Genomic DNA, 144,179 nt, shown 5'->3' with positions numbered 1-144,179 from the left:
CGATTATATTGATGCTCCAGGTGGTGAGAGTGAAAAAGGGGATGTTCCTAGTGAGCACGAGGTGGGCATAGAGTAGGAGACTGAACGGCAATGTGATTTTGTCAGTGCTCATGAATAGGAACAAGGAGAACGAGCGAATAACAAGGAGGTCAACTATTAGTCATTATATATTGGATTATTGATAATGCTTGATTAGTACAAAATTGAATGTGACACTCTGTCTCTGTTGGTTGTGCACAGCAAAAGGTCGATCACAAAAGAGAACATATTAATGGCAGGTTGCACTACTTTTGTCTCTTCTGTTATTGTTTGAAAATGGAGGTCGTCAGTTTTGGGATCTGGGGACGCTTAATATACATATAGCCAAAGAACATCAACTTCCATTATTGGGGATTGCACGACGCAGTCGTCAACCATGTGGTAGTGGATAATGCAGCACGGATCATACAAAGAAATCATTGATGCACTTGAAAAAGAGGGAGTGTAATATTGAATATCAAATGGGTGTACGACACAGTGTGCAAAAATAATGTGTCACTGACCGAGTGTGCATGAAATATGGAAAGAAAACATGTGATGAGCTTCGAAGAGATAAAGGAAGCAATGCGAGTGTACGATAGCAGTCCGATTAGGGAGGCCAGAAAGAAGAAGGTTTTAGAGTTACTACAAAGAAAGAATATTGCAACAGAGGTAATTTTTAGTGTTCGTATTGTTTTGCAGTTTACTAAATTCCTTTAAACATCTAAAGAATGACTTATTGGCCTATCCTATCCTGGTGCCTAGAGTTTGACAATGCAAGCCATGGCGAAGAGGTTCTGGCATCGAAGGCTAATTGTGAAACAAACGTGCCAATGAATGAGGTTACATCTGTTTCATTGGGGAAGCAAAAAAAGAAGAATTCTCTAGAAAAAACAAGGCCGACTTCAGATCTTGAAACAAATGAGGGTGCATCACTTTTGTCAGGGAAGCAAAAAAAAGAAGAATGTTGCTGAAAAAACAAGGTGGACTTCACATCTTGAAACAAACATGCCAGTCAATGAGCCTGCGTGTGATTCATCATGGAAGCAAGAAAAGAAGAAAGTTGTAGAAAAAAAAAGTTCGACTTTAGATGAGGCCACACATTTGTCATCGAAGGTGACTGTCTGTTGCCCTGTCCATATGTGTGTTTTCATTGCATGGTATGTTTTGCACTCCACTATGTAGTATGTTGACTATTTTGTCCATGTCATTGTAGGCCAATTTTGATGGGGTCCGTGGAGGGAGCATGAACTATCCCATGATATTGGATGACACGGAATGCAATGTGCCCAAAAAATTAAGTCAAAAACCTCAGTTGTCTCTTAGGTATAAGTTTGTTTCGTCAAAGAAGCTGAAGGAGACATTGAATGAAAAATTGGGTGCATGCAGTGGCGAGAAGATTGTGGAGCAGTCTCCTAAATTGGGGCAAACAATGGATGATAGGAGCAAAGAATAGTCAATGTAGTTGCCTAATGACATTGTGTATAGTGTTCCTGTAAAACCAAGTCGTTACTAATGCACGCAACCATGGAGGACAAAGAAGAGTGTGCCAATGAAGATGCTCACGTTGTTGCTGTTGGAGTTGAAGTATACCTACTAGTGGATGGGGCAGTGGTTGGGGAAGGCATTGTTGATGCCCTAAGGAAGGGTGTAATGCGTCATACTATTCCAGTCCCACGACATTGTGCTAAAGTTCGCATTGTCAAAGTCTTTGATACAAATGCCCACCTGCCTTTCCCAGGTCCTTTCGCTAATGTCTTGTCGGATGCCCTAAACTCGTGGGCGGTGTGGCCTATTGAAGACCTGGTCTATTGCCCACCCGTGGTAAGTTTTGAAGATGACAAGATCCCTTCCTCTATCTTCTCATTCCATCATTTATCTTATTCCAATGGAATGAAATAGGCAAAACTCGTATGATGTCATTTGTATGTGGCAAGATAAAGTTGGTGAAAGTGTCCAGCCACAAAAAGAGGATGTTAAACGTGGCCCTATGATCAGAAGGGTAATTCAAAGGCTATGATCACTTGGCATCATGCCTCCTGAGTTGCATAAGAATGAGAAGAAGCGTAAAGCATTTTACGGTGCCGTCAACTCCATTACGCAATCCAGACAGTGGAGGCGATAATATTTTTCGATCATAGTTGTTGTTCCTCTTTCCTAATAGTTAGAGCGAGATATTGCGGTGGAAGATCAGTCTTGATAGACTATTCAGATGGGATTTGGAGATGTTATATTGAGATGGATTTTACCTTACCATAGTTTAAACCGTCTCAATTATTGTTTACGTTTTAAATGAATTGTACTTTATTTTCAACCTTTCCTGCTATTTTAAGCAACATAACTGTAAAGGATTGATTTGTTGGACTATTTCATGGTGATCCTGCACCATCAACTTCATAAACTTGTCTTTGGTGTGGAACATTTTTAATAATGATAGTGGATGGTACGATAAAGTCAATGATAGTCATTTATTGTTAAAGTTTTGTTCAAGGTCTCTTACATATTGCATATTCATAGGTTTTGTTATTGCATAGCAATACGTATACAAATCAAGCAGAATGTTTGATTGAAATTGTGAAACATGTGCTCTTTCCACTATAGCGTACAACAGTTCATCATACCATTGTTATTGTTTGTTTTTTAACACTGAATCTGAAATGAACTGACAAAAAAAAAATAACAAAAAAAAATCAATTAAAATATACGAGACTTTTGTTATAGTTTCATGGAAGATGTGTAATAAGTTGGATGTAGGATGAGGAGTGGTGAGTGATGGAGTTATCTTCCCAAAACATGGATTCCCAATTGGTCGATAACCTTTCACCCAAGTGCCCAGTTTAGTGAACATGTCAACTTTAGTGAAAACGTTAACTTTTGTATTGTACATAATGTTATTCATGCAAAAAATGCAACAGATAGTTGTTTGTTTCGTGTTGGCATAAACTATTATTTCCTGCATTTTTCATGTTGTCTTGCCCACCTATCTACTGATACTTCTTTTTTGGCATTGTTTGCAAGGATGACAATGGGAAGAGATCGGACAGGAAAAATAAAGGGGGTCAAAACATCTATTTTGCAGAACAGAACGCCTGCTACAAATTCAAAGGTGAATGGGACACCCAATTTTCTCACCTCCCACAGTGGTTTAGGGAAGTCTGCAAGACAACCACCACCACCCTTTGCAAACTAGATTGATGGGATGGATAGAATGAAGTTTGACACCATGCGTGTAGAACTGCTAACGCAGAAGGTCGAAATGGCCCACGTTGAAAATGAAAGGCTGAAGGGGATTGTTTCTGATCTTGAATGGAGATTCACTGAGTGAAAAGGAGATGCACTGAACTCAATAAGAAATGCATGGAACTCAATAACAAGGTCATGGACTTGGACGATAAGAATATGGACCTTGAGCTGGAAGTGCATAGATTCCAGATGGAGAATGAGAGATAGAAGGTAGTGTGTGAGGCGTACACTAAAAGCAGCAAAATCATAAGTGACCAGATGCAGGGCATGCTAGATGTTTGTGCGCAACGTGCTTAGTACTGGAAACAGAGGTATGAGGAGGTGTTTGCCTCCGTAACCGATGAAGATGATGGGAATGATGTGCCTCCCCTTACTCCAACCACTGGGGGAAACAAAATTCATTTAAATACTCAACCCCTGCCTCCATAAGAGGCTTGTACTGTTACGAAAGTTTTCTAGATGTATATTGTTGACTCCTATTGAATAAAACGCCAGCAGTCGTGCAGAGTGTTTGTAATCAGACATATTCTTTCATTTAATAAAACACTTTGTATGCTTCATGAATGGTTATTTTCATTAAATGTGATTGACTTCACTTAAATAACTTCAATAGTTAATGATTGGTTTCTTGTACACTTTTTCATGCTTTCTGAATGGTTATATGTGGCTTTTTTACACGTCTTGTATGATGAATGGTTTTCACACTTCTCTTAATGACTTTCAAATCAATCTTGGCAAACCAAGGTGGATGAATCTATACCTGAAACCTAAATCTGTAGGTTAAGGGTTTTTATATAGCGGATTTAAAAGAACCAGTAATTGTATGATGGCAATTTTTCTTAACTTCCACCTGCTTATAATAGTTGCTTGTTGAAAACTAAAAAATGCTTATTTATAAATGACAGATAAACTGAATCACAAGCACATAAGATAGTTGAATGAGTATTCTTCTTTGTAAATATTAAATATAGATCAATGAGTATTTAACTATTTAATCTTTAGCACACGAATAAGGTGGAGTATAACACGCAGGTTAGTTATACTTGTATTCTATAAACAAAGAAACTGAAATTCAAAGTAACACTTCATATATATGTGAGAAGTGTTAGTCATTTTTGATGATTCACGGACTGGCTACCCGCCAATTCCACGTCATCGTCTCACAGTGAAATAGACTAACACGTCATGTCAATTGATTTCACCATTTTGCGGGCGTAAAGGAAATGGCAGCCTGTCAATTAGCGAATCAACGAAAATGACTAATACAACATGTTAGTCTATTTCGTTGTTTCGTGGGCAAAAAGGAAATGGCGGCTACACATTCCGTGAATTAGCAAAATCGACTAAGAGGTCGTGTTAGTCAATTTCGTTGATTCATGAACTGCCTGGCCGCCATTTCCTTTTGGCCCCCGAAACGGCGAAATAGAATAACACGCAGTGTTAGTCATTTTTCATCGTTTCCCCAAGAAAAAAGGAAATTTTGGCTAGCCAGTCCGCGAATCAACGAAATCAACTAACACAATGTGTTAGTCAATTTTGTTGTTTTGCATGGCAAAATGAAATGGCGGCCAGCCAGTCCTTGAATCAATGAAATCGACTAGCACAAATAGACTAGCACGACGTGTTAGTCTATTTCACTGATACCCAGACTAGCTGGCTGTCATTTCCTTTTGCCACATCAAACGACGAAATAGACTAACACGTTGTGTTAGTCGATTTCTGGCTCTAAAAGACCTTTTGTACAACATGTTAGCAACAAGTTGTCAATCGCAGTCATTTCCAAGACAGAATAGACGCGTCCGAGAAAAAAGGAAATGGTGGCCTAGAGCCAGAATAATCACAGGTGTCCGAGAATCAACGAAATCGACTAACACAGCCTCTTAATCTATTTCTCCATTTTGAGGGGCAAAAGGAAATGGCGGCCAGGTAGTCTATGAATCAGTGAAATCGACTAAGATGACATGTTAGTCATTTTCGTTGATTCGTAGACTCCTTGGCCGCCATTCGCTTTTGGCCCTCGACACTAAGAAATAGACTAACAGGGCGTGTTATTCTAGTTCGCTAATTCGCGAACTGCTAGGCCGCCATTTCCTTTTGGCCCGCAAAACGGTGAAATAGACTAACACAGCGTGTTAGCCTATTTCTTCATTTCGCATGGCAAAAGGACATGGTAAAGACAGTTCATGAATCAGCGAAATCAACTAACACGGTGTCTTAGTCGATTTCGTTGATTCGCAAACTACCTGGCTGCCATTTCCTTTTGCCCCACAAAACGGCGAAATAGGCTAACATGTCATGTTAGTTGATTTCGTTGATTCGCGGATTGTCTTTACCATGTTTGACAACTTTGTCGATAATTTGTACTATATATAATTTATGTTCAATTTTTAAGTTTTCTTGTCGATCACTTATGAAATTATTTTATACTATCTGCTAGTGCTATACACATAGTCTACTGTTGTCTTCAATTATCTTGCCCCATTCCCTCTGATGGCATGTAATGGATTGTTTATATTGTAACAATAATGCATTTCTAAAACCTAACCTCCTTACTTAATCTTGTTGATCTATCTTAAACAAACCATTGACATGCTTGCATCATCATGAAGGAGAGAAAATTATCTTCAATCCAAGTGTTCACAATTTACACATTTGCATTCCATGTCTCACATCTTAATTTCATTGCATATCAAAATTGCATTATTACAAAAATCAATGCTATTCCTTTTAGACTAGACTTGATGATATGACATGTTTAGAGAAAGGATTATATTTATTAGATTATCTGCATTCCATATCCCATATCTTAATTTCATTGCATATCAAAATTGCATTATTACACAAATCAATGCTATTCCTTTTAGAGTAGACTTAATGATATGACATGTTCAGAGAAAGGATTATATTTATTATATTTAAATTAACATATAAAGTGTATTGGTTTGTAGACATATAAAGTGTATAGAGACAAACATATAAATCATAAACAATCGAGACAAACGAGGTACAAAGATCGGCTATGTAACCATAGAAATGAATTGTTTTATATTAAAGAGCAGTTATAAAATTTTAATGAGAGGACCTCTTCTATGTTGGGAATCTACTTTGTATCCTGACAAACCTCAGTGTTGGCCGAGGACTATCATAACCCTTGAAAATGCAGGTGTAGTCTATAATAAGGAGGTTCCATGGAAAGAATGTCGTGACATCCTTGATACTCTCATCGAAGTATGGCACCAGGGACCGTCCACGTCTCCAATAGGGTCTATCAGCACACATTATGTGAATCTGAGGGAGAGTGACTGGCCAATACGTAAGGGCAAAATACACTCGCCATAGTCGCCTATAAAAGGTGATCATCATCGGAGTCAACAATCGGGCAAACAACATCACCTCTTCTATGTGGGCAGTGTACATATTGTCCTCGGTATAATTTCTTCCCATTTGAATGGTCCACTTACTAGCCCGTCTAGGAGCTATCGTTCAGATAATATCTGCAAAAATGATATCCAGGAGGCGCTAAAATAAGGCAGACTCCTCGTCGTTCTTTTCCAGCCTCTGTAGTAGTCTACAGATACATACGATAAGAGTGTTAGTAATATAACTATAGCATTCAATAAATGTAAGACATAAGAGTGTTAAGCACTAAAAAATGCAAGACATAATCACACCATAAGAGTATTAATTATTTAACTAGAGCATTCAATAAATTGAAGACATAAAAGTGTAATACTGAAAATTAAGTTGCATAAAACCTGCGCATGTCGCCCAACGTGTATGTGAAAGCCATTTAGTGATAAACAATGGCGAAAAACAATGGACCTGCATACAAAGATACATTATAAAAGATGGTTAGGGATAGTAATAGTAAATATTACAACACAACTACAATAAACAAAGTTGTTCCATATTACGCAACAGGTTGAATGAAGAATGGCTAAACATCAAGCACATATATGATATAGTTACAAACAGAAAGCTTAATCTGAACAAATAATACCAAAATTAGTATCAAGGAGGATCATTATGTGATCCCTGTCCACGTAAAAGACCATCAAAATCCAATTGCCAACGACTCCTCCTATGGGCAGGTGTTGAGGGGGTGTCAAACACTATCACACATAAGTGTGGATCACTTTCACCAACTACAAGACATGATGACTAAATAGACGTGTGCAGGATTCACATGTTTAGAAACCACTTACAAGTGACACTAGAGTACCAACCTGTATCAGACACAATCGATGCAGTGGCAAGGACATAAGGTTTTGGTGATTGGTCCAATTACCTCTTTCTCGTTCTCCTCCTAGAAGTCTCAAAGGGGAACTCAAAGGTGACAGGTTGTTGAACATCATGACAGATCTCACTCGTAGTACTCTGTCGTTGTTGTCTCTAATTGCAATGACGGACCTGACTTGCACTGAACCAAGGCCTCATACGTTCAGTGGTTGTATTGGCTGGATCATTAGAGGGACAAAAATCAAATGACATGGCACTGGCATTCTGAAGATCAGCCATGAACCCTATCCAGACACTATACAAATGCCATTAGTTTATCACCTGAACCTGGCATCATGTGCAACAACATGTTTAACTTTTTGTTTGCTTCATTCCACATTATGGTGTCCACATCCTCTAAATTTGTATGTGCATTAGAAATGCTATCGACGACAGGTTCAGGTGTTGGGTTTTCATTAGTATTAGCAGATGTTGGATTCGACATAGGAATAGGATCTGTATGAAACAAGATCTTAGAGTGAAGTACACATCTTTTAAGTTAGCAAAGATCAACATTCATGAACATCCACTTACCTGAAACACGTGAATCATGGAATGAATTGTTCATCATTGCAACAACCTTCAACGCATGCTTGCACATGTTTCCTTGCAAACTCCACAGACATTCACAAATGTAGAAGTGATCCCCAAATTTCCTAACCACATATCAATTGCACGAGGACTGACTTTTCACCCAGTGCCAACCAAGAGTAGTGTCGTCTGGAACACAATCAGCATCAGGAATTGCCTTTGCCCTCTCCATAATAGTTTGCAAATGTGTCAACCTGTAGTTTTTGATAAATCCAAAATGTTGCAATTCTCACTTATGCTGGTAGAATGGTTCCACTTTATACACAAGTATAAAATACAGATTGTCCATCCTCCTCGAGCATGTCTTTTTATCATCTCTTAGGTGCAGCGACTTCAATTTTCCATGGTATGATTTGATGGTATTATTTGTGTCCTAGTTAGCATGAGCAAAATTCTTGAAGTTTTTCGCCCACATAGCTAGTTGTTGGTGTAAATAATTATTCATCTTGGATATTATTACACTTTACTTAAGTTTACTTAGGTAATGCATTTCATAGTAGTTTGGGTATGAGACACTTGGGTGTTTGTGTCACATTGGGATAGTGTGTAGGAGAATTTCCACCTTTTATAGTGTTGATCTTGTTACAACTTTATCATATCCACTTATTGTGGAGTGATAATTCCACCTTCGGTGGGTGATCCACCTCATGTGGAATATTATATTGTTTCTCCTACCTACCCACACCTATTTCCTACCTACCCTTGTTTCTTATTGAGCCACATGTCATGTTTGTGTGCTCACATATCCATATAGCCTTGCCTATATAAGCAGGCTCATATTCATTGTATGTAACGATTGATGATCTAGTTGATCAGTATTTTCATCTTGATAGAATATAGTTTATTCCTATCATCTATTTTGTTCTCTCTTATTTGTACTTTCCATTGCCTCTTGATCTTGGAAAAATCTCATATGGTATTAGAGCCATTAGAGTGTCATTGGTTTGCCAATTGAGAGAAATTTGGGGTTTTGCATTTTGGAGCATTCTATTGCAGGTTTTTATTGAAGCTTGATGGGTCAAATCTGAGGTTACCATTGGATTTCGGAGGTCCAAGAAAGTCAGTTTTGCCTTTTGTTTCATCCAAATCAAACTTCGGAGGCCAAATCTAGAGGCATTTGAAGTTTGAAGCTGCGACGGAAATTTTCCAAAAATTAGAATTTTGCAGACAATTTTCAAATAGTGATATCTCACTCATCCGGACTCTTTTTTTCGAGCAATTTTTTTTTTTTTAGGGTAGAATGTCATGATCTGTACAGTGGTGTAGGATTTTCCTATTTTTTGGATATAGGTTTTTCGAAAATCATGAAATCCCAATTTTAACAACTTTGGAGGCTTCATTTGGGCTCATATGGACTCTTTTTCAGGTGTCGTTTTTTTAGACTACATAATTTTTTGTCTACTTTTATAATCGATCATTTGTTTGCAGTGATTTTAAGTACAATTTGTACTTTTAGTATTTGGTCATTTTTGGCCTATTTGGTACTTGTATTTCGCTTAGATCTCAGTTTAGATCACTAGCAGTATTTGTTGAAGTCTCTTATATCTCATTTTGAGAAGTTGTAAATTGAAATCAAAAGTCCACTTTGCCTTATTTTGTAAGTGGCTCATTGTATATGCACTAAGTATAAAGTATCAAATCACCATTTTTTTGCCGGGGGGGGGGGATTCTTGATTGAGTATTTTGGGAGGGTGTCTTGTGTGATTGTGTCTCTCTCTATCTTGTGTTTTTTCATTTTAGTGCTATGGGTTCTCCTAAATTTCCACTTTTAACTCCTCATAATTATGCATCATGGAAGATTAAGGCATGGAGTAAACTAACGGAAAAAGGAGTCATTCATTATGTAAATGAAACTATTATAGCACCACCTGATCCTAAGGCTGATCCTAATGCTCAACTTGAACGGCTCACTAAAAATGCTATGGCAATTGGAACTCTTAGAAAGTATGTATCAGATGACCTAAATTTTCACATTGATAAGTGTACCACAATTAAACAGGCTTGGGATATTTTTAAGAATTTGTATGGTAAAGTTGATGAGATTAAGGGCTACAAGCTTGATAGTGAACTCACAACTCTGGATCCCAAGGATTTTGATACAATCCAAGATTATGTCACAAAAGCAACTGAGTTAAGAGCAAAGCTAAAGGATTGTGGAATTGACAAAAAGGATGCTCAATTGATTTATAACTCGTTGGACAAGCTTCCTTCAGAGTATGCAACCTTTGTATCTAGCTTTCACACCCATAGGTTATCTCAAGGTTCCTCATACACTTCTCCCTCATTTGATTCATTCATGGAGATGTTAATACTTGAGCAATCTAATTTGACCGCGATGGGGATTCTCAAATCTTTAAAGTCACAAGCTTTGGTAGCTAATAAAGGGAATCAAAATAATCAAGGAAAAGGGAAGAATCAAAAGCAACCTCAATCAAAACCACAACAAGATGGAGCACAACCTTCCTCTCCACAACAAGGTGATTCACCATTCTCACCTAAGAGGAAATCATATAAGGACAATTGTTTTTGTGGATATTGCAAGAAGTCAGGACATGATGAACATCATTGTTATAAGAAGGATATTGATGAGTTGAAGAATCTTCTTGAGAAGAACAAAATCAACCTACCTTCTAGAATGTCTACATCGGCTTCTTCTTCTTTAAAGGATAAAGGAAAGGATCACTCTTTTGGGACAGATAAAGGAAAGGGACAAGCTCTTTGTGCTACTACAAGTCCTAGTTCAAGGAGATGGCTTCTAGATTCAGGGGCTTCTCATCATATGGCATCTTCGCAGTCTATGTTTTCTACATTTGAACCTTTCCACATGCCATGGATTTTGATGGGCAATCATACATACATGGATGTGATTGGGAAAGGATCTATTGTCATTGGGGATAACTCCTTCAATGATGTGTTGTGTGTACCCCACTTGACAAATAATCTTCTTTCCATCTATCAAATCACACATGGGGCAACTAGGAAAATTGTGGAGTTCACACCTGATTCAGTTATCATTTGAGATTTGGAGAGCGGAGCTATCATTGCGACTGGGGTGGTTGATCATGCATCTCAGTTGTTCTCTTTTTCACATTTTGGTCCTATTGATGAGGTCGATTCTTCCTATGTTGATTCAGATTTTGAGGAGAACTTTGGGCATTTGAACTTGGGGATTCTCACATGTGACCCCATTCTTGAGCCTTGAATTTCATCTCCTCCTACTGATATCACACCACCTATTGCACCTGATGATGCAGCTAGTGAGACAATTTTGTTTTCCAGCTTCAGTTGATTGGGATGCCTACTTGACAGACATTGCAGGTTTGTTTGTGGAGTCCTACATTACAGATTTGGAAGACACAATTGATGACATTCATCTTCTCTTTGATGAAGATGATCCTTCTTTGATTGTTGCGAGGGATCACTCTAACCCTCTTGTGCATTCTCTACATGATCAATCTTTAGAGGTTGACATGAATGTGCATACTTTTGTACAACACTTGGAGGAGGTCTCTTTATCTTTTAAGGAGACATATGAGTCTTTGGATATTGTTCTACATTCATCTCCATTAGAACTTGGAGTGCCTTTTTCAGAAGTGTGGCACAATTTACCACCTTTGGAGGAGGTTACTTTCAGCATCAACATGGGGACACTTGAGCAGTTTTCAAAGATTCCTTTCATCATGAGTATTTTTGCTTCATCTTCCCTTCATGGTTGGGGAGACTATACACCTTTGGTTTTGTTTCCTCCTAAGGGGAGGAACGTGGTTCGACGTTCGTGGAGCATTTTCTTCATTCATCTTTTATCTTCTATCATTCGTGTAGATTCCACATTGAGGGGAGAATTCCTAGTCTCTCTTCTTCTTCTCTCATATGGGGGGGACTTTTTTCTCAAATGGGATTTTGTCCTTCACATACTTCTATGAGAGTTCTTTGTATCTAGTTTGCATCTCTCTTTTGGGGGAGGGTTTTTTTTCCCATTGGGTTTTTCTCTCTTTCTTCGTTTATGGGAGATTTCATTTGCATTTGTACATGGGTACCTAACATGGCCTAGTAGTCAGGATGCATCTTGCATTACTTAGTTGCATTGTAGACTTTAGTGCATTCCCCTAAGTTGCACTTAAGGGGGGTGTTGGTGTAAATAATTATTCATCTTGGATATTATTACACTTAAGTTTACTTAAGTAATGCATTTCATAGTAGTTTGGGTATGAGACACTTGGGTGTTTGTGCCACATAGGGATAGTGTGTGTAGGAGAATTTCCACATTTTATGGTGTTGATCTTGTTACTACTTTATCATATCCACGTATTGTGGAGTGATAATTCCACCTTCGGTGGGTGATCCACCTCATGTGGAATATTATATTGTTTCTCCTACCTACCCACACCTATTTCCTACCTACCCTTGTTTCTTATTGCCACATGTCATGTTTGTGTGCTCACATATCCATATAGCCTTACCTATATAAGCAGGCTCATATTCATTGTATGTAACGATTGATGATCCAATTGATCAGTATTTTCATCTTGATAGAATATAGTTTATTCCTATCATCTATTTTGTACTCTCTTATTTGTGCTTTCCATTGCCTCTTGATCTTGGCAAAATCTCACAATAGCCAAAAAAAAATAGAAAAAAAGAAATTAAAAATAGTAGGATGTCAACCACCAAACGACAACCAAAATGGGTAACAAGTCAGCTTAACAAGTCATAAAGCCAAGTCGAATGTAATTTCCAACTCACCGATACAACCTTCTCCTTGACACCATGTGTTGTAGAAGTACTCTAGAAAACATGGCTGATCACTAAATTTGGCAAAGAAAGTGTGTAGCTTCTCTAGAGTTCTCTCTTCACTTTCATGCATTGCCATCATTATCGCCCCTAGATGGTGAAAAATGTCCATTGCTCTTTCCTTCGTTGCATACTTGTACAGATTCTTCAACCATGCTCGACGCACATGCCAAATACAAAGTATGACACAGCATTCAAAAACACTCCTGTTAGGAACAAAACATTTAATTGATGATTTCACGTAGACAAACATTTCGCTCTTGCACTTACTCTATCGCTTGAATCTCTGCACTCGCATCATCTATGATAAATGCATTGATCCTCCAATCAGGCCTCTTTTCCTTTCCTAGTCTCAACAACTCCATCAACCACACCTAGATATCCTCGATCTTGTTCCTCGATGGCATAGCAAATGCAACAGGTACCCCCGATTACTGCTTGTCAAAGACGAGTAACGAATACAATTGATATTGTTTTAAAAAACAAACAAGAAGATCATGAGCATCCACAAATCAAATGGGCTGCATGAAAACAAGTTAAGTTTGAAGAGACTTACCCTGTATTTGTTTGTTGCAAATGTCAAATCCATTGAGATGATTGAGTCATACGAGAATTGAACCATCATGTCAAGCATCCAAGACATTTGTACTCCCAAAATGAAAGGCTTGTCAGCACGTTGTGGCTGCTGAAAAAAAAGAAATTAGCCTCATCTTTTTTTTTCCATTCTAAGATGCTAGTGGCATCGTCCACATACTTTCGTGACTGAATAGAACGGACCCTCGTCGTCGCATTGATAACATCCTTGCATGTGATGAAAGAATCTCTCTTCTTCAACATGTCTTGAAAAATGGGATCATCAAGATGTCTGTCCATAATAGAATCAATGCTCACATCCATCAGCAACAACCTCTCTATATATGCTTTGCATTCATCGGAAAGGTTTGGTGCAAATTGAAAGCGCAGCTCATTGCTAGTATCATCCACGCCATGACAAGCTTCACCATTCTTGTCTACATGCAATAGATGCTTCAATATCAAGATGGCCACATCTAGCCTACCATATAGCACCTGAACAATGAAGTGGCATGTACAATCTCTTTTTTTCTGATATGTCTCAGCACGCTTCTTATTTGGCGACTTTTTCCTATTGTCTTTTGGTCCATATGAACACCAATACCTTCAAAAACAACTCTCGTATTATCAACAGTCGTAATGTCATTAAAAGTAGACAAAGAATAGGAAAAAATGTGTCTACGCACTGGTTGTACATCTTTGTTGTATGTGTGCAGTGCACAACACTATCGTGCTCAGTGTGTCACTTTCAAAGGAATTAGGTTTCAACACCTTCGCGCAACCTTCACAGTGATGATCTTATAATTGTCTCGAGTCATTAAGAATTGAATGAAAATTCGACAATAAAAATTCACATACATATCATCACCTTGATTTACTGAATCTATATATGCCTGACATATATAAAATCTCAACCTATGCTAGACCCACTCATCAAATTATTGAAAATTTACTGATTATCAATGAAAAGGAATTAAGTATACTTAATTTTCCTCCTTGAGGAAAAAACCTAAGACATTCTCATAATTTGCCTTGCAAATCGTTTAACCAAACAATCCTAGATCATTTAATCAAAATGATAACAAGCATACAGACACAAAGACAACATAGATATGGGCCCATAAATGTTCTAATTGTATATTAATATTCTCTCATCAAAGTTTTACATAGAGACAAAATGACCCTCCAAAATGCCAAAACAAAAGCCTGTATATATTTTGCCAGAGCTTTCATACAAAATTCTTGCGATCCCCTTCTAGGTAGTCCTGGTATCCACTTATACAAAATAGGATGCGACAAGCTTCGGACTTCCCTAGAAAATATTTCTATCCTAACCATAATTCCCCCAAAAAAGTTACATCAATTAAAAAATATTGTAGCAGTAGAAGAGCAATGGATTTTGAAAAGTATTCCTCTGCAGATCAAGTTTCTTATGAACTGCCACATGTTGGGGCGTCAGTGGGACCTTCCTCTACTTCTGTTTCTTTCAAAATATATTTGGTTTCCAATATTTTGAATGTATCATCATCAGGCCACAAGAATTTAATGTTTTTTTTCTTCAGTTTGTTCCAACTCTTCCATGATTTTGTCAACTGTTTAACTTCCTTCTCCAAAAAGCTGAAATGTGATTTTATTTTCTCAATTTCCTCCATAGTCTAAATAAATAAAGAAGTATCATCCATGTTTATAATGTTATTAATTCTTTGACACAATTTATGACCCAGCTCCTCAATCCATACTTATTTATCTTTTATCTTGTTGGGGCTCAAAAAACCTCCAGGAAACAATTAAAAATTTTCACTTGCATACTCCTTTCGGTACAAGTTTTCCTTCCTTTCAATGTTAAATCCTTATGTCGCAAACCTGGACAACTCATTTGCTAATTCACAAGTAGGTGTGATTATGACATCAAAACCTTCTTCTCCCTAGGACAAAGAATATATAGTCTTCAAATCCACCTCTCTAGCGGTGCATTTATCCAAAATTGGCTCCAAAGTAGCCTTTTCTTCTTTCAAAGAATCTAAAAGACTCGTTACCCTTCTCATATTTATATGCACAATTGTTGACCCAATAGTATCGGCAAACTTCAAAACAGTACCCCTAATATTTTCCTCTACTTATTTGCAAAAATTGTTTGAGCTTGCCTCAATCTCTCAATCTCATCCTGAATGTTCTCAGCTGATTGGAAACCAAGAGTCATGGGAGGAGGGAATTCAATAATTGGTCTCGAAGGAGGGGGCTTAGTAGGAGAAGAAGCAATCATCAATTGGGAAGACTCACCCCTTTGATGGTGTCCTTCCAATTTACTCTTCAACTCTGCAATGGTGCTATCTTTAGAAGCTAGCTCAAGCTTTGCTTCATTATAAGCCTTTAGGACTACCTCTAATTTCACCTAGAGATCAGCCAAAAATTCATCACTAGCCTACTCAATGATAGGATCCAGTTCTCTGTTTGCAAATTCTTCAACAGTCAAGTCCATTTTGTCACTTGTTGGCTCTTCTGGCATCCCTTCTTGCAATTCTCCATATGTACATGCAATCTCCCCTAAGCTTCCTAGTTGCAATAATTGCTCAGCAACTGTCTGCTCATCACCTATAAATAATGGGTATTGAGAAGGAGAATATAGAGATTCACTTGATTGTGCCTCTTTTTCCAACCTCTACCTTTTTGGGGAAGCTTGTGACTGAAGGGCATCCTCCATTGGCCTCTTTCCCTTTGATGTAGAAGGTTCATCCCTCCTAGGAATTACCATATTATATCCTAATTTTTTATACATTGCAAACTCTCCAGGGGGAATGACTTTGGCCAAAACGGGCTTAGTCAAGACAAGCTTAGCTTTCTCAAGGTCCGCCTTCATTACAGCATGCTTCTTCTCATTAAGAGTCTTCATTGCATCTTCAAAGTATCCTATCAAATAATTGACCCTCTCCTCAAATGGGTGAAAGCTTTTCAAAGGAACATAATTTTTGTCAAAAAATTGGACAAAATCAAGGGTCTTCTTGTATGCCAACCATTTTTCCTTTTTTACTTCCTGCTCATCCAAATTAAATTCACTTCTTATCAGATCTTCAAAGAAGTGAAATTAATGAATTTTGCGCCCACACTTGACTTTCTTCCTAAACATACCATTGAAGAAGTCTTCAGGATCAGCAAACCTAGCCACTACCGTTGACAATCTGTATGGCTGAAGGAACTTCTCAAAATGTAGCCAACCCACCTTTGGTGACTACAAATTGATGTGCCATGGTGACTATTGGGAATATTGTCCCTCTTCCGATATTCGTCAACTCTTCTTCTTGGAGGCCTCCAATTTGCCTCATAATCTCAGCAATACCAATCTTCAAAGGGACCTGATAGGGGAGCAAATATGGGGTTACCCTGAAACCATGTACTCTGAAAATAGTGGAAATGGGATATAAGATTATGTCACCCCAATTGTGCACAATCTTGATGCTCTCTGCAAACTCCTTAGGTCTGATGAATTCAAGGAAAACCTTTTGTAACCTAGGGTTATCTTGACATAGAAGAATTATAAGCTTAGATGTAAAGCATCTATCAAACTTCAGATAGCTAGCATCTTCTTTGTCCCAAGACAGATCTGCAATCCATAACTGAACTGGCATGTGTTCACCATCCCTTTCTCTTAGTAGGTCCATATCTTTTCCAAAATATTTCACGCCTTTAAACAAGAACATATGCATCAACATGGAATACCAACCAAAAGGTCTATCCACTTTAGCATTATTTATCCCAATTAAACCCTCATGAATGACATCTGCAAGATAAGGTGCAAAATCATATGCTACTACTAAGGACAGGTTCAAAATTTGTACCATCATAAGCATATAATGAGTAGGCATGGCATTCTCTACATCTTCTCCAAAAATTTGACATAGAGACCAATATACACCCTTAGCCCTTAAAGTGAAGAAATTCGTAGGGAAAGGCTCCATTGTGCTAGGGCCTAACCATGTTAACCCTCCTATCTTTGCAAAAAATTCCTTCAATGGCCCATTCCTAAGATGATCCTTCTAGCCATCATAGACCTTCTTCGGCATTTCAAAATCAATGGGTTCTAAATAACTTCAGGCTTCATTCAGCCGAAATACCCTTCTGAGTTCATCATCAATAATTTCAATTAGGGGGGCCTCGTTTACATTCCTCACAGTCCTAGTGATAGGGTCATAACTTCTTGCAATCTAGGTCAACAAATCAATGTCCATGAAAACTCCAGGGACCACCAGTTTCCCAACATCTAATTCCCATATATTATTTATAGGACCAAGTGTATTCCATTGGCCAAACCCTACCGTGAACAGGCCTAAACCTGTCATGCCTATTTGGGGATCTCTCAGCCAATATCCCTTGTCATATAAACCGTCACCAATCCATAGGCGGGGAGATTTGGGCACAAGTTCCTTTATCTTGGTTGCACTATTTGTGGATTGAACCAATTGTTCTAGAAAGTCATTGCAAATTGCCCTCTCTTGGTAATCTATCTTTCCCTTAAATTCTCTTTGTGGTGCCATCTTATCAATCTAAAGCTATCATCACTTCAATTGTTATTCAAATAACCCCTTCTAAATTTCCAGCAACAAACAATGTCACACAAACATGTATTGCAAAGCATAATCACAGAAAAACTTACTTGTCACCTGAGAAATCACAAAAACCGCACACCTACTCTCTGCTAATCCTCTTGACAGCTTTTTGCAAATTGAATTTCAAAACAATATCTTATGGGGCACCTTAGTGACAACTGAGCATTAATTATCATCAATAGGGTTGTTATCACTGTTTAAAAATGGATGATCTTGCTCCATGATTGGCTAAAAGACTTAAAAAGGTTGAGTTGGATTGTGGCCTTGTTGCTTCTATGTTCTTGGTCCAGAGGAGGGTTTAAGGTTTTTTGTTTTTAACCCTTCATGTTTTTTTCAAAAACCCTTGTGTTCTATTCACGCGTTACTTTTACCACTTAAGCGGAACAGTCACTTGACCATGAAAATGTTCCCCCCCTTGTATTTCTCCCTAGGCGAGTCTAACAGCGCTTTATTTTCTCTAAGCCTTTCCTAAGGTTTTTAATTTTTAAGCGATTCAAAGATGCCTGTGAGTTATCGTTCGAAAAATGGCGAAAGGCGGAAGTGGGTCCGACACTCAAGTTTTAAGCTAAGGTAAAGATCGAGCAAGTTCCTTTTGATCGGACGGCTCACGCTATTTCGCAAGACAAAGGTGCACGGGTTTTAAGCTTCGCGAAACGGCGAAAAGGAAAGTTGATCCATGAGGTGGTAAGGATTGAAGGTAAAGATCGATCAAGTCCTTTTGATCGAACGGTCGGTGCTATTTCGCACCCCTGAGGTGACCGAGAGTTAACCTTCGCGAAATAGCGAAGTTACATGGCAGCCAATTGGTCAATGTCATGGCAAAATAGTTGGATCAGACTGTGCATGAAAAGGCAACTTGTCAGATGCACGTGGCAGTCCCGAAGTGGATCCCATGGAACTTTTTCAGTAAATAGGTCATTGACACATCTATTTCCTTCCCCAGTCGATTGCCAGGTTGGATGGTGCCAACTCCGAGGGCCCACTTCCCCAGTTAGATTTGTTAAAAGGCGGGTATCTCAAGGAGGATCTGATGGTGGGCGCCATTTCGTAGACCAAAGATGCAGGATAATTACCATTCGCGAAACAACAAAAACCGTTAGCCTTAAAGGCTTGGTGCACGGTTAGTGGGGTAAACTGCCAGTCATAGAACAAGATAAAGACTGATCAAGTTCCTTTTGATTGGACGGCCCGTGCGGTTTCGCTGGATAAATTTGCACGATGTTTAGCTTTCGCGAAATAGCGAAAGAGATCTGAGCCCGTCGCCAAATGAAGAATAGTCAAAAGGGTAAAGGTCGTGCAAGTTCTGCTCGATCCGACGATTGGCATGATTTTGCTTGATGAAGATGCACGGATTTTACGCTTCGCAAAATGGCGAAACAACAAAGTGATAGAAATATTCAGACAGTTTATGATCCATTGGAGCCAAATTTTTGAATTCATTTGTCAATTCGATTATGAGGTGATGGCTGAAGCATGTGGTGTTAATGTCGCAGTTAAGAGCCCAATTGTCGTATATACGCTCACATCAATTGAATGTTGGTATCATTTCAAAGAGTTGTTGCAGAAAAGCTGGTGCAGAGCAGAGTTCTTCAGGCCGAAAATAGGTTTTCTTATGTTTTGCTTACTAGTTACTTGAACAATTGATGAAATGTGGTTTTCCTCTGTTAAAGAATTGCTTTGATTAGTAATTGAAATATACCTTGGAGGTATGATAGTAAAGAGAGTACAAAATACTGGAGTGGTGGAGGCTGCCAGCATAGTCTTGGAAACTGCAAAATTCAGTGTTGCAGTGGCAGAGAAAGAAGCAAAGGAAAGGGCAGATCTCCAAGCTAAGTTAGAGACAGTTTTAAAAGCTTACAATGATGCCAAAGGAGAGGTAATGAGCCAAGATTGCATTATTGCTAAATTGAAAGGCCAATTGGCAGGACAATACCATCAAGGTGAGTCCTCAACCTTAATGATTGCTTCTTCTCCTACACAACCTCCATCGACTAGCCCAATCATTGAATTCCCACCTTCTCCTGCACCTTTTGGTTCCCAATCAGCTGAGATCACTCCTCAAGAGTTGGAAAAGCTAAAACAAGCTCAAATCCTATTTGCAAATAAGTATGAAGAGAGAGTGAGGGCCACAATTTTGAGTTTTCTTGACACCATAGGATCTTTATTAGTGTATAACAACGTGAGTAAAGTTTTAGATATGTGGAATGAGCTGAATGGAGACAAAGCTATTCTAATACCCATTTTGGACAAGTGGATGCCTAGGGAGGTGGACCTAGGACTTATATGTGTATCCTATGATGAGGCAGGGGCTGACCCCATTATCAAGTCCACCTATGACATCACAAAGGATCTGACAAAATTGGCAGAAGGAATAGATAATGCAGAGATGAAGATCAATTTGTATAAAAAACAATACACCGAGTAGGAATTTGAATTATTTCTGGGGGTTTTTGCCAGCCCAGCTCAATTGAAGGACAAACAAGTATGGCTTAATGAATTAAGGGCCAACCTATCATTAAGGATAAAGGGAATCATTAACACAGATGATACTTCCCTATTTGTCAAAACAATTAAGGAGATAGAGAAGATAAAATCACATTATGGCTTTCTAAACTCAGAGGTCAATAAAACGAGAAACTCTTGGAAGAGATTGGCCAAGACAAGAGGGAAAGTTATTAACTTCTCATGGCCTGCTGATGGCGTGTACCAAGAGTGGACAAGAAAGTATGCGGTGTTCGATGCAGAGGTTCAAGAAGAAGCTGCGAAATGACAACCGGCGAAAGGGGGCCGTTAGAAAATGGAAAAGATTTGTAACTTCTTGTTGAAACAAGAAGACTGTTGGAACAAAAAAAAATTTAAAAGGTCTAAAGCTTGTATGCATCCATACTATTATAAATGGATATCAGGACTAGTTATAAGGGATCACAAGAATTTGTAAAGAAACTTTGCAGAAATATATCTGGGATTTCCTAAGTTTACAGAGAATATTCTGAGTTTTGCAAGATTTTTCAAAACTGAATATCAATATATAGACCATAAACTTTCGAGCCTAGAATTTGTGTTGTCTTCTGGTGTGCTTTCAATAATTTACTGGTTTCATTTGGGTAATCTAGGGTTATTCAATTGAACATGGATTGTAATACAGTCTTCATATAGATATGTTTCTTAGCTTTCCTCTTTAGGAGGGGAATTAAATACGCATGAAATCTCTGTCAATAGGTTATTTTGTTGGAGACTTAGAATTTGCTGAACACTGTTTAGTCTAAAAGGGAAGGACTCTTATATATGTCAAGCATATATGGGGTTGATAGAAGCCAAGGGTGACTGCAAGAAGTTGAGTCCCACTTTTGGGCAAAAAGTGGAAATGTTTTCTCTGTTTTTCAAATTTTATGTCGATTGATGTCAAAATTTGATGCACTTAGAGATTGAATCTTTAAAAACTTCAGTAATAGAAAATGTAGTGCTCAGAGTCTACTTTTCAAATATGTAATTTATTTTAATACCCACATGGTAGAAATCCCTTATTAGTAGGCATGTTTAAAAACTAGTTTTTCAAAATGCCTGTTTCAGGACCATACCACCCATGTGTACGACCACCCTTTTTTTATGCAAATAAATGAATATTTGCAAATCCTTCTAGGAAATTATACCTAAGACACCAAATATTGATGAGAATATTTTTGCTTATTTTTTTATTGAATATATTTTTTTTTATTAATTTTTAACTAACAATAAAATATATTTTCAAAACATCGGGTGTCCTACCACCATAATTTGATGAAAATTTCATATTTTTCAATTTATTTTTTTTTAATATTCAAAAGAATTGTATGGAGATTGATGCCATATAATTTATTTTTCTAAAATCTTAAAAACCAAAAAGTTATTAAATTTTTAGTGAACCTTGGTATTTTAGGTTTAGGTTCCACTTTTGATTAATAAATAATACAAAAATAGTAAAAGTAATCTTATCACTATAAAATTTATATTTCTGAAATCAGGATGCTGAAAACTCTAATGGGTTTTCATTTCGTCAAAAAATTAGGCCAAGGTAGAAATCTGATGTCGTTTTACCTTAGTCATTTTTTTGGAGGTCCAAGCATAGGCTTGGTGAGACCAAGCCTATCCCGAAGCAAAAAACAAAGCTAAGGAATGTTTCCCACCCCTAATTTTAAAAAACAGGCGCCCGTTTTTTAAATTCAAAAAACGGGCCCCTGTTTTGCTCTGTACCGTTGAAAACGAAATGGACGTCCATTTCCAAAAACGGGCACCTGTTTCTAAAAAGATCCGTTGGGCCAGGCTCTAGCCCACAAGCACAAATCTCAATGATTGAATGATTTTTCAATCATTGGCTGACAGGTACGATCTGCAAAGAGAATGTTTTGATTAATCATTCTCTTTGTTTGTCTTATTGTCGATTTGGTAAATAGATTGATTCGAATTCAAATTTTGGTGTAGCCATGGGATCAAATCAACGCAAAAAGAGGCAAAGGAAGGTTCTGACAATTGAGGAGATTGCAGCAAATAGAGAGGAGGCAATGCGTCAATGAGAGAGAAGATCAAGAATGAGACAAGGAGCTTCAAGTTCCACAATCGTTTTAGAAGAGGAGAACATCAATGAGACCATAAATGCTGACGAAGGAAACACAATAGAACCATTTAATTCCGGTGCATCTTCTAATCCATTATTGGATACATGTATGTCTTCGCAGCCCTATGTTTTTTCTTATGAAGAAATTGGTGATTTAGTAGAAGCAAGTTACTTATTAAATGAATTTCTAATTGAAAATCAAACCCCAAATGAAATTAGAAGTCAAGTTGAAAGTGAAATTGAAATTCAAATTGAAACCCCAACTGAAACTAGATCTCAACTTGAAACTGAAATTGAAACCAAATTTGAAACGCCAAATGAAATTGAAAATCCACCTGCAACTAAAACCAATAATGTGCATGTAGACATGGAAACACCAATTGAAAATGAAACATGTTTGAATGATAATCAAATGAATGAAAATTTTGAAATTAAAAGTGATGTACTAGACAACCTTCCTGGCTTGGTTTCATGGAGACAGATTAGGACACATGCAAATAGATTGTTTAAACATTTTTTTTATAATAAGAAATTTTAGTTTCAATGTCAATTAATGGTACAACTAATTAAAATGACTAAAATGCGAAAAGTGATGAAAAAGTTAGGCTTTTATGTCAAACCCAAGAGGAAGGAGGAGTCTTTAAAACAAGTTGTATCGACTGTTGTTAGTGCCTTTGATACAATTGGAAAGAAAAGTCATTCTAAAGATAAAAATGCGACACGACGGGCAATAACAATAGCTTTAGTAAGTCAAACAACTTCGATGAGTTACATAAGTCAAACAGCTTTAGTTGCACCTAAGGATAATGATGAGCAGGTTGAGTATTGGCTAGCTAGATGTGTAGAACCTAAGAAAAAGTTGATATGTGATCAAGTAGATGATGATGGTTTTCAGTATCTAGTTGGGTCTGTTGTGGTGGTTGGTACATGACTACGCAAATACTTAACAAGAAGGAATGGCTTACCAACTTATGAAAACTACCAATCAGAAAAGAAGATTATACACTATTCTCATTTGGTGGTGGCAACAAACATCAAATTAGAAAGATACAAAGGTAGACCTGCTAATAAGGTATTGTGGACACTTTGAGTAGAAGAGCATGAGGCAATCATAGACGCATTGCAGAAGAGAGAGGATGCAGATGGTACATTAGGTTGAATCAAATTTATATGCATGTAAGTTTGTGATACTTGTGTGAACTCTTTTATATTTAATCATGATAATTGTTTTTCTTTGTCCCTTTAACATTGTATTTGTCTACATTTGAAACAATTTTGGTTTCATAAACAACATTGTATTAGTTTTCTTCTTCTTAATGTTATTTTGTGCACATTGTAATTGTGTTACAATTGAATTCTAATTTTTTATGATATATTTATTTTATTGTAATCTCTTCATAGATTAATTGTAAGTTCAAAGATAGAATTATGTCTTAAATATGACCTGACTCTATATTTATCATTGTATGACAAATCTATATTTATAGTGTACTTTTTTATTTTAGTACCATGAAGTCCATGCTTTTCATACCACTACTATCCGCACTACTAACCCATCAATACACTAGTAAAGTAGTGTGGTCAACTTAAGAGGAAAGTCGATACTATGTTTGTAGCTTCCTAATAATTTGGTTAGCCTTAGTTCCATCAATCTATTGGATTCCTCTATGAGATTCATTTATAATTAATAATCCTTTTATATAATCATGAAAATCATGATTCCTCTATGAGATTCATTTATAATTAATAAGTCGATACTCGTGTGAACTCTTTTAAATATTTAATCATGATAATTGTTTTTCTTTGTCCCTTTAACATTGTATTTGCCTACATTTGATACAATTCTGGTTTTATAAACAATATTGTATTAGTTATCTTATTCTTAATGTTATTTTGTGCACATTGAATTATAAACTATTGCACTTTAAGATGATCAATCACAATGTTAATATATAAAGTCATAAATAGATCACATAACAAGTCATAAATAAAAAGTCCTATATACAATCACATAACAATTCCTGATGACATAATAAGAAGTCTTGAAATAATAATTTAATAAGGAAATGACATTAAAACAAGTCCAAATAACATAATAACAAAACAATGTATCACATATATAATCACTAGAGTGCGCCAAATCACATAACACGACCTGATATCATAATAGCAAGGAAATGACATAATAAAAAGTCCTATATATAATCACATAACACATAACACATAACAACAAGTCCTATATATAATCACATAATAACAAGTCTCAGGATAACATAACAAGTGTCATCATAAAAAGTCCACAATACAATAACATGACATAATCTAAAATATACAATCTAAGAACTCGCGTGCATCTCATCTGCAGTCCTCTTCACTCCATGTGAAGGTGGTTGAGATGAATCATCCTGCTGCACATGGTCCTGAGATGCACCATCATGTGTCTGTGCAATATCAGTGTCTCCACCCTCCTGTGCAGTATTAGTGACTCCACCCTCATGTGCAATATCAGTGTCTGCACCCTCTTGTACATTATTAAAATATTTTACATGAAAAGAAGTTACTTGCATAATTCACTTATAAAGTAATTAAATACTAAAAAATTTAAAATAAATTACCATACGACCGTGCTCTACAATTCCCTCACTGGTACGTGGAGGTCCACTATCATGAACAAGAAAAGTGGTCGTAGCCAAGTCCTGCAAAAAAAACATTGTACATCAATTTTGATAATCCATATAAAAGTCAGGTACACAGTATAAACAAATTAGAAATTATTTTTGTAATCATGATGCCTCAAATGATAATGTCGATGGTTGCATCTGGCTCAACCCCATAGCCGTACCAATATTGGTAGTGGTGTGAACCTGAACAACATATATAAAGCATGAATCAAACTTGTATATATACATAAATTATAAAGTGTATATATATATACACACACTACAAGATTATCACAGAAAAGCATACATGTGATGCAGGCAAAGTAACTGATGGTCGAAGGCGTACATGTGATGCGCCATCAAACAATCCAGAAGCCTACAACTGCAAAAAATAACAAACATGAATCAAAGTTGTACTTAAATTAGTAAGCATGTAAACACTTCAAATTAATGGATGAAAAACATACTAGTGGTATATGAGGCTGAGCCTCAGTGGTCCATGGGTCACATGAAGAACTACCCACCTCAGTGCTACATGAAGCACCCTACAAAATTGAAAAAACATATCATATGTAAATCATTACATTAAAAAATTTGTTGTTTATTTTAAATGTACATATCAATACACAGTATCTAGATGAAAGTGCATACCGTAAATGGGGCACCAACATCTCTAGGTATTGAGGTAACATGTTGTTGGTTCCTCAATGATGTGGTATGATCCATCCTCTGTTCAGAAAAAATTGACTCATATTATGGTTCATATGTGTATATATAAGGAATTTAATATTGCACTGTAAATTATACAAATAAATTTGTACCTCTCTAGGCTGATCATCGTCTACCCACAGGAGATCAACATATGAAGAGACGGCATCAGCATGTGCAGCCTCCTCGGCATCATCGTAACCACCATGGGCGGCATCAGCATCATCAAAATCACCATCTCCTCCAAGGGCAGCTTCACTCTGTGGACCCCTACATACATTCCCACAACTCGTGCAAACATGTGCTAAGCATGGGGCAGCCCTCACCTCCCACAACTGCTGTACCAAATTGTCCGACAGGGCACTCAATGAACCTAGAACAGAATCCACTGCTCGATAATGGGCGGATGCTGGAACAACTGGTGATGGAAGAGGAACCAATGGATCATCGCGCACATGGTTTCTAACCCTGTCGCTCAATTTTGCTCTTGGCCTATCCTGGGGCATGCCTCTCCCAACCCCCTGAAACGATCTAATATCAAAGTAATTGGGTTTTTTGCCCAATTCAAATTCTACCCATAATTTCTTCAAAAAATACATCGAGACCTCATGATTGGAGTGTGGTGGATGGTCAAAGACCATCAACCACCGCTCCCAAAAGTGGCTAGCAATGCCCGAGTGCCTACACCATCGAATAGAGATCCATGACTTCTTCGGATCTATCTCTTCACCCGTCTTAGGGTTCACAAAATATTTTTTCAAATCTATTTTTGTTATTTTTAAGTCAATAACTTGTTTGTATGTGAGGCCATCTGCATAAAATGCACGCAATCCCTCACGCCAGCTACGATAGCTATCTAGCTCGCTATCTAATACCTGCATAGACTGTACAATGCCTTGCATACTATCTGCAAGGCGTAACAACTGAGGGGGTGGATGAGGCTCACACCTAATAGTGTGAATATCTCTAATCAAAGCATCAATATTTGTCCTAATTGTCTGTCGTAAATGATCTGGTGGAGGTGGAGGTGGAGGTGGTACTATACCTAATAGCTCATCTATCTCAAACTCATCCATCATGTGAAAATAATCTGCATATATATACAAACATGAAAATTTACAATTACAATTACAAACATGAAAATTTACAAACTTGAAAATTTACAATTACAATTACAAACATGAAAATTTACAATTACAAACTATTTAATTTACATTTCACCTTCCAAAAAAACTTATAATTAAATACAATTTAGCAATTTAAATATAAAAAAAGGAAACTCACATAGATCTATAATATTATTAATAGGTGGGTAATAATAAGCATCATTTAAGAAATATTATCCACTTAAATCAAAGTATAAGAAAAATTCTACAAAATAAAACATCATAATGCCCATGCAAATCAAACAATACTTTTTAACATCTAAAAATGAATTAGTATAAGTTTCATCAAAATTATAAAAATAATCATAAGTTATATCTATGAACTTGTCAATACATGTACTACTTTGTTGTGTTCTTTTCTAGAATCATTGGATGATTTAGTGATCGCAACTAGTAGTACTACACTAAGTTGAAGCTTGAATAAATGACCATTTTTTTGTGATTTCACATTCTAGTCATTTACTTGGACATCTTGGCACTTGAAAATGGTTGTCTTACATGAGATGAATTTCTTTGATATGTTTTTTATGTATTGATTTTATTGATTTTTTAAGGTTTTATTTGAAGAGGTATCATAGGTTTCTCTATTCATCCTTTTGTGGTAAAATTAGAAAGGGATAACTATGATTCTTTTGTAAAATGGTGTCTTCATAAGTTTTAGGTGGTGTAATCATTTTCCTTTTATGTATGGAGTCATACCTAAACTAGAAACACTAGAAAATATATAATCTTGGTGTAATATCATTGACCATGTAGGAGTGATTTGATCTAGTATCAAGATCATGATTCTATGTGTATTGCATTGGATATTGATTTCCCCCACACACTTTGGAATAGACTTTAGGAGATCCATGGAGACCCTCATATCTCTCCATTCCTAGAGGATCCTATTGTAGATTGTTTCATTCCCTTTGTAGATGAAGATCACATACCCTTCGATGGTGATACTTAAGAGGAAATTCATTATATCATATTAAATAATTTATTTACTTAAGATCAACTTTTATTTACATATTAAATAATTTTCAAAATATATTTTAATTATGTACATCAATTATATCAATTAGAATAAAGATTTGGTAATGAAATACAAGCAATTATCATAAAAAAAATTAGAATCAATTCATTCTAAATGTAAAATGATACATACACGTATAAATATATAATCAGTTTTTTAATTTAATATATACTTGGCAAAATAAATTTATATAGACGTGTAAATTTTTAAATAATTTAGTGGGGTTTATAATGAAACCTATCCAAGAAAATTTGTCATATATTAGAATACATAACTCATCTACCCTATATAGACACCACCCTCAACTCTCCCTTCTTGTTGGTTCTTATTTTACTATTTCCATTAATGCTTTCACATAATATAATACATTCACTTCCAACACACACTCTACCATTTTCATGTGCATTTTGCAAACCAACCAACACTTTACTAATATTGCTACAATAAAATTGCAATACCTCAAACTCTTGATGTAAACCTTCTATTTATACTTTCTTGCTTTCCATTTGAGGCAAGTAGGTCACTAAGTCCAATCCTTTCGAGAAATCAACAAACATTTCTTAGACAACCCTACCTTGATTATACCTTAACAATTTTCATGTCCATAATTAAAAGGAGTCTTAAGATCCATTTTCATAAGCCTACATTAATAATGAACATAATTAGGTTGAAGAAAAACCCCTCTTAGATAAAAAAAAAAATTGTGATGTTACCTACCTCCATACTTGTCTCTTCTAGTGCAACTTTCATGAATCCTAGAGTTTATTTTGATTTGTAAATAAAGATTTGGTTAAAGCTTTTGTAAAATAAATTATTACAAGGTTTTTGATCCTTTCCTTTCTCTATGTTTATTATACTTATCATCCAATCCAATGGAAAAATACACTGTCCTATAGCCAAGTTATTGAATCTTAATCCAATGTTTAGGGTTTTAATTAAAGATTGTAATTAAAGATTATAATTTAGGGTTTAGGGTTTAGGGCTTAGGGTTAATCAACCAAGATAGTCAAATTTCTTCTGGGACTTGTTCGTTTTTTTTTATTTAGGGTTTAGTGTTCATTTTTCTGTTCAGGGTTTATTGTCTATTTTTTGCGTCTAATGTTTATTGTTCATTTTTCTGTTCAGGGTTTATTGTTTGTTTTTTGTGTCTAATGTTTATTGTTTGTTTTTCTACTCAAGGTTTATTGTCTGTTTTTTGTGCCTAATGTTTATTGTTCGTTTACGTTTTTGTTTTTTGTTTTTTTCTTACGGTTTAAATACTATTCATGTTTTTTGTTTTTTTCCTACAGTTTTTACTATTCATGTTTTTTGCAATATTTGAAAACTGAAAACTATTTTAAACATGAAATGAAAGACAATTTTCAAACTTTAAAACATAAAAATTAAAAAATAACAATACATTAACATTTTTTTATGAAAAACAATAAAAATAAATAAAATAGAATATAAAAATAAAACTAAATACCTAGAAGGAGGTAAAAATGGTCAAGAGGTGAAAAAAACGAGTACCCGTGCTCCTCAGAAACGCCTGCCCGTTTTCCAAACAATAAAAATGATGGAAAATGGTTAAAATAAATAAATAAATACATTTCAAAAATGGACGCCCGTTTTTTTTTCAAATCGGGCACTCAATTTGAAATAAACGAGCGTTTGTTTAGCTTCAGGCACCCGTTGCTAAACGGACGCCCATTTTTTGGTGGCTTGGGCACCCGAAGCTAAACGGGTGCCCAATTTGTAAAAATCGAGCACCCATTTCTAGCGGGCTCATTTCCCAACCCGCTGACTTTTGCAGGATTGGGACCCAACTTTGTACGTTTAACCCCAAAGTGATGAGACGTATGGAGATGTTTAATTGTGAAATCCTTCTTTAATTTAGATGACTCTGTAGCCTGGGTAAGGCACTGGTATCAGTTGTAGTTTCTCTTTCTGCATCTCTTGAAGATGAATACTGAAATGAGCATAAGCTTTCTTTTATTTTTTCAATTCATGTTGAGGCGATAAGATCCACTGGTTTTTGGACACTGGTTTACTGTGGATCTCGTTTAAAAGTGTGAAGTTATTCACAGAAGGTATACCCCCCTGAACTTTGGATAAGTTCAAAGTGTAGAAGGTTCTTGAAACCTTGTCATATGTTGCTCTAAGGTTCTTGTTTCCTTGATCTCTTTATTTGCAGACAGAGTTGTTATTTTCTTATAAGGGATAAGAGGGGAATCAGAATTTGAGAATAACAAAAGTGGCGACTCTGTTGGGGAGAGTCACAGTGTGTATCCGTGTTGACCGACTGGCGCTTGAATTAGCTCGGAATGTTGTTGGGATGTCTGTGTTGAAAAGATTTGCCTGACCTTTGATTTGTGTTGTTCCTCTCTCTCTCTGAAAATCTTTGTGATTTCGGTTTTAAAGATCTGCAAATATTTTGTTTAAAGCTTGTTTTCATATTTCCCACAGTATTTGTGGGTGGCAACTCTGATAATCTTAACCAGTCCTTTTGATATAAGTGAAATTTTTAAGAAAACAAGCATAATGCAGGGAGGAAAAAACATCAGGTCCTTCATGGAGAGGCATCCTCGTGAGACGTTGCAGGAGGGATTACCTGAACAGTCACGTAGAGGTCAGAAAAGATCAGTGGTACATGAGCCATCCAATGCTGCTTGGGTGCAGAAAAGCAATAATACGGGTAAGATATCTAAGAGACCTGTCTATGCAAATTCAAATTCTTCTTCCCGCGAATCTGAGCATGATGTTTTAGCTTTCCATTGTGGTTTACTTGGGAATATAGAAGATGTCCATATTTCAAATCAAGGGATATCCCATGCTAGTTTTTCTGGGAAAGACAAAAGTAGTTCAAACATAGTCAGGGATTCTGTACCTAGGACAATTGATGGAAACATCAGCCTAATTGATATTGACCAAGTCAATATATCAGACTCTAAAGAAATCTTCCCTGATGAAGATAAAGTATCCCAAGAAATAGAGGACCTAAATAGAAGAGTCCATCATTTGATCTCCTTAAGAGCATAAAAGGAAGCAAATAAGGAGAGAGAAGTAAAGGCAAAATTGATGGAAAGAGACAGGCTCATAAGACAAATTGCTGACCTTGAGTTGCTTGCCCAAGAAAAGGCCAAGAGTGAGAATGAAGGTCCTGTGATTAGAGAAATTCTAGTCCCCAAGACCAAACCAGCATACAAGTCAGTAGTGCAACCAAATAGGGAAGGTCTTAGTGACCCACAGACGGTTAGAAATGATGTTGACAAAGGAAAGCAAAAATACATGGAAAGTGGGTCTAGATCTAAGACTATAGTGGAGATCTCTCACATGTTATCAGCACATGAGAGAGAGATGGAAAGGATGAGGAAAGAGAAGGAAGATCTGCAAATGGAGCTAGAAAAGGTTGAATTAGAAGCAGCTAAACAAGAAGTTAAAAGGAAGATAAGCTATCTGAAAGCACCTCCTATCACATTTCCCTCAGTAGATCAAAATGAACCCATTCCTCATCAGGCTGCACTCCCTCCTGTCAAAATTCAGCCGACTCTGCCTGTTAGCACTACCACAGCCAATCAAGCCCCTGTTACTAGCCCAGGTAACCAGATCTCTCTGACTCAGAGCCCCAATGTAAGAATGAACATGGGTAATTACCATGTTGTCAACCCATTCCAGAGAAGACCTATTAACTTAGAACTTTATAGGCAACTCTTTTTTGATGGAATCCCAGGGTACCCTAACCATGTTCCTACTGAATTGAGAGATAGACTTCACAAATTTGCTAGGAATAATGCAATCAGTGCAAAAGAACACTTGAAGTCTTTTGGTGACTTAATAAATGATTATGAAATCATAGATGAAGATGTCGTCATGAAATTGTTTGTACAGTCTTTAGTAGATGATGCAAGAGACTAGTATAGAGCTCTTCCTGTGAACACATTGGGTCCTGGGAAGATTTTAAAAATTGTTTTCAAGAACAGTATGGTGACAAGACAAATGTGAGCTTCATGCTCAATGAGTTCAACAATATTAGAAAGTCTGATAATGAAATTGTCACAGATTTTAATGCCAGATTTCAGAAAGCAATGCATAGACTATATTAGGTAATGAGGTTAGATGATAATATGTGCCTGAATACCTATTACAATGCCTTTGATTCTAAAATGACCTATATTTTGAGGGATAAAAATCCGCATAGCCTGAGAGATGCATTTAGAATTGCCATCAATGTAGAGAGCAATAGAAAAGCATCTGAAAAACTAGGAAGAAGAACTGATGGTAGGCTATGGCAGGAATCAAAACAGCAGCCTAACAAAGGTGCTAAGGAAGAAGACAAAATAGAGAAGTTAGTGACTGCGATTTAGGATCTTACTGCCAAGGTGAGTAAAAATGATAAACCTCATTACAACTGGCAAGACAGACCTCCTAGGTTGCATGACATGCCTTATAACACTACTTGGAAGGATGGTAAACCTCAAAATGAGAAGCCAAGAAATACTCAGAGCCAAGACACCCCTGATCCTTTAAAAGGAAAAAATGTTCATAACATAGAGAACACTCCTTGGTGTATAGCTTGTGATGGACCACACTCTCCTCATCAATGTGTTGTAGCTCAAGCCCTTGAAGAATCCATGAGACAAGAGGCTGAGCTTGATATAAATATGTTTGAAACCACCATAGAAAGTGATGATGAGTCTTTACAAAGTAAATTTAGTGAGTGTGATGTGTTGGATAGTAAAAGGTTTTACCAAGGACAGCTAACACTTGATTGGCATCCCAATTTGAATGTGGTAACAATTGAGGATGAAGAAATTCATCTCAGGAGGCCTAGTGATAAAGAGGTGAAAAATCTCACTAAAGCTGCCATAGCCAAAGCCAAGCACAATTACAATTTGAGGAGTACTAAAAGGGGCAGCGATCAAGGTGAACCTAGTTCCATGTTTATAAAAGAAGTATCCCAGAAGAAAGCAGCGAGTAGTGCTACTTTGCCTCAAGTTGGTCAAGAAAAGAAAAATCAAGTTAAAGAAATACCCAAGGGTACAGATGATAAAGCTACAAATGATATACAAGAAATAGCCACAATGAAGAAGGCAAGTCAACCTAAGACAGAAAAGGTTAAAGCTAATACTGAGTTGATCGATAATTCCACATTGGATATGGCTCAGGCTCTTACCCAAATGAAAGTTACTATCCCATTGATAGAATTATCGAAAATAAAGGAACATAGAGAAGCTGCTTTATCTTTATTTCCTAACATATCTGACAGTAACACAGTTTTACCTACCAGTTCAATTAAAGATGAAAAGGATTAGGAGTTGCAAACACCAAAGGTATATGTTGGAACAACTTTTACACAAGAGCGCTCATAGGTTGACCCTTTCTATGTTACTTTGTTAATGAATAACCAATTGATTAAAAATTGTATGATAGATTCTGGTGCAGCTACAAATGTAGTGCCTTATGGTGTCATGAAAGAATTAAGACTGTCAGTGAGTACAATGTATGGGAAGTGTTATGTTATGGATAACAGAGAAGTGCTTGTGATAGGTACAATGAGAGATGTTGAAGTGAAGATAGCAGCGTTCCCTGAAGCAACATACAAGATGGATGTCATTGTAACTGACACCAAACCTCATTATGGCATGTTGTTATCCAGGCAGTGGGCTGCAGCAGTTCGATCTGTCATATGCTACCATCCCAATTAATGGGAATCAAGTCAAATTGTACAGAGAACCACGTGCCCCTAGGTTAATTGAGAAAGTAGATCCTAGTATGCTCAACTGTATGATTGATGTGGATCTTGACAATTTTAGAGTACAGCCAATTTCACCCCAATTAAAGAATACTGACTCTATTGTGATTGAGTTCGAATCTCAACAGCATGGTTTGTGGCAGATGTACTTTGATGAGCTTTCTCTAAAGAAGGATCTGGAGCAAGAGTTCTTTTTGTGTCCCTTTCAAGTATAACTTTCAAGTACTCCTTCTTGTTCGCCTTTCAGTGTACAAATAACACTGTTGAATATGAAGCCCTATTATTGAGGCTTGAAGTTGCAAAAAGGCATGGGATTCAATCGTTGAGAGTGTTAGGAAATTCAAAATTGGTTGTTTCTCAAGTAAGATCCAAGTATGCATCTAAGAATGATAGATTGAAAAGGTACAAACATGCAGTATGGGATGTGATTGAGCATTTTAGTGCATTTTCTATAAATTGGATAGAAAGATCTAAGAATATCATGGCAAACTTTCTAGCTAATGTTGCATTAAAGAATGATGATGCAACACTAACCGGTATATCCACAGTGGAGATAAAAGCTAGGCCTACTATTTCTGACAATGTGTATAATTGGCAAGTGTTTGCTGATGATGAAGATATTCTTAGGTTCATACAATGCATTGATGACTACGATGGACAAAAAATTGATTGCAATGCCTTGGTGGACGTGGTTGACAACAAAGAAACTGTATTTGGAAATGACTTGGTTCAGTTAGAAACTAATGAAATACCTAAAGGGTTGGTAGAACTTGAAGGTATGTTAAGTTACAATGACAGTCATTTGCACCAACAATCAACCACTAAGCTAGATGAGTTAGAGGAAGCAAACTTGGGGACAGAATCATCCCTTAAGTTGGTATATATTGGGAAAAAGTTGCCTCCTCATGTCAGAATAAATCTTATTAATTTATTAAAGAAGAATAAGCATGTTTTTGCTTGGTCTTATGAAGATCTAAAGGCGTATAGACAGGATTTGTTTCAGCATGAAGTCCCTTTGATTCCAGATGCTAAGCCTTTTAAACAAAAACAAAGACATATTAACCCCCTGCTGGAATCCAAGATGCAGCAAGAATTAACCAAATTAAGGGAAGGGGGAATTATTAAGCCTATAAGGCATACATCATGGGTCTCAAATTTGGTCCCGGTGAGAAAGAAGAATGGGGACATAAGAGTCTGTGTTGACTTTAGAAACCTAAATGTTGCTTCCTTGAAAGATAATTATTCTTCTCCTAATATGGAAGCTATGTTGCAAAGAGTGATTGGTTGTGACCTATTATCTATGATGGATAGGTTCTCAGGGTATAACCAAGTGTTAGTAAAAGAATCTGAACAATTTAAAACAGCTTTCACCACCCCCTGGGGAACATATGTGTATGTTAGAATGCATTTTGGTTTGAAAAATGTTAGAGCTACTTTTCAGAGGGCAATGGATGTAGTTTTCAAAGAATTCATCAATATCATCATGGTAGTATATCAAGATGATTTGACATGCTTCTCCAAAAGGGCGGATGACCACTGTGGACATTTAGAACAGGTTTTCAATAAGGCTTTGGAATTTGGAGTGTCTTTAAATCCTAAGAAGTGTCATTTTGTTGTTACTGAAGGGAAGCTGCTAGGGCATATTGTCTCTAAAGAACGAGTAAGAATAGACCCTGAAAGAATTGAGGCAATAAATAATGTGCCTGAACCAAAGAATGTTAAAGGTATCCAATCTTTTTTGGGCAAAGTTAATTTTGTTAGAAGATTTATTGCAAAGTTTGCAGAGATAGTCAAGCCCATTGTTAAAATGCTTAAAAGGGATGCAAAATTTTGCTGGGATCAAGAAGCTTCAAAGGGTTTTGATGAAATCAAAAAGGCTATTCAAGAGGCACGAGTGCTGAAATCCCCTGATTACAGTAAGTCTTTCTCTTTGTTTCTTTTTGCTTCATATCACACAGTGGCTGCAGTTCTACTACAAAAGGATAATGACGGATATGAACATCCTATAGCTTTTTACAACAGATCTTTACAGGTTGCAGAATTAAAGTATGAAATCATGGAGAAGCAAGCATATGCTTTGGTCAAGGCTGTCAAAGCTTTCAGGCCATATCTTGTAAATGCACAAGTAGTTGCCTATGTCCCACATGCTGATGTCAACGATATCTTATCCCAGTCTGAGGTCACAGGTAAGAGATGCAGATGGATAAATAGTTTGGAAATAAAGATCACTAAATTGGTGAGAGGTTTAGGCCTTGCTAAGCTTATGGCTGAGTCAAACCTTCTTGATGTTAAAATAAATAATGTTGAAGTTGAGAACATCCTGGTCACCAGTATTGAAACACAACCCTGTTACTCAGAGATAGAACATTTTTTAAGAGATGCAACATTTTCAGAAGGAATGACACATAATCAGAAAAGAACTATGAAGTTGAAGTCACAAAAATATGTCCTCATTCGGGGTGATTTGTTTTGGAGGAATAGAGATGGGGCATTGCTAATGTGTTTGGATGAATCCCAAGCTAAGAGAATGTTAACTGAAATGCATGATGGAGTGTGTGGAGGTCATTACTCTGCTAAGACAACTGCTAGTAAGATAGTATGGGTTGGATATTATTGGCCTACTTTGTTTAAAGATACTCATGAATATGTCAGGAGATGTGACCCATACCAGAAGTTTTCATCCAAACTGAAGTATGAAGGAGCTTTAACCCTCAAACCAGACACAGTGGAAGCCCCTTTTGTCCAATGGGGCATTGATTTTATTGGGGAAACTGTTGAGAAATCAGGAAGAGGTCATAGGTGGATTATAGTAGCTACTGATTATTTTACCAAATGGATTGAAGCTATACCCACCAGGAGAGCCACAAGCAAGGTTGTTATTGACTTTCTGATGGATAATGTTATAACTAGATTTGGAGTCCCTGTAAAACTGGTAATGGATAATGCCATGAGCTTCAGGTCAAAAGAGTTTGTTGATTTTTGCACCAGTCATAGAATAGTTATGTCTTACTCTTCACCTTATCATCCTCAGGGTAACGGGCAAGTTGAATCTAGTAACAAGAGCCTTTTGAATATTAGCAAGAAAATCCTAGAAGAAAATAAAAGGTCTTGGGACCAAAAGTTAAAATTGGCTTTATGGGTTGATAGGGTTACTGTCAAAAAGGCTATTGGGGTTTCACCCTTTAAATTAGTTTATGGCACACAATCTAGGTTGCCTGTCAATAATATTCTTCCAGTGTATAAGTTCCTACGAGCTGAATACATGGAGTCATCTGAACCCATGGAAGAACGGATGATTCAGATAGTGGAAATTGAAGAAATTAGAACTTTGGCCCACAAGAGGAATCTAAAGATCCAATTGCAGTCCAAATACCTATTTGATAAGAGAACCTCATTGAGAAAGTTCCAAATTGGTGATGTAATTCTTCAATAGAATGCGAAAGGACCGGATAAGGGAAAGCACAAGAAATTTGAGTCTCAGTGGATTGGCCCCTCTATGGTTTGTGATCTTAATGGAAAGGACTCATATTTTTTGAAAAATATGAATGATGAAGTACAGGAATTTCCAATGCATGGACAATTCCTGAAACATTACTTCTCTTGATGTCCATGCATAGTAGGTCCCCGTTTGTATATATTTAGGTTTGCTTTTGTTGTTGTTTTTAGGCTTGTTTTTTGTATGTTTCTCCAGAGAGTTTCAAAATTCTTGTGTTGCTCTTGCGATGAACCATCCTCAGTCAGAGCCATTGTTATCACTGTTTAAAAATGGATGATCTTGCTCCATGATTGGCTAAAAGACTTAAAAAGGTTGAGTTGGATTGTGGCCTTGTTGCTTCTGTGTTCTTGGTCCAGAGGAGGGTTTAAGGTTTTTTGTTTTTAACCCTTCATGTTTTTTTGAAAAACCCTTGTGTTCTATTCACACGTTACTTTTACCACTTAAGCGGAACGGTAACTTGACCATGAAAATGTTCCCCCCTTGTATTTCTCCCTAGGCGGGTCTAGCAACGCTTTATTTTTTCTAAGCCTTTCCTAAGGTTTTTAATTTTTAAGTGATTCAAAGATGCCTGTGAGTTACCGTTCACGAAATGGTGAAAGGCAAAAGTGGGTCCGGCACTCAAGTTTTAAGCTAAGGTAAAGACTGAGCAAGTTCCTTTTGATCGAACGGCTCGCGCTATTTCACAAGACAAAGGTGCACGGATTTTAGGCTTCGCGAAACGGCGAAAAGGAAAGTTGATCCATGAGGTTGTAAGGATTGAAGGTAAAGATCGATCAAGTCCTTTTGATCGAACGGTCAGTGCTATTTCGCAGCCCTGAGGTGATCGAGAGTTAACCTTCACGAAATAGCGAAGTGACATGGCAGCCAATTGGTCGGTGTCGTGGCAGAATAGATGGATCAGATTGTGGATGAAAAGGCAACTTGTCAGATGCACGTGGCAGTCCCGAAGTGAATCCCGTGGAAATTTTTCGGCAAATAGGTCATTAACACGTCTGTTTCCTTCCCCAATCGATTGCCAGGTTGGATGGTGACGACTCCGAGGGCCCACTTCCCTAGTTAGATTTGTTAAAAGGCAGGTATCTCAAGGAGGATCTTATGGTTGGCGCCATTTCGCAGACCGAAGATGCAGGATAATTACCATTCGCGAAACAGCGAAAACCGTTAGCCTTAAAGGCTTGGTGTGCGGTTAGTGGGGTAAACTGCCAGTCACAGAACAGGATAAAGACCGATCAAGTTCCTTTTGATTGGACGGCCCGCGTAGTTTCGCTAGATAAATCTGCATGATGTTTAGCTTTCGCGAAATAGCGAAAGAGATCTGAGCCCGTCGCCAAATGAAGAATAGTCAAAAGGGTAAAGGTCGTGCAAGTTCTACTCGATCCGACAATTGGCGTGATTTCGCTTGATGAAGATGCACGAATTTTAGGCTTTGTGAAATGGCGAAACAACAAAGTGATAGAAATACTCAGACAGTTTATGATCCGTTGGAGCCAAATTTTCGAATTCATTTGTAAATTTGATTCTGAGGTGATGTCTGAAGCATGTGGTGTTAATGTTGCAGTTAAGAGCCCGATTGTCGTATATACGCAAACATCAATTGAATGTTGGTATCATTTTGAAGAGTTGTTGCAAAACAGTTGGTGCAGAGTTGAGTTCTTTAGGCCGAAAACAGGTTTTCTTGTATTTTGCTTACCAGTTACTTGAACAATTGATGAAGTGTGGTTTTTCTCTGTTAAAGAATTGCTTCGATTAGTAATTGAAATATTTGCATATCATTGAGATGGCACCTAGAAGGGACTTCACAAGGAAGGTTAATTACCAGGAGAGATCAATTTGTGATGACTTCCTGGAACAATTGTCTATGTCCACAAATGTAGCAGCTAAAGTTAAGGAATTAGTGCCCAAGGCTCCTCGTTTGAGAATAGGAGAAGGATTGTATAACAAGGGCAATTGGCTAAAAGATCCACAGATAGGGTTGCCTGGTTTAGGTCTGTTCAAGGTTGGTTTTGGTATGAGACACTCCCCTGCCCCGATGAACAGTATTTGGGAGTTGGATGTAGGTAAATTGGTGATCCCAGGGGTTTTCATGGATGTGGATCTCCTAACTCAGATTGCACACAATTATGACCCTCTCACCAAAAGTGTTAGAGATATAAATGGAAAAACCCTCATTGAAGTCAATGATGATGAATTCAGAAACATATTTGGGCTCAGCGAGGTGTCCAATTATTTGGAGCCCGTTAATTTTGAACCATTAGCTCAAGTCTACAGTGCACAGAGGAATCATCTCAAGAATGGGCCTCTTCAAGAATTTTTTGTCAAAATAGGAGGATTGACTGTTGTAGGACCTAATACCATGGAGTCTTTCTCCCTAAATTGGTTCACTCTTAGAGCCAAAGGATTATACTGGTCACTCTGCCAGATTTTTGGAGAGGACGTTGAAGTGAACATGCCAACTCATTACATGTTAATGATAGCTCAAATTTTAAATCCTTCTCTGGCAGTAACATTTGATTATGCCCCATATATCACTAATGCAATTCATGAAGGCTTGATAGGGATAAAGAATGGTAAGGTGGATAGGCCTTTTGGATGGTATTCCCTCCTCATGCATCTGTTTTTATTCAAGGGTGGTGACTACTTTGCCAATGAAATGGATTTAGTGAAGGAAAAGAATGTGGAGAAAATGCCAGTTCAACTATGGAGCACAGTGTTGTCATGGGATAGGAAAGATGTTAGCTACCTAAAGTTTGATAAGCACTTTGCATCCAAAATCAGAATTCTCTTATGCTTAGAGAATCCAAGGGTCCCTAAAGCTCTTTTGGAGTTTCTTAGGCCTAAGGAGTTTGCTGAAGAAATCAAAATTGTCCACAATTGGGGTGACATATACTTTTACCCTGTTTCCACAGTTTTTAGAGTGTATGGTTTCAGAGGCAATCCATTTTTGTTACCTTATCAAGTCCCACTGAAAGTAGGAATTGCAGAGGTCCTCAGGCAGATTGGGGGTGTACAAGAGGCGGAGCTATCCAATAGAGGAAAAGGGACCATTTTCCCAACAGTAACAATAGCACATCAATTTGTGATTACTAAGGGTGGATGGAAGTGCTTTGAGGAATTCTTCCAACCATACCATTTGTCCACTGCAGTGTCAAGGTTTTCTGACCCTAAAGACTTCTTTAATGGTATGTTTAGGAAAAGGGCAATATGCAAAGGCAGACCTCACCAATTCCAATTCCCTGAAGACCTCATCAGAAATGAGCTTGATTTGGATAAGCAGGAGCTGAGGAAAGAGAAATGGGTGGCCTATAAGAAGGCTCTTGATTTTGTACACCAATTTGACAGCAGCTATGACCCTTTATCCAGTTTTCACCCCTTTGAGGAAATGGCAAAATTCTTAATTCTGTTCTTTGAGGATGTAATGCAAACACTAAAAGAGAAGAGGGAAGCAGTGATTAAAAACAACCCTGAGAAGGCAAGACTAGTTCTAGCTAGGTCTGCATCTGCTAAAGCAATCCCTCCTGGTGACTATGTGCTACATAGAAAATCCAAGTACAGTGTGTTGGTGCCAACAACAGGGGAGCCTTCTACTTCAAAAGGGAAGAGGAAAATACAAGATGTCATTGACATTCAGGATTCCCCAAAAAAGCAAAGGGTGGGAAAGGAAGTGCAAACTAATGAGCCCCTATATTCCCCATCTCAATCCCCCATTCATATAGGAGATGAGCAGGAAGCAGCTGAACAATTGTTGCAGTTAGGGAGTCTAGGGGAGATCGCCTATACATATGATGAAGTAGAAGATGGAATGCTTGAGGAGCTAGAAGATGTTGAGATGGACATAACCACCAATGAGTTCAAAGGCCAGGAACTGGATCTTGCCATTAAACAGGCCAGTAAAGAATTCCTAGCTGATAGTAACTTTGTTACCTCGGGAGCTTTTATGCAATTTGTGTGGAAGCAGAATATTGATAAGTTCAATGCCAGATGTGAGAAGAGGAAGAATGAGCAGCCCCACAAGGATGCAGTTGTGGTGGAGGAAGAAATAAAACAAGAAATGGTCACTGAATTTAAGACCATCACACCTGAGCAAGGAAGGGAAATGGTAGCAAAGGTTGGTGTTCCCATCCTTCCTGAATGGGATATAGCAGATGCCTTGGTTTTAGAGGCAGTCAGAAAAGAGACCAAGCCTATGGAAGGAGTAACCTTTAGCAAGGATGATGCTGCCCTGGTCATGTGGTCTCTGAAAAGAGATGAAAATAAAAAGAGAAAGGATACCCTAGAGTCCAGCTACCTTGGAGGTATGATAGTAAAGAGAGTACAAAATACTGGAGTGGTGGAGGCTGCTAGCACAGTCTTGGAAACTGCAAAATTCAGTGTTGCAGTGGCAGAGAAAGAAGCAAAGGAAAGGGCAGATCTCCAAGCTAAGTTAGAGACAGTTTTAAAAACTTACAATGATGTCAAAGGAGAGGTAATGAGCCGAGATAGCATTCTTGCTAAATTGAAAGGCCAATTGGCAGGACAATACCATCAAGGTGAGTCCTCAACCTTAATGATTGCTTCTTCTCCTGCACAGCCTCCATCGACTAGCCCAATCATTGAATTCCAACCTTCTCCTGCACCTTCTTGTTCCCAATCAGCTGAGATCAGTCCTCAGGAGTTGGAAAAGCTAAAACAAGCTCAAATCCTATTTGCAAAATGTATGAAGAGAGAGGGAGGGCCACAATTTTGAGTTTTGCTGACACCATAGGATCTTCATTAGTGTATAACAACGTGAGTAAAGTTTTAGATATGTGGAATGAGCTGAATGGAGACAAGGCTATTCTAATGCCCATTTTGGACAAGTGGATGCCTAGGGAGGTGGACCTAGGACTTATATGTGTATCCTATGATGAGGCAGGGGCTAACCCCATTATCAAGTCCACCTGTGACATCAAAAAAGATCTGACAAAATTGGCAGAAGGAATAGATAATGCAGAGAGGAAAATCAATTTGTATAAAAAACAATACACCAAGCAGGAATTTGAATTATTTCTGGGGGGTTTTGCCAGTCCAGCTCAATTGAAGGACAAACAAGTATGGATTAATGAATTAAGGGCCAACCTATCATTAGGGATAAAGGGAATCATTAACACAGATGATACTTCCCTATTTGTCAAAACAATTGAGGAGATAGAGAAGATAAAATCACATTATGGCTTTCCAAACTCAGAGGTCAATAAAATGAGAAACTCTTGGAAGAGATTGGCCAAGACAAGAGGGAAAGTTATTAACTTCTCATGGCCTGCTAATGACGTGTACCAAGAGCGGACAAGAAAGTATGCAGTGTTCGATGCAGAGGTTCAAGAAGAAGCTGCAGAATGACAATCAGCGAAAGGGGGTCGTTAGAAAATGTAAAAGATTTGTAACTTCTTGTTGAAACAAGAAGATTGTTGGAACAAACTTTTTTTAAAAAGGTCTGAAGTTTGTATGCATCCAAACTATTATAAATGGATACCAGGACTAGTTATAAGGGATCACAAGAATTTGTAAAGAAACCTTGTAGAAATATATATGGGTTTTCCTAAGTTTATAGAGAATATTCTGAGTTTTGTAAGATTTTTCAAAACTGAATATCAATATACAGACCATAAAGTGTCGAGCCTAGAATTTGTGTTGTCTTCTGGTGTGCTTTCAAAAATTTACTAGTTTCATTTGGGTAATCTAGGGTTATTCAATTGAACATGGATTGTAATACAGTCTTCATAGATATGTTTCTTAGCTTTCCTCTTTAGGAGGGGAATTAAATACACATGAAATATCTCTATCGGTAGGTTATTTTGTTGGAGACTTAGAATTTGATGAACACTGTTTAATCTAAAAGGGAAGGACTCTTATATATGTCAGGCATATATGGGGTTGATAGAAGCCAAAGTGATGAGACGTGTGGAGATGTTTAATTGTGAAATCCTTGTTTAATTTAGATGACTTTGTAGCCTAGGTAAGGCACTGGTATCAGTTGTAGTTTCTCTTTCTACATCTCTTGAAGATCAATACTGAAATGAGCATAAGCTTTCTTTTATTTTTTCAGTTCATGTTGAGGCGATTAGATCCACTGGTTTTTGGACACTAGTTTACTGTGGATCTCGTTTAAAAGTGTGAAGTTATTCACAAAAGGTATACCCGCCTGAACTTTGGATAAGTTCAAAGTGTAGAAGGTTCTTGAAACCTTGTCATATGTTGCTCTAAGGTTCTTGTTTCCTTGATCTCTTTATTTGCAGACAGAGTTGTTCTTTTCTTATAAGGGACAAGAGGGGAATCAGAATTTGAGAAGAACAAGGGTCGCGCACTTCTACAATTAATTCTTTTAAATTTTAAATTTCAGCTCCAACGGACCGAATGGGCTTCTTCTGAGTATTTTTCCCTCAGTCGTTGATCCGCAATGAGTAAAGGTCGAGCATCTTCCAATTACAGTCTAGCGACAGCCGTTGATTTCCTATGGACTTGTCAACCTTTAACACACCTGGTCTGTTTGTCGCCCACATTGGTTGGGCCCTATTTTCAGTCGCTAGTCCACGAAGAGTAAAGGAGGAGCATCTCTTCATAGCAGTCTAGCAACAACTGTTAGATCGTGAGCTAAGCATTGGTTCTTTACAAATTGTAATGTCCACCATCCGTCATCAGTACATGTAGATGAAAATGACATCTTTAAACGTTAAAATATTGGCTACAAAATGACCATCAAAGGCACTCCATGCACCTACAATGGTGAGCCATTTCTAACATAGTGTCGGCCGACACTTTTTCCTATTTCCCATAACAAGATGTTTTATAACATAGTGGGTAAGTACCTAAAATAGTGCTACTACTAATTTTACAAAATTATTCCTATTGTCTGCAATAGGGTCATAGAAGTGTAGTTTCAACTAACATGCAAAACAGGAAATTGTAGATAAACAACAAAACTAATTCCCAATGTATTGGAGTATGACAGCCATGTTCTCTCCAATCTCCATTACTTTGATAGCGGTTGGTACCGAGAGCCAGTTATCATTGGAGTTGAGTACTCTGTGGAAGGGATCCAGATTTCCATTCCTCACCTTCACTGTCTGACTCCTCTGATTCAGAGGAGATGTAGTTGGTGTGGTTAAAATAGATGTCGAGGGTGCTTACCCAACAATCAGAATCCATTTCTAGAATGGCATTTCTCAGGGCCTGTCCATCAGACGGACAGACAAAGTCGTCGATCCTCTGTATGGTTACTTCGTTTGAATTGAATATGTCAACCATAGGGCAAATGACAGCCTCATAAACAAATCCATCACACCAGTGTGGATTAGCACCAAATATACCATTAGCCCCCTGCCATACAGCATTCCAGATCACATCGTTTGCTTGAAATAGCTGGCTGCATTGGGCCTAGATCAATTCCTCTACACAGGCAACTGAGACCAAAATGATGCACCATCAGTTCAAATCGATACTTCCAAGCTTAAGACTGCAATCTTCACCATTCCTTATATAAAGTTTCAAACTTTCTAGAGAAGTCTAGAGACCAGAATAGGCCTGAATTCCAATGAAGGTTCATCCGAACAACATATCTTTACTATTATGAGAACCTATCAAGTCCCTACTCCTACATACTTTATCTAACCAGCCTGATACCAATCTGCCAAAGCGCATGAAAAAAACAAAGGTCTCCAGTTTGTCCTTCCACTAATGTGGCCTACCTCTAGCTAAAGCGAAGCTCCTATGCTTGATCCACATTCACCGACATAAAGGATGTTCCTTATACTAAAATTGCTTGTTCCACCAAATGGAAGAGATAGGGAAATTAAGACCATGCTAAGGAGATTCATCATACCAAGTGAGGTGTTAAGAAACTATTTACCATTTTTTATGCATTTTCCACATTTTGAGGTGATGATCCATATTTTGGATTAGGTGTTTGAATAATGGAATACTTAGAGCTCCACATGTGTGTTTGATAGTCATTTGAAGGATGATTGTCACCTAGGTTGTTCTTATTCTCAAATCTGGCCTATGAGCCCTTGTAAACCTAAAATGGCATAAATTTGCATTATTATGTAAAACGACTTGTAAAGCCTCATTAGGCATTTAGGCATGTCAATTTAATGTTAGGAAGCCATGCTAGGAGGTTCAGTATAAAATGCATAAAAGGCAAAAATGCACATTTGAGCAAAAGTTGTCATTGTTGTTTGACAACTTTTTGCAACGTTTTTAGAAACTTTGCATTTTTTTAGCAAATCGGTGGTTAGGTAACCAATGAAGAGTTGTTTATGACCAAAATGGCATATAAAATGCTTTGAGAATGATTATACACGGGTTGGAACATTTGTGAGCAAGTTTGAATAGATTTTGAAGACAATTTCCAGATTTTACCTTGTAATTTTAACATTTTTTTAGCAGCAATCTATACCAAATGGATTGACCTTGCTATTGTTCTTTCATAGTGGTTTATTGTATGTTTTGTAATTTCTTTTGGTGCAGGTTTGAGGTGTGTTTACAAATTTGTATTGCTCTTGACCTGAGCAAGGGTTCATGAGCAATTTGACTAACACGCATGTTAGTCGTGCATTTCAAACCGCTGATTTTGCAATAAACGGTTGGAATTGACTAACGCGTGACTATCATATTGTACAAAAGGTCTGTTTTGGAGCCAAAATAGCCACGGCCCCATGCATGAGCAACAATCTGTCCATGAATTATGAATTTTGGGTTTAATAATTTCAAGAACATTTGATAAAAAACCTTCATGTCTTATTGTCTCTAAGGAAAATTTCTTTGTCTGTTACTTTTTCCTCCACTTAACCGGAAGGGTCTTTATGTCGTTGAAAAGGGCCCATTTGAGTTTTAAGTCTAGGCGGGTTTTGTCTTTTAAGTTGGATCGCTTTAATTTTCCTAAGTCTAAGTATGGTTTTCTAATGTATGCATCGGGTTCTTAAAAGTCGGGTAGATATGTTTTGACCCAACAGCGGTCGTGATACCGCAATGGTAAGTTGCACGTTAAATACCCATCGCGACTCAGCAACAAGCCGCTAGTGGCGGGGCCAATCAGAGATCTAGCGCTGGCAGTTAAGCGCTGGCGGTTAAGTGATGAAGGGATCTTAAAGTTCGAGTGGTAAGGATTTGATTTGATGATTGTTGCTAGACCACAATGAAGAGTTGTGAATCCTTTTACTCTTTGCAGATCAGCGACTGAATGGTGGGCCCGAAAAGTGTGAAGAGGAAAAAGCGCTTTAAACTGTGGTCAAGTCCAAGGAAAATCAACGGTGGTTGTGAGACCGCGATGGGAAGATGCAAGTCCTTTTACCCATCGCGACTCAGCAACCAACAAGGTCATCGGAGAATGTCATCCCACGCTACTCTAATACCCGATGGGCTAGATAGCAAAGGCGGTATCATCGGCATAACTTACTTCGATGAGGCAATACCAAAAGGTAGAAATACTAAGTCATCGAGATAACTCAAATCATCGATGAGAGGAGTTTTGGGTTATGTCGATACCCAATGAGGGAGACAAAGCCGAGCACAGAAGAGGAAGATAAGGTTATCAATTGTTTTCCACCATATATATTGAAATCCTCCAATTTCATACCGAGCCAGAATAGAAACTCAATTGTGCTACAAGAATTTAATTTTATTTGTAGTCATATATATTGAAATGCTTGAGTTTGATGTTATAGAACACTTTCATGCACATACAATCAAAAACATTTTTTTTTCACCATATATAATGAAATGTTAACAATAATTTCAAAACAGGGAAGATAAGACTATCAGTTGGTGTCAACAATTTTTATTTTTGTCCAGTAAAGCTATATTTTATATTAATTCTGAAAATGTTTACATTCTAAAAGATAAACCTCCACAGCTAACCGACTAGACCATCAAAGTCGGTATACATAACGGTCCATACATAACACATTCAAAAACATTTTTAAAAAAAACACAGTCCTTGCTTCAAAAAAGGTTGTATGTGCCATCTCCTTACTCCACATGAACAGTGATTGTGCCCTCTTCCACACCCAGCACTTCCATATTCTTAACTTGGTTCATTTATGTCTCCCTGCTAGAGCCTTCATTGAACTGCAGCACACGACCCTTCTTAGTTGTTCCTCTTCCACAAGGTCGACCCCGTCGTTTTGTGTGTGCAAGAACCGTTCATTGCAGAAGTGCTCTATATTCCGACCAAGGTCCCCATTTTGCCATCTCCACATGTGCTTCCCAGACATCGACCATCTCAAGGTATTGCACAATACCATACATTTCATCTTGTGTTACACTTCTTCTGGCCTCTTTATCGAACGTGACGCTCCAGAGCAAGAACGGTCGCAAGGGAGGAGTGAATTCACTCACGTGAATCCACGCTCCATACACACTTTCAAAGTCATCCATATCTCGTGTCAAACCTAATAAAGCTTCCATTCCGCCTAGCCATTCCTTCTTGACACACTTGTTCATGATTTGTCTGACTTTCAGAACAGGTCGGAGCTCCAGACACCATGCCATAAACAGAGACACTATGTCCGCATTCGTTCTGTACTTCCATCCACCATCTACGTACTCAGGTCCAAGGATCAACTTCAATGCAGAAAGGAATGTGGTGTCTTCATAGATAAACAAGTTCATCAACCTATCATCGCTTATTCGTCCCCAAAATGCGACCTGTGTTTTGCTTGTTTCTAAAGAAAAGTTGGCCTCCATATTTGAAATCGAGATACCTATGATTCCAAAACAGACATGCAAATCTGTCAGACTAACAACGACGTCAATAAATTATTTGAATTTTTATCAACCTATACCTTAATTTTTTAGTGCTTTCTAATAACTAAGTTCATCTACCACATGTTCCATGTTATTCTAGAATCTAAGTTTTTGCACAATAGTCTGTGGACGTTTTTGTACACTTACACATTTCCATATCATGCTATCCTACGAAGACCTTGGATTCATATGATGCACACAGCTAATAAAAAGTTTCTTCGACTAACAAGGCGCGTTATGTGCTTTCGCGCATGACCGCTCCAAAATAGTAGTACGCAATTACTAACACGCCTATTAGTCGCACGTTTTACACCGTTGATTTTTAATGAACGGGTAGCGATTGACTAACACAACGCTAACACATTGTACAATAGGTGCTCCCGCTCCAAAGCGGACCTTTCATACAGCGTGTTAGCAACAGGTTAATCAATCACAGCCATTAATTGCAAAATCGACAATGTAAAACGCTCTACTAACCCCCGTGTTAGTAAATTTGTACTTCGTTTTCGAACCAGAATACACGCACGCGCGACTAACACGCGTGTTAGTCAATCCATACTGTCTTTTTGGAGCTAGGATAGACACGTTCGGCCGCAGCTCCAAAACAAACATTTTTTGTTATTTTGGACTATTTATGTAATAAATAGTAAATCATATTAAAATAAGAAGACCAAAAAACTTGTGTAAAATTATCTACAAATTTATATGGTTATTTCTACATATTGATTTGAATCATTTGAAGATAATTTGAATATTAGTGTTATGTTATATATTTTATGTATATTGTTGTCTTAGAATGAGTGGTATTACATCTTAGATCTACAAGCTTGTCAACCTAATTGGGTACATATAATTGTTAATCGTGGAAGGAATAACACGTGTGTTAGTCAATAGCATGTTAGTCAATCTATATGACGAAGTCCGCATAGGCTATTGCGCGACTAACACGCGTGCAATTATTCTAGTAAATCCTTACTATGGTTTTGGAGCCAGAGTAACGAGTGTGCATCTCAGGAAGCATAATGAGAAAAGGTGCCCTTATGGATGGAAGAAGTTCCTATTCGATTATTAATATTTTGTATCTTGAAGAGGAAGTAAAAATTACAAATAATGGAAAGTTACACTATTGGGATAAGTCACCCCAATAAAAACACAGGCGACAAATACTAGTTGTTGATCAGCGTATGATATAGTTGTTGATCGGCGTATCATATACCGATAACAATGCATGGAAATCCAAGGTCGGACCTATCGGCATCACTCTCGCCGATTATAGTATGAAGTCAACAGCGTTTATATCGAAGAAGCATATACCGACAAGGCTCATCGGTATAGTGAACATAAGCGACAAAAGCATAAAATTGTCTTATCGATAACCGATGAGGCTATCGATAAGACTTATGTCATTTTGGAGCTAAAACAGACGCGTCTGAATAGCTTCACCCACCGACCAAAAACCTAACACCAATTCTAACCCTAATGCGGCTAATCCTAACTCGCCTTCTAACCCTAACGTCGCTAACACTAATCCGCCTTCTAACCTAACGTCGCTAAACCTGACTCGCCTTCTAACAGTGAGGCGGCTTGTAACCCTAACAGGGCTAACCCTAAAGCGAATACCTAATGCGCATTCTAACCCAATCCCACCCATCCAATCCAAAATCTACAGTCACAAAGATAAAAGGCCGACCCACTACCGGACGACTACTACCACGGCTTTTTGGAGCCAGCGAACACGCGTCCTACGCAGTATCTAACCCTAAGGTGACGGTTAGACAAGTAAATTTTCTCCTATTCTGCCTCCAAAACAAGAAAAATTTCCCACTACATATAAAGCAAAACAAGAAAATGTTCCTACTACATATAAAGCAAAACAAGAAAATTTTCCCACTACATATAAAGCAAAATAAGAAACAAAAACAAAGAATGCAAATCCAAAATATACAAGTCCATCATTTTTAATAAAATCTAAACACAAACAGAAAAAAGACAACTTGTAAAGGTTGATTTCCACATACCTCACACCCTTCAAAAATGAACCCTTCGTCAACAACGCAACCTTCTACTACAACAAGAGCCCTTCAACAATGACTTGCAGCCTGCTTCTCCCTTCTTCAAGCCCTTCTTCAACAATAGCACTTCAACAATGACTCGCAACCTGTCCTTATGTTTTAATCGCGCATTAGTCTTCCATTTTTCTACATGAGGCAGAAAATGGTGCCATATTTTCTAAAATGGAGGTACGGGGACACGTAGTACATATTGACTAACACGTCGCGTGTTGTACAATGTCAATTTTTCAATGAACGGTTGCAATTGACTAAGGACTAACCTGTCACTAACACATACGAGAGGTTTTGGAGGGAGCCAACGCGTTTTGGAAGTTGCGCCCTCTTTTTCCCATTGGTATGTCGTTTGAACGCGGTTTCTTAAATCGCTGACGGTTTTTCTTTATTTCATTGCTCTTTTTTAAGCTTGCGCCCCCTTTTTCCCGTCGATTTGTCGTCTGAACGTGGTTTCTACACTTGTTGTGGCTTTTAATGTGTGTGTTATGCACAACACACCGCCGCTAACCAGTAAGCGAGCCACGGCCTAGGATTCGTCGTCCTCCAGCATGTCCACGTAGTTTCACGTGGGCCCTGACGTTTGAAACCAGTGAGTCCGCGTCATATTTTGTGGGTCTGGCGGCTGCGCCAAATTGACATGGTATGCATGTCTCGAACATGTATGTCGATGCATGTCGTTGGTACGACAGGTCACTTTTGGAGCCAGAATAGATGCGTCCAGAAAAGAGAGAGGAGAAGGAAGATAAAAAGGAGAGAACAAGAAGCCCAAGAGGATAGTATAACAAAAAAAGAGAAAGAAGAGAGAAAACGAGCCCAAGGGGAGAGAAAAAGAGGGGACGAGGGGGGCGGGACAAAAGGAATTAAAAGAGCCAAGGGAGAGAAACAAAAGGGAGAGCCAAGGCAAGGAGGAACAAGAGAGACAAGAATGGGATAGAAACTAAGAATGGGGATGGAGACTTCCCAAGGTTGAAAGCAAGGTGGGCCAAGAACAACTCAAACTGCACCCATCATCACAATTGAGGTTCAAGGGATGGTTGTTGATTTCTATGGCTTATTTGAGTTTCCTCTTGAAGAAGTTATCTTCCTTGAACAAGATTTGGGTATTTTTCCAAACAAATATGGTGCTTGGAGGAAGCAGAGTGCTCCGCTAAGGCTGACTTAAGAGCTTGCTCATGTCTGATGTCAGCAGAATGTTATTTAATTCTAGTGCTAAAAGAGTGGATCGTTTCACCTATATAGGGTGTGCCACACGAACAAACAACCTTGTAGACTCTAGCATTTTGAAAATTATCCTTGGAGTCTTTGAGAGTGGGGATGCACTTATTTATTGTGGAGAGGCTTAAAAGTGCATCGAAGCCCTTTTTTAAGAATAATTTTGGATATCTTCTCAGAAGTGCCTTAAATATAGGGAAGGGAAACAATTGGGGGCTCTACGGTGGAGGTAACAATCAAGCGTGAAACAAATTGAGTGTAATGCCTCACCAAGAAACCCTAAAGGATTAATTAAAAACATTCGTAAAGAGTGCAAAACAATTCTTTTTTAAACAATATTGAACTAAAAGATGCATTAAGATAAATATCGCATTTAATTGCACAAGCGGAAGACTTAACCTAAACTCCTAAAGGATTTCCAATGAAGATTACTTAATTAAACTAATTAAGAATAAGGTTGATTCATCTAACTCAAGGTAGAATGGTTACAACAAGAACATAGCATAAATATTTCATTAGGAGATAACAATAAGAATGTTTGAATACATACATGCAGTATTTATTTACATTACATTTCGAAAGCTACATTCATCATAGTTCATTACATTGCATTTAATCCATAATTCCATTCATACAAATAGAAGATCTATCACCTAGTTTACAACATAATTACATTGCACTTATAACACCAAGTCTCATAAGAGTACATAATGATTACATCAAAATTAAATCTTGTCATGAAGGCATACATAAACAAATGATGCATCCAACACAAAAGGTCCAAGAAATACAAAAATGCTCCAAGAAGAACAAAGAGGACCCAACTGGTACATGAGATGATCAAATCCACCAGAACAACTGGAGCCTATCCAAGAGGATCAAACTTGCCACCTATATGCATGTCTAGCAGACGTGAGCCCACACTGCTCCACAATGAAAGAAGCTATAAATGAATCAAAAGCACCTGAATCAAATAGTACTGAAATAGATATACCGCCCAACACACCTGTGGTCTCAATAATGGTGTCCTAATGCTCTGTTTGGCAGTTATCAACCGCTGCAAATACTCTGAGACCGGCCTATATCCCCAACAATGGGCTCAGAAGCAAAAAGTCTCCAAGTCCCTATCTGACAAGATCTCTACATGAGAAGCTATGTGACCATACTGGCCCCAAGAAAAACACTCGCCTTTGCCAAAACCTCTGCCCCCAAAAGGAACACCGAAACTACTGAAAATTACCCCTATTGGGGGACTAAGAAACACTCTGCAAAGAGTGACTCATAAAACTCTGCCTAGCTCGCTACCAGTTTTTGTCCTTCCTGTACTGAGGATTACCCCCACGATGACCCTGAAAATGTTTCTGCCTAAGTTGGAACTATTGATGTTGTTGTTGACCACCCTTGGCGAGTGCCTGAAAACTCCTATAAGGTATAACAACCAAAGACTAACCACCCCTAGCCCCAGATCGACCAGATGGTGCACTACCAATCTGAACCCCAGTTTGTCCACCAAGTGCAAGTGACAAATTCTAGCGCAACTCGTGGAACTCGTCTACACGACACTACCTCCACTGAACTAAAATAAAACAAGTCTTGAACCTCTCCAGAAATAACTCCCACGAAGTTGAACCTATGTCCACATTAATCTTTTGCTCCTCAAGTCTCCACCAGGTGGAAGCAAAACCTTTGAGATGCATGATGGCGCATATCGCCTTGGTGTTGTTCCCATATGGATGCATGGCAAAACACCGGTCCAAATCAATAAGACAAGTCTCGACCTCCAGTCCACTACCTGAACCATCAAATGTAGGAGAGTGGGATCTCAACAAATCCCTCATGTGACCAACAGTTACAGATGTAGCTATTCTGGCTCCAAAACGGCATGCCTCTATATGATGTCGAAGGCATACCATTCAAGTAATGACAAGTCCATGAGAGCGACGTTCCTGGGACCCACAAATGACATGGAGGAATTTGTGGCGGCCATGACATGGATGATGTTGTCGGTTTGCGTTTGACGGAAAAGCTTGCTCGTGGTTAACGTTTTCCCAGTCGTTGTCACCTTGATGCGACGGTTTTATCGGGCAAGGCGGTTAACATATCGTCGACCAGGCGGTTTACATTTTTGGTGACCACCAATTTTGATTTTATTTTTTTTGAATGGTCACGCGGCTATTTTTTTGGCTAACCTGCTTTATTGTGTCCATGAGTCAACTAACATTGGCGGTCACGTGTTATGGGCACAGTTTTCAATTAATTTTTTTTTTAATTTTGAATGAAAACTTGATTTCGCAAAAATTGAAAATATATTTCGGCTGGGAGCTGCATGCGCAACGCACTGGCGGAGATGAAACAAAATATTCGATGGTGTAAATTCATGTCGATCGTGGCATGACAATGTCCCCAGTTGAATCATTGAGCGAAGGAGTTGTCTTTCAATTGTAGTTATAGGTATGCATTATCAAAATATTTGTGGCTCAGAAGGGGAGGACAAAAGTCGACCGCATATGCATAACACAAGTTGTCTGGGTATATTGTTACCGCCTATTAACACATGGGTTTTCTCATGTGCATGGAGGAGGTATTGTAGTGCACAGGGGGGTGGTACGATTGAAGATTGTTGTGTAGGGTTATGGCAGCATCGGTAAATTCAAACCCTACCATATAACCATAGTTTTATGATTCGTTCGTCAACCAACCCTGTGTTTTCGATTGTAATTTTTTATATCATTTTTGTATCGCAGAGGTGGTTGTGAGTGTGCCCTCGAGAGGTGTCAAGAGGACAACGATTTGGGTGGAGGCTTAGGCGGCTGCGGTAATTTGAAACCCTAAGACATTCAATAAATTTTTTTTATTTCCTATGTCATTTTGTGTTCTGTCTGTGAAAATTAGGCATCATTTTGTAGCATGGTTGTGTCAGGATACTAAGGTTCCCTATTTGATTGTTGACAGCTCATTGTTGAGGGCTGATTTTTGGGATATTGTTGAAAACCTTCAAGGTTAGCATTGTTTGTTTGCGGTTTGGCGTGTATATATATATATATATATGAAACAATACACACACACACATGTGCTTTGGAATACAAAGGAAAATGATAGAATAAAACATAGATAAAAGAAACTATGTAAATATTATGCTTCGTTTCCATTATTCTCAGGTGCTTATTAGATTATTAAAAAAAAAGAAAAACCTACCCTAGCAGTCTCTAACCCTAACGCGATGGTATGCATCTATTCTGGCTCCAAAACAAGCAAATATTCAACATAGGTTGAAGCTATTCTGGCTACATATAGAGGCAAACAAGTAACGCAAACAAGAAACGCAAACCCTGATGATTTTAAACAAAATACAAACCGAAATAGGAAAAATATGAGTTATAGAGGCGGATTTCAACATACCCCAAGCCACAGCATGACACAAAAAATTGCAGTCTCATAAATCCCCCTTCAACAATGAGCAGAATAGACGTAGGTTGCTTCAACAAGGAGCCCTTCAACAATAATGTTTTCCTTCGCACATTAGTCTTACTTTTTCCACATTAGGCAAATTAAAAAGGCGTCATGTTTGCTATCGTCAAATAGACGTAGGCTGCTTCAACAAGGAGCCCTTCAACAATAATGTTTTCTTTCGCGCATTAGTCTTACTTTTTCCACGTTAGGCAAATTAAAAAGGCGCCATGTTTGCTATCGTCAAACAAACAGCAAATCAACTCCTAATTGTCAGCAAATAGCAGATCAACTCCTAAACAAGAGCAGGTCACGCACAGTCAAGGAATGGTTGCATCATCCAGTCAACAACCTAATTTTCAAGAGTCTATTTGCATCAAAAGGCAAACCATAACATGTAAATGAAGTCAAGACCACGTAAAAGAAGCTCAATTTGAAATAGAACATTTTACCTCACTTTCTCTTTCATGTAGCTCTCAAGTGCCTGCCACTTGTATTTGCATATATATTTACTCTCGGACATGTATGTTGATGCATGTCATTGGTACAAAAGGTCCTTTTTGGAGCCAGAATAGACGCGTCTCATGTATGTCGATTCACGTCATTGGTACAATCTCATTTTGAAGCCAGAATAGACATGTCTAACACAAGTTGGAAGCACCTAATCACACTCGAAAACTGCAGAATAAACATATATGTAAATATATGTGGGAAGCTATGTGCATTGTGGCTCGACAGCGGACCTATCGTACCAACGACATGCATCGACATACATTTCTGTGAAATGCATACCATGCCAACTTGTCGTGGCACTCGAACCCATGGTATGTGATGTGGAGTTGTTGTCGAGTTCTCGGTTTCAGTCATTGGGGCCCACGCAAAATTATGTGGACATGTCGGAGGATGGTTGTGGCGTGCTTCATGGTTACCGCCGGTTTATTGTGCATAACATGCACATTAAAAGCTTGTGAATAAAAGAATCGCGTTCGAACGGCATCTCAACAGGAAGAAGAGGGCGCAGGCTGCAAAACTTAGTACTTTTGTCAGAGAAAAGACAAGCACGAAACTCAAGTTACTCTCACAACGAGACGCCTCTATTGTGGCTGCAAAAAAAGTATGGGGGCACTAACACCCCAGGTTTGTGGCAAGTTTTTAATCGTAGGTTTTGCATTTGATGGTTGTTTTTGTCTAGACGGCATTGTTAGTCTGTATGATTTGTCTATTTTGGAGCCAGAATAGACAAAACCTCTCCGACCATTGTTCATGTACGGTTTGTGATTTGATGCAGCTAACAACGATAAAGCCAAAGGCTAACACGCGATGCAATTTACAATAAGAGATGGAGTTAGTCAATAACAAGGATTGAGAATAGACAAATGGTATTGCGTGTTAGTGACATGTTATTCAATTGCAGTCGTTGAATGTAAAATATAGTGTAAAACGTGTGACTAAGTTGCGTGTTAGTCGGACCATAGCGTTGATTTCAAGTCGAAATAGAGGCGTTTCTCCTTGAGCGCATCACAACCGTACGAAAATAGGTGGCTGATATAGACAACTCTGGCATAGCTCTGGCACTATGGCAAATCGACAGATATAATTTAGGTGATATAAATTGCTTAGTGGTAGTTTATATTGAATGGTAAACTGCATTTTCATATATGAACATGTAGGTTTCTTTTATGTCTTTTGAAATGCATGTACTTCCCAATGTAGACTACCACTAACATAAGTTATCCATGTAGCTTGTTGATTTTTAAGGACTATTGAGTAGTCCCCCAGCAAATGTCCAAACGTTAATACGTCTTTCGAATAATGAATTGGAGGTCTCTGTACCCATTAATTATCGTCAAAGATTTTGTTAATGATAATGAATCCATGTGTATTATGTGACATAGATTCAGCATCTTGATTGTTGCATACTCATTTTACACCGTCGATTTTGCAATTAGCGGTTGTGATTGACTAACCTGTCGGTAACACGACGTAGTAAAGGTTCGTTTTGAAGCCAGAATAGACGCAGTCGATTCGTTAAGCGTGTTTTGCATCCTTCTTTATCAATCCTTAACAAAGTCTAGTTTTTGTGTTGTATTTTGGATGGGGAGAACACGTGAAGCCTTTTTAACAGCGTTGGTGATGGATCATATTCATTATTTTGTTGCAATTGCAACAAAATATTTTCTAAAGCGGAATGTCATGGATAGTTTATGGCTAAACGTTAGCTGGGTTGTACATAACGCAATGACATGCTGACTTTGTATTGCAATGTAGGAATAATCGATCGTGTGTTGGCTGTGTCATTTGTGGTGAATGTGTGGTGTTATTGATAGTGTGAAGAATATGAATTGCATTTTTTTTTATGTTTCAGTTCAATCATGTCAATTGTGTTGCGAAAAAGGTTGAGGGAAATTGTTGATCTTGATTATCGGTTACTGGAGCTAAAGGCAGATGATCTCCTAGGAGTTGGTCGTGTTCGCTACATCGGCCTGCCTGTAAGCTAAGTAGTTTTAATGGATTATGCAACATGTAGTATTGCTTAGTGTTGTCATTGTTTAATGCTTGTTACTAGAGAACCAATTTGTATACCCAAGAGAGAGTTGGGCTTTCATATGCGGAACCAGTTTGGCATTCATATCTGAAAGATTCAGGAGTTGGGCTTTCACATCTGGGAGTAGTTGAGGATTCGAATCCAAAAGAGTCAGGAGTTTGGCTTTCAGATGCGCGACTAGTTGAAGATTCAAATCTAAAAGATTCAAGAGTTGGGCTTTCGCATCCAAGACTAGTTGAGGATTCAAATCTGAAAGAGTCGGGAGTTGGGCTTTCAAATGTGCGACAAGTTGGGGATTCAAATCTAAAAGATTCAGGAGTTGGACTTTCAGATCCACGAGTAGTTGAAGATTCAAATCTGAAAGAGTCAGGAGTTGGGCTTTCAGATGCGGGACTAGTCGGGGATCCAAATCCGAAAGAGTCAAGAGATGGGCCTCCAGGTCAAGGACTAGTTGGGGATCCAAATTTGAATGAGTTACGAGTCGGGTCTCCAATTTTGAACCCATTGTCAAGTCGACTTCTCAGTGACTGCACAACCACACTGGTAATTATTTATCATTGCATTATATTTGTTTTCCATCATTGCATGGCATGGTTGCTGGAAGTTGGGATTTATAAGTGGAAATGTAGATATATACATGGGCATAAAATGCATCGATGATGTGTGCTATTTTATTGAACAGCATTATGATAGTGGTTGTGCTAGTGAGGAAGATGAGACCATTGGAAATGTAGATGAGGACGATTATACTGATGCTCCAGGCGGTGAAGGTGAAAAAGGGGATGTTCGTAGCGAGCACAAGGTGAGCATAGAGCAGGAGACTGAACATCAATGTGATTCTATCAGCACTCATGAATAGGAACAAGGAGGGGCGAGTAACAAGGAGGTCCACTATTAGTCATTATATGTTGGAATATCTTTATAATGCTTGATTAGTGCAAAATTGAATGTGTCTCTTTGTCTCTGTTGGTTGTGCGCAGCAACAGGCCGAACACAAAAGAGAAGATATTAATGGTAGGTTGCACTACTTTTGTCTCTTTCGTTATTGTTCTGAAAATGGAGGTCATCAGTTTTGGGATCTAGGGAGGCTTAATATGCATAGAGCCAGAGAACATCAACTTCCATTATTGGGGATTGCACAACGCAGTCGTCAACGGTGTGGTAGTGGACAGTGCAACGCAGATCATACGAAGAAATTGTTGATGCACTTGAAAAAGAGGGAGTCTAATATTGAATACCAAATGGGTGTACGACACAGTATGCAAAAAAAACATGTCCCTGACCGGGTGTGCATGAAATATGGCAAGAAAACACGTGATGAGCTTCCTACTGAAGGAAAGGAAGAGATAAAAGAAGTAATGCGAGTGTACGACAGCAGTCTGGTTAGGGAGGCGAGAAGGAAAAATGGTTTAGAGTTACTGCAAAGAAAGAATATTGCAACAGAAGTAATTTTTAGTGATCGCATTGTTTTGCAGTTTACTAAATTTCTTTAAACATGTGAAGAATGACTTAGTGACCTATCCTATCCTGGTGCCCAGATTTTAAGTGACAGTGCAGGCCATGGCGAGGAGGTTCTGGAATCGAAAGCTAATTGCAAAACAAACGTGTTAGTGAATGATGTTGCATCTGTTCATTGGGGAAGCAAAAAAAGAAGAATGTTGCAGAAAAAATAAGGCCGACTTCAGATCCTGAAACAAATGAGGGTGCACCTGTTTTGTCAACGAAGCAAAAAAAGAAGAATGTTGCAGAAAAAACAAGCCGGACTTCACATCTTGAAACAAACATGTCAGTCAATGAGCCAGCATGTGATTCGTCGAGGAAGCAAGAAAAGAAGAATGTCGCAGAAAAAACAAGTCCGACTTCAGATGAGGCGACACGTTTGTCATCGAAGGTGACTGTCTGTTGGCCTGTCCATATGTGTGTTTTCATTGCATGGTATGCTTTGCACTCCATTGTGTAGTATGTTGACTATTTCGTCCATGTCATTATAGGCTAATGGGGTTCGTGGAGGGAGCATGGACTGTCACGTGGTGTTGGATGACACAGAACGCGATGTGCCCAAAAAATTAAGTCAAAAACCTCGATCGTCTGTTACATATAAGTTTGTTTCGTCAAAGAAGCTGAAGGAGACGTCGAATGAAAAATTGGGTGCATGCAGTGGCAAGAAGATTGTAGAGAAGTCTCCTGAGTTGGGACAGACGATGGACGATAGGAGCAAAGAACAGTCAATGCAGTTGCCTAATGACACCGTGTGTAGTGTTCCTGAAAAACCAAGTCCAAAATCTCGAACGTTTGTTAGGAGGAACAAGCTGAAGGAGATGACGATTGAAAAATGAAGTACATGCAGTGGTGAGACGATTGCAGAGCACTCTCCTAAACTGGGGCAGAGGTTGGAGGATAGGTGCAAAGATGAACAGGTAATGTGGTGCCATTGTGCATGACATGTAGTGCTATATCATCACATGGTGTGTGATACTATACAGTAACTCTTTTTGTATGCAATCGACTGCGGTATTGGACGAGAATCTTCAGAAGTCTATTTCGAGGGAGAAGCTAAAGGAGACGCTGAATGGAAATTTGAGTGCATGCAGTGGCGAGAAGATTGCAAAGGAGTCTACTCAATTGGGGCAGACATTGGAGGATAAGAGCAGAGATGAAGAGGTATTGGGCTCTTCTTTTGGATAATAGGTGGTGAGAGGCAGTGTTATACTAGAGAGCATTTTTTATGATGTTGTGGTTTGTGTCCATTATCTGTGTTCATGTTATTGCCTTAGTTGTGTAAAATTCATCGACCTTGGTCCAATAGTGTTTGTAGGTGTATGGGTTTAATGTGTACTTACACTCTTGTACAATGTGTCACATTTTGCAGCATAATCTGATAGAAGAAAGCATTCAGAAAGAGTCTGGGGGAAACGATGATGGATGTACAAATGTAGATTGTGACCGCGATGGGGGAAACGGGTCAGGAGAGACAACTATTTTGGTACTGTTGTACTTCATTGCCATCAATTCATTTGCCTATGTTTGATGGACATGTATAAAGAATTTTATTTAAGCGACCGTGTCCAGTCGTTACTGATGCAGGCAACCGTGGAAGACAAAGAAGAGTGTGCCAATGAAGATGCTCACGTTGGCGCAATTGGAGTTGAAGTCCACCTACTAGTGGATGGGGCAGTGGTTGGGGAAGGCGTTGTTGATGGCCTGGGGAAGGGTGTAATGTGTCATATTATACCACTCCCACGACATTGTGCTAAAGTTCGCATTGTCAAAGTCTTTTATGCAAATGTCCAGCTACCTTGCCCAGGTCCTTTCGTCGATGTCTTGTCGGATTCCCTAAACTCGTGGGCGGTGTGGCCTATTGAAGACCTGGTATGTTCCCCACCCACGGTAAGTTTCAAAGATGACAAGATCCCTTCCTCCATCTTCTCATTCCATCGTTTACCTAATTCCAATGGAATGAAATAGGCAACACTCGTATGATGTCGTTTGTATGTGGCAGGATAAAGTTGGCGAAAGTGTCCAGCCACAAAAAGAGGATGTTAAATGCGGCCTTGTGATCAGATGGGTAAATCAGAGGCTACGATCACTTGGCATCACCCCAAGAATGAGAAGAAGCGTAAGGCATTTTACAATGCCCTCAACTCCATTGCGCAATCCAGACAACGAAGGCGATAATGTTTTTCGATCATAGTTGTTGTTCTTCTTTCCTAATATTTAGAGCGACATACTGTGGTGGAAGATCAGTCTTGATAGACTATTCAGATGGGATTTGGAGATGTTATATTGACATGGCTTTTAACTTACCATAGTTTAAACCCTCTCAATTATTGTTTATGTTTTAAATGAATTGTACTTTATTTTCAACCTTTCCTGCTATTTTAAGCAACATAACTATAAAGGCTTGATTTGTTGGACTATTTCATGGTGATCCTACACCATCAACTACCCTTTAATAACTTCAGAAACATGTCTTTAGTGCACAACATTTTAAATAATGATAGTGGATGGTACAATAAAGTCGATCATAGTCGTTTACTGTTCAAGTTTTGTTCAAGGTCTCTTATCAAGTTTTATTCAAGGTCTCTTATATATTGCATATGCATAGGTTTTGTCTGCAACTCTTTTACGTATACAGATCAAGCGAAATGTTTGATTGAAATTGTGAACCATGTGCTCTTTCCATTGTAGCTTACGACAGTTGAATATACCATTGTTATTGTTTGTTTTTTAACACTGAATCTAAAATCAATTAACAAACAAAAAAAATCAATTAAAATACACCAGACTTCCATTATAGTTTCATGGCAGATGTGTAATAAGTTGGATGCAGGACGAGGAGTGGTGACTGATGGAGTTATTTTCCCAAAACATAGATTCCGAATTGGAAGGTAACCTGCCACCCAAGTGCCCAGTTTAGTAAACATGTCAAATCTAGTGAGAACACGTTAACTTTTGTATTGTACGTAATGTTATTCATGCAAAAAATGCAACAGATATTGTTCGTTTCGTGTTGGCATAAACTATTGTTTCCTGCATTTTTCATGTTGTCTTGTCCACCTGTCTACTGATACTTCTTTTTCACATTGTTTCCAGGGATGGCAATGGGAAGAGCACAGAAAGGAAAAAGAAAGGGCGTCAAAACATTTGTTCCGCAGAACGGAACGCCTGCTACGAATTCAAAGGCGAATGGGATGCCCGATGTTCTCACCTCCGACGGCGGTTTACAGATGTCTGCAAGACAACCACCACCGCCCTTTGCAGACTAGAACGATGGGATGGACAGAATGAAGTTTGACGCCATGCATGTAGAACTGCTAATGCAGAAGTTCGAAATGGCCCACGCTGAAAATGAAAGGCTGAAGGGGATTGTTTCTGATCTTGAATGGAGATTCATTGAAGTGAAAAGGAGATGCATTGAAATCAATAAGAAATGCACTGAACTCAATAACAAGGTCATCGACTTGGACGATAAGAATACGGACCTTGAGCTGGAAGTGCGTGGTTTGCAGATGGTGAATGAGAGATAGGAGGTAGTGCGTGAGGCGTGTGCTAAAAACAGCAAAATCATAAGTGATTAGATGCAAGGCATGCTAGATGTTTGTGCATAACGCGCTCAGTACTGGAAACAGAGGTACGCGGAGGTGTTTGCCTCCGTAACCGATGAAGATGATGGGAATGATGTGCATCCCCTTACTCCGACCACTGGGGGAAACAAAAGTCATTTAAATACTCATCCTCTGCCTCTGTAACAGGTTTGCACTGTTACGAAAGTTTTCTAGATGTATATTGCTGACTCCTGTTGAAAAACGCCAACAGTGGTGCAAACATTTTGTAATCAGACATATTCTTTCTTTTAAGAAAACACTTTGTATGCTTCATGAATGGTTATTTTCAATAAATGTGTTTGACCGAAGTTTTTCTTTCTAGTTCTGTTCTTCGGGAGCCCTTCTTGAACCAGTTGTAAAAAAAAAATATATATATATATATATATATATTAAGTGGCCTTGCCACCTTGTCAAAAAAAATAAAAAAATTAATGTGATTGACTGAAGTGAAAAGGAGATGCATTGAAATCTATAAGACATGCACTGAACTCAATAAGAAATGCACTGAACTCAATAACAAGGTCATGGACTTGGACGATAAGAATACGGACCTTGAGCTGGAAGTGTGTGGTTTGCAGATGGCGAATGAGAGATAAGAGGTAGTGCGTGAGGTGTGTGCTAAAAACAGCAAAATCATAAGTGAACACATGCAGGGCATGTTAGATGTTTGTGCGTAACGCGCTCAGTACTGGAAATAGACGTACGCGGAGGTGTTTGCATCTGTAACCGATGAAGATGATGGGAATGATGTGCCTCCCCTTACTCCGATCACTGGGGGAAACAAAAGTCATTTAAATACTCATCCTCTGCCTCTATAACACGCTTGCACTGTTGCGAAAGTTTTCTAGATGTATATTGTTGACTCCTGTTGAAAAATGTCAACAGTGGTGCAGACTTTTTGTAATCAGACATACTTTTTCATTTAAGAAAACACTTTGTATGCTTCATGAATGGTTAATTTAAATAAATGTGGTTGACTGAAGTTTTTCTTTCTGGTTTTTTTCTTCGGGAGCCCTTCTTGAACCGGTTGTAAAAATATATATATATATATATATTAATAAAGTATATTAAGTGGCCTTGCCACCTTGTCAATAAAAATAAAAAAATAAATGTGATTGACTTCACTTAAATAGCTTCAATGGTTAAAGATTGGTTTCTTGTACACTTTATCATGCTTTCTGAATGGTTCTATGTAGCTTTTATACACGTCTTGTATGATTAATGGTTTTCGCACTTCTCTTAGTGACTTCCGAATCAGTCTTGGCGAACCAAGGAGGGTGAATCTATACCTAAAACCTAATTGTAGGTTAAAGGTTTTTATATAGCGGATTTAAAAGAACCACTAATTGTATGATGGCAATTTTTCTTAACTTCCACTTGCTTATAATAGTTGCTTATAGAAGACTGAAAAGTGCTTATTTATAAATGATGCATAAACTGAATCACAAGTACATAAGATAGCATGTTCAATGAGTATTCTTCTTCGTAAATATTAACTTCCACCTGCTTATAATAGTTGGTTATTGAAGACTGAAAAATGCTTATTTATAAATGATGGATAAACAGAATCACAAGTACATAAGATAGACTGCTCAATGAGTATTCTTCTTCATAAATATTAAATATAGATCAATGAGTATTTAACTATTTAAGCTTTCGCACACGAAAGGTCTCTTTTGGAGCCACAATAGCTTCAGCGCACACGAAAAAGGTGGAGTATAACATGCAGGTTAGTTATACTTGTATTCCGTAAACAAAGAAACTCAAATTGAAAATAACACTTCATATATATGTGACAAGTGTTAGTCAGTCATTTTCGCTGATTCGTAGACTGGTTGCCCGCCAATTCCACATCGTCTTCTCACGGCAAAATAGACTAACATGTCATGTTAGTCGATTTCGTCGTTTCGCAGGCATAAAGGAAATGGCGGCTTGCCAATCAAGGAAACAGCGAAAAGGACTAACGCAACGTGTTCATCTACTTCGTCGTTTCGCAGGCAAAAAGGAAATGGTGGCCACACATTCCCCGAACCAACGAAATCAACTAACACAAATCGCATGTTAGTCTATCAGCGTTTCACGTGCCAATAGGAAAAGTTGGCCAACTAGTTCTCGAATCAGCGAAATCAACTAACACAAATAGACTAACATGGCATGTTAGTCTATTTCGCTGATAGGCGAATTTGCTGGCCGCCATTTCCTTTTGCCACATTGTATGAAATGTCTGTTTTGAGAATAGCTTCAACCTTTCCTTTAGGCCCGCGACATGCCGAAATCGACTCACAGGTCGCTAATTCGCAGACTCTATTTAGTCGATCACACATGTTGTCTTTGATTATATTGCCCCATTCCCTTTGATGACATGTAATGGATTGTCTATATTGTAACAATAATGCATTTCTAAAACCTAACCTCCTTAATTAATTTTGTTCATCTATCTTAAACGAAACATAGACATACTTGCATCATCATGAAGGAGAGAAAATTGTCTTCAATCCAATTTACACATCTGCATTCCATATCTCACATCTTAATTTCATTGCATATCAAAATTGCATTATTACAAAAATCAATGCTATTCCTTTTAGAGTCACTGATATGACATGTTTAGAGAAAGGATTTTATTTATTAGATTATATGCATTCCATATCTCACATCTTAATTTCATTGCATATTAAAATTGCATTATTACATATATCAATGTTATTCCTTTAAGAGTAGACTTAATGCCTATGACTTGTTTAGAGAAAGGATTATATTTATTAGATTTAAATTAACATATAAAGTGTATTGGTTTGTAGACATATAAAGTGTCTAGAGACAAACATATAAATTGTAAACATAACCGACACAAACATATAAATCGTAAACAATCGAGATAAATGACATACAAAGATCGGGTACGTAACCATAAAAATGAACTGTTTTATAAAAGAGCATAGTCATACAAAAGCAGTTATACAATTTTAATGAGAGGACCTCCTCTGCGTTGGGAATCTACTATGTATCCTCACAAACCTCTGTGTTGGCCGAGGATTACCATAACCCGTCAAAATGCGGGTGTAGTCCATAATAAGCAAGTTTCATGGAAAGAATGTTGTGACATCCTCGATACTGTCATCGGAGTATGGCACAAGGGATCGTCCACGTCTCCAATGGGGTCCAATAGGGTCTATCAACAAACATTATGTGAATCCGAGGGAGTGACTGACTAGTACGCAAGGGCGAAATACACTGGCCATAGTCGCATATACAAAGTGACCGTCAACGGAGTCGACAATCTAGCGAATGAGATCACGTCTTCTATGTGGACGGTGTACATATTGTCCTCAATATAATGTCTTCCCATTCGAATGGTCCACTCAGCAGCCCGTCTGGGAGTTATTGTTCGGATAATATCTGAAACAACAATATCCAAGAGGTGTTGAAATAAGGTAGACTCCTTGTCGTCTGTAGCAGCCTGCAGATACATACGATAAAGAGTGTTAAAAATATAACTATAGCATTCAATAAATGTAAGACATAAGAGTGTTAAGCACTAAAAAAATGCAAGACATAATCACATCATAAGAGTATTAATAATTTAACTAGAGCATTCAATAAATTGAAGACATAAAAGCATAATACTGAAAATTAAGTTGCATAAAACCTACATCTGTCGCCCAACGTGTAATAGAAAACATTAACACGCAACTACAATAAAAAAAAGTTGTTCCATATTACGCAACAGGTTGAATGAAGAATGGCTAAACATCAAGCACATATATGACATAGTTACAAACAGGCAGCTTAATCTAAACAAATAATACCAAAATTAGTATCAGAGCCAACGAGGACTCCTATGGCCAGGTATTGAGGGGGTGTTGAACATTGTGACACATAAGTGTGGATCACTTTCACTGACTACAAGATATGACGACTAAATAAACGCGTGCAACATTCACATGTTTAGAAACCACTTACAAGTGACACTAGAGTACCAACTTGTATCAAACACAACCGATGCAGTGGCAAGGACGTGCAGTTTCGGTGCTTGGTCCAATTCCCTCTTTCTCGTTCTCCTCCTAGAAGTCTCAAAGGGGAACTCAAAGGTGGCAGGGTACTGAACATCATGACAGATCTCACTCGTAATACTCTGCCTATGTTGTCGTCGATTGCAACGACGCACCTAACTTGCACTGATCCAAGGCCGCATACATTCGGTGGTTGTATTGGTTGGATCGATAGACGGACTAAAATCAAATGACATGGCACCGGCATTCTGAAGATCAGCCATGAACCTATATGTTGGTAAATAGATTTGTCTCTCACAATTTATTTAACTTTTGTACTCTTAGCCCAAGAAATGAAAGACAAATTTCATGATACAGTTGGAAAATCATTGTATTGATTAACCTCTGAATTAAGGTACAGCTCCCTCAAATAAATATTCAATCAGCTCCAAATTACATATAATCAATACTATACTTTTCACCAGAAAGTACAAAAAAGTAATTGCATTCACCAGTCAATACCAAATGAACACAAGCATTGATTCATATATAATTCTTTGTGTAAAGCCGACAGACTTCACATGTACGCTAAAACAAAATGAAAATCTTTAAAAATGAATTTCACTGATATTTTCTACACATATAGAAAGCCATGACAGATTCTTTCTTGAAATAGATTCTCACAACAATTTCAAACACCAAACACAAAGATTTGAAGCCAAAGATAAACTGTCATTCGATTTTCATTCATAAATGATCATCAACTTCCAACACAAAGTATTCAGCCAAATTTAATAGAGATAGTTTTTCAAAAACTTAGCAGACCCGCATAAAGTCATTACAAAGCTTATAAATAGGTCACTAGACCAATAGTTTAACCAAAGGTAAAATTAACTCTAAATGAGTTAATGAGAAACTGTCCTAACTGCATAACAGAAAATGAAAGAAAGCTAAACGCGTTGGCATACGACTGCCAACAGTGCTAGTCATGCGGTCGATTCAGTTTCAGCCGGATTGCCCAGATTGCTATTCTGGGCGAATACCATAACCACTTTCACTGCACTCCACTCCCGATGAATCCTTGAGAACTCCTGGATTACCACTACATGTGGCAGGCTGATATGAATTACCCTTTGCTTTCAGAGTTCCTTCTTCCTTTTCACCAGCTGCACTTTATCTCTATGAGTGTCCAAATGATCAAGACATACTGTAAGCATCGACTCCACTTTAGCAATCTTTGTAAAATCTTCCACGGCTAAGGACTTCTCCACCTTAATCTGTTTAATGCGAATACTGAAAAGATTGACCATTTCTGTTGTATCTTCCAAGGTCTAGCCATCCTCTTTAAGCAACTGAACATCTACACAGTGCAGATCCTTTTGCATGGTTGTTCTTAGGGTTGTTAGTTCCCCTCGAAGACTGACAGATTCATTATGTCCTTGCTCAATGATCTGGTTACGCCACTCTATACTTTCTTTGCATATGAACATTATGTCTTCATCTAATCCTGACACTTGTCTTTCAGCAAGGAAATTCATTAAGCCATAGCACTGAATATCGTGCATTTGCCTTGAAATCACTGCCCATTTATTCTTTTCTTTCTACCATGCGATTAAGTCAACGTCCACTTCTTTGGTAAACATTGACATCTTTGAAGATTTGAACTAAATCCGATATATAATTAGTTCCTTGGTGCACAATCGACGTAAGCCACTCAAAAAATCTCTACGATCATCTTGTTCCTTTGAACTTCATCCAAAAAATTCTAATTACCAAGGAATTTAATGCAAATGGTTCAATATATCCACGCTCAGAATCAACCATCCTCTAATGCAAATGGATAATCCTTTTGGTTGAAGTCTCTAAATGTTTCACATCAACCGCCCTAGTTCCTACCCCCAAATCAACTCGTTCAATAGTATAATCAGCTTCTAAGGCAGTGGTAGCATCCTTATCGAATGTGGGCTTAGCAATCTTTGCAGTCCAATGTTTTGTGCTCTCATCAAAACTAATCATGGTTTCCACTTCCAACCACTTAGGCTTCGTGGCCCTTCCTAGACACTTACTCACGGCATCTTTGATTGATACAGAGATAGGCACAACATTCATCTTCTTGGTAATTGAAACTCTTAACCATTTAGGAGCCACAGTCAAATCTTTGGATTGCATATGCGGAGGTCCTCCTAAAGTCAACAACATAGCATTATCTGTGTTAAACAGAATATCAAGTCCTTGTGAATCTTGGACATCAGCATCAGCATCGGTTACAACTTTGTTACATCAAAAAAGGGGTTGTCATATTGCCTTGCACTTCTTCGGCGTCCAAATCAAGAATAAGATGAGCCGCAGGTGGCTGAAAGTTCTTCTTGTATCTTGACCTAGTAACTCGGCCACCAATGGAATGTGCAGCTTCAGAGTCAAGTTTTTCCTCTTTAATCTTAACTTGCTTCTTTCCTTCCTCTGACATCTGCAAAACCCCTGTCGCAGTCTATTTCCCTTTCGCTCCAAAACTTTCCTTAAAACTTATGTTTCACAAATGACAATCTTTGACAAAACAACTGCTCAATTTTAAATAGCCAAGAAAATCTTAACCATGATTTCCATAAGTTATCATCATTACTCTTTACCCGTGCGACATTACTCTGAAATGATCGCACACAATCATGCATTTAATAACAAGTCACTTCATATCTGAAAACACAGATTCCCACACCATACTTGCTATTAATGATAGCTTTTAAATCATTAAGAAAGAATATTCCTTTTTCCTGTCGTCGTTTAGCCATTCTTCAAAATACGCACTGCCACCTCTTGAAAAGTCATGATTTCCAAAAAATCAAACATTGAACTTTGAACCTTGAAGAACAACCGCCACACCAAAACATACACATGACCAATATTGAACTTTCAACCTTGAACCAAAAAGGTTCAAGTTCAAGGTTCAACCAATGCTGAACACCGACAAATACTAAAGAAGACTTATAAAGTCGTGCGAGAAAATACACTTTAACATGACGCTCATTGAACTTTGAACCTTGAACCAGAAAGGTTCAAGTTCAAGGTTCAAGTTCAACAAAGTGAAACTTAAAGGAAACAGCAAAGACTGGATTGCATGGAAAATTCAAGGCACACACCCCGACCAAAAGACCAGTTAGGGACATGACTCAATTAGGCGTTATTAAAATGGAAATTTTATATGTACCGCCAACACTATCCAGACAACCTACAAATGCCATTAGTTTATCGCCTGAACCTGACATTGTTTGCGACAATATGTTTAACTTTATGTTTGCTTCGTTCCACATTACGGTGTCCACATCCTCTAAATTTGTATGTGCATTAGAAATGCTATCGACGACTGGTTCAGGTGTTGGGTTTTCATTAGTATTAGCAGATGTTGGAGTCGACATAGAAATAGGATCTGTATGAAACAAGATCTTAGAGTGAAGTACACATCTTTTAAGTTAGCAAAGATCAACATCCACAAACCCATGTCAAATAAGTTTGCCATGATATCGGTTGCTTGGCACAAATGACCAAAGCTACATTATTGTTAGACCTTCATTAGACCTTCATCCTGTTAGCACATATCTTTATAAAATAGTTTTGTGCTATATATGGACACTTTTAGTTTCATCATAACAGCATTTACTGGTGGATTGTATGTACAGGTGATATGTTGCAATATCTTCATGAAAAAGCATCACTTGGGCATATTGAAAGGAATGTTGACTATTATGTCATTTTGGCAATCCTCATCTTGACAATTAGTTTCATTGCAAAAGCACTTTTGGAGGATCACAATAGAGCAGAGTCGTGAACATGTTCAGAGTCAGTGGCATGTGTTGGAAATGGACGCGTCTATTCTCGCTCCAAAAAGACAGTACGGATTAAGTAACACGTGTGTTAGTCGCGCGTTTTGCACTGTCGATTTTGCAGTTAACGGTTGTGACTAACTAACTTGTAACTAACACGTTGTACGACAAGTCTATATTGGAGCTACAATAGCCGTGGCAGTTGGAAATATGCCTCCAATTCACTTGACCTTTGTTCATACTCATCGGTTTAACTCTGACCGATGAAACAATGTGAAGAAAATCTACAAGCTCTATCAGCGCAACCTCTATTGATGACCTCGACATATTAGAGTAGGTATCGGCTATGGAGAGTGGTCTCGATCTGCTATACCAATTCCTGATGAGTCTTGACTAACACGAGTGTTAGTCGTGCGTTTACACCATCGATTTTGCAATTAGTGGTTGTGATTGACTAACCTATTGCTAACACGTTGTATGAAAGGTTTGTTGCGCGTCTAATCTGGCTCTAAAACATCAATACAAATTGACTAACACACATGTTAGTGGACCGTTTTACACCGTCGATTTTGCAATCAACAGCTGCGATTGACTAACCTGTCGCTAACACGTTGTATGAAAGATCCGTTTTGGAGCTTAACGAAGCTCGGAGTAGCAGGTTTGAAGTCATCTCGATGACCCGACGAAGTCATCGAGGTAGCATCCATTATTGGATGGACGAAAGGATAAAAGGTGTGCAGGTTAGATCCAGATCCAACGGTTGTCGCTAAACTGCATGATGGACATGCACGAACGTTATCCAGCGTGGCTTCACGACCAAGGTGGGGCCCAACAAAAGAGCAAGCCAGGCAAGTTAACGAGTGAGCAAGTCAAGGAACTTTTGTCGATATCTGACGAGGTGATGTATGCATAGCAAGGGCATCGGGTTGTCAAGAGGTCCTAATTTATGTTACCACGATACCCGGTGCACCAAATAAAAAAGGCGACTATCGGAAAGACTTTCTTCGATAAAGCGGTTCCAGCCAAGAAAGGAAGAAGACTCATCGAGATAACATACATCATCGGGGAGAAGCATATTGAGTTATCCTGACACACAATAAGGAAGATGAGCTCGTCACAAGCGAAGTGACTAAATCAGGAAATAATACACCGATAGACCAAAGCAGCCCGATAAGTAGAATAGGCCTTGTTAGCACACATTTTTAGCAAAAAAAATGTGCTATATGGAGACCTTTTCCTTATAATATGAGCATTTATTGTTGGTTTGCATGTGCAAGAATCTGAAGGATTGCCCATCGGGATAAAGTGAACCATCGGTATAAGAGAAAAATTGCTATCCCAAGACTCGATAAGTCGATCGAAATAACTTGTGTTGATCAAACAGTGAAAAGCAGTAAAGTCATAACAAACGGCGCCAAACGATTGAATCATCGGGAAAAGTCTCGCCGATTAGCCGTTGGAGGTCTTGATGTGAAAAACTGACAAAATGGCTTCCATTAAATGCATCCATTGAGTAGGTTTGTTGCCACACGAAGCGGATCCATCAAGATTGTAGTAATTAAGTACAAGATTGGACTCCTTGGGATATATTGCCAGTGTCGCATAACAGCATTTTGCACAAAGTTATTGCAGAAAGATATTAAGTGTTTATTGAGAAATATTCTGAGCTATTGAGCGTAGAGTAAAGAAATTTGCAGAGATGGAAGGGTCAAGCTCAAAAGGGAAGCAAAAGGTTGTTGAAATATCCAGTACCACAACAAAAAAATCGAAGGGTGAAGTCAGTGAGGCCCGAATAAAATTAAATCAAGACATGATAGATTAGATGGACTCTCCAGGAGCTAGGTCACGCAGAGCTAAGGTAAATTTGTCTATTCGCGACCAGTTGGAGGACAAATACAAAGAAATTGGAGATGTACTCACAACAGTGCGTGGGCACAAGCTTTTTCTTTTTCATTACCTCTGCAAGGATGAGCCTATGCCAATTTCAAACCCATGGAGTACCAATTTAGGTAAACTCGTGGTACCTAATGTCTTTGTAAATATTGATTTATTGAAGCTCTTGGTAAGACATTATGATACAAACAAGCGAGCGATGCATTATGTTGCCTGACGGGACCGCTTTAGTGCATTTCGCAGTAGCCACAATTCAGGAAGTCTTTGCAGTAGATGTGGATGTGAATGTGCCTTTATCTTTTGTGGATTTGGAGGAGGAATACAAGAAAATAGATACTACATACCAAGGTTGGAACCTCGCTATCCACAAAGTAGAGAAGGGGAGGCTAACAGAGGAAGATGGTCCTCCTTATGATATGACTATTTTCAAGAAATATTTGCGGTATACCTATACGGCATGTGGTCAGGTTGGAGGAGTTGAAGCTCCCAATGTAGCAAACATAGGACCGTTGGTTTTAGCAGCAGATATTCAAAGACACGAGCCTAGAGCTTTTGATTTTACTTCATACCTGGTGGATAGGCTTCATGAAGGCTTCGTGAACTTGAAGGAAAATCCAGACAAGCACTTCAAGTATTATTCACTGTTAATGCATATTATTTTATTTTATGGTTGATTTAGAGGATTATGGTCAAAAGGTTTGAATGTAAATACAGTTGGGAAGAATGGACAGAATCAACCAGTATAGTTGTGGGTTTCTCTCTGGGATTACAGATATGTAAATTCTCATAACCTCAAATTTGAGGAATTCTTTGTTTAGCCAATTTTCTTGCTCTTTGGTGAGCCTTTGCAAGGATCATTTTTTGAGGATGTCAAGATGTATCTTAGGCCTCACGAGCACAAAAATCCAAAGGTTAATCACAATTGGGGTGATTGGTACTCATGCCAAAACTTCACTTTTGTTCGGTGTTGGATTTTAAGGTTACCCCTATGTGCTACCGAAGCCTGCACTGGACAAGATTGCCTTTTTGGAAATTGTAAGGCAATTAAGTGTCTCTAATGCCAAGCATTTTGGAGGTGCACACAAGCAAGCCTTCCTCCCTAGTACACTTCATTTCCAAGATTTTAAAATTGTATCTACCAGAGCATATGAGGTTATTGACAAGAAGTTGGTGGATGAATACAACCTATTCCAACACACGTCTAGAACACATTATGATCCTGAGGGTTACATCCACACAAGCAGGAAGAGACAAGAGTTGGGAGATTACTTTCATCAAGAGGATAAGTTTGAAGACATGTGTAAAAATAAGGAAGTGGAGGAGCTTGCAAAGGTTATGGAGACCTTGGAGAAGAAACTGGAGGAGAGAAGACAGAGACTAGAAAACATGGAGGGAGACCCAGGTCAAAGTGAATCAGGGGAGAACGAAGTGGTTTCCAAGCTCTATGCACCTGAGAAAGAGAAAGAGAAAGAGAAAGAACCAGAAGTGTAAGATAAGCTCCTCATTGTGCTAAATACAAAAACAAATGAGAGGATGACAAAGCACACTTCATTTGTTTCAGATGATCAATTCATCAAATCTAAAGAGTTTAAATCCTTTTTATACCACTTCAAAGGGAAGAAGCTGAGGGAAGCAATGACAAATATCACACCAGAGAATGAGGAGGAAATGTTGTAGAAGCTAAAAGTTGATATTGGTGCAGAAATAGAGAAAATGACCCCTTAGAGAGGAAGGCAGTTGCTAGCAGAGGCAGGTATTATTCTTTTCCCAGGATGGGATTTGAGTGCATCTTTTATTTTTGACAGTTTGTTACATTCACACAATAAAGACTTCAAGTTGAATGTCCAAGGGGTTACTGATATATTCAATGGATCGAGATATGATCCAGATGAACAAGCAATGTTGTTATGGGCATTGTACCCCCCATATAAAAGGCCAAAAATCATAGATATGGATAAAACTTTTGGTCACATGATGACCCTGAAAGTTGGAGAAGTAGATCCTATGGTCACTGCTAGTATAGGCATTAATATCTCAAAATTCAATAAGGCTCAGATGAAACACGAGATAGCAGAGAAAAATAAATATAAGGCTTTATATGAGGAAACCCTTAAGAGGAGTGAGCATCTGATCCCTCAAATTACTGATTAAGGAGGCCACTAGAAGAAGAAATTTAAAAAACTAACTTATGAACACACTAAGTTGAAGAGGGAGATGAAAGGCATCAGGGCTGATACTGCTTGTGTATTGAAAGTAAAAGATATGATAACATGGAGAAGGCATTGAACGAATTCTGGGATTTATATCATATGAACATGGACAATATGGTTTCTAATACCAGAATTCGAGAGACTCAACCTGTTGTTACAAGATGCATTGACTAGGGAAAAGGTACAGAAGAAGGTTTAGGGTTTGCCTATCACACATGATGAATTTACGAAGGAATTGAGATCTGAATTTAATGAGTGCCAACAAATTGTTCAACATGGGGTTCCCGGTTTGGCAGATGATGTAGGTGTCATTAAGGATAAAACCGTTTGGCCCTCTGAGTGTAGGTCTTTGCTTAGTGTAGCCCAAGCCATTGTCAGGGCGGATATTCTTGATATGAATGATACGACCGATCAATTGGAGAACTTTTACATGATCGAGAATGCAGCCAAGGATGCAATATTCAACGCAACAACCTACAAAGATGCGAGTTATTTGCGACACATTTAGAAGTGCGTACAACAACTGGATTGAAAATATTAAGTCATTATTTAGTTGTGTGTTTGTAGTGCAATTGATGTTTTAGTTAGGTTGCTTAGTTGTTATTCAATTAGTTGTTTAGGATAATGAAAGGGTGTGTCCTTTCATTCGTATCTCTTAGCATGTGTATTTATAATGAGTCATTTTGTATGTAAAGGCATCTAGGATTCAAGGAAAATATATACTGCCCGGAAGGACTACAAGTTATATGTATTAGTGAAGTCTATAGGAAGAAGTATCTTTTTGTGCACACAAATTGTAAAGGAGTTTTTTCAAGAACATTTTATGTATGCAATCATTTACTAAGGATTAATATATAAGGTTCATGGTTTCTACTTTCTAAATATTGTGCATGTTTTTGTGCTGATGAGTTATCTTCGTCCTCTTGATAAATTTGTCATTTGATTTGCTATGGTGTGCCATCACATGTTACATTAAATATGATCCTCCAAAATGTCAAAACAAAAGCCTGTATATATTTTGCCAAAGCTTTCATACAAAATTCTTGTGATCCCCTTCAAGGTAGTCCTGGTATCCACTTATAGAAAATAGGATGCGACAAGCTTCGGACTTCCCTAGAAAATATTCCTATCCTAACCATAATTCCCCCAAAACAGTTACATCAATTACAAAATATTGTAGCAGTAGGAGCACAACTGATTCTGAAAAGTATTCCTCTACTGATCAGGTTGCCTGTGAACTACCACATGTCGGGACGTCAGTGGGACCTTCCTCTGCTTCTATTTCTTTTAAAATATATTTGGTTTCCCATATTTTGAATGCATCATCATCAGGCCACGAGAATTTATTGATTTTAATCTTCAGTTTGTTCCAACTCTTCCATGATTTTGTCAACTGTTTGACTTCCTTCTCCAAAAAGTTGAAATGTGATTTTAATTTCTCAATTTCCTCAATAGTCTAAATAAATAAAGAAGTATCGCCAATGTTTATAATGTTATTAATTCTCTGACACAATTTATGACCCAGCTCCTCAATCCATACTTCTTTATCTTTTATCTTGTTGGCGCTCAAAAAACCTCTAGGAAACAATTCAATTTTTTCACTTGCATACTCCTTTCGGTACAAGTTTGCCCTCCTTTCGATGTTAACTCCATCTGCCGCAAACCTGGACAACTCATTTGTTAATTCACAAGTAGGTCTAATTATGACATCAACACCTTCTTCTCCCTGGGACAAAGAATATATAGTCTTCAAATCCACCTCTATAGCAGTCCATTTATCAAAAATTGGCTCCAAAGTAGCCCTTTCTTCTATGAAAGAATCTAAAAGACTCCATACCCTTCCCATATGTATATGCACAATTGTTGGCCCAATAGTATCAGCAAATTTCAAAACAATACCCCTGATCTTTTTCTCATACTTATTTGCAAAAAATTTTGAGCTTGCCTCAATCTCTCAATCTCTCAATCTCCTCCTGAATGTTCTCAACTGATTGGAAACCAGGAGTCATGGGAGGAGGGAATTCAATAATTGGGCTGGAAGGAGGGGGCTTATTAAGAGAAGAAGCAATCATCAGTTGGGAAGACTCGCACATTTGATGTTGTCCTTCCAATTTACTCTTCAGCTCTGCAATGGTGCCATCTTTAGAAGCTAGCTCAAGCTTTGCTTGATTATAAGCCTTTAGGACTACCTCTAATTTTGCATGGAGATTAGCTTTCTCCTTGGCCTCTTTTTCAGCCACTGCCATGCCAAATTTAGCAGACTCTAAGGTCATGCTAGGAGCTTCTACTACCCCTGTGTCTCTGCCTCTTTTCACAATCATGCCCCCTGAGTAATCAAATTCTGAGAAATCTCTCCTTTTATTTTCCTCTCTTTTAAGTGACCACATTACAAGGGTTGCATGGTCATTACTGTAATTCATTCCCTCTAAAGGCTTGGTCCCCTTCCTTACTGCATCAAAAACTATTGCATCAACTATGTCCCATTCTGGGAGAATTAGCACTCCAGCATATGTAATCAATTTTCTCCCTTCCTGAGGGGTAATTGCTTCAAAATCTCTCACCATTTCCTTCTTTATTTCTGCCTCAACAACAGATGTATCCTTATGGGGTTGTTCAACTTTCCCCTTTTCACACCTTAATTTAAACTGCCCTATATGCCTTCGGCAAAGAAATTGTAGAAATGCTCGTCTTTACAAAACTATTATCAACCAAAAATTCATCAGTGGCCTGCTTAATGATAGGATCCAATTCTCTACCTGCAAATTCTTCAACAGTCGGGTTCATTTCTGCACCTGCTGGCTCTTCTAGCATCCCTTCTTGCAATTCTTCATATGTACATGCTTCCTATTTGCAGTAATTGTGCAACCTCCATTGGCCTCTTTCCCTTTGATGTAGAAGGTTCATCCCTCCTAGACATTACCACATTATATGTCGATTTATTATACATTACATACTCTCCGGGGGGAATGACTTTGGCCAAAGCGGGATTAGTCAATACAAGCTTTGCTTTCTCAGGGTTTGCCTTCATTACAGCATCCTTCTCATTCAGATTCTGCATTGCATCTTCAAAGTATCCTATCAAATAATTGCTCCTCTCCTCAAATGGGTGAAAGTTTTTCAAAGGATCATAATTCTTGTCAAAAAATTGGGCAAAATCAAGGGTCTTCTTGTATGCCAACCATTTTTCTTTTTTTACTTCCTGCTCATACAAATTAAATTCATTTCTTATCAGATCTTCAAGGAAGTGAAATTGATGAGTTCTACCCCCGCACCTGACTTTCTCCCTAAACATACCATTGAAGAAGTCTTTAGGATCAAAAAACCTAGCCACTACCGTTGACAATCTGTATGGCTAAAGGAACTTCTCAAAATGTAGCCAACCACCTTTGGTGACTACAAATTGATGTGCCATTGAGACTGTTGGGAAGATTGTCCCTCTTCCTTTATTCGCTAGCTCTACTTCTTGTAGGCCTCCAATTTGTCTCATAATCTCAGCAATACCAATTTTCAAAGGGACCTGATAGGGGAGCAAATATGGGGTTCCCCTGAAACCATATACTCTAAAAATGGTGGAAACAAGATACAAGATTATGTCACCCCAATTGTGCAAAATCTTGATGCTCTCTGCAAACTCCTTAGGTCTGATGAATTCAAGGAGAGCCTTTGGGATCCTAGGGTTCTCTTAACAAAAAAGAATTCTAAGCTTAGATGCAAAGTATCTATCAAATTTCAAATAGTTAGCATCTTCTCTGTCCCAAGACAAATCTGCACTCCATAACTGAACTGGCATGTCTTCACCATCCCTTTCTCTTAGTAGGTCCATATCTTTTCCAAAATATTCCACGCATTTAAACAAGAAGATATGCATCAACATGGAATAGCAACCAAAAGGTCTATCCACTTCAGCATTATTTATCCCAATTAAACCCTCATGAATGACATTTGCAAGATAAGGTGCAAAATCATATGTTGCTGCTAAGGACGTGTTCAAAATTTGTGCCATCATAAGCATCTAATGAGTTGGCATGGCATTCTCTACATCTTCTCCAAAAATTTGACATAGAGACCAATATACACCCTTAGCCCTTAAAGTGAAGAATTTCATAGGGAAAGGCTCCATTGTGCTAGGGCCTACTAATGTTAACCCTCCTATCTTTGCAAAAAATTCCTTCAATGGCCCATTCCTAAGATGATCCTTCTAGCCATCATAGACCTTCTTCACCATTTCAAAATCAATGGGTTCTAAATAACTTGAGGCTTCATTCAACCAAAACACCCTTGTGAGTTCATCATCAGTGATTTCAATTAGGGAGCCCCCGTTTACATTCCTCACAGTCCTAGTGATAGGGTTGTAATTTTTTGCAATTTGGGTCAACAACTCAATGTCCATGAAAACTCTAGGGACCACCAATTTCCCAACATTTAATTCCCATATATTATTTATAGGACCAAGTGTATTCCATTGGCCAAACCCTACCCTGAACAAACCAAAACTTGTCATGCCTATCAAGGGATCTCTCAGCCAACATCCCTTGTCATATAAACCATCACCAATCCGCGGGTTGGGATATTTGGGCACAAGTTCCTTTATCTTGGGTGCACTATTTGTGGATTGAATGAATTGTTTGAGAAAGTCATCGCAAATAGCCCTCTCTTGGTAATCTATCTTTCCCTTAAATTATCTTTGTGGAGCCACCAATTTCCCAACATTTAATTCGCATATATTATTTATAGGACCAGGTGTATTCCATTGGCCAAACCCTACCCTGAACAAACCAAAACTTGTCATGCCTATCAAGGGATCTCTCAGCCAACATCCCTTGTCATATAAATCGTCACCAATCCGCGGGTTGGGATATTTGGGCACAAGTTCCTTTATCTTGGGTGCACTATTTGTGGATTGAACGAATTGTTTGAGAAAGTCATCGCAAATAGCCCTGTCTTGGTAATCTATCTTTCCCTTAAATTCTCTTTGTGGAGCCATCTTATCAATCTAAAGCTATCATCACTTCAATTGTTATTCAAATAACCCCTTCTAAATTTCCAACACCAAACAATGCCACACAAATAGGTATTGCAAAGCACAGTCGCAGAAAAACTTACTTTTCGCCTGAGAAATCACAAAAACCGCACACCTAGTCTCTACTAATCCTCTTGACAGCTTTTTGCAATTTAAATTTCAAAACAATGTCTTATGGAGGCACCTTAGCGACAATTGAGCATTAATTATCATCAATAGGGCCGCGCACTTCTGCAATTAATTGTTTTAAATTTTAAATTTCGGCTCCAACGGACCAAAAGGGCTTATTCTGAGTAATTTTCCCTTTAGTCATTGATCCGCAATGAGTAAAGGTCAAGCATCTTCCTATCGCGGTCTACTGACAACCGTTAGATCATGCGGATTCAGAGCTCCGTTTAATCACTTTAGCCTTCAAAGTGGGCCCATCATTTCGTCACTCGCCTGCTCTGTCACTGATCTGCGATGGGTAAAGGTCAAGCATCTTCCCATTGCGGTCTAGCGACGGCCATTGATTTCCTCTGGACTTTGTCACATTGGTCAGTGCCACCATTCAATCGCTAGTCCACGAAGAGTAAAGGATGAGCATCTCTTCATAGCGATCTAGCAACAACCGTTAGATCATGAGCTAACTGTATGATCTTTAAGGTCCTTTGTTACTTAGTTGTCACCAGTAAATCGTCACCTCTAGTTGTCTCCAATAACTGTATGGATTAACTATTTGATCGGCCCCGTCGCTAGTGGCTTGTCGATGGATCGCGATGAATATTGAAGACGCAACTTCCCTTTGCGATGTCACGACAACCATTAGATCAAAGGAAACTTATCCGACCTTTAAGAACCCGATGCATACACAAAGGAAAATGCTTAGGACTTTAGGAAACTATGAAACATTTCAGTTTAATTAAAACCCGTCGAAACCTAGAACTCAAAATGGCCCCTTTCGACGACACGGTGACCATTTCACATAAGTGAAAAAAGAAACGGGCAAATAGAAGTGATTTAAAGGTGAAATCAAAACCTAGCCAGGAGGCTAAGTGATTGGTAAGACCTATGCCAACAAAAGGACAGGTGGCGCCAAATAATTGAATTATTGAAAAAGTTATGCTAATTAGCCGTTGTGAAATCTGATTGCAAAACCCTAAACCCGCCATTATTAAATGCAGAGAACGGGCATATTGGTGTTCGTACGAGGCAAATCATAGGAGGATTTCAGTTCAGTAAATGCTTATAATCCGTCAAATCCATATATGATGAGTTGGTACAATGATTTTGCATAACAATTTGAAGCTAACAGAGAGATTGAAGCAATATTAAACTACAAAAAAGGCTAAACTGACAACTATCGATCAATACTTCATGTGACAAAAAACTTGTATTTGACTACATCAATACTTGACAAACACTGTGTTAAAAAATTGGCAACAATGTGTAAGAAGCATTGGTTCTTTACAAATTGTAATGTCCACCATCCGTCATCAGAACATGTAGATGAAAATGATATCTTTAAACATAAAAATATTGGCTACAAAATGACCATCGAAGGCGCTCCATGCACCTACAATGGTGAGCCATTTCTAACATAGTGTCAACTGACACTTTTTCCCATTTACCATAAGAAGATGTTCTATAACATAGTGGGTAAGTACCTAAAATAGTGCTACTACTAATTTTACAAAATTATTCCTATTGCCTGCAATAGGGTAATGGAAGTGTAGTTTCAAGTGACATGCAAAATAGGAAATTGTAGATAAACAACGAAACTAATTCCCAATGTATTGGAGTATGACAACCATGTTCTCTCCAATCTCCATTACTTTGACAGCGACTAGTGCCAAGAGCCAGTCATCATCGGAGTTGAGTAGTCTGCGGAAAGGACCCAGATTCTCATTCCTCACCCCTACCCTAAACACCTCCCACACCTCCTAGATGAAGTTCTTCCTCCTCTCTCGTGCTTTCCTTTTTAGGCAATTTCCTCGTCTTCATTGTTTGACTCATCTGATTCTGAGGAGATGTAGTTGGTGTGGTTAAAATAGATGCTGATGGTGCTTACCCAACAATCAAAATCCAACTCTAGAATGGCATTTCCCAGGGCCTGCCTATCAAACGGGCAGACAAAGTTGTCAATCCTTTGTATGGTCGTTTCCTTTGAATCGAATATGTCAACCATAGGGCAAATGACAACCTCATAAACAAACCCATCACACCAATGTCGATTAGCACCCAATATAACATTAGTCATCCGCCATACAACAATCCAAAGCACATCGTTTGCTTGAAATAGCCGATTGCATTGGGGCTGGATCAATTCCTCTCGACACGGGCAACTAAGACCAAAATGATGCACCATTGGTTCAAATCGATACTTTCAGGCTTAAGACTGCAATCTAAACCATTCCTCATATAAAGCTTCACACTTTCTAGAGATGTCTAGAGACCAAAACAGGCCTGAATTCCAATCAAGGTTCATCCGAACAGCATATCTTTACTATTATGAAAACTTGTCAAGTTCCCTACTCCTACGCACTTTATCTAACCGGCCTAATACCAATCTGCCAAAGTGCCTGAAAAAACACAAAGGCATCTGGTTTGTCCTTCTAGTAACATATGGCCTACCTCTAGCTAAAACGAAACTCCCATGCTCAATCCACATTCACCGACATAAAGGGTGTTCCTTATACTAAAATAACTTGTTCCACCAAATCGAAGAGATAGGGAAATTAAGACCTTGCTAAGGAGATTCATCATACCAAGTGAGGTGTTAGGAAACTATTTACCAAGGTTTCCAAATACTATTAAATGAGTCTATCTCTAAATTTTTGTTTACATAGTCTAACATTTAATTACAATCGTAATGTATAATGTTGAGTCTCCAAAGTTCTTGAAATAGGTAAGTTGGACACCCATTGGCGCAAGAGCACCTAGCTTTTGACCATTTTTTATGCATTTTCCAAATTTTGAGGTGATGATCCATATTTTGGATTAGGTGTTTGAATAATGGAATACTCAAAGCTCCATATGTGTGTTTGATAGTCATTTGAAAGATTATTGTCACCTAGGTTGTTACTTTTCTCAAATCTGGCCTATGAGCCCTTCTACGCGTAAAATGGCATAAATTTGCATTATGATCTAAAACGACTTGTAAACCCTGATTAGGCATTTATGCACGTAAGTTTAATGTTAGGAAGTCATGCTAGGAGGTTCAGTATAAGTAAAAATGCATACAAGGCAAAAATGCGCATTTGAGCAAAAGTTGGCATTATTGCTTGACAACTTTTTGCAACTTTTTAATCAACTTTGCAATTTTTTAGCAAATTGGTGGTTAGGCAACCGATGAAGAATTGGTTATGACCAAAATGGCATATAAAATGCTTTGAGAATGATTCTACACGGATTGGAACATTTGTGATCAAGTTTGAATAGATTTTGAAGACAATTTCTAGATTTTACCTTGTAATTTTGTTATTTTTGTAGCAGCAATCTAGACCAAATGGATTGACCTTGGTACTATTCTTTCATAGTGGTTTAGTGTATGTTATTTTATTGTTGGGATTGACTAACACGTCGCTAACATGTTGTACGAAAGGTTTGTTTTGGAGCCGGAATAGCCATATTCTAGCTCCAAAATGGACCTTTCGTATAGCATGTTAGCGATGGGTTAGTCAATCACAGCCGTTTATTGCAAAATCGGTGGTGTAAAACCCGCAAATAAGATGTTTGTTAGTCAATTTGCACTGTCATTTTGGAGGCAAAATAGACCAATCCATGTCTTATTGTCTGTAAAGAAAATCTGTTTGTCTCTTAGCTTTTTCTCCACTTAACCCGAAGGGTCTTTATGTCGTTGAAAAGGTGCCATTTGAGTTTTAAGTCTAGGCAGGTTTCGTCTTTAAAGTTGGATCGCTTAAATTTTCCAAAGTATAAGTATGGTTTTCTACCATATGCATCGGGTTCTTAAAAGTCGAGCAAGTATGTTTTGATTCAACGGCATCACTCTCACTGATTAAATTAAGTCAACGGTGGTTATATCAAAGAAGCATACACTGATAAGGATCATTGGTATAGTGAACATAAGCAGTAAAAGCATAAAATTGTCTTGTGGCTAACCGATGAGGCTGTCGGTAAGACTTATATCAAAAAGCGCAATGGTGGAAATGTTGCCAAATGTGAAGGTTGTAGCGAAAAGAAAGTCCGAATAGCTTCGCCCAAAAATGACAGACCAAATAGACACGGGCCACCTAACACCAATCAGACACCAATTCTAACCCTAATGCAACGGATGCGTCTATTCTGGCTCCAAAATAGCAATACACCAAGACTAACACACATGCTTGTCGCGCGTTTTACCACGGCTTTTTGGAGCCAGCAAACACGCATCCCGCGTGATATCTAACCCTAACGAGAATAATTTCCCACTAAAGCAAAACAAGAATAATTTCCCACTAAAGCAAAACAAGAAAATTTTCCCACTACATATAAACCAAAACAAAAAAAATTTCCCACTGCATATAAAGCAAAATTAAAAACGAAAACAAAGAATAGAAACCCAAAATATACAATCAATAAAAAACGACTTGTCCACATACCTGATAACCTTCAAAAATGAAGCCTCCTTCAACAACGCACGCTGCCCTTCAATAATAACTTGTTGCCTCCTCCTTCAAGCTCTTCTTTCCCTTCAAAAATAGCAGAAGACTTCAACAATGAGGACACTTGCTTTAATCACGCATTAGTCCCATTGGTCCTCCTTTTTTTCCACATGAGGCAAAAAATGGCACGAGGTATTCTGAAACAGAGGCACAGGGACATGTAATACGGTTTACCTAACATGTGTGTTAGTGACGCGTTGTACATCATCGATTTTTCAATGAACGATAGCAATTTTTTTCACATGAGGCAAAAAATGGCACGAGGTATTCAATATTTTGTTGAAACAATACAGGGACGCATAGTACGGTTTGCTTAACACGCATGTTAGTGGCGCGATCTACATCGTCGATTTTTCAATGAACGGTTGTGATTGATTAAGAACTAAACCACCTGTCACTGACACGTACGAGAGGTTTTGGAGGGAGTCACTCTTTTTCCCACCGTTTTGGCAGTCGAATGCGATCATCTACACTTGCCGCTAATTGTTTGTTTTTCATGGCTTTTAATGTGCATGTTATGCACAACACACCATTGTGAGCCATGACCCAGGATCCGTCGTCCTCCCAGCATGTCCACGTATTTTCGCATGGGCCTCAACGTTTGAAACAGGTGAGTCCAGGACAAGTCCACGTCAATTTTTGTGGGTCCGGAGGCTGCACCAAATTGGCATGGTATGCATGTCTCGAACATGTATGTTGATGCATGTCGTTGGTACGACAAGTCACTTTTGGAGCCAAAATAGATGCGCACAACAACTACAACCTCCTGATCAACTGCATTCTCTCTCCTCCTAGGGGACCTCTCTATTTCTATCCACGTGCTCAAACTAATGAGATTCCCCAAACTGCATATTATCCTATTTTCTCAACCTCAAGTCTAGGGCTTAATTGAGCCAAGACCTCCTGCAACATTTGACGCAACTTATCCCTCTCAAGAACCTGCTAAACTCTAGGTTGCTCACTATGCTGACTCACATCCCTCTGCTCACTCGGGTGATCTGACTGATGTTACTTTGTCTCAGCACTCTCATGAGTATCCTGAGGTGAAGGATTCTCACAAGTAGCCCTACGACCATGTCCTCTACCTCTACCTTGACCACAACCACGGCCTCTACCGCTACCAGGCATAATCCTAACAACAACAACACAAGAATAAAAGTCTAAATCTCCAGCAAGGATACTAAGAAGGAAGACACATTACACTAAAACTTAGCAATTGGTCTAGTTAGATGGGCTCAATGTGAAACCAGACTACCCAATGTAACTTGGGTTTTGATAACATTTATATTTTTTATTTAAAATTAAATTCCCTCACACACAAAAAGGCCATTTAGATATTTAATTTTTCAAAATTAAAATAACTTTTTACAAAAACACGACACAAAATTAAATCCACTAGATGATATATATTAATCAATTAATTTAATTAATCAACCTAGTATGATTTATTTATTTATTTTAACATATAAGGTGCCCATATTAATTTATCTCTAATTTAATTTATGCATGACAATACCCATTAATTATTAATTACCCTAAGGTATTAATAATTAATTTCACATAAAAATAACACTAGAAAGATTTAATAAAGTCACAAAACGCATAACACAAACTCCTCTAAACAAAATAAAGACATGACCTGCATACCAACATTGTAAAGGTTGACAGAAGACTAGCAATGCTCACTATTGAGCAAGGCTAGGGATAATATTTAGGGCCTTAAGACTATCTCCTTCACTTCAATCGGATTAATTAGGTATGCTCAGACTTGTGGAGTGAGGACCTTGTACCTACTATTCTTGCATCACTGAACCACACACCACTGAAAGAGAATCGTGACTGTAGACACCTAAAAATGGTCAACGCTTGCGAAGTCATACTTTAACATTTGCGCATTGCCTCATTTTAGGTTTTTGCGTCGCATTAACATTTCTCCTATGTCACGCATTTGGTCTTTATCATTTGCGAACATCGAATCATTCTTCTATATTCTTCAATCATCTCGTCCTCCAATTTGGTCTTGTCGACAACATTATCCAGTCATGATTTTGATCGATTTTATCTTGTTGCATCAATATGCGTGCTAATTTGTCATCATTTTGGACATCGTCAATCCTAATTAGGGTTTTGTCCTCTTTTCAATCTTATCAATTTTATCATCAATCTTTTGGACATCGTCAATCCTAATTAGGGTTTTGTCCTCTTTTCAAACTTGTCATCATGTGATCGATTTGTCATCGATCGTTGTCATTGTTCGATCTTGTCATTTTGCGATCGATTTGTCATCGATCGTGGTCATTTTCAATCTTCTCGTCTTGCAATCTATTTTGTCATCGATCGTGGTCGTTAGATCTTGTCATTTTGCGATCATTTCGCTATCGATCATTGTCTGTCTTAATTATGTCAATTTGGATCAATTTGTCATTGTTCCTCGTCAATTGGCGCATTTATCAAATCATTTATCACATTGGTCATTTATCAATCCAAAATCAAATCAAATCGAGCCAATTATCTTTCAAGACCTAATTCGTCTTCTAGGGTTTTGTGATTTAATCATTTAACCTTGTGTGTCATTTCTTCCTCTAGGATTAAATAATTTATTTATTTATCCTAGGTCTTCGTGTCGCAATTAAATGTTTCATTTGATTGGCTAATTAATTATTCCTCTTTTTGTGAATTAATTAATAAATGAAAAATTATTAATTGATTCACCTATTTTCCTAATCTTTCATCAATTTTCCCTCTTTGTGAATTATTAATAAATGAAAAATTATTGATTAATTCACTAATTTCTAATTTTTATTAATTTCCATCAATTTCTTAATTCCTAAATTCTTAATTCTCTAATTTCCTAATTTTCTAATTTTTAATTTTAATTTCCTCCTATTTCTCTCCTAAATTTATGGAAATGACATAGAAATTTGTCATAAATCGTCATAAGTTTTTGACATAGAAATTTGTCATAGAATTTGTCTTGACATAGCAATTTGTCATAGAATTTGTCTTGACATAGCAATTTGTCATAGAATTTATCATAAAATTGTCATAAATCTTTGCATAGCAACATGTCATAATTTTGCTATTCTTGATTTGAATTTCTATTCGAATCACTATCATGCTAATTTGTTCATCTCTCCAATTCTTCTATAAATTGGATGATCTTCATCAATCAAGGCTAATAATTAAGAATTTGCTAATCAGATTATCAAATTTATGCTTCTAGTACTCTTGATCAATAATCAATATCCATCTTGCTTTCAATTGTGTGTGTGCACTTGTAGGTGAGATCCACAATCCAACCTTTTGAAGAGGAAAGAAGAACAATGGAGCCGCATGAAGGAGCGTTCAAGTCATGTCTATGGTTTGCATAATCTTTCGTTTTTGAATGCTTTTATCTCATGTCTCTATTGAGTGTTGTTTAGGATTAGATCATTACATTTTGTGTTTTTGTGATTGAGCTAATGACTAATATTTTATCTGTTTTGTGATGATTTCCTATTTCCTAACGTACATTAATTGGTGAACCCGACGTGAAAACTAACCTTCTAATCCCTTTACTGTGTTTTTGAGTGCTTTGAAGTTGATTTGCAGCTCAAAAACCCAAAAACAGGGCCGTGCAGGGTATTCTGGAGACTTCTGCGCTTGTGTGAAGCATTTTGCGCCTGTGTTGAGCATCTTGCGCTTGTGTAGGTGACATTCTCCGCTTGTGTCAAACATCTTGCGCCTGTGTCATGAGTTCTGCGCTTGTGTAAAGTCTAGAACAAAGGTAAAAAATGCAGTGTTTACTTGAAATTTTTGGTGTTTTTGCATTCTGTTTTCTGTGCTTTGGATTTTGGTACTAATTATTTGTGCAGAATCTTGGCATACGCATGGCAAAGACTACAAATCAAACTACTAACATGAGTTATGCAGAATCGATGGTCAAAGACAACAAATCAAACCTCTAACTTGGGTTTTGCAGGTTGCCTTGGAGAAACAACCAAACTGTGTGTTTGAGATTTTTAATTAGGCACTTAGTGATTTATAAATAGGTTGGAATGAACATTTGTATGCTTTGATTGTTAAGTGTGACATTGGAGTAGGAGAGTATACTCTCATCCTTCTTAGGGTGATCAGAAATCCAAATCTTCGATACCATGCTTGTGTTGTTGATTGAGTGTCTCCTTTAGAGGGCCTGCCTTTCCGACCACTTTGCTTTTGCAAGCAAGTGATAATCGTGAAAAGGGAACGACCCAAAGTGAGTACGGCTAGAATACCTTGGCATTCTAACTCACTATAAACAAATGCCTGATGAGCGAAAGCTTTGAAGGAAGCGTTACGTGGGAATTGCAGTTACTTGGGAAGTGATGCCCCTTGAAACTCTTTCTCATATCAACATCTAAGTAGGGCCTCTTGGTCTAAATCGCGCTTGCGCGACTACATTTGTTTGGTATCTTGATGGGCTTAATGTCTCAATCACGCTTGCGTGACATCAAGGAGTAATACTTAACAGAAATCCTTACTAAACACCTTGTTTTTAGAGGCCAAAAACCTTTCTAGTTGCTTGAGAAGGACAAGTTCGGATACTTGGAAGAGATACTAAGTTCGCCATGGGGAGATTTCCATGGGGACTGATGCTTGGCTGCCCTGAGAAGTGAGTGTCGTGGAGGGGAGCCCGTGGGGTCAAGCATCTATGTATTCTCCTTGAATCTCATAATGAGTCTACCTCTCAAGTACCTAATGTCCTTGCCTACCATAAGAAATGTGTGAATGAGCATGATTGTCTTGAGTCTAAGTTGCAATATCTTGTATTCTTTGCTTGTCAAAAGTTGAATTGTATCTCATTTCAAGAAGAACAAGACAAATTGATTCAAAACAAGGTTAAACACAAGCATTTCATCCAACAAAGTTCAAAGCACACCTTCCAACATGGTTGTCAAACATTTGTCAAAATCTTGTCTCAACATTCATGTCACTTACATTTAGGTTCATCCTAGGTTTGCATTTTGCAAAATTCAATGTCAAGTACCAAGGTTAGGTTTCACCTAAGTCATACTCCTTTGCAGATCAATAAAGGTCATCCACTTGCATATGTCCTCTTGCATTAAAGTCATACCATTGTCATACATTTATATTTGCATACCCTAAGTCTCTTCATTAAGTTTAGGTCATTATCATATCATATTAGGCATTTGCATAGTAATTGTCCCTTTGCATATAGTGTCAAAACTAGGTTTTGTCATACTTGAGTAATCCAAATCTTTGATAAACCCTAAGTCATTGTTAAGAAGTCTAGACCTTATCAAACCTTTTCTCTTTATGTCATCAATGTCATTTGGTCAAACCTAGCTTAGTATCCAAGCATATAGGGGAGACATTGTCATTTTGTCCTTTTGTCACTTGGTCCTTTTGTCCTTTGAGGTCTAGACATCATTCCAATTTCCTAAGGGTCTCTTTTTAGATTTGCATTTCAAAAGTTTGTCAAAATCTTCAAAAATAACCAAAAACATAGATTGCATTCTTCCCATAGATTGCATTTCCATCTATTTAGTTTGCATTTAGTTGCATATCATACATTATCCTTGAAAAATTCCAAAAATATTGCATTTGCATAGTGACATGTCTATTGAAACAAGGTTCCAAGCACCAATGATGCAACAAAGTTTGACATACCAACCGACAATGCAATCACAATTCTATCCAACCCAACAACAAAGCAGCATTGATCAAACTTTTTATGATGAAACAAGTCTCCAAATACAAAAACTAGAGGAGAAATTAGCTCAAGAAAATGAGATATTGGAACAAAGAGTGAAAAACATTGAAAATAATAGATCACAAATGTCCAAAAAATTTCGAAAACTTCCAGGTCGAAATCTAAAGATTGAGCCAATTGATGTAAGATCTCTTCTTGAACGATCAGACATACCAGCTCTCCTCTCCCAAATAGAGATGATGAAACAATTTCAAGAAAGGAGACAACATCAATTTCAACATTATGTGCCTCCACAACAAGAACAAGAAGGTGTTTACTATCAATCAGATTTTCAACCATCACAATCAATGGTTCAACCAATGGTCCAATTTCAACAATGTGTCCAACCAACTATACAATGTCAACAAATAGTTCAACCAATGGTGGAATATCAACAAGTTCAATCAACATATCAATGTCAACAACCACAATCATCAAACATTCAACAAAAAAACTTGCAACACACACCAAGCCAAGTTTCAAACATGTCAGAACAATTAAACCAAGTCCAATATCAAAACATGACATTAGATCAGAACCAACTCCTTGCCAACCAAGTTCAAATTCCAGATGCAACTATGTCAAAACCTCGAAAGAAAGGTGGCTTTATTGCAAGTCTCTTAAGGAACCTACCAAGTGAGTTAATTTTGGAAGATCAAGATAATACACTTATGTCTAGCAATGCCTCATCCCCCTGCAAACAAATTGACTCTCCAGTGGCATCTATCCCTACACCTTTAGAAGTTTCCCAAGAACCTTCCATATTGTCCTCATCAAACAATACACCCAAGGATGCAATTATCCAAGAGCTATCCATAATTGATTGCCAAGATAATCCAATTCATGATGCACATCCTTGTCATGTTTCAGAAATACAAGACCCAATGCCACCATGCACTTTATTGCCATTACCTGTTTTAGAGGACCCCATTCAAAGTCCCTCTTCCTCATGTTCAAGCATTGATTCCTTGTCAGAATCCATCACAAATGTTCAAAGTGCATCCCCTTCATGCCAAATCATTGATTCCTTGTCAGAATCCTCCATGTATATCCAAAGTCCAACCTCATGTCAAGAGGATAATTTAGAGCATAAAGAAACGTGTCTTAAAATAGATCAAGATCAAGATCCTGAAACCTTATCATCCCATCCAATTGTTGACCAAGACTCCATGTTCCCAGACACTCATGATGATTCCCCTATTCTTGTCCATCCTATCCAAAGTCCTATTGACACTCCATTCCCTCAGCAAGATCAAGATATCCTAGTCCATCCAGTCCCAAATGATCCCCTTCCATTTCATGAACACAATGTCCTTTCAAATCCCATTGACATTCCTCTTCCTAAGAAAGATCAAGATATCCCTTCCATCCTTTTCGATGATCCCATTAAAAGTCAAGAGCAAAGCACCTTTAAAGAGGATTCCAATGATCTTCCTCCTTGTCAAGATCAAATCATTCCTTCAGATCCTCCACAAGATCCACTTATTCCTCCATAAGATCCTTGTCTTAATGCTCCATATACACTCCAAGATTGTATTTCTTTTGATGATCCCATTATTTCTCCCATTCCATCTCTTGAAGAGCCTATCATTGAACCATGTCCACAACACAATCCTAGTCCCCCTCATAATCCTAGTCCCCCTCATGATTCTAATGTGTCAGTGCAAGATGTTCATGAACCCTCGACATGCATAATGGGTTCTTCCACTTTGGTGCAATCCGATCCACTTCAAGATCTCATTATTTCTCTCATATCATATCCACCTCATAATGGACTCGCGTCTTCTTCCCAAAGCAAAGAGTATCCTATTAGTCAAAATATTGATAAAGGCAAAGTGGTAGACCTTCATGAGAAAGAACCCCTTCATATCAAAGAGTATACTAATGGTCATGGCTACAGAGCTCACACTCAAGGCATTGGTATCCCTTCAAAGTCAAAATCCAAATGTCCACCTTCCCCATCATCACTTCCATCCATTCTAGGTCCCTATATCCCTCCATCTCCTATGCAACATCAGCGAAGGCACACATCTTGGAGAACCTTCCATCCATCCCACATGCCTCTATATCATTCCTATCCATCCATGCATTCCTTTCCTCCTCCAAGCAATTTGGATGCCAAGTGTAAACGTCATAAGTCTAGCAATACACATGTATTCAAGGATCAACATGTCCAATATAATCCACATGTCAAAACAAAGAACAATATGATCTATAAAGAAAAAGAAATATCCAAAAGGCCACAAAGGCCCACTGAGCAAAATAAAGCAAAGTCAACATATATATGGGTTCCTAAATCCCTTGTGCAAGTAATGCACTCCAAGGAACCACAAAAGCATGAAAAATCAAAAACCATGTGGATCCCCAAGAAGCTCCTTGAAGCACAAAAGCCTAAAGAAACATCCAACTTGGCATCCAAAATTGCTATTCCTCCATCCAAACCTTCCAAGTCTATTCCTCCATCACCTTCTTCATCCGTTTTGGGCCCTTATGTCCCAAAATCGATAGTCGTTCCTCCATCCAAATCTCACAATCTGAGATCCATTTGTCCTCCATCAATCCATCACCCCTCAAGGTGTGTGCCAATGTCGATCTTGCCAACATTTCCATCCAGTGAAGCCCAATTCTTCCAGTACCCTATCCATTATCCAATGCATATTTTCCATCCTTCGATCCCGTTGATCCCATCCTTTGCATAAAACCTTGCCTTAGTTTCATCTCTTTTTCCATGTCCTTATCCTACCAACGTCTTTGAGCATACTTTTAAAGGTCATGGTTCATTTTATTTTTTTTAAGGCTACTATCCAAACAAAAAGATGCTTGAGTCCTTCTTCCATCACCTATCATGTGTCCATCTTCTATTGAAAAGGTCAAAAAGTGAAAAAAAAGTGAAAAAAAGTGAAAGAAAAAGAAAAGAAAAAACATTAAGCAAAAATAATTCGTCCACTGGTGAAAACCTGGCAAATAGGCGCCTTGGGCAAGTACCGTGATGAAAACCTGGCAAACAGGCATCATGCGTAATCTATGAACTTCTTGCACACCACACTTGGGGGCAGGTTTCCTCCTTCATATCCTATTGCCCTTCATTATCCTATCATACCATGTCATTACCCTTCATATCTTATTGTCCCTCGTGTTTATTTCCTCTTTCCACCTTTGATCTTGACAAGGCTGACGATCTTCATGAGCATCATGCATCTTGTTTGCAGCCTTTAGTCTATCATAGCTTTTGGTCTTTATCCATTTGCTTATTACAACCTTTCATCCATATTCCCTAGCTTATTGCAACTTTCTGCCACTATCCCTTATCCTATCCCGACTTTCAGTCCATGTCCTTTATCCATTCTTGGTCTTGCTTATCCTATCCATATCTTATCACTATCCAAACACTCTTTTTCATTCCTTGATCTTGATCTGACATAAGGATGCAAAATTTAAACATGGTTTCAAATACCTCTTGACATGTCCCTCATGCCATGTCACTGCTTTACATTGCCATATCCAGTCTCTTGTCCCATTATGCAATAGCCCTTGAAAATTGCATCTGCGTTGTCTCCATAATAAAAGGCCTTTGTCTTCCCTCTATCCACCATTATTTCAGCAAGCCTATTTATTCACCTGTCATATTCCTTGCCTTGCTAGACACTGGGGGCAAAAATCATAAAAAATTGAATAATGTCTTGAAAAAAATCATAAAAATCAAATAATGTCCTGGAAAAAATTCATAAAAATCAAAAAATGTCCTAAAAAAATTCATAAAAATCGAATAAATGTCCTGAAAAAGTCATAAAAATTGAAAAATGTCCTGAAAAAATCTCTAAAAATCAAATAAAGTCCTGAAAAAAATGAACACAAAAAAAAAAAAATTGTAAAACTCGAAAAGCAAAACAAAAACAAAAACACGCGTTTTGCAATAAATGATTCCCTTTGTGCATCAACAGATCACTGAGCATTCCTCCAACGACTCGCAATCAAACACTGTGCTTTAATGAAATCATGCTTTAACAGATGAACTTTTTCAATCAAAATCAAACACTCAAACTGATTCAAACTTGTCTTATCAATCAAATATCAGTATCCAAATCATTTGTCCTTGTTCCTACTATCATGGGTCTTATACAGGGTGTGGTATACTCGAAACCAGACTGTGTCCTGTCTTAGACAGGGTACCGCATTTCCTGAAACCAGACAGCATGATCATCCTATCAGCACTTTCAACTTTTGACAATAAGGATCAAGATGTTTGTCTGATTTGCTTGAATTTGTGTATCTTATTTTTTTATTGATTTATCTTTGGCTTCAATCATGTTCCTATGTCGCTCGATGATGTCACTGAGTGATTTGGAGTGACCGGGATGGCTCATGGTCCTTTTCTTTTTTTGATTGTGATTGTCGTTTGTCTGTGATGTGTCTGTCTTTTGCAAAAAGGGTTGCATTTCAGCTCTGACCTTCAATGCCATGATGCTACACATCCATTTTGCTACATAAAAATAAAGGTTCTCACCTACAAAGTGCATTACTGAAACCAAGTTTTTCTTCATTTCTAACTATCCTCTGTCTCATTTCTTACTAACACTTCTTCCGTCCGATCGGATAGTCAGTTCGGTCTAGTGCTCCGATATCCAAACATACATATTGCGTCCTGCATCCATTTGGTTAGTACATTTGCATTCCATCAAACATCACATCAAGCATTTTATCCATTTCATTTCATACATGCATCAAAAATACATAAAAATACATTCATACATGTTCATAAACAAATGCATAAGTCATGCATACATGCAAATAACATAAGTCATAACACATTGCATCCCATCATATCGATGCATATCATATCACATATCATAATAATATCGGAGTACAAAATCGAACTGTCTGTCCTAAGTATGGCCCGCAGGCTGACTATAAAATGTCAAACTGCATAATGTCCACTGTCTGTCATACGAAGCACATGCCTCTGTCACTGGGTGCTCTCTCTGTCCTCCTCATCCCTGCCATATCTCGCAGATGATGTCCCTCCTGGTCCTGGCAATGGTGGTCTCATCAGTCCACTCACCCCCATGCTACTCAATGACCTCCGAGAGCGTGACCTGCTCTCTATCCTCGATCGTGCCCGATAAGAAGGTGCTCTCCGCTCCGGTGGAACTACACTCTCATATAGTGTCCTCCAATACAGTCTCTCCTCTCCGATCTCTACCAGCATCTGTGCCATCTCCCGTGCACTGGCATCCCTAATCGACCCAATGAACTCAGTGACTCTCTGTCCCTCTCGTTGTGCCTGAGCTATGGCTGTATCTCGAACCTCTGTGAGTCTGGCTATCTCTGCTCTGAACTGCTCATGTTGTCTCTCCAATGTCACAATATAATCCTGCTGACTCGCTATGGTAGCTCTACACATGTCCATCTCCTCTGTCCTAGCTGTCTCTGGCTTTATGGGAATATCCTGTAATGTCTCCTGATCCGCTGCGTCTAGCTCATCGTCATCCTTCCCACCATCATCTCCCTCATCCTCCTCATCATCCTCGTCATCTCCCTCATCCTCCTCATCACCCTCGTCATCTCCCTCATCCTCCTCATCACCCCCATCAGCTCCGTCCTCATCCCCATCTCCCTCATCCTCCTCGTCCTCATCATCTCCCTCCTCTCCTGTGAGTGGGAAGTCCTCCTGTCTCCTCGGTACTGGAATATCAAGATCAATCAAAGGCACTGGTCGTCGTCGTGCAAACCATGTCTCATACTCCTCTGTCGTCCCAGCATCTACCACATCTGACATCCAATCTCACTGTCTCTGTTGTAATTGTGCAAAGTCGGCATATGCTATGTGTGGCTGAATCATACTCCCCCACTGACTCGTCTCTCTGTGAGATCGGGCAAAGCATGCAATCCTCCTAGGTACATCCTGTGTCTCTCCAAACTGTCGTCTGACCCTCTCTGGCAGGTACAACTCAATCACTCTCTGGCGATTCACTGGTCGCCCAATCAAGTACCTCTCCTGTCTACAATATGGTAACTCATCATGATCATCTGACCATCCAGGGCAATCTCGATATGGCCTCCATATGAACTCTCCCAATCTGTCTAGCTCATGTCGCCAGTATAGTATGTATCCAAACGGACCCTGTCTTAGTGCTCCACCATAGCTATACACATATGGTCGGTGTGGTACTACCTGTCTATCTGTAATCGGTCGACATATGGCTGTGCTCAAATGCCCATACCTGAAGCAACGTGACTCCACAGCTCAGAGTCTGAACTCCCTGATATGCTATCTGATGCAGCTGGAAATACAACATAGCAAGTACACATGGTCCCCATGCATACACTGTCCCCTCTGTCACCATCCGCTCTAGCACTCTTCCCCATCCAATAGGGAATCCATGTCCTCGTCTATCACCTGCTAGAAGACATGCTATCACAACTGCTATCACCACATATCGTCGGTCATACTCGGAAGCCATGCTCTCCCAGCCGATCTCCCTCTCGACAATGTCCAGATCATCTGTGTCGCACTCAAATAGCCTGCACAATGCATCTCTCCCTGTCACTGGGTCGTACTCTATCATCTCCCCATGTATCGGAATGCGGAGGATGCGCCATACATCCTCTAGAGTCACCGTCGCCTCTCCAGTCGCCAAATGGAATGAGGAGGTCTCCGAGTGCCATCGCTCTGCCAATGCGGTAAGCAATCCTGTGTTTGCCCTAATCTCGGGCATGTATGTGATGTAATATATCCCCAGTCCTGCTAATGTGTCTCTCTCTGTGCTCCTGAGTCTATGTCGGAGCATGAAACAGTCAGGTCGATTCTCCCGCGTGATCAATGGATACTGTAGACTCTGCATCACAATCGGGGCATCATTTTGTCAGTTTTAGGGTTTGCTTCTACGGGTTGCATATCCTCATTTTCATGTCCAATCAGGGTGTTTTTCATTTACATTGACCTATCCTACCCTTCTCCCCCCTTTTCAAGTCATTTGCATGCAGTTTTGAATCAAAAGTGAGTCATTTATGGACTCTTGCGCCTGTGTCAGAGAAACTACGCTTGTGTTAGGTAAATTGCGCTTGTGTCTTCCTACACAAGCGCAGAACATATGACACAAGCGCAGAATTAGATGACACAAGCGCAGAAGCCATCTTTTGCATCCCCTGTGGGCCCCGCAATGTCTCGTAAGCCATCAAAATTCATGAAATTCAAAACATGGGTTTTCGAGATACATATCGCTGCTCCTGCATCCTCCGGTCGTCTGAATGTGCGTACACGTTCCCCAAGGTGATCCGCCATTGGAATGTTCGCCATCTGTCTGCACATGTCCTTGTCCAGAGCAACAAATTCTCCTCTTTGGCTAGTGCAAATGAGCAATTTTCACCCTCTTGGTCTCATTTATAGCTTTGTCATTGCATAGATGGGCGTGCGTCCTCTCCATCTTATGTTGGTCGCGGTCTTATGCACCTTACATTGCTTGCCCTTCATGCATCCGATCTTCGATTGTCAGTCCGTTCGATCCTATCATTTTTATCGATCAATTGGCCTCTTTTCCGCATGTTTTCGACCAATTCCTCGAGGGGGCATGCATATGTCATTGTCAGTTGTCTGGGGCATTTTCGTTATTGTTCTTTGAAACAACGCTTAAAATTGCATTGTCTCAAAGAGGGGCAAAATGTAGACACCTAAAAATGGTCAACGTTTGCGAAGTCATACTTTAACATTTGCGCATTGCCTCATTTTAGGTTTTTGCGTCGCATTAACATTTCTCCTATGTCACGCACTTGGTCTTTATCATTTGCGAACATCAAGTCATTCTTCTATATTCTTCAATCATCTCGTTCTCGAATTTGGTCTTGTCGACAACATTATCCAGTCATGATTTTGATCGATTTTATCTTGTTGCATCAATATGCGTGCTAATTTGTCATCATTTTGAACATCGTCAATCCTAATTAGGGTTTTGTCCTCTTTTCAATCTTATCAATTTTATCATCAATCTTTTGGACATCGTCAATCCTAATTAGGGTTTTGTCCTCTTTTCAATCTTGTCAATCATGTGATCGATTTGTCATCGATCGTTGTCATTGTTCGATCTTGTCATTTTGCGATCGATTTGTCATCGATCGTGGTCGTTTTCAATCTTGTCGTCTTGCAATCTATTTTGTCATCGATCGTGGTCGTTGTTAGATCTTGTCATTTTGCGATCATTTCGCTATCGATCATTGTCTGTCTTAATTATGTCAATTTGGATCAATTTGTCATTGTTCCTCGTCAATTGGCGCATTTATCAAATCATTTATCACATTAGTCATTTATCAATCCAAAATCAAATCAAATCGAGCCAATTATCTTTCAAGACCTAATTCGTCTTCCAGGGTTTTGTGATTTAATCATTTAACCTTGTGTGTCATTTCTTCTTCTAGGATTAAATAATTTATTTATTTATCCTAGGTCTTTGTGTCGCAATTAAATGTTTCATTTGATTGGCTAATTAATTATTCCTCTTTTTGTGAATTAATTAATAAATGAAAAATTATTAATTGATTCACCTATTTTCCTAATCTTTCATCAATTCTCTCTTTGTGAATTATTAATAAATGAAAAATTATTGATTAATTCACTAATTTCTAATTTTTATTAATTTCCATCAATTTCTTAATTCCTAAATTCTTAATTCTCTAATTTCCTAATTTTCTATTTTTTAATTTTAATTTCCTCCTATTTCTCTCCTAAATTTATGGAAATGACATAGAAATTTGTCATAAATCGTCATAAGTTCTTGACATAGAAATTTGTCATAGAATTTGTCTTGACATAGCAATTTGTCATAGAATTTGTCTTGACATAGCAATTTGTCATAGAATTTATCATAAAATTGTCATAAATCTTTGCATAGCAACATGTCATAATTTTGCTATTCTTGATTTGAATTTCTATTCGAATCACTATCATGCTAATTTGTTCATCTCTCCAATTCTTCTATAAATTGGATGATCTTCATCAATCAAGGCTAATAATTAAGAATTTGCTAATCAGATTATCAAATTTATGCTTCTAGTACTCTTGATCAATAATCAATATCCATCTTGCTTTCAATTGTGTGTGTGCACTTGTAGGTGAGATCCACAATCCAACCATTTGAAGAGAAAAGAAGAACAATGGAGCCGCATGAAGGAGCGTTCAAGTCATGTCTATGGTTTGCATAATCTTTCGTTTTTGAATGCTTTTATCTCATGTCTCTATTGAGTGTTGTTTAGGATTAGATCATTACATTTTTTGTTTTTGTGATTGAGCTAATGACTAATATTTTATCTGTTTTGTGATGATTTCCTATTTCCTAACGTACAGTGACGTTTTGTCTCACCGAAGTGAGTGACGGAAAATTATCTCCTCGCACCCCATACAAACTCCACACATACACGAGGACAAATACATAATGGATGTCATAAATAAAGTTAACATCTAATCATCCATAAAGAAATAACGCATAATCAACATTCATTGAATCACACGTCAGAACATAGTCCACCATAGCATAATATCTGAATAAAAACATCACTACATAATGTATCCACAAAACCCCTAAAAAGTCAACCATGGTCAAAAAGAGTGTCGAAAAAGTTTGATCAAGGGAAGGGTACTACATTGAGCCTTGTCTTGGTTGAAAGCTCTAGAGATTTGCTTACTTGGGTACCCATTCAATTTGAAAACTTAACGAAGATGGGACAACTCATGCTCTATGTTATCCTTATCACAAATCCAAAGGGCTCTCATGGTTAAGGTTTTAAGGATCCCAGACTTTTGTCTAGGGTGGTGATGGGAAGAAGAGTGGAGGTAGAGATCAGCATGTGTAGCCTTCCAAAACACCCTTCGGCCAAGAGATCCATCAGATTTTCTAAGAAGCGAGATATCAATGAAAGGGAGTTGGTTATCCACTTCAACTTCCTTGGTGAAGGAGATTCTAGGGGCTAAGCTATTGAGGTGAGCATGGAATTCTTCTAGTTTATAAGGCCACAAGTCCAACAAATATTGGTATCATCTACATGTTTCCACCACTTTGACTTGAGAGGAAAGGAGTGCAAAGCCAATTCCTCAAAATTCTCCACGTAAAGGTTTGCAACGACTGGAGATAGGGGGGAACCCATGGCCACTCCATCAACTTGCTCATAAATAAAACCTTGGAACGAGAAGAAAGTAGATCATAACCACAATTCAACCAAGGTTGCTAACTCATCATTTGATTTACGTCTGATTATCTCAATGGAGTCAACCTTGGTGAAAAGAGAAACGTGAAGAGAGAGAGTGTGTTTTTTTGTTGTTTTGGGTTTTGGGTTTTTGTTTCGATTTTGTAGTCTTACCATGTTGTTTTTCTTTAATTTTTTATTCATTTCTTTTTGTATTTTTTATTTTCTTCTTTCCTGCTTTCTTTTACATTTATTTAATTATTTCTTTATATTAACTTTCTTTTCTTTTTTATTTTGTTTTCTCCACCTTGTTTTTCATGTATTGTTCCCCTTTCTTCACTTCCTCTCCTTTTTAAGAGTGTCCCTCGGTCTGCAACAATCTCTTATATCCTGATGATGGATCACAAGGTGTGATTTGAAATGTTGATGGTGAAAAACTCTACAATAACAAATATTATTACAAGACAATTTTAAAAGAATGTTTTCGACAAATTCTGAAAATGTACAATTTCTGAAAATGTGTAGAGGCTTTAAACATTTTTACAAGCAACCTATTACACTCATCAATTTCTATTAGTTCCTATCCTAATAATGGAATTTCTACCTGTATGGAAACAAAATATTTTACCTATCTCATGAACTTTGATGGTTTATAGTTTGATCGATCCTATTGGTATCACACTAATGTAAAAGGAACATTTTAACATCACTATGGAATAGTAGCACCCTATTACTATTAGCACTTGAGTATACATGTTTCTTTCTTCTAAAGAAGTTATTACAAGACCAAGTTTTTAAAAGAGTTTAATTTAAATTTGAGAGTACCTTGAGATTTAAAAATATTTAGATGTATTTATCTGATCTCTTCAAATTCTAAAAATGTGTAGAGGCTTTTAACATTTTTACGAGCAGCCCATTGTACTCGTCAATTCCTATTAGTTCCTATCCTTGCCTAAAGATATAAAAACAAAAAAAATTACCTATCTCACAAACAACTTTGATGGTTTATATTTTGATTGATCATATTGGTACCATACTCATGTAAAAGGAACATTTTGGCATCACCAAGCTAACCTCTTCTTACATAAATAGTAGCACCCTACTTATATTAGTGCTTGAGCATACAAATTTATTTCTTCTAAAACAATGATATCACGAATCAATTAATTTTTAGCATTAATTTTGTTGTTTTCATTTTTGTGAGGTATAGCAAAAAGCTTATTTAGCAATAATTGTGTTTTAGATTAAGCAATTAAGTCCCACCAAATCTCCTATCATCCAAAACCGCTATACCAACATTTAACAAGAACTATGCCTCAACACCATACATTCCCTTTCAATTTCACACTCCACATGTAATATGCAAACACTAAGGATAACCTTAATCATAGTTTTAAAAATGAAAACATAATCCTTGGAGGGTATGTGAATAGCTTTTAAGAAAAAATGAAGATGAAAATTTCATTTTAAGAAAGACATTTTTTAAGAAATTAGATTTCAGCCATACTCAATAGATTTGAAGTAAAAAGATATGGCACTTTAGCAATCAAATATCTAGGAATGGTAAAGCATTCTACAATAAAATGACAAGACTCTAGATAATGAGATTTCACTTAAAAATATACTATTTGTTAACCAGCATGAAAAGAAATATAATATTCAAGCACCAATCATGTCTCTATCATAACAAATTCATCATCAATTATTTTTTTTCCCATGAAATTTATTTGCCATTTCATTTTAAAAACCAAACTATCCCAGAAAAATAAAAATGCATGCACAACTAAACTGTTAATTGATTTTTCGAAAACAGTGTCACGTACCTGAAAAAATTGTAAAATAAGAACCATAATACCCAATAGATCTTCCCAACTCCTTTGTACAACAATCGATCTGATAATTTATTTATGTAAGTACCATAATAAAAATGAGAAAAGGATCAAAACATATCTTAAATACTCCGTAGAGCAAAAATTACCTTTGCTTCTGAATCTGTCAAAGTTTTCTTCTGCCATCTCCACCAGTTTAGGGACACCTTCAACCCAAGATATGGATCCATATCCTGCCAGTTTTAGAACATGCTTTTCCTTATTGTAGGAATTGGATAAGAAATGACAAATTTAGATGTTACCAGACTACGTTTCTTCTCCTCTCTCTTCTCAGAATTCATATTAATTTGTTCTGACAAAACCATGTAAGTCCTCCACTTTATTGTTGGCTAATTTTCATCTAGCATATTCATTTATTGTACAAGACAATAATAATGACTGCAACTTTAAAAGACTTTTATAGAAAAACATTTTCAATATGGCAGAAGCATAGGATTCCATTATAAGTTGACACCTCCCATGCCTCTTATCTTTTAATTTCATTACATTCAGATAAAGCAAACAGAAGCGTGCCCTGTCTCATCTTTCACTTGAGCCTTAATCAATAGCCTTCCATAAATATTAATTTTTTGAAGTAGTAAAACATTGTATAGTAAGGTTTTTGTTAAACAATGTGATAAAAAATAATCTCATGACTGGATCTGCCAAGAAAGAAAAGATTCTAAAATAACTTTATTAAAGCAGTAATCAGTATTATTTTAAGAGCATTTTAAGTAGGGTCATTGCAGAAAAATAATATACTTTAACATAAAGTAGCAGATTGCTCCATGGGTAAAATCCAATGATATATTTACCATAAATCTGAACACGGGTATTACTGTGATGTAATGTCAGTTTCAGTAAGGAATTTATTAATTTTATTGTTGAATGGTTCATTCTATATTTTGTTGTAGGGAGAAAATGTACAATTAATCTTTTATATATTCTACATGTTATCTATATTTTTCTATATTTTGTTGTAGAGAGAATTTTTATTTAACTCAGTCTCATTCCTATATCTTAAAAGGTTCAAACTGAATTTCAGATGTGATCTTGTCTCCTAACATTATTGCGACCATGGGTCCATCCCCAGTTTAAATTTTTTGATGTTTATTCCAAACAAACCATTTGCAAAATTTCGATCATCAATTTAAGCAACAAATTTTTCAAATTGAATGCTCAGGACATCATATTTGAAAACGGGCAAGACACTGCTTATCCATTTACCGAGATCGAAAATCATATTAGATGATATCAAGAACATTGCCAAGCACTACATTGACATTCTACACCTAAGATACCACACTTGAACATCTAAAGGCATATCTTATGTCATCTCTTGTGTCATGGGAGATTCATATTTCGCCCCTGTTGCAACAAATACCTAATAGAGGCACCACTGGTTCTGAAACAAATATCAATCACTTATGTACAGATACCACTACTGTATTGCACCATGTTCTGAAACGGAGTAGAGAGCAGGGACTAATGGGTGATAAAATTTGCAACTGATAACAATGATAAAATTTGTAACCTGATAATAGTTGAATGTATCTATATATTAAAGATATAATATTCCCACAATTTCTAATATTGAGTACAAATTACAGACTGTTCATATTTCCAAATCAACAAAATGAGTTAAGAAAGCAAGTCTTATCTCCTCAACTAGTTATTAGTTCCTGCCTAGAATTATAGTGGAAGGGCTAACGTTAACCAATGATTAAAACATTTTTTCCTGTGTATCGAAACTCTCTTTTGCTCCTGTTAATTTATATTATGAAGATTGAAGATTAAAATGTGTTCAGAAGTTGACAAGCGAAAAATTTGACAGGCTGTTATTGGCCTCTGCAAAAAGGCAGCAAAAGCAAGAGAATGCACTTCCCAACAGATCTCCGTAACCGCATTGCAGATTGTCAGAACACAATTTCACATGATGACTAGGATTATTAGTTGCAGCCAGAAAGCATACACTTAAAGTTAGAACAGTGATTAATGCATATGCATCCAACCAATTACGATTGCGATTTTTTTAATGTTTGGTTTAATGCTAATGTTCAATGATGAAAATGCATGATATTTAGAGCTTAAATTTATTAAACATATTTTTTCGTGACTTTTTTTTATGTTTGGTTAAATGCTAATGTTCAATGATGAAAATGCAAGATATTTACGGCTTAAATTTATTAAACATATTTTTTCGTGACCTGATTGGGATTTCTTCAGCCCTGACATATGTCAAAGAGAAGTGCGAATAACCAAGCTAGAGAATGTGCAGAGGTAGAGGAGACTGTCAGAAAAGAAAAGAAGCTCCAAATATGAGACGCATCCTGGATAGTTGGGAGAGGTCCTGCATGTAGAGATGGTGTGTAGAGGCAAAATATGGACAGAGATGGTATGTAGAGGCACATATGGACATGTGTTGCTCAAATTGTGGTGTATGACAGTATAAAAAATTAGCATATGCATAAGGTACTATTCATCGACTTTAAACATTCTGCAGCACAATGTGGGTAAGTGTTAGTGGTTTTGTTCTTTTAATCTGGTAATTTTTTTGAGATCTTGTTCTGTTCTCATTGGCTTTTACTGAACATTTGTGGCTATGTTACCAGAAACGAGAAACGTGAAACGTGACGGCAACCGCAATGCAACGAAAAACGGAATTTAGAAAGGTTGCCCATAAGAAACGGTATTACATATATATTTTTTTATAAAATCAAAATATTAAAAAAAATTAAAATTAAAAAATTCAAGATACAAACAAATGCTAAATAGATATTAAATACTTTATAGAAATAAACTCATAAATCTCTAAAATACCCTAGGGCGAGGACCTCATCTGTCTGTCCAATGCTCTGCATAATCTACCAAAGAAGGGTTGCTGTAAAATCTACCAGTGTTTGAAGTCATCCGCTACTTAAAAATATATTAAATCTATATGCATGACAAACTGCTGGTTAACTCGTGTAAGTGGTGAGTTAATAGCCTAAAAGGACGCAGCAGACAGTGGCAAGCACAAAAAACTGGCAGATATTTTTGCTACAAACTCCTTCACAGCCGATTGGAACGGTCAGATGGCTTAGAAACGGCCGTTTCAGACGGGAAACCCGTTTCGACGGTCGAAACGCGAAATGGGGCTTTCCCGTCGCGTTTCTGGTAACTAGGATTTGTGGCATGTGAGCTGAAATATCACAAACAACAACAGCAACATCACCAAAGTCACTCTCCTGGAAGAGCTCCTTGCCCCGCAGCCTGAAGCAACTGTCTCCCTGCGTAACTCTTTGTGAAATTCAATTACCTAACTTTTTGTGAAATGTAGCCATTAAACAACTACGCTTTGCGCTGCGATAATGTTATCCCTTTAAATCTAGATTTCATGCCATCAGAACCCTTAAATGTAGGATCACGATAACCTTTTGGGATATCTAGATGATTTGGTCCACCAGACAAGCTGTAGATTTCTGTCGATTTAAAGAAGAGAGTGGATTTTGAATAAAGGAAGTTACAAAACACTCTCACCATATACTCTAGGTCCAAAAAGAAATTTGCCACTATTGAAAGACTTGCATAAGAATTTTCTGAAGGTTCAACACAAATTGTGTCAGGCTGCTCAAAGAAAAATGCTATTGTAAAGAAAAATGGGCAAAGTGCAAAAACAAATAATCTATCTCATTAACATAATATGATTTCATTTCATCAATTAAACTGACTAACTTAATTAAAGTCAGAATACAGAGCAGAGAAATATTAGCGTTTAGTGTTTTCTAGTCTCTAAATTTTTTCAGCACAGGGCTGGGACGTCCTCAAAACTTCCCCATTGTGTTTGACCTATAAATATACTCTAGCTCCAAATAGATATTGGGTATCATTCAAAGACTTGCATAAGAATTTTCTGAAGGTTCTACACAAATTGTGTCAGGCTGCTCAAAATGTTGTTGTAAGAATTATGGGCAAAGTGCAAAAACAAAAAATATATCTCATAATCATTATATGATTTTTATTTCATCAATAAAACTGACAAACTTGAATTAATGTCAGAAAACAGAGCCGAGAAACAATAGCGTTTAGGGCTTTCTAGGCTTTTGTTCTCTAAATTTTTTGGACACGGGACCGGAATGTCCTCTAAACTTCCCCATTCTTGAGCTTCTGAAATGTCTTAGTTGCAAGGTATGACCTATAAATACTGAGGTACGCTGGTAGCTATACCCGCTATACACAAGACAGATTTCCTTTCCTTGAACATTGCAGGAAACATAGGCTCCAAACAATTCCGCTGCTTCCATCCATTTCTGCATGGAAACACATCCAGTTTCGTTTTGGCAGGCGTAAAGCCAACTTCTGCATCGTCAGTATTCTCCCCTATGCCAACAACCCCGCATTCCAGCTCTGCTCGGCCCCCCAGCTTGGCTTCCCCTGTTTCAACAGAAACTGCCAAGCATCTATGCAAAGTGTGGAGAACATAGACAAAGAACGTAACTACTGGCTCCACTCATGGGTAATGTGGCTTCGTACGGAGTCTAACAATTTCCTTAGTAAATCATAAGTGCCTGATGATCAGATCTATGGTAGGTGCTCTTATTAGTTATTAGTTCTCTCAAACTTATCTTTCACACAAATAGACATGCCCTCTTACGCCTTGCCAGATTTGAGGACAGTTTTTACTAGCATCAAACACCAAATCATTACCTTCATAAGGTACACTTCTCTCAGACTATCCAATAGCGTCATCCATCCAAGCTACCTGTAGCATGATTTCAACACTAGGATAGGGTTTTCGTCACCTTTATTAACTCCAGACATGGATCCTTCATCTATTACATATAAACCCGCTTCAAAACATCTAAACATTCTATATAACCTGTCTCTTACGTCTTGGAAGATTTATATTTCACCCCTGTTGCAATAAATCCCTAATAAAGGCACCACAATGGTTACGAAACAAATATCATTCACATGTACAGATACCTGAGGACAAATCAGTCTGCACAGACATAACCATACCACTATCGGATTGAACCATGTTCTGATACAGAGTAGAGATAGCAAGGACTAATAGTTGATAAAATTTGTAACCTGATACCACAAATTTTAATATTTTCAAAGAAAAACTGTGACTTTTAACCGTGTTAAAACAAAATAGCATAGACGGCCCCATTTCCTAAACAAATTTATAAATAAACTGCATTGCAAATCTCGCAGATAGGGCCAAAGATCATTGAATTTGCAAATCAAACCTTTTTAACACAATGTGCTTCTTCATTCAAAACATATTCTCCTAAAACTTAAAAAGGGGTTTCCAAGGAATAAGGAATCACGCAGATCCGTTTAGAAGATCTACCTGTCTCAACGACTTCCTTAAAAGAATTTGACTGAAGCTGCCCTTTTTCTCCATTTCCAATCCAACGATCGTGGCAAAAGAGCGTTGTTTAGAACAAAGGGTCCAACGCGAAACAATCTCCGGACAAAACTGCCAGACAGATCCTTCTGAACACTTCCCGCCGAATCACCTTTAGGGTTTCATAGCAGAGCGGAAACGGGCTCTATTTAAGTTAGAACCCTATTTTTAGAGTTATGAATTTTAGTTTAATATACATATATTTTATATAATAATTAATATGGATTTTAATATATTTGTTTTAAAATATTTTGAAATATTACTTATTTATTTAAGAGTTATTTTATTTTTTTAAAGCTATTTTACTTTTTTTTTTTAATGAAGATTTAAAGATTAATCTTTTCTGTAATTTTAGTTAACTAGGCATCGATGGTGTTTTGAGAAGCAATGAAGGGAATAGGATTGGGTCTACAATAATTAAATTTCTAATAGACAAACAACAAGGTTGAATTCCATCATGTTTGGCTTTTCTATGTGTAAAACCTTAAATATTAAGAAGGTGCATATAGAGAGAGATTCATTCATAGCTATCAACTTATGCATAGACGCTATACACCAAATTGGAAGCTCAAAATGTTAGTAAAACAATGCCTTACACATCTAACCAAGGAAAGTTAATTGAACATGTTTTTAATTGAAATAATAGTTTAAAGAACTTATATGACTTATAGTAGCATGATTTAGATGTTAATTTTTCAAACATATTATGATTATACATGTATATAGACTAATAGTCTTACATTCTTGTCTTTTTTACACAACAACCAATCAGGTTTATAGCCTTGATGACTACACTTGGAACATTGGAAGAAGAGAGGCAAGAGGTATACCTTTTTTTATATTCTCGATATTATGGTTATATGCACATGTACATTCATTTTATTGCAATCTTGTCATTTTTTTTAATACGAAATTACCATAGTTGTTTCATCCATGATGATCCCTCCTAGATCAACTAGACAAGCATCACAGGAGGTATACATTTAGATAGAAGTAGATATATGTTTAGTTTATATTTCTTTGTCAATAATTATATATTAACTTGTATCAAAATTATTTTACCTAGCATAGTCCTATTCACGATTTGGCAATGCCATGGATCCTCAACCTTACCGATATGGTAGGACTCCTAATCATCAAAGGGGACCATCATTTGCTAAAAAAAATTGGCAAAAATTCAAGACATGAGGCAATAAACAATTCATAGTTCAATATGTTGATTTTGATGTTAATTTTGTTGAACACGTCGTAGGATTGAGCGGGGGGGGTGAATCAGTCTAGATCAATTCCTTTCATATGTATATAACAATTAAACTTATACTATAATTGCAAAGCTTAAAATCACAAAACACATTCAACACATGAACACTGGATTTACATGGAAAACCCTACGAGGGAAAAACCACGGTGACAATCACACTCATAATATAATAAAATTGATTACAAGGTTTTAGGATCGTTGTCAAAGAGAAATATGCACCTAATGTACTTGCAATGCTGAGGTGCACAACCTTGAAGAAAGATACAAAGAGATTTGCATAACTAAGATGCACTGTCTTAGGGCAAGATACAAAAGTCTACCAATAAACTCATTGTCCATTGGTAGACGAGAGAAATAGTTGAAACTAAAATGAGTAAGATATCCTGATCATGAAATTGACCTTGAACCTAGATATCAAGTGAACAATAGCATGGCAAGCATATATGATCGTTGTCGCTTTGAAGATGTTACTATCAATGCACTTCTCAACTAACTTTTACACATCACTAACACAAAAATCTACTCGAATATTATTCTTATTCATTTCACAATCATTCATGCTCATTTCATACCTTTTCACATACAACCATACATTCTTATATACAAATTTCTTCATCAAAACCCTTAATTAGCAATATTACATAAATTAGGCCATCTGGACCTAAAACAATCACATTGGTCTTCCCCAAAAGATAAAGGGGACCCAAACACATCGTAATACATTCATTCAAGTAGATACCAACAAACCACACATGCTACCATAATCTCCAATATTGATGCCAAACGAAACGTGTAGAAAGATAATGAAACACATCAACCGGTCAAACCAAAAAATTATTTTAATGCAAAGTACTTAGTGTGGATCACCACACACCATGGGGAGATCCGTATCAACACACTAACTCATTCTCCAAAGCTTATCTGAACCAAAAGAACATGATTCAAACAAGATAGATCAACTGAAACAATTGAGAATCGGCACAAAAAAGCATGTCAAGCACAAACCAACGTAACTAACTTGTGAAACAAAACCAACACTTGAAAGTTGAACTATAATATTGTGCAAACTAAATGAACATGTCCTCCAAATGGTAATCCTTGAATCCTCATATCCGAAAGCCACCGAGTAATTTTTGAACCATCCTGATAGACAACCATACTATAAAAAAAACAATAACAACTAACCTCATCATCTGAGCAATCAGAGGGCTTGCACACATGATAGTACATCATTCACATAACATAAATATTATAACCAAATTTGCGCATCATGATCTTCATAATATAAAAGGATCATGCAAAACATTCATCCACTGGAACATTAAATATTATTTCCAGCATACTAAAACTTCTTGTACTGTAACCTTTTGAAAACAACTTATGTATGCAAAACATCAATACCAAGCAACATGATAACGTCTGAACATATGGTTCTGGATCATATAAATTACTGAACACTTGCAATCAAAAACGAACAACAACCATGGATAACATATAAGACTAGTATCCATGACAAAACAATGCATTAGCAACCATCATCTTTGAGTTTACATACATCTAAGTATCATAATTGGATATATATTGCATACTTACACTAGTTGATTGTGATAAACAAGGCAATGTACCATTTTTTGCACATAGGACACAAATTTTTTTTCTTGCATATTAAAGCTTCCTCAGCATAACTATCAAACAACATATCAGTTACCACAATTGTAGATGTCAGGAAAGACACCACCACCATCAGACAAAGCATCAACATCTGAACATAAACAACAACATATATGCTAGTATTTTTGAACCATGTAGTCTGCATGACTGATCATCAACTGAGCACCAGACAAATGATTAATAACTAAAGAACTGGACAAACACATCAAATGATCACTGGGTAAAACATCAACTGAAGCATATCAACTGAACATCAAACAACTCATAAAATCATCAATTGAACATCATCAAACCATCAACTGAAACACATTAATTGAACATCATCAGACAAGTAGAACATATTCAACATCTATGAAACTGACCAACTACATCAACTGATTGAGACAAACACCTAACAAGTTTGACAATTGTAGATTATGTTAGGGTTTAGGCAAATCCAGAGCAAATACAAATTAACAATTATATGCAGATACAAACACAAAAGATGAAGAAAATTGCATAACACAGATAACATAGAGATTTAACGTGGTTCACCCGAGATGGGATACATCCATAGACCACAGTCATCCAATCTTTTCTTATTATCCAGTAAATCGGTACAACACCATTACAATGCCCTTTTACATTCCAGACGCTTATAATAAGCAATTTTTATTGCAACATACAAAGTTGGCTAACAAAGAATAACCCTACCCCTAAAGGAATATTATCATAATCTTATCCCCATACACGTATTATTGTACTTGTATTCTCATACTCTCATATTCTCGTATTCTCGTACTCTCGTATTCTCGCACTCTCATATTCTCGTTTCACTAAGCTAAGCTTAGGTGCTTTTTCCTTTTATTAAATTAGGCTAACATTAGCTTAAATTGTCTCATTCATTATGATTGTGACACTTAGTGCATGTTAGTTTAATATAGACTTTAGGATTTTGCATCTAAGGTTACATTCATCATTTATAAGGATTAATTCATTTATTGTAATTGAGTGCCTCCAATATTGTATCTCCAATAATCTATTGTGCAATAATACAAAATTCTCAAGTTGTTATTGAGCATATAATTTTTGCTTGATCTCTTTTGTGTGATAGGTGTTTTGCTTGCAGATGATTCTTGGCTCATGTGTGTATGTGTATGTGTATGTGTATGTGTATGTGTATGTGTATGTGTATGTGTATGTGTATGTGTATGTGTATGTGTATGTGTATGTGTATGTGTATGTGTATGTGTATGTATATGTGTATGTGTATGTGTATGTGTATGTGTATGTGTATGTGTATTGGGTATGTGCATGTGTATGTGCACACATGTATATACATGTATATATGTGTATGTATATACATATATGCATACATATAAACGTATGTATATGTGTATATCTATATGTTTGTATGCATGTATATGTATACATATATACATATACACACACATATATGTATATGTAGGGGGTCTTAAGTGACCACTTTTTCCCTAAATTGAGTTAAACCTAAACTTGGAGGAGTGATTTGAGACTCGTGCACTCAAATTTTGAAGATACCAAAAGAACAAGAATTATAGTCTCTAAATCTAGTTTCTAGACTACTAAAGTTTTTCAAAAATTGAGAGATAAAGATACCAAAAGGTCCTTTAATTACTTGTATATGTATACATATATATGCTTACATATATATATATATATATATATATATATATATATATATATATATATATATATATATATATATATATATATATATATATATATATATATATATATATATATATATATATATATATATATATATATATATATATACTTGACATACACATACACATATGTACACATACCTTCACATACACATATATACATATGCATATGCATATTTATACGTATACTTGTGTATATATATGTATATGTATACATATACACCCATATGTATATGTCTACGTATATGTATACATATATAGATGCATATATACACGTATACACGCACATGTACATGTGTGTGTGGTGTGTGTGTATACCTATATATACTTCATATTTTTAACTTTAATTTTTTATATTTGTTATGGTGTTTGTCACCCTTGATTATATTTACGACACATTTAACTTTTTCTCTATCTAATACATGTCATTGGTGTGTCATGTACCCGGATTCAAAGTATCCCTGCTATCATAAATCTTTATATATAGTTTAGAGTCTTAGTTCTTGAAGGACATGAATGCTCCCTAACACTATTGCCCAACTTGAATTTCAAATCTAGTGTCATACTAATAATCAAATTAAAAAATCAATCATCCCTACTACATTTCCTAATAGATACATGTTTGAGAAAAAATAATAAAATTATTTTTCTTCTCCATTTTGAAGGTTTTACTAGATGGTTATTTTCACTAGTTATCATGCATATTTTCTCTTAATTTATGATATATAAGTTTCAAATAAAATGTCAGCTTAAGTACATTTCACTATCACGAAACACACCTGCAAATACGTTGTTTTGATAGTTCATGTGAGATCCATCTCTCATCTCAATTTATTTTGCCCTACCTCACATAAACTTGTAAAATTCTCTCCATAGCCCATAAAACCCTAATTTCTAAAATCTCTTTTTCAATCCTCCATCACTATAGACCGACATTTTTTTAATCCTCGCTAGTAAATCCTTTTGGAATACTAGAGTGATAAATTCACCTCCCTAGTCTTCTTTCCACTACACTATTACATACCACCATAGTTTTAGATAACCTCATAGGGATTGACAGTGGCAACCAACCTTCACTTAGGAGTCACACCCTGTCACCCTCCCACTTTTACCATGTACTTGACAGATGAAACATGTAACCATAAGGGAAAAATTGAGATACTCTTCCATTCATAAATATCCAATTTTCTCTCTTCAAACTTTTGATGGCTACATATCATCATAGAAGACTCACATTCAAAATATGCATGTGTCATATGCATTAGATATTTTTGGTATCTTGTAATATTTGTAGTCTAAAAAAAGGCTTAGTCATGATGACCCATTGAGGAAAATATTGTCCCTTAGACATGATCAACCATACCTTAGATATCAAAAATTAACAAATTTATGAAACCTTTCAACAAGAAGACACATGACCTAATTTTTTTTAATTTTGCATGTGGATGATTGTAATTCCAACTATATGTCTTTCCTAGGTATGATGTGTATGTCCTATGATTAGATGTTAAACATTTTTTATCAACCAATATTTCTTGATGGTATGAGGGAGAGAATATATATTATACACATCGATTTCTAGTGGCAAGTAAGTTCCCAAGCCCAACTAGCCATAGGTGCATTAAAAACATGCATAATTGATGGTTCATATATGGGATGCATAAGGTTATTAGGGGCTTCCTTTGTACTCAAGGGTATGTGAGGTGTAAGTATATGAACAAGAGTTCATATATACAATCCTATGCTCATAGAGAAGTCTACTTCCACTTCACCTTGAGTCCCTATGAAAAAAAGTGTTGAAAGGCTAAGCCAAACATGGCAGTTCTCCATTGAGGTACAATTTTCACTCTTTCCCACTTTGTATACTTCAATGTAACATCTCATTTAGGTCATATTCTAAGGTGATTATATCTTTAGGAAAACCCCTAGAGGAATGGGAAACCATTTTTCTCTAAGATTATTTGCTAATGTGAGGAAAGGCTACATACAACAAAGGCCTTCTTGATGTGAAAATGATAAAAAAACAAGATATTAAGGTGATTTTAATGGTCTTCGGGATCACCCTTCAATTTAAGGAGAGTGCATTAACACCACTTTTCTTACAAGAATAATAGAAAATTGTTCAATTGCCCTAGAAATATTGCAATGAGCAACTAAGATTGTTTAAATTGATGAGTACTTTGGCAAGTAAACCTAAACACAAAAAAAAATGATTGTTTCATAGAAAGGTCTTTGTAGTGATTTAGTTGCACAAAATAGGGTTTAGGTTGCAAATATGACTAGTATACAAATTAAACCCAAAGTAAACTAACCCACAATGATGCACAAGGTAGTAATGTCAAAATCTAGGCATAGATAGCTCAAAAAAACTTGGAGGTAGTGTAGTGGAGAAGAGTCATTGTAGTAGAAGAGAGGTTTTCATGGTAGAGAAAAGGAAACATAAGAGGAAATGTAGGACTTGTGACAAATTGAGGATGGTGTAAGAAAATGTGTAAGTACTAAACTAGATACCTATGATATAAGTTAGTGGAATGCCCCAAAAATGGTAAAATTGTATAAAACAGAGGATAGTGAACATTGGAAAATCATATTAGAATGTTACTGGACGAAGAAAAACACAAAAATAGAGAAATGCAAATATAGTGAATATAAAAATGGCTAATTTGGGGTTGGAAAAAAATGTGTTGTAAGGGATCGTATGTGGCTAGAGAGGTAGACAATGATTCAAATAACAGTGGTTTCAAGCAAATCTATGATAAAAATCTCAGAAACTTATAAAATAAAATTGGTTAATCTATAATAAGATGGTTATAAAATGACGATTTTTTTTACTTGAAGATTAAAAATCCACATACAAAGATTGAATATAATTAGAAAATAGTGAGAAGAAGGAAAAAATAAGAGGAAGGGTGCAAGTTTGCCAGTACTAGGTCATTGAGTAAAGGTTTCATAAGAGAGAGCATCCATGTTAAGAAAACATATTTGTCAATTTAAGTCATGGGTATGTTGAACTGCCATACAATCAAATGATAACAAGAGATATACAAGTAAATTATGTTAATCTACAATAAAACATGTTAGGAAATGATATATAAGCTAACTAAAATTTTAGAAAATATTCAAAACAACTAACAACATTAGAAAAAGGAAGAGAAAAAGTGAAAATTGTATAAAGAATATTGAGCCAAGTTTCTACTTGGCTAAGGGGAAGAAGCATCACAAGAGTGTGAAGGAATTGAAGCACATAGGTGATGCTAACACATATAGGGGTGAAGGTGTTGACTCATAACCTACAACTTGAAGTCACAAAAAAAATTTAAAATAGATTGAATTGGGAGCCTCCCCGAGCATTGCCAAAAATATGGATCATGAGAAAAAAAAAGAAAAAGAAAAAAATTCAAACACAAAGAAAGTGCTAGTTTTGCCAAGATCATTGATTTAAAAACTAGCATCAATGAGTCACACAAGACAAAAAAAGTTACACACTTAGTCTATGAAATTGGAAATAACTTGATGCAATACAATAATAATTTGAATAGAAGTGTACGTAAGATGTACAATGTTTGCTTGCTTATATAGAAAAGCAAGTGAAGTGTGAAGGTAGGGAATGATCTCTAACTACCCTCTATATGTAGAACACATATGAGTAAAGTTGACAAGTGTATAGGCAAACATTATAGGCATATGCAATAGGTCTCTAACCCTAGGTGAGTACACATGTCTCAACCACATGAGGTGAGACAAATCTCCAAATATCCTCTCAGTAAACTTAAGTCAATGTGAATAGGTCATCGTAGGAAGTGGATAACTACTTTTAGAACTAGGTATGTAATGATTCCATTTACACTAACACCCCCCTCAAGTGAAACTAAGGGATTAATGCATACAACAATGACAATGATGGGTCCTGGCTACTAGCCATGTTAGGTAACCATGTACAATGCAAGTTTCCCATAAAGTGGAGAAAGGTAGAAAACCATGTGGGAAAAAAAGTACCCTCCAAAAGAGAGATAAGATAAAATATGCATAAAACGGTCACCCTCATAGGAGAGATAAAATAGGAATATGTAGCCTCCCATAAGATGATGCTCAAATGCTCCATGTGTTGCTTGTTTTGAAGAAACTTTAGATGCTCTTGGTGAAACACCTCTAATTTTGATGTAAAATTTAATTGTGGATAAACAATCCATATTGAAAGCTAAAAGTGCATAACACTTAGATTTATCCATTGCCTTAGAAAATTCAAAACTTGATGAAGAGTCTATGCTAGATTTTGAAATCCCATGTTGCTCAAGAGGATGTGTTAGGTGATGAATCCTTTTGTGCATACATATGTTCTCATTATATCTCAGTTTCTTGCAAAATACAAATTTCAGTTTTTCTTTATTTATTTTCCCTTTATATGAAAAAGTGTTAATTTGATTGGAGGATTGCTTGTCTTCTTTACTTTCCTTATCCTATGATATTTTTGTTTCTCCCCTTTGTTTGAAGCCTTTGGTTTACCTTTTCCTACAATGAAGGCTTGAGGTTTTGTGGTCTTCAAAGTGCCCATCTAGATTACCTTGTTTTGCTCCATTGTTAAGTCTGTAATGAAATTATCCAGAGATGACATCTTCCATGCAGCTCCAAGAGCTCTTTTAGTGGAATAAAAGATGGATACAAAACCATAATATTCAAAACTTAGTCTTGAAAGAATAGAAAGGACCAACTTATCCTCTTTCTTCCCTATGCCACATTCTTTAAGTAGCAACCTTAAAGATTTGAATTTTGTGAAATAGTCATCCAAAGTGTCCAAGTCTTTTGGACTTAAACTTAAGAGTTCATTTTTAACTCGTGACTTATTAGTTCAAAAACCTTCCCAAAGAGTTGTTCAAGGGCTAGGGAAACTTCATTGGGTGTTCTGGAGATAGATTTAGACATAGCAAGCTAAAGCCTTGATCACATTTAAGTTAAATCATTTTTCTTTATCTTTTACTGCATTAGGCTCTTTTTCTATACCCATAGTTACCTTATATAACCCTTGATTCTTCAACATAAGAGAAATGACCAATTTCCATTTGATAGTTGAAGGGTGTTAAAGGCTTAATGGATATCTAAGATATCAAGCATACACCATGAAATAAATATAAGATATCTAGCAGTTTAATGAACGAATGACTAAAATTTGCAACTCTTGTTATCCTTTTTTCTTCAAATAGATTACACATACATTTTCTATGCATGTAGAAAATATGTGCCAAAACTAATGAACGTGAATCTTATGGTGTGCTAGAGTGATGTGGATCGCCTAGTGAAGAAGGTTGTTGAGAATTTGATTTCTATACATATCTAAAATGGTGCCTATGATAATGGAGGTGTAAAGGTTGATGAATTCAACAAAATGCTTACTTTTGAAGGATTGAAGGCTTGCATAGGGAGTTATGGAGACTTCCAAGATGATCCAGCGATAGCAAGTTAATAAAAGATTATTGATTCAGTTTGCAACTTTGATGGTTAATGAACAAATTCGACCTTTATAGGCTAAAATCTACTTTCAATGATCTCAACACAACAACTGAAGATTGAAAGCTATGACTTGATACTAGATCATCTTTCTTCCATAGTTGCCTCTCGTCACTATTTTACAAACATGTATTTACTTCATATTATATCAAATCCAAATTGTCATGCTATTATTGGGTGTTGTGCTAGGTGTGTAGAGGCGGATGACTTAAATCACATACACTAAGCTTTGACTTCTAGGCTTAAAAGTGTTAAACACTCAGAGTCGATTGACATTCTTTAGACTTAATATGTTTCTTAGTGTGTGTAGTTTTAAAGTTGGTCGAGTGTAGAGGCCACCAAGTGAAATATTGAAGTTGGACACCTGTAATCTAAATGTTGCTGACAGAGATGAACTTGCACCAAATTTGAGACTGCGGGAAGAGAGTGAATGGGGCCACCTCAAGTGTTTGGATGCCTCAAAAAGGTACAAACTTTTTCTGTACTCTCTCTAGAAGCTAATTTATGGCTGGAATGAGAGGCATGGTATAAAGGTGCCACTATTACCTTGCCTTTATCTCCTCATATGAAGCCTTCTCTACAACAACAAAATATGATGGAAAAAATTGCTATGCTTTTCACTACTTGCTCACAAAATAGCTCCTCGACAAGACAAAACTATTTAGACCTTGCTTTCTATTTCACCTCCATTTGATAGATAAGAGGGTGAGTGCCAAATCTTGAGAAACCTCTTGGAATATGCACCCACTCCCCTCCCCCCACCCTCTTATTGTGCATACAAAAATATGGAAAAATGTGTGTGGTTGTGCAATTCAAACCATCATCATAACTTTACTCTCATGAAACCCCTAAATTGCTTGACCAATGCTTGAGAATCCATGAGGGACTAGGATGAATGAGATGCCTCTAAGTGACACCTTTTTAGCGGTGCACTTAGAGAGTGTAAGGATTGAGAGGATTTATATGGTTGAGATTAATTTGATTTGATCAAATGGTGAAGATCAAAAGTATTAATACAAGTGTGAGATGGATACAGAGAAGTGTTATATGACATGTGAGTACTCTAAAAAATGTATGATAGATCACATGGGGATGTCGGATGTTATAGGTGAGGGCTCTCATGTGTGTAAGGTAGATCAAAAGTATTAATATAAGTTTGATAAGCATATAGGGAAGAGTTATATGACACGTGAGTACTCTAAAAAATATATGATAGATCACATGGGAGTGTCGGATGTGACAAGTGAGGGTTCTCACTATTTTCTAGGATAAATGTATATCCCACATTATAATATTTGACAATTATCTCAAAATATTGAAATCTTTAGCAAACATAATATAAAATATTTTCTAAGTATCCTCAAATCATTTTTGGATATGTAGAAAAATACTCACAAAACATTGGCAATGTATTTCATCAATCTTACACAGGTGGTTGTAAAAATATTCACATAACAATTTATGGGACTTCTTGGATGGACATAAAATAATTTATTAAACACAATATCCCAATACAAAAAAATATAGCACCAATAATAAAATCTTGAGATACACTCACAAACCTTCATTCAACACACTACAAAGAACAAACTTAAACTTCACTATTTTATTCCAAACTGAAATAGAATGCCTCCAAAACTTGGGTAGATCTAGAATAAAAAATGAACAAAATAAGCTTATGATACAACATCAAAATAATCTATGATAAACCACACCAGAATAACAATCCACTTGCATGTATACTATTGATATGTGGTAACTAATCAACAAAGTACTGTACACTCAACACGTATCCTCGTCGGGGTTCGGGGCTAGGCTGAGCCTCGAGAAAGCGAGTGAAGGCCGCTACGGGGGTTTGGGGGTGACAGCCCTCGAGAAAATTTGAAAACCGACATTGTAATAAAACCCTAAAAAGGCCGACTTTGTTTGTTGCCTTAAAAACGCATGTTATAAGCGGCTGGGATGCTTAAGGCATTATAAGGTTGATGTACTATTTTTGATGGATAATAAGAAAGATTGGATGACTGTGTATGGTGGACGTAACCCATTTTGGGTGAACCACGTTAAATCTTTGTGTTATTTGTGTCCTGTTTTATTTCTTTATCTTTTGTATTTAAATCTGCATATAATTGTTAGTTCATATTTGCTTCGGATCTGCTTGAAACCCTAACATATACTTCACTTGCAACACAACACTATAAAACAACCAACTACTCCAAATTGAAAGGTGAATCTCCAAAATTCTAGGGCTGATCTCAAATACCCAAAAATACAAAAAAAAAACCTTACTTTTATAGCAGAAAACCATAGTCCACAAATCAACACAACTTCACTAGCAACTATGGAGTCCAACTTAACCTACAACCTACAATCAATACAAAACAAAAAACACTAAAAATGTTACAAATACTTATGATCTAATGCAACTCATGAGTGAAGTTTCTCTTTGAACCAAAGAGGTGTTATCCTACCCATTCTAGCCTTATGATATTTTTACCCCATAAGGTAGAAGATTTTCTAATGGTGATTGTATGAAAAAATTGCTATACCCTATTATGCAAGCCCCAAATCACTTGTATACACATTCATGTTAGGATTGACAAGCACAATTCAATGTCGAGGTTTGAAATATGTTTGACACCCAACAAGGAGAATTTTTATTTATTTTTTAAATGGTTTTTATATATAGTGTTTATAGGAAAAACTTGTTTTTCTTTGATTAAAGTTAGTGGATCATTTTGCCTTAACAAAGGGAACATTATATTCCTCTCTTCTCAAATATTGATTATTGTCAAGGAATTTAAAACCTGCATGATCAAGATTTCAACTCCTTCCCACATGGCATCCTCAAGAGGAAAATTCTTACATTTGATCAAGTACTCATTGAATGACCTTAGTTTTTGAGGTACTTTTCCCTCGTATTTATGGTTGCTTCTAGTACCAAGATTAGTTTCCCTTAATCACCAAGTTGGGGTAGATGCAAGCTAGGAGTGATATGTTGTCCTAACACCTTCTTGAGTTGATATACATGAAACTAATTATGAATTATGTTGTTTATTGGAAATCCCAACTCATAAGCCACCTCTCTAACCCTCAATGTAATCTTATAAGGCCCATAAAATTTGGATTTAAGGTTCTTCACACCACTCCCCTTGAGTGTAGATTGTCTATATATAATTTCAACCTTAGGACAAACTTCAAAATTTCTTTCTACTCAATGGTGATTAATGTACATCTTTTGCTAATTTTGGGCCCACCAAAGTTCCCTTTGAGTGCATTCAAAATGTCTATACTCCACCATATAAAATTGATAGCCTTGATAACTCTACTATTCAAAAGAATCAAATCCAAAAATGAAAATGCATCAAAACAAGATAATTCTCTAAAAACATACATTCTTATCGACATATGGTGGGTGAAATTATAACAATACTCTTCAAGATGAATACACTTAACCCATCTCATTTGCTTCTCTGTAGAATAATTTTTGAGATTTCTTTCAAGACACTTATTCAAAATTTATATTTGTCCATCCATTTAGGGGTGATAGCTTTGGGAAAATAGAATAGTTCTTTCCAAAACAATCTAATAAATTTGTTGTCCTTTTTCAATTGTAATGTTCCTTGGTAGACCATGAAGTCTAAGAATCTCTCTAAAGAATAGATCAACCATATTTGAGCCCTATTATCTAAAGATATGCATGAAAATGAGTATATTTAATGAGGAAGTACCAAAAACCAAATAGATACAATCTTTACTTTACACCTTTGAAAGTATTGCGATGAAATTCATAGAAATATTCTCCCATTTTTTATTTGGAATGGGTAGGGGATGCAACAAGCCAGCTAGAAAACACATTCTATTTTATTTTGTTGAGAAACCAACACTCCCTAACATGATTTAACATATCACCTTTGAGACCCTTCCACAAAAAAATATTCTTGCTTACTTATTTGTCTTTTAGTACATTGGATGACCAACAAGTGGTGTGTCATTACATGCTCTCAAAATCATCTCCTTCACCTTTGATTTTGGTGAAAGATACACCCTATCCTTATAAAGTATGAGGTTATCTTGAACACTTTGTACCTTTCATCTTGTAACTTCCCATCCAAAATGTCAAAATAAAATATATTCTTGACATATTAAAAATAATAGAAACCTTCCAATCAGTAGATAAATCGGCCAAGAAGCAAAAATAATGTTTTCTATAGAGCACATCAACCACCCCATTATTCTTTCCCTTAACAAATTCAATGTTAAAGAAATAGGCTTGAAACATTTTTTAACCCATTTTTATTTTCTATCGTTCAAGTCTTTCTAATTGAGGAAGAATCACAAAGTTGAATGATCCATTTTCACAAAAAATAAATCATTAACCAAGTATATTTGAATTTGGAAAGAGCATGCATGATGGATAACATCTCCTTGTCATAAAATCTCTTGATTGTATCCTTGAGATTCCTACTGCAAAATACTATGGGTTTATATTTTGCATTGCAAATGCTCTAATTTCCTCTCTTGTAGCATCAACATTCTAAAATAAAAAGAAGTGTGAGTGGGGAAAAGCCAAAATAGGACTTGAACTCATTACCTCCTTGGGCTTGTCAAAATCTCTTTATGCCAAAGGGCTCCAAGTGAAGTCTCCTTTATTCATCAAATATATCAGTGGGGCTACAAGATGTGAAAAACCCTTCATAAACCTCCTATAATAGCTATAAAGAATGATACATCCCTTAAATGTGACAAATTCATTAGTCTAGGCCAATCTTGCATTGCTTTGATCTTCTCCCCATCAATGCTAATCCCTTGGGCACTATTCTTATGACTTACATATAGTACTTTAGTTAAATAAATTGTATGCATTGGCACAAAATGAATGCTTGTCAAGTATGCAAATCACCTCATCTACGTGCCTTAAGTCTTCCTCCCATGCCTTATTATAAATAAACATATCATCAATGAAAACTACCGTAAATTTCCATAGTTCTAAAATAAATAGCTAATTTATGCACCACTAAAAGATGGGGGGTGCATTGGTCAACCCAAATGTTATGGCTAAGAACTCAAGTGCATGTAGTTGTAATGGGGTAAAAACTGAATGATGGAGAGATCAAGAGGAAAGTTTTTCTTCCCTCCGAGGAGAGATGAAAGTTTCATAGTGGATTTCCCTTCAAATACTTTATCCACATTACATTTAAAAGAGGGGGTCCAACCTCTTAGGAAAGAGATCGAATACTAAATGAATTGATAATGGTGTGAAGATGACAAGCTAACCCCTCTTTTAGAATGAGTAATGGTTGAATTATGTGTTGTGAGACTAAGTGTAAAAGTAGAAAAGAACTGATTATAACTCGAAATAGAAGCGTGAGATGAAGTTTTGCACCTGGATCTGGCTATAATATGTTGAGATGAAGTTACCCTATGAATTCAGGAAAAGTTGTCGGGACCATGCTGAAAGTGCACACGATCCTCCAAAAAATCCGTGAAATGAAAAGGGTTTTTCCACCTCTATAAATGGAGTTCAAATCTACAAATACATTTGTGCACCTACAATGTACACAGAGAAAAGAGAGGAAAAGGGGTTGGGATTGGGGGTTTGCTTTCAGATCAAACCCCAGTTTTGGAATTAACCAAATGATGAAAGAAAGTACCTGCAAGTAAATGTAAATCACCTTAAGGGAGGTTGTAGATAGAATTGTTTGTGTGAAATTGAATGTTGAAAGGGATCTCCTCTTCAATGGTTGAATCCTTGACTTGAATGCAACACCTAGCCTTGAAGGGAGACTTGAGAATGCTCAATTCCTAAAAGGAATTCTTGAATTCTCTTGAATGCTTGAATGTGTGATCTCATGTATTCCAACTTATGCAAATGGGAGGGAAAATACAACTTATATATTTGTCAATTAGGGTTAATTGACTATTTTTTTTGTCATAGGCCTACGTAGGGAAAGTTTTCCCGCTGAAAATGCAAAGACCAATGCAAAGATAGGACAGAGGGGGCCCCACAATAGGGAAGGGATAGGGGCACCACACCACGCCCCTGTTCTGCCCTTATCTCAGGATAGGAAGCAGGTTCAAGTAGTGCAGGGGTGGAAAAAGTGCAGTTTCTAGGGATTGAACAAGTCTCAGGTGTTCGATCAGGCTTGGAGATTCAATTCGCCAACGTGAAGACCCTAATGTGCTCGGAAATCGCAAGGGTCACAATTTTATGACACTACATTTAGCCCCCACTTTAGTGGGAGTATAAGCGTACACCCATACTGTTGGTAAAGTATAAGGAATCAAGATTGAAAGACTTCTACCACATCAAAGAGGCAAGATACACCAAGCCCCTAGTGGACCAAGGATCTTACGACATCGATTGACAAAGTAAAAGGGAAGATCAAGAGAGAGAACCATGACTGTAAGTAGCAAGGTTCCCCTCACTATGAGTCATAACAAGCAAGGATACAAAAAATTACAAAGAAAAGCCCAATCCACTAAGTAACTAAAAGTATCAAGATGAAAAATATGAGCGGAGTGCATGCCCCCAAGTTAAAGCGATCATGCACACCTTATCGGGAGAAATTTCTTTAAGGTAGAAAAAGAGAGAGAGGGATCACGTTATCGCAAGGATTTAGCGCCCAATCAAGGAATAAACTCAAGGATAATGAACACAAAACACAAGGTAGTTTCATTTTCCATGGGGTCAGTATGTTGTATGTATATAATATATGTATATGCATATAATAATCGTTATTCCCCAAAGAAAGGACACTACCTTGGAAGAAAGGGAATAGAGGATGTCTTTTGAGTCAACATGAAAGAGACCAAAAGAGATCTCAATGCTTTGTATCTTCTGTAAGTAGACATTGATGAACTTATAAGGCACTGAGATGGGGGGGTGAATTAGTGCAAGTAAAAACAATACATATCTAATTATCAATTTCACCAACTTAAAACTCAATAGGCATATAATAAATAACACCAAGTAAGCATTCACCACATAAAGCATAAACCACATGACACAAGAGGTTATATGTGGAAAAACCAAATGGAAAAAACCACGGTGGGAGTTAGTACCCACAAAGATCCACTATCTGCAGTATAGAGATATGACCGGTTAAGGTCTACAACACTCGGTTAGGGGCACACCTTGTTAGGAGTGTCTAAGCCTGGTTAAGAGCTATACAATAAGGTCTATGAGGACTAGCCATGTTAGGAGCTACCCAATTTACTAGTATTTGCAAACACAAGTTAATGTGTCACCTGGTTAGAGGATTTAATGATCAGACTTGTTAGGATCCGAGTGCACCCTGTTAGGATTGACCTTGTGAGAGGATTTTCTTGTTGCAACTGTTAGGGAGACAAAAAGTTCAAATGATCTCAGTATAACACCATCAGTGTCTAATAAGATCCACTTCAGAACATTACAACATCACATAAACTTGATCTCAGAACTCCTTTGATCATCACACTATCAGAAATACGAAATTCACTAATGATAACTCATACATTCAAGCTCATACTCATATATGTCTTCATGTCTCATCACACATATTAAAAACATTATTAGGTCGGCTAGAACCTTGGAACAATTCCTTAGGTTCAATGTATCTAGAGAATCTTGCAATGCACGCCTTAGTTATGTTGGCCACTGACATAACAAATCCAATTTTATGTTGTTTTATTGATCTAAGTGATTTTCATCACGACCAATTGAATGTCCATTAGCATACTTGCTCTGTCAATCAGATTTCGTTCACTTGATTGAATCACCACATGCGGTCACAAACGTAACTTTATCTACCAGTCTTCTTTGATGCTACAAAACCGCATCATCCCATTCTTCATAAATTACCTATACCGATTGTCAAAATATTATTTTGTCTGTCTTTTACCGGTTAAAGTCCTAAATACCGATTCTAATAAAAACTATCCCTGCTTACCGGTTAAGCCTTATCGGTTGAACTATAGGATTTAGATGACTATAGAAACATAGTTGCCATCAATGACAATATACAACATTCTAATCTCTTAACAAAACAGACATATATCGGTTGCATCAAGCAAACAAACAATTATCGGTTAAGATCAAATGATCAAATGCCAACAATTTCCCCCTTTGGTATTGATGGCAACACTTAGGAAAAAAAATTATCAACTAAGTGTGCAATACAAAAATTGACTATATGACATGAACTCCCCCTTAGCAATTGCATGTTGTTATACAAAAATGAAAGAGACTCCTATTACCCCCTCTTTATATTACATACAAAATTTTGACTAACTCTTTAACTATTACTCCCCCTTTGACAACAATGTCAGATAAGGAAGTAAAATACATGAAAGATATATACATTGTATATCAAAATTTGTATCAAAGCATATATAGATATAAGAGTCATAATGTCTTTACAAAGCAATTTTAGAAAAAAGTGTCAGTGAAATGAAACTTCGACTTCTTTAGATCATTATCCCATGTCTCTAACAATGTGCCAGTAATCTCAACATGTGTCTTTATCTGCCCTACTAATTCCTCCATTGCATTAACTGTGCTCATCTCAGGTGCAACCAAAATAGCTTCTGACTCCTTGTATGCTCGCTATAAAATTTCCACTTTAGGAATCAGTTGAGTCTGGAGCTCCTTCAATGATCTTACCCCTTTGACCTACTCATGTTCATACATCTCAAGTTTGTGGTGTAAGTCTACAATTGATCTACCAAAATGAATAATTGAGTCATTCAGTGGTCTAAAAGTTTCACTCGAGATTTCAAGTTATTTCTCAGCATCTTCTCTCTTCTCCTTCAAGTTAGCACAAAATAGTGAAAATTTTGAAACAGTAGCCAAAATATTTCCTCTAGTTTCCAGTCCATTCTTCAACAAGTCTTTATTAACCGTGAGTGCTACCTTACCTTTATCTATCTCATACATTAGGTGTTTTGTCATTTTCTTCTTGTAGTCCTTTTCAACTGATATGTATGTTGCATCTTCAAAAGTCTCGAGTTGATCTTCGACATCGATAACCAACTGTCCAAGTTTTTCAATGGGAGTAACAAAACTTTCAGTATTAGTCTCTTGTAGGAGACTAGACGAAATATCAATTATTGTCTTGATTGTCTCTACCTCTCTTTGTTGTTCCTTCATTCACTTCTCCTGAGCTCTGGATTGCATTGTGATGCACTACAAAAAGTGAAGGTTAGTCAATGATATCAAGACACAAACAAGAAGAAAAGACAAACCGTTAGTGTCAGAAATCACAAACAAAATGCTTTCCTACACAAGTATATCAAAAGAGATATCAAAAGCATGATAAAATATCTAACTAAGAAGGTAAATATGATGAGGCATCTCCAAATGCCTCCTAACATGCTCTTGGTTTCTTCTCCCTTGTTCCTCTCCTCTCCAAGTTCCAAAATAGTGTAGCTCTCAACAACTTTTTGCACTATGGATGCTTATGGAGGTTTGAGATTGAAGTATTGCTCTAAATGTAAATAAAGAAGCTAACACTAAGCTATTGATATTAAAATGATTTATTTTAACCAAAATGACAATATATGAGTTGATTATGTTATAATGCTCTCTCAAAATGCCTATAGCTTAAATGCATACAAGTTTTCAGGATTTGGATTATGAAGAAATGGGCTCTATTTATAAGAAAAATGGAGCAATGGATGGTTGAGATTGAGCAATCTCAACAAGGGTTAGGATTGAATGATTTGAAATCCATGTGAGGGCTTTCAACCCAATCTCAGGATGACAAGTGTCAATGTGAGATAGGTTGAGAGGAGAGGGAATAAACATTAAATGGTTGACATGACTTTGGGAGTTAAGGTTTTAGGTTAGTTGAATGAATAAACTCTTTATTCAAAGAATAAAACTTTTATCCAATGGATAAACTCTTGTGCAAAGACAAGAGGGATAAACATGGTCAAAACAATAAATGCTTGAGGAGACACATGAGTGCAAGAGCCATTAATGGTTATGTAAGAGCCATTAATGGTCATGTAAGAGCCATTAGTGGTTTTTGAAGACTTTGGAGGTTAGATTGTCGAACACACAAAGCATTAAATGCAAAGACTTTAGAGTTTTTGAGAAGTGACTCCAATTTGCTTAGGAATGTGACAATATTTAGGGAATGGATTAGGCTAATTAGGAAGGGTTTAGAAGAATCTAGAAGGAGATTAGAAATGCAAGTGGGTTTGGTGGGTGAGGGAAAATAGGGTTTTATTAAAATAAAAATTTATTTATTTCAATAAATGTGTGCAAGTTGCATTTGTAGGAAAATGCAAGTGGGGGGGGATAAATGATTTAAATAAATGTTTTATTTAATTTATTTAAAAGGGGAAAAGGGAGATTTAATTAAATAAATAGATTTATTCATTTAATTGATTTGAATTTGGTTGAATAAATAAATTAAAATAAATTGAATAATTTATTTAATTAATAGGAGAATGTTTGAAGATGAATTAATTAAATATTTATTTAATTAACTGATGACTAGTGGATTTTTAATCAAATAAATAGCAAATATTCATTTAATTAAACTGGACAGATTTGTGTGACTACATTTGCCCCTCTTTGAGACGGTGCGGTTTATCGCGTCGTTTCAAAGAAAGAAAAATAGGTGTGAAGAGATGCCCCATAAAATGTAAATTTAATGGGTGGTATGCCCCCTTGAGAGATGGGCCGAAAATTTTCGAAAAATTGGGCGATCTCTCAAAAAAGAATGAAAAATTGGCAGGGTAGTAGAAGAGAAGAAGTTAGTAACATAGGTAAAAAATAGAAGAAATTGGGGGTAAAATGGAGAAATGGGAGGCTCGGGAAGTTTATGGGGACCACGGCGGTGAGCAGAGGAAAATTACGGTGACTGTGAAGGGTTTATATGGGGAGAAAGGTGTGAAAACATGATCATTTGTTACTACGACTAGTGTGAAACCAGAGCTCTAATAGTGACTTTTGAGAGGAGCGAGTAACAGTCAGGATGTCGGTACCAGTTGTAGAGCACCGATTCGAGCGAGTCCGTTGGTTCCAGTGGCCAGACAACTACGAACCAGCGGTACGCAAATTTGAATTTTTAAGTTTTATACATTTTGGTCATGTTTTCTGCTGAGTCAAAGTTGAGTCGGAACAATAACATTGAAACTACATTTTGGTGCTATTGTTGAATTAACTAGTGCTATTGTGCCGCAATGGCACTATTGAGGTGTTGTTTGAGTGTTGTTGCAAATTTTAGCGCTATTGCAAGCTAGTTTAGGCTCTTTTGATGTATGAGTGTTATTGAGTGCCTAATTGAGCGCTTTTGTCGTTAATCATCGCTTTTGTAGAGTTGTTGTAGCGCTTTTGTAGTTTTAGCGCTTTGGGATAACTGTTTAAGTGCTTTTGTTAGGGGTTTAGCGCTATTGTAGAGAAATGACGCTTTTGTGTGCAAAATAACGCTTTTGTTTTGCAAGATAAGGAATGCCCCAGTGTGTGAAAATCTCCTGACGCCGAAGATGGATGGATAGGGAGGCGAAGTGGGAGTTGTTTTGAACCATAGCAGCTTGAGGAGACTTAGATCATTAGTATAAATGCCTGTTGAAGTCTAGGTGTGTCATGATTGCTTACCTGTTGAGACCCGAAGATACTTGATCAAAGTATCTGTTGATAGTCTTAGGTTTAAACTTTAAGAAAGTTTGAAAACAAAACAACTGATGAGGAGTGATTGATGTCCATGTGTAGGAGGATCTACACGTGTTGCAGTTACGCGAGAGACATCCGATGACACAGGGGTTGCGGGATCGACTGACAGAGGTCGAGATCGATTGCATTGCAGCTACCGGTTTTTATGATGTGATGCACATGCCTATGATTCGGATGAATCACGGATTGATTACTGTGTTAGCAGAGTGGTGGCACAGCGAGACGTGCACTTTTCACCTTGCACAGGGGGAGATGACAGTGACCCTAGAGGATGTGTGGCGCATCCTGCATATTCTAATTTTGGGGGAGTTGGTGACATATGACAGATCCTGGGGGACTCTAGCAATACATAGGTTCTTCGATGAGGATGTTTTTATTGATGATGGCTCTATTGCGTGGGAGGAGATTGCGACCTTATACAAGCCTTTACCAGCAGTTGTGTCTGGCACTATGGGAGGACTACTGTGTCCTGATAGGCACTCTCATGGGCTGGTCGTTGGATGGGGACAGGTGATAGAGCAGATGATCATAGAGGGGACCCGATTTTCCTGGGGACCGTGCATGCTGGCGCACTTGTATCAGGAGCTGCATGAGGTGGTCTACTGTGGGAGGGGCTCCTTAGTAGTGGGAGTGACGCTGCTACATATTTGGGTGTGGGAGCACTTACCAGTGACTCGACCAGTGAGTCTTAGATTTCGAGCAGTGGATCAGTTGTATATGTTCATGTATAGCAGTATGATGAGTCAACCCCACCTGGGAAAGTTAGAGTGGTGGCGACAGGTATTGGATGATCTCGATGCAGTTATATGGAGACCATACTTGGAGTGCGATCCTTGGGATGATGATGCGGAGGCACTACCCTATGTGTTTATGACCCGATTTCTCATTGGGAGGACCTCGTACCATGTAGAGAGACAGGTGTCGGGGAGAGTGATGAGGCAGTTTGGACGGCAACAGGGACTGCCTAGTGGATCAGGGGAGTATGCTCGGGTGATACAAGAGAGATATGCATGGGGGCTAGTGCTTCCATATGACAAGGCACTGGCAAAGTTTCAAATGTTGTAGGCGAGACCTTGGGACATACGATCGAGGGTCGTAGATGTAGGGGTATCAAATGAGTACACGTAGTACCTGGTGGCTCATCCGATTCTACAGATATTTGATCTAGCAGAGACGGTGCCCGATTTTGAGGATGAGAGGGGACAGAGACGGAGGAGGGCTGGAGGTCAAGGACCGATAGTAGGGGGAGGAGGGAGAGGAGATGGTGGAGATGGAGGAGGAGGCAGTGGGGGAGGTAGTGGAGGAGGTGGTGGGTTGGGGAGTCAGATTCAGCGGAGAGGGAGAGGCGGATTGCCACTGCGGATATCGCAGGGACCGTTGATGTAGGGAGGAGTTAGATTGGGTGGGAGAGGGATGGAGAGGGAGATACCAATGGAGAGAGGGGAGGGAGCCACTGGAGAGGGATATCCCAGTGAGGCAGCTATGGAGACATGAGAGGGATCAGGTGGAGATGTGCGGGAGCGACTGATAGTACATTTGTAGTCTCAACTTGAGGCATCTGAGACACGGGTGGAGGATTTGGAGGCGGAGGTGGCAGCTAGGGATGTGCAGCTATTTACACAAGAGGCAGAGCTCACTGCAGTGTTGCGGGAGAGGGACAGTGCAGTGGAGAGACTAGCGAAGCTACAGGAGAGAGTCTGGGTTGGAGTAGGAGCGCAGGGTCCTATTGGGGAGGTGATGAGACAGTTTGGACAGGCACAGGCTGAGATAGAGTATTGGTGGGGACTATATGAGCAGGTGGTGCCAGCTAGTCAGCGAGCACTGAGCTATACACAGATGCGACAGACCAAGTCAAAGTGGTCGCAGAGGATGCATAGCAGTGGGGGAGTGATGGGTCCTCTACGGAGAGACAGATCAGGGGGTGCAGGAGCTAGTGGGGGATTGATGGGGCCTCCATGGAGAGATAGATCAGATGGTGCAGGGACCAGTGGGGGAGTAGGTGGCGATGGTGGTACAACATCTGGTCAGAGTGGCATCTAAGAGAGCATTTTTGCATATATGTATTTTATCATTGTTATTTTTGGACTGTATCTTGGATGGCTTTTGGTAGCCGATTTTGTAGACTTCATTGTACTTGGATACATGAGATGATATATATGAGGAGATCCCATAGTTTTGATGATATGCATTTGATATGTATGGATGTTATGCAGGATGGTGATTTTTATGATTTTTATGCTTAGATGGAGACATGTATATGTATGCATTGATGAGATGATTCCTATATGCATGTTTTTATGATGATTTATGATGTTAGATACTGACATATGAATGCAGGTTTATACATGTGTGCACATTTGGTTTGAGGTAATGCTTTATGTATGTAATGCCATGATGATGATGTATGTTTATGATGATTTATGAATAGGATTTTGGTGTTTCCTATTTTGATATAATGATGAGATAATGATATACAATGATGTTAATGCAATGTTTGAATGAATGTTGTTTTATGTATGTTTATGCATCTTAGATGTTTTTAGATGAATATAATGTGGATAAACAAAATGTAAAGTACAAATGTTTATATGATTATGCCTAAATGAATGCATATGTATAGTGGATGTATAAAATGGTATGAACCAATGTTTTGGAGACAAATGGTTTTATGATTTTTAAATGCCTAAATATGATTAAGTAAAAATGATAATGTGATGATACTACAACTTATGGTTTAATAAATGCACCTTAATGCAACTAAAAAGGGATAATGAATGTAATGTAAAATGAATACTAAAATGAGCATAATAAGACACTTAATAATGGATGAATGAATGCACCTTTCAACTAATGAATAGATGAATGTATGCAATGATAAATGATAAAGGATAATTAACCATGATGAACTAATAATGGATAACTGATACTAAATGGATGTATAGTAAATGGTTTAATATGATCAAGGATAATTTGATCCTACGAATGAATCGAATCACCATGATTATGCAATGATGCAAATGGTTTAATGAAGATTGATGTCAATAAACTAAATGAACTATATGCAATTTAATTCAAAATGACATGAATGTGCTTAATGCAAAATGCAACTAAATGTAATGATGATATGACCATGAGGAATGCAAGGTTTTGGAGACTTTGCATGATGCATTGATGATGTATCAGAGTTCTTGGTCGTGATTGTATCCAAGACCAGCTCAATTTTTCTCATAACTGTTCATATTAACCTTGTTCATATTTGCATACAAATCATACATATGACTGAGTGAATGGATGGGTGATATGCAACAAAATGCAATATATAAACAGATGAGATGCAATGACGATCCATAGTGCTCTATTTTCATCATTGAGCTTTAAAATGTTGGAAGAGAATACAAGCATCTTGACATAATGATTCAATATGACCTGAGTATTTCTTACATGGATTTTGATATAGTAAGTTAATACAAATGACTTGATATAAGGGTTAAGTCGACCAGAGTATTGCTTGCGGAACAGACAAGGATCATCTCCATTCATGCATGACTTGGATCGTCCTCCTTGATCTTGAATTGATCATATCCTAATACAAGTTCATACCTTAATAAGAAACAAAACCTTTATCCAATTTGGATGAGGGAGGAGGATCCAAAGAAGGAGCACTTGTTCTTGTAAGCAAACAGTATGTACATAAAGAATAAAAGAATATGGATCCTTGGTAATGGTTCATGCTCATATGGTCGAGGTATACGCTGTAGTCAGCAAGCCGTAGTGATCTATGATGACATTTTGCATAAGATCATGTGACTTAGTGAACTTCCCACATAGACACCATTAGTACATGCCCCAAAACTTCATCAGAATAATGCACCGAAGATACACAAACAAATGTTGTAGGAACCTGATATATATAAACGAATGAATTACTCATAAATCAACCAAGTATTTGATAGATTAACACATAATTTTCTTGTCAAAGAAAACATCATTTTGTCTTTGTTTTGGTAAGGAAGGATGCATCCTTGTTGAAGACAGTGTGATTTGTTGATGTCGATTGTTTTGGTTAATTTTGAGAAGTGATCATCATGCGAGTATTTGTTCAATGCTTGTTTGGTATCTGCGCAGATGAGTATGCACAAGGTGGTGCCATGTTTTTGGGTAATTTTCGATGTTTTCTGATGTTTTTGGATTTTGTGATTTGTTTTGGATGTTTTTGGATTTTGTAAGACAGTTTTGAATGAAGATTTTAATTAATCATGAAACAATGTAGAGTCCACTTCCATCAATAGGTTAAGGGCATTGCCCCCAGTTTAGTCAGAACTATGAAAAAGCGGGATGCAAGACGCATGCAGTACTTTCTTAATTGCAGATTTATAACAAGCCATGGTAGACAGATGGATGGATGTATGTATGAAGTAGATGTGATTGTGACAAGTCTGAAAGATAGTGGAGCCATAGCCTTTTATGAGTGGCACCTGTTTGCCAGGTTTTCGCCATCATACTTACCCAAGGTGCCACCGGAGTGGTTGTTCACCGTTTGGATGCATGATTTTTCTTTACTATTTTGATGTTTTTGTATTTTCTTCAGGACATTTATCTAGATGTTTTTGGTATTTTTGCCAGTATTTATGGGAGCTTTATGCTCTGTGCAGCTTATGTGTAAAACCGTTTGAGGTGCATGCTGTTGATCGGATCTGCTAATGGTTCTCCTTCTTACGTAGGCAATTGATATGCTCTGGACCCAAATACAGCAATGACGACATATGGACCCAACCAATTTGATTCAAACTTTCCTTGATGTTCTCGGTTGGGTTGGTTACGAGGATTTTCTTGAAGAACAAAATCACCCACCTCGAATGTATGAGGCTTAACTCGATGATTATAGCTTCTACTCATGTGCTGCTGATAGGCTTTGAGGTGATTGTATGCAGCTTGTCGCTTCTCATCAAGTAGTTCTAGGTCTTGAAGATGTGATACTCTGTATGCTTCATCATCGATGAGATTGTGCAAGGAAACCCGTAGTGATGGTATTTCAATGTCAATAGGTAAGATAACTTCTGCTCCATAGACCAGTGAGTAGGGAGTTGCCCCTATAGGGGTTCAAATGCTAGTTCGATATGCCCATAGTGCTGGATTCAATTGAACATGCCAATCACGACCGACATCATTGACTGTCTTCTTGAGGATTCTCAATATGTTTTTATTTGATGCTTCAATCTGACCATTGCCTTGTGGGTAACAGGGGGTGGAAAAGCGGTGTTGGATGTGAAATTTCTCATAGAGTTCACAGACATCTTGATTTTTGAAAGGAAGACCGTTATCTGTGATGATGGACATGGGTACACCATACCGGTAGATGATGTAATTAAGGATGAATGAGGCGATCTGCTTGCCGGTAACTTGGGTAAGTGGAATGACTTCGATCCACTTTGTGAAATATTCGGTGGCGGTAATAATGAATTTATGGCCATTAGATGAAGATGGATGGATTTTACCCACAAGGTCAAGGCCCCATTGACAAAAAGGCCATGGTGTTGTGATTGGTTTCAATTCTTGTGCCGGTGCATGTATTAGGTCTCCATGAATTTGACATTTCTTGCACTTCCTGACAAAGTAGTAGGAGTCTTTTTCCATAGATGGCCAATAGGATCCATTACGCAGGAGTTTCTTGGCTAGTGATGGACCGCTTGCATGCGTTCCACAAATTCCTTCATGTACCTCTTCCAAGGCCTTTGTTATCTCATCTTGTTCCAAACATCGAAGGAGAGTACCATCAAGACTGCGTCGGTATAGGGTTTCAACAATAATGGTATATCGAGCAGTTTGGTGAATGAAGGTTTTTCGTTGGTTATTCGATTGGTTAGGAGGAAGGGTGTGATCATGGAGATAGGTGAAAAACTCACCATACCATGGGGATTCAGAACCAACAAGGTGACATATCATCTCGGATTCGGGGATATCATAAGCAGGGATCCAAAGCTGTTCTACCAAGAACTCGTAGTGTGTTGAATTCTGCGGAAGATCTAGGAGAGATGCAATAGTAGCCATAGCGTCAGCAGCTCGATTCTGATCTCTTGTTATCTGTGATAGTAGTAAATGATTCTTTTAGACTGTCCACCATTCGCTTGTATGGCATGAGTTTATCATCCTTGGTCTGATATTCATCTATTGCTTGTTGAATGACTAGTTGTGAGTCGCCATATACTTGTAGTTCTTGTAATTTCCATTGTATGGCTAGCCTGAGTCCTATGATCAAGGCCTCATTCTTTGCTATGTTGTTTGTGCATGGAAATGCGAGCCTGTAGGATTTCGGGATGCTGTCACCTTGAGGTGTGATAAATAGAATGCCTGCCCCTGAGCCATGCCTAGTGTACGAACCATCAAAGTATAGTTTCCACGGTTGTGTTGTTGTGATCATGAATATCTCTTCATCTAGAAAATTGGAAATGAGAGGATGATCACCTATGAGTGGTGCTTCGGCTAATTGATCTGCAATAACTTGACCTTTGATAGCTTTATGGTAAACATACTCAATGTCAAATTCACTTAGAATCATCACCCATTTGGCCAAGCGACCTATCAATGCTACTTTGCTAAGTAAATACTTGAGTGGATCAATCTTTGCAATGAGTTGTACTTTGTGTGTTAACAGATAGTGCCTTAGTTTAGTGGCTACCAAGATTACTACTAGGCAAGCTCGCTCAATAGGTGTGTAATTGAGTTCATAGCCAACCAGTGTGCGAGAGATGTAGTAAACAACGCACTCTTTCCCTTCTGCATTATGTTGTGCCAATAGTACACCCAATGTTGTACTTGTTGCTGATATATAGAGTAGTAGGGGTCAGCTTGGATCTGGTGGGATCAGCAATGGTGTATTCATGAGATAGTCTTTGAGCATCTGGAATTCTTGCTGGCATCTGGCATCCCACTGAAAGCGGGTGTTCTTGTGTAACAGGTGTGTAAAAGGATGAAACTTATCTACCAGTTGTTTAATGAATCTTCAGATGGATTGTAGCCATCCTTGTAATGTTCTTAGTTGACTGATATTCTTTGGAGGTGGCATGTCCATGATTGCTTTTACCTTTGCTGGGTCTACCTCAATACCTTTACTTGAGACAATGTATCCTAGAAGCTTCCCGGAGGTTACTCCAAAGACACATTTCTTTGGGTTGAGTCGAACATGGTATTGTTCCAGTCTATCAAATATTTTATCTAATATGTCGAGATGCCCTTCTCTAGTGAGTAATTTTGCTAGTAAGTCGTCAACATAATCTTCCATCATAGTATGCATCATGTCATGGAAGATGGTGGTCATTGCTCGTTGATAGGTCGCTCCTACATTCTTTAGGCCGAAAGGCATTACATTCCAGCAATATGTGCCCCATGGACATGTGAAGGTTGTCTTATGTTGATCCTCTGGTGCAATCTTTATCTGATTGTATCCTGAAAAGCCATCCATGAGTGAAAGCATGGCATGTCCTGCTGTCAGATCTACTATGATGTCGATATTTGTTAGGGGGAAGTCATCCTTAGGACATGCCTTATTTAGATCTCTAAAGTCAGTACAAATGCGGATGCCCCCTTTTGGTTTGTCGACAGGCACAATGTTGGAGATCCAATCTGCATAATCAATTGGTCTAATGAAACCAACATCTAGGAGTTTCTTGAGTTCTATTTTGACTAGTACTGCAATCTGAGGATGCATCTTGCGAAGCTTCTACTTGACAGGTTTGGCTCCTTCTGCTACAGTGAGGTGATGCATGACTAAATCCTGATCAAGTCTAGGCATGTCTGCATATGACCATGCAAAGTTGATCTGGCACTTCTCGAAGAATTCAACAAATTTAGGTTGTTCCTCTAGAGTTAGAAGAGATGCCAGATGTATGAGGTGAGGAGTTTCAGGAGTCCCCACATTGTATTCTTTTGTTTCCTTGATGAGAATCGTTGATCTTTCCTATTGTGTACTAGCAGGGAGAATGTCAAACCTTTCATCCTCCGGTGCCTCAGAGAGGTTTTCACCATTGGATACGCTCTTTCTTTTTACTTTTATTGAATCAAACAGTGCCACGATGTGGTTTTCACTAGAAGATCTATGTTTTATTGTTATATTTTTGCAGCCGAAAGGTTTGACATCCACCCCGAAGTATGTTGCACTATTAAGTTCTATGGTGAATCCAGCTTTGTGATCCCCGCTTGGCAGGTTATCCCTTAATTCCTTAAAGTCAATAATGGCCTCGTCATTTTAGAAGAGGTCAAGACATGGGGGATTTGGTTGGTTCCATTTGATGAGTTCGAGATGGATAATGGGCATTACTTCATTGATTAGATTAAGTTCGTTAGATGTATCAGTGAGGGTTAAGACATTATGGTGAAGGTCATTGATGGTACTCTCCCTATCAGAATCAGGCATAGGATGAGACGTAGGGTCTCTGGAAGAAGTTTCCAGCTTAGGAACCCAAGAGGTCTTTATCTGTGCTTCTCCGTAAACATGGATGTCTTTGCGGGGTGGAGGTAGTGATGTGTCTTCCTCATCTGAAGTGTTAAACTGTATGGAATCAAATTCCCATTCATGTGAGTTGGTCTCTGAATCACTTTCCAGCATCCGATTACTATACCATACTGGGATGTCCGTTGTGTTAAACACTGCAGGTGTGATTGGTTGATGTACCTTTGTAGATGAAATGATCGGAGCTGCAGGAAGGATGATAGGGATCAAAGAATCTGATACGGGTAGTATCGGTAGTGTTGACTCAGTTGCTGCTGTTGGAACTGCTGGTGTTGTAGATGCGGCTGCGGGGTTTGATACAGCTGCCGCTGTTAATGGTGCTTTTGATGTTATTGCTGCTATTGATAGGATTACTGGTTTGTTTGGTGGGATGACTGGCATTGTAGATGGTTGTGCTTGGATTTTGAGCCTCGGTGGGGCAGTTGTGATGGTGTTTGATGCTGCTTTGATAATGAAAGGTGTCCTCTTTGTAATAGGCTGATATAGTGGTTTGTTGGGTTTTCCTTTGAATCAGAGCTTAGGAAAGATCTCCTTTTCAAAGCCTAGGCCCTTTATTACCTTTGGGCTTTAATTCCAGTAGCAGAGGTTCATGTTGTCCTTGTTTGCAAGTTCCCAAAGCACTCTGACCATCATATCCCATTCTTTGCATAATGAGGAGGCCTTTGCCATATTGATTTGTGGGAAGCGTAGCTTGCTGTATATTAGTGGTGATGGGATCTTTATAGATCCATTTCGCTAAGTCCTCATCTTGGGCTTCTTCTTCTTAACTCTTTCCAAGGATGAAAGGCGTTAAAGTAGATGCTAGCATGATCAATGGTTGCTGGAGTAACTGCTACGGTTTGCCATGTGTTCTAGGAGAAGTGGGCATTTGCCCCACACAAAAGAGTTGACTCAAATTGTATTCCCCAGGACCTTCCTCTGCTATTTTCATCTTAAGCTTTTATTGCTTGGGTATATTGGTGTTCGAACTAGCAAGAGAGGCTAGACTTATATATGATGTGGAGGAAATGGCTTCTCTATTATTAGGAACAGTAATCTCAGGTTGATGACTGATGTCATGACAATATGCAAAGGGATTTGCATCGCTCAGGATTGTGATCTCTACACCATTATGTGGGAACTTTATACATTAATGGTAGGTAGATGGAATGACTTGCATGGCATGTATCCAAGTTCTTCCTAGTAATAGATTGTATGGCAGAGGAAGGTCCAGAACCTGACAGATGATGTGTTTTACCACAGGGCCCACTTGGATTGGTAGTACCACTGCTCCTTTGGAGGAACGCTTTGCATCATCATAGGCCTTGATTGTGATCTTCTTGCTAGGATCCACTAATTCTATGGCATATCCCAATGCTGTGACCAACTGTAACGTACAAATATTCAGGCCTGCTCCATTGTCGATCAAGACTCGCTTGATCCTATGCTGGTTGATAAATCCTTCAATGTGTAGCGAAGCGTTATGAGGTTGCTGGAAGGAAGAGTTGTCACTTTCGGAAAAAGTGAGATAGGGTGATGACTTTAGACTTCCAACCATGGCTTGAAATTGGTCTGTATTTAGATTAGCAGGGACTGACGCTTCTTGGAGAGCTTGATCTAAGATTGTTTTATGAGATGGCGATAGGTGCAATAGCTCTAAAATGGATATAAGTGCAGGTGTTTTATCTAATTGTTCCACAAGATTGTATTGCTTTGGTATGGAGGTGGTGTCTTGTGGAGCTGCCTTTATGGTGACCTTGCCGCGACGTGTAACAACATTGCAATTGGAGCTAGGATTTTTGATGGTTATAGTTGCAATTTGTTCACTGGCATCATACAAGTGATTTACAGTATAATTATATGCAGCCTGTGTATAATCAGTGGTATCAGTGCCTCTCCTGGAAGTGGAAGGACCCCTTTGATCTTGTGATGGAAGTGGGTTTTTGAACATCAGATGATCATTATTTGTTGTTTTTGGGTCATGTCCTTCGATTTCAATTTCACCTCAGTCAATAAGATCCTGAATAAGATCTTTCAATCTGTGACAATTACTTGTCTTGTGTCCTCTCCCTTGATGGAAATCATAGTGTTCAGTATCTCTCCACCATGCAGGTTTGACTCGAGGCTCATAGTTTGATGTTTTAGGTAGAGTGACCAAATTTTGAGAAATTAGTTGTCGCAATACTGTTTCAATGGGTTCCCTTAAGGGAGTGTATGTTCATTTTTGTTTTTGCTGACGAGGTCTAGGTTCATCGTGAGATGTGATGCGACCTTGATTTGAAGGAATAATTGTGTTATTATGAGGTGGAGGATTCTGTCCTGCAAACCAAACCACAGGTTGTGCACTTTTGATAGTTCTAGCATCCACAACCCCATCGTTGATGATGTTCTTGTTTTTGTTCCAGAAGCTTGGTTTATCACTATTGAAGCGTGGGCAAGGACCATCCTTTGGTTCATTATAGATTTTGATAAGTCCTTTCTTGATGAGGGCCCGCTCACATTTCAAACCCTTGGTGATCATGTCATTAAAAGAGTCGGTGTCTTTGACATCTAGGTGAAATTCCATTTCTTCGTTTAAGTTGGAAATGAATATTTCCACTAGTTCTCGTTCAGGTAACTGAAGAGAACGTCTGCTAGACATTTGATGCCATCGTTGTAGGAATATTGAGAATAGTTCACCTGGTTTTTGTTTAGTGTTGCATAGATTAGCCATGGCGATGTCGCGTTCAATGTTATGAGAGTAACGTGCCAGGAACTTTTGGATTAGTTCTTCAAAGGTCCTAATACCACCTGGTAGTCGGGAAAACCATGATGTGGTTGTTCCTCCCAAGCTTTGGGGAAAAAGACGCATTAGGTATGTGTCTTCATATGCCACTTCGAGGCAAGCTGAATGAAATTCTCTGACATGATCGCGAGGATCTCCCTTTCCTCTATATTTTTTGAATTTGGGTGTTTCGAATCCTCATGGAAAGGGTGGCATATAAAGATTCCTATCAAAAGGATAGGGACATATGTCATTGAGAGAGAATTGGTTAGTCTTGACACCACTATGAAGTTGTTGGGCGAGATTTTTGACTTGTTGCCGCAACATCTCCATTTCATTTGGAGGAGGAGGTGGTGGGTTACCTCAAGGAATGTTATATCTGATGGGATCTCTACCTCTTTCTTCTTCATGGTGACTTTGTCATTTGGATGCTTGTCTTAATTGGGCAAGATCAAAGTCAGAGGGGAGTTTGGCTCCTTCTTGAGCGAGCTTTAAAAAGTGAGCATCTGCATTGCTCCTGAGTATTTCGTCAAAAAGTCTATTAAAGAGAGGGTTATGTTGGGTCCTTTCTATTGTTGCACAAGTAGGAATACTTGGGTTTTCGTCATTCGCATTTCCTCCAAGTGCTTCTTGGAATTCATTGAGATTTTCCTCCTCTTCTTCAATTTCTGCTTCTCGTTGCCTTGACTGTGATCGGGTTTGAGCCATTTTGTTTACAAGTTTTTGTTGAAGTTGAGTGAAAATGATGATGAGTTGTTGATGAAATGAAATATTGATGTTTGGTGAATTGTGTTGCATGTGGATCTCTAGCACTTTTAAGGTAGATATAACTGAAATTCCTTCTTTGAATTGCTTGTTTGTTTGATAAGGTTTGTTGTGATAAGGTGTAGAGAAATCTGAGATGTGTTACAGATTTAACTACCTAGTAATGAGAGGATTCACTCATGAACTAGTTTTAACCTGCGTAGATTTGTCTCTTAGGATGAGCTTATCCTAGATGTAGAAACAATCTAAAAAGTGATGTGATGCATTTGATTCAAGCAATATCTAAAAGAGAACTTAAGACAAGAACCTCTTAATGTTTTGAGAGTTGGAACGGATTGATGATGAAGTGATGATGTATGAGTGAGATAATGGATGAAATGTTTTAACTTCAATAAAAGCTTTGTGTTACAAAAGGGACAAAATCTACCTCTTCCCTTTTGGGTGTTGGTGGCGTTTCTTGAGTTATGTTGTATGTGATACAAATGTTTGGGAAGAAGTTGGGATTAATCTTGCCTCCTTGGTTTTTGTGATAACTCAAAGCTCTATATTGCATAAAAGCTCTGTGGTTCAATGAGTCTGAATCAAATTCATTTGTTTTGCCTTGAAGGTAGAGATGCATGTGACGTAGAAAAAATTTATGGGAGACAAAGATTTGTCTATTGAGATAGAAGAATTTCCTCCTTTTGATCAAAGCCTTTGAGCTCAATGGTCTTCTTTTCAAGTTGATGTTCTGATGAAGATTCTTCTTTCTCAAGATGTGAAGAATGGTCACAAAGTTTGATTCTTCGTTGTTTGCATTTTGTTTTTGATATTTTTGGTTGTTTTTGAAAGATGTTTGGTTGGATGAATACTTGTTTTGGAATTGATAGATTTTTCTTTGACAAGAAAACAAAGCAAGCACACAAACACAAGAATGTTGCCTTAAAAGGCACAAATGAGTATGGGTCTAAATCAACCCAATCTTTGGACTTTTTATGACTCTTTCCTTTAAGTGTATTTTAGGTGCTTTTCTTTCCAAAGCTTGAAGTCGGCTAAATTTGTACTTGGTCTTAACTAAAATGAAGACACCTCAAACACTTTGTATCCCTAAGGTCAAATGGCCAGTTGTGATAAATTTAGCCCACATCTTGATATTTCTTTGACTTTGGTACTACATACCTTATGAAACCCACTGTGGCAGGTAAGGATGTGATATACTAAGTCTTGCGCGAGTATAACAAATAGATGATCCCTATGATGGGGGAGTCACCACTTTTATCAAGCCACAAGTGTCTTTTCAAAAAGCTATTTTTCTACTCAAGGAAATATGTATGGTGAGTATCTTCTGAGCAAAACCATCTATGCTCTTGCATTGAATTATATCTCAAATATTCTCAATCAATAGAACAGGTGGGCTACTACTTAAAGGTGTTTAGTCATTTTTGATGTCTTTGGACATAAGTTCATTCTGCAGTGACTCACTTAAGAGCCTTGTAACTTGTGGTGGGGCCCATTTGTCCTTTCAACAAGTTACACTGTAGGAACAACTATACCCAAGGCTACAGCTTTCGCTCTCACCTGATTTCTATAGCGCCTCGAAGGATTTACTGCGCAAGGTCGTTCCCAAGAGTGATGTGTCTCTTGGCAGGCCTCTCTTAAAAAGATAAAATTTTTGAGCGTTACTAACACTTTTCTCTTGCACCTAGGACCACGAAAGCCAAGGGAGAGGATAGTGTGTGTTAAAAGTAGGACCACTTGACCACCTTTTTGCACAAATGTGCCAAACACAAAAAGACACTTGTTCTTTTTAACCCATCATTGCAAATGTGTTCTAACTATTTGGAGATGTTGCTCCGACAATCATGGTGTTCTTTTTAACTTCAAAGCCAATATGTTTAAGTAACTAGAAAAATGAGATCCTGGTCAACTTAATAAAAAGCACGTTTGTTTGAAGTAAATCGCTTGCAAAAATTGAAACGAGTGGATTGTAAGTTTTAACTGCACCAAAATTTGAAGTGTGGCTTATAAATTTTTGCTTAAGTTTGATGCTAGAAATTGATTTGTTTTTGTTGATTTTAAGCACCAAATGAAAAGTGAAGCCTAAACTTGCAATAAACAAAAGTTTGTTTTGTTCAATTTTTATAGCACCAAAGCACAAATTTTGATCCTAAGCTTGTAAGAAAGCAAATTTTTGTGTTGTTCAATTTTTAAAACACCAAAAGAAATTTTTTGATTTTAAGAGGTTGGTTTTAAGACCTGCACAAGAGACAAATAGTTAGTAAAAATCGAACCTATGGTGGGTTTCCACAAGCCTAAGAATTTTTCTTTTTTTCGGTTACAAGGTCATTTTTACAATGTTCTGTTACAATAGCGCTACTCTGTGTTTTAAAGAAAAGCGCTATTTAACACAAAAGCGCTAAAAGAAGAAAATGACAGAGAAGTCAAAAGTGCTCAAACATGTTCAATAGCACCAAAACAGGGTCAAAAGCGCTAAACTTGGTACAATAGGGCTATTGTAAGAACAATAGCACTATAACAACAAGTTGCAATAGTGCTACAATGTGATCAATAGCGCTAAAGTGCAACCTATGTGTCAAGTTCAACAATCAAACATGTTAGTTGTCAAAAAAATGTTTTTTTTAGGTGTTTAGATTCACGTCGGGTTCACCAAATGATGCACTACAAAAAGGGAAGGTTAGTCAATAATATCAAGACACAAACAAGAAGAAAAGGCAAACCGTTAGTGTCAAAAATCACAAACAAAATGCTTTCCTACACAAGTATATCAAAAGAGATATCAAAAGCATGATAAAATATCTAATTAAGAAGGTAAATATGATGAGGCATCTCCAAATGCCTCCTAACATGCTCTTGGTTTTTTCTCCCTTGTTCCTTTCCTCTCCAAGTTCCAAAATAGTGTAGCTCTCAGTAGCTTTTTGCACTATGGATGCTTATGGAGGTTTGAGATTAAAGTATTGCTCTAAATGTAAATAAAGAAGCTAATACTAAGCTATTGATACTAAAATGATTTATTTTAACCAAAATGACAATATATGAGTTG

General features: G+C 37.6%; 1 protein-coding gene across 4 annotated transcripts; it reads right to left on the bottom strand.

Moving 5' to 3' along the window:
* Positions 1-24,886: 24,886 nt before the first annotated feature.
* On the bottom strand, positions 24,887-107,490 carry LOC131875495 (uncharacterized). 4 transcript variants are annotated; one of them, XM_059219984.1, is made up of 10 exons: positions 107,282-107,490; positions 102,054-102,137; positions 101,899-101,968; positions 26,168-27,144; positions 25,998-26,075; positions 25,814-25,891; positions 25,654-25,722; positions 25,479-25,550; positions 25,302-25,382; positions 24,887-25,198 (listed from the first exon to the last, which is right to left on the bottom strand). In XM_059219984.1, exons 1-10 carry the CDS (start codon positions 107,333-107,335, stop codon positions 25,058-25,060), a joined length of 1,704 nt encoding a protein of 567 aa, XP_059075967.1. In that variant the 5' UTR covers positions 107,336-107,490; the 3' UTR covers positions 24,887-25,057. The 4 variants fall into 4 exon arrangements, with proteins under 4 accessions (XP_059075967.1, XP_059075968.1, XP_059075969.1 ...); XM_059219985.1 differs by having other exon boundaries at positions 25,693-25,722; XM_059219986.1 differs by having other exon boundaries at positions 25,143-25,198; positions 25,529-25,550.
* Between the last annotated feature and the right edge of the window lie 36,689 nt (positions 107,491-144,179).

The sequence above is a fragment of the Cryptomeria japonica genome, chromosome 4 (assembly GCF_030272615.1).
Source record: "Cryptomeria japonica chromosome 4, Sugi_1.0, whole genome shotgun sequence".
Taxonomy (NCBI): Eukaryota; Viridiplantae; Streptophyta; class Pinopsida; order Cupressales; family Cupressaceae; genus Cryptomeria; species Cryptomeria japonica.
Note: the sequence above shows the minus strand (reverse complement) of the source record. Positions and strands in the feature narration are given on the sequence as shown.

What these genes read in the sequence shown, in the direction of transcription:
- LOC131875495 (XM_059219984.1), bottom strand. Translation starts at nt 107,335, where the DNA reads ATGGAGAAAAAGGGCAGCTTCAGTCAAATTCTTTTAAGGAAGTCGTTG. An exon ending in TGACAGATTCAGAAGCAAAG is followed by an intron (nt 101,969 to 102,053) that starts GTAATTTTTGCT and finishes ATAAATTATCAG; the next exon opens with ATCGATTGTTGTACAAAGGA. An exon ending in TTGTAGAGCACGGTCGTATG is followed by an intron (nt 25,199 to 25,301) that starts GTAATTTATTTT and finishes AAGAGGGTGCAG; the next exon opens with ACACTGATATTGCACATGAG.